Source organism: Homalodisca vitripennis, chromosome 2 (assembly GCF_021130785.1).
Source record: "Homalodisca vitripennis isolate AUS2020 chromosome 2, UT_GWSS_2.1, whole genome shotgun sequence".
NCBI lineage: Eukaryota > Metazoa > Arthropoda > Insecta > Hemiptera > Cicadellidae > Homalodisca > Homalodisca vitripennis.
The window spans coordinates 54,360,813-54,488,494 of record NC_060208.1 but is presented as its reverse complement, the minus strand read 5'-3'; the positions used below and the strand labels follow the sequence as shown (position 1 = coordinate 54,488,494).

The 127,682-nt window shown below is 32.1% G+C and overlaps 3 protein-coding genes across 9 annotated transcripts; 2 read left to right on the top strand and 1 right to left on the bottom strand.

Annotated features, from left to right (window-relative positions):
* Positions 1–33,499: 33,499 nt before the first annotated feature.
* LOC124353966 lies at positions 33,500–64,636 on the bottom strand. 6 transcript variants are annotated; one of them, XM_046804054.1, is made up of 3 exons: positions 64,417–64,636; positions 56,673–56,709; positions 33,500–35,555 (listed from the first exon to the last, which is right to left on the bottom strand). In XM_046804054.1, the coding sequence occupies exon 3, from the start codon at positions 35,544–35,546 to the stop codon at positions 34,140–34,142; it is 1,407 nt and encodes a 468-aa protein (XP_046660010.1). In that variant the 5' UTR covers positions 35,547–35,555; positions 56,673–56,709; positions 64,417–64,636; the 3' UTR covers positions 33,500–34,139. The 6 variants fall into 6 exon arrangements, with proteins under 6 accessions (XP_046660010.1, XP_046660013.1, XP_046660011.1 ...); XM_046804057.1 differs by having other exon boundaries at positions 64,572–64,586; XM_046804055.1 differs by lacking the exons at positions 56,673–56,709; positions 64,417–64,636 and adding an exon at positions 42,518–42,566.
* Positions 64,637–79,045: 14,409 nt separating this feature from the next.
* LOC124353964 (28S ribosomal protein S33, mitochondrial) lies at positions 79,046–94,145 on the top strand. The gene is made up of 3 exons (XM_046804053.1): positions 79,046–79,188; positions 86,125–86,249; positions 93,820–94,145. The coding sequence occupies exons 2-3, from the start codon at positions 86,133–86,135 to the stop codon at positions 94,075–94,077; spliced, it is 375 nt and encodes a 124-aa protein (XP_046660009.1). The 5' UTR covers positions 79,046–79,188; positions 86,125–86,132; the 3' UTR covers positions 94,078–94,145.
* Positions 94,146–102,415: 8,270 nt separating this feature from the next.
* On the top strand, positions 102,416–120,507 carry LOC124353963. Of its 2 annotated transcripts, XM_046804052.1 has the most exons (9): positions 102,416–102,514; positions 103,306–103,359; positions 105,721–105,825; positions 107,476–107,676; positions 109,354–109,593; positions 110,120–110,329; positions 110,422–110,628; positions 111,498–111,736; positions 113,909–114,424. In XM_046804052.1, the coding sequence occupies exons 1-9, from the start codon at positions 102,446–102,448 to the stop codon at positions 114,117–114,119; spliced, it is 1,536 nt and encodes a 511-aa protein (XP_046660008.1). In that variant the 5' UTR covers positions 102,416–102,445; the 3' UTR covers positions 114,120–114,424. The 2 variants fall into 2 exon arrangements, with proteins under 2 accessions (XP_046660008.1, XP_046660007.1); XM_046804051.1 differs by lacking the exons at positions 105,721–105,825; positions 107,476–107,676; positions 109,354–109,593; ... (2 more) ...; positions 111,498–111,736; positions 113,909–114,424 and adding exons at positions 115,001–115,066; positions 116,067–116,528; positions 117,187–120,115; positions 120,414–120,507.
* The last annotated feature ends 7,175 nt before the right edge of the window (positions 120,508–127,682 follow it).

The following is a 127,682-nucleotide window of genomic DNA, read 5'->3' as shown; positions in this document are numbered from 1 at the left end:
TGTATTTATTTATTTTATTTTGTATTGTTTATTAAAATATGTATCAGATTAAACTGTAAATTGTAAAACATCTTATACAAAATAAACCATATTTCAAATTCCAGTAGCAAGCGCGCGATTAATATATGATTGTATAAATGACAGTCACTTGAAATTCGGAAAACAATTTTTAACGAATACAATTAGCATCAAATCGATTGTCAGTTAGAGGCTTAACATTCCACCTATTTTACAACTTAGAGGAAGTAGTTGAAGAATTAAAAAGCGCATCAGTATTTAAAACTAGACTTTTCACGTAGAATGTACACGTCATCACTTAATCTAAATATACATCTTATTACCTAATTTCATCGACTCCACCATTATTAAGTTCCCCGTTTGGGGTGCCTAAAATTAAGAAAAAAAGTTTTAAGTAATTACCACAAAGTTGTAAGTTAGAAATACATTAAATTACTAATAAATAATTACTGTACTTGTTTCTGTGCACTAATATTTTGAGTGCTTCAAGATGTTTACAGTTATTATTTCCTTTACAGCACATCTCTTAAAGAGAAAACTGTGAATTAATATGAAATAGCGATGTAACAGTAAATTTACGAAAATCTTGATAACAATGGTTTCTTTTAATGATATTGTTACATTTTCAAAGTCAAATTTTTAAAGGTGGTCGATCGTTTATGAGAACCCAATTTTCATAGAATTTCCTAGATGATGCACTTAGGTGTAAACGATGCTATACAATCAAAATTTGTATGATTGAAAGTCTACCCGACATTCTTGGGTAAAGCGCCATTGGAGAAATGCCGGCACAACAGAACAAGATCCTGTTTGTTAAGAATTAAGATGGAAAAGTTACGAAGTACATTGAAATATTAATGTTGTTGCTGAAAATATATGAGTATTTATTATATACATTTTAGCCATCGATAGGAAATCAATCAAAGGATTTACTATCGATCTTACTGAAAGTTTTTAATGTAACAAACACCTTACACTCGAAATTAATTATGAGAATATTATAATATTTCCACCGACAAAAAATACTTCAATAATACATAAAATATTTACGATCTAGAAGTTACAAAGTTTATTTTCAGTGGTGTTTGACAACCTCTGCTAATGTTTCCGTTGACTTTTGAACGATGTTTAATCAAAACCAATATTATCATATATGTGTACTTTGTGTCAAACATCTCATTTACACGTTATGAAATAATTCATAGTCATAATAAAATACCACAAAAGTATGTTTTAAGCAACTTGAAATTTGCATGAAGATATAAATGTTTAAACCAGAATATATGTATTTAAGAGTTGCATGAATCAGTGAGGTAACGAAATATTATTTTCAAGAGGATATTCGTAAGGTCAAAGTAAATATAAGAGAAGGTAGAATAGCATGTGGAAAATACTATACATATACAAAATTTTTTTAAAGGGACCATAACTATCCCCACGTTCTCCCTCAAGTAGGACCTACTCCCTATTTATGGCTTTATAATAAAATTTAAATATAAATGCTCAATGGTTATTTTATTATTAGTGTCACTTCCCTCAATATCATAGATCATTCATGAATAATAATCTAGACTACTATTAAATCAACTATATGATGCTGGAGCCTGTCAGATTATCAGTTCTATCACTCATTTGGTGTACAAACCTAGGATGTTGTCACTATACACTAGAGGTTAGTCAAACTGCCAGTTTTCCTCGATACCGATAATCTTGTTAGATCTTACCATCGATGTTTTATATCGACACTCTACATCGATATCAGAACATCGTGAGGGTGGACTTGCGCGTTGCAGCCACCCTTTTGTTTATAACCCGTCCCAGTCGATTCTTGGTACGGCCACAACAACTTTATAGCAATACCGTAATTGTCCTTTTGCGGTCGAAATGTGATTAGATCTCCAATCCAATATATAAAAGTTTCAGCAAAGCAGTTACCATATTACTCTTTGACAGACTTAAATTATAATTTCTAGAAATCTGAACTTTCTTAAACACTGTTCTAATATTATTCGTTGCTAATTGTTTACTTTTTCGTCCACAACAAAAGAAATGAGTACTCGAAGGATTATTTATTTATTGCAATGAACGGTAATAAACGTTTTTACAATATTTCGTTTCTTGAATACTGAAACAATATGAAGGACCTATATAAATATTGACAACAAACTATACTATCACTTATAGATGAAATAACACAATTTATTTTTACACGCAAATGGTAAACGAAGGACATACGATCAAGTAATTTATATAGATAGTTAATAAATAAAATTGCACAACATATAAATTGGTAGAAAACTTTATATATATATATATATATATATATATATATATATATATATATATATATATATATATATATATATACTAGCAGTTACACGCGGCTTCGCACGCATTTTCCTGTTGAAAACTCGGACAATATATTCATGTATGACATAATAAACACTCCTGAGATAATCGATAGTCGCTCAAAGTTATTCCAATCTCCTGATCCACTTAAGATTTAAGTTTAAAGAACAGTGTTTGGGGTCCTGAAAGTCGTAAAGTGAAACAGTTTTTATAAGATTCGTATTCCCTCCAACATTCCATGATAATTTATTGAAGTGCTCCGACGATTTCAGTAACAATAAAAGTTAGCCTTTTTATCCCAATGACGAAAGTGTATCATCCAACTAAAAAGTTACTGCGGTCAATATGAGTCTGTTCTGGTCGTTCAAATTCACCCCCGGTCTAATCTATTTACAGTTCCACAATTGATTTATGCTGTTGCACTAACCAAAACAATGGTCTTATGTTGGTTTCGGAATTCAATTTAGATTAAATTTTGGTGATTAAGTGATTTTGATATTTTTACCGATCAATAAATATGTATAAGGGGTATATGCTTAAGTATAAGGGCAAGAGTGTGTTATCCTCATTTGCTTTTAAACAACTACAGTAAAAATGCCAGACACAATGTTAAGGGAGCTAACCAGATTCGATTACTTTATGTGCAAACGTTCACAGTTTTATATAATGAGGTTTTTCATTATATATAAATTTTCTATTTTCTCTGTACATTAATAATTATCGATTAATTGCGTCAACACTAATACAATCAAAAACAACGACAAAAGTAACAAGAAGAAACTATATATATATATATATATATATATATATATATATATATATATATATATATATATATATATATATAATTTATATAGTTCTAAACAAGAAACAAAGATGCACTATGCAAATAATAATTATAGTATAATAATAAGATGGTAACAAAAATAATTCTGCAATGACAATTACAACAGCTAACAGCTAATATAACTACAAATTAACCAAGCTCGATTACTCTTAAGTAGTAAAAAGGAAGGTATTCGTAGTTGAAATCATTTATTGTATTTGTTAGTAACGCAACAATGTGTTAATCGCGCTTGTGACTTTAGTCCGTGGTTGAGTTGAAACATAATCTAAGATTTTTTTAATTGTTAGATTTATTGAATTACAAATAACAGTTTATTATCCACACACACTTGGTCACATTCATTAGCACTTCTCATTTTATCCCTTACCACGTCATTTCCATGAATAGAATTAATATCTGTTTTATGTGTGTTCCAATTGTTTGTTTCCCGAGAGTTTACATCCATGATACTAAATTAAAAAGCTCGGTTTTTTATTATATATCTCTTTAATTTAAAGCGAGAAAACTATTTTAACTGCCCAAACACATTCCTAAACAATTGACATTAACTAGGTTAATAATAAAAAGGTAATAAATATATTTAACTCGTATATTATTTTAAAAACCAGTAAAGTAGGTAATAGTTCATGTCTTGGTAACGAGAAACCCAGTCTGTAGTATCCTAATGTTATTTTAAAACGTAAATATTCAGGTTTACATTTAGCAGTGAACATTTTTATTAATAGACTATCTTGAAATGAAAATACTGTCTTGATAAAAATTAAATGTAAAGTATTACAATTTTTTTTACCATTCCTCTTAACTATTGTTAGCTATTGTAGAAAAACTAACAAAGGCTACTTTCCTTTTGTGTTTGGAAGTCAGTATAGCATGTGTTCACCGGTTCCAATGAACATTTACAGCATACATTTCTAAGTAAGCGAAAGTGCGAGTAAATAATTCTCAGTATTTACGTTGCTAAGCAAAAGAAAAAAGTAAATAGGTATCGTTGGGAAGTTCTATTATTCACCAAAAGTATACGAGACATCATCTTAAAATGCCCTGTCGGTGCTTGAAATTAATTTTATCCTATGTATTCAAAACTTCTAAAGTATGCCTCAATATTCATAGAAATATTTAAATCTCTTTTGGAAATTCGAAGGAAAGAAACTTTACATTTCTTGTGTAAAGTAATAAATAGTAAAATTGAGCAACCATAGTTACTGCGGGTAATGTGTGGAAACATAAATAATAAATTGATATTAAAGAATCAGTACGTTTACTGCCATAAAACAACAAACATGGCTAAACAGTCAAAAGCAATTAATTTACATTTACATTTTACCTATGATCACTATGATAACGAAAAAAACATTTCGGTAATTGTTACAACTTAAACTTAAACTTAAAATAATATTTCTAATAACTGTAAGATTCATAGAGACTGTAAAAAGATCCATAAACGAGGAACATCTTTAGTTCCTTATGAAAAGGTTTTAACAGCACCTCGAGTGTCAAGCAAGCGAAGAGCGTTGAACATGATTATGCAGTTGTAAAAAGGTTTTTTTAATAATGCTGCTTTGTAGAGTATTTTAATGTTATGAATAGGGCGAAGTGAGTACACGAAAAAAACGTTGTACCTCGTTTAAAACATTGTTGACTAATAAATATAAATACCGATAAATGTTAGTATATTAGCTTTAAAAAACATTACTTTACAATAATGTCTTCTATTCGGTCCAAAAACCGTTCTGAAACTTTTTTCTGGAAATGGAAAATATAACTTGTCTGTATACAGCTAAGATTCCAAACAGGAAAGACATACTCCTAAGGAGGATAGAAACAACCGTCATAAATGAACAAAGGCCAAAACTAAGTTATATATTACCTTTCCAGTATGAATGGTACACTTCAAATTAGAATCAAGATATTTAGTCCAAGAAAATGGACTGGTTTGGTACCACGTATCAGTGATGTTCGAAACACAAATTGCAGATAACCACATAAGTTATCTCTAATTTTAAAGTTGGGTTTTCTGTGTTTACAATACTCCATTATTGGACAAACATTAAAAATACACTTCAATAAAAATGTTTATTTCTAGGTCTAAGATTTTAGGGGCACTTACCAAAGGCGAAGTGTTGTCTGCAAATAGACAAAGGTCAGCCTTATTGATACAATTGTTTGTATCATTTACAAAAGCTAAGATCAGTATTGGTTCCAAGACCAGACCCAGGGGGCCACATAGACCAACCCACAGATCACCATAATACTGTGTCCGCAAACAAAATGAGCGATCGATAAAAACCACTTCCACAGTTTGAAAAAAGATTAATTGCATGAAACAGAACATGTAGTGTATATTGAAACTAAATTTATAAAAGCTATTATGTATCATATTCACAGCTTTTAGAAGAAAGGGTGGTTAATTAAGGAACATAATTTAAAATTTTTTGAAGGTATGCCATTGGAAGACAGTTCTGATCTTCGTCTCAATTATTAACAAATTACACTGCCTCTGTTCCCGTGTTTATATTTATGGTTGTTTCATTGAGTAAACAATGTTATGATGCGATACTACTTGGTGTGTAGGTAATATTTATTAGATATTCTTATAGTACATTGATAGAATAATTATTATAACATGGCCTTTAAAAGTACGCCTATTGCGAGACCTAACGGGAGGAGAGGAGAGGGTAGTCGGTGTTATATTATTTGGCTTGAGTCGGCAACGAGATGCACGTAACTGACCTCCCAAAGAATGTTGTACAAGTACTGTATGGTTTGTCCCCTAACTTGCCATTATCCATATACACATATATATATATATATATATATATATATATATATATATACATATATATACATTCATTAAATTTGTATGAATGGCAATAGCCAAATTTAATTTTCAATAAACATTGAATCACAAAAAGTACTTGCTCCGCCGGGACTCGAACCCGGATATCTCATTTGCCGGGTGAATGTGCTACCATTACACCACAGTATATATATCCTAGTGTTGACAACACTAGGAACTTAACAACAGCCTACTTGGAACAGTCAAAACCAAGAGAGTGTGTTGTGTAACTTCTTCGGCCCAGATAGTTTGAATTTCAATGCAATCCTTGTTCCATTGGTTTCCTCGGCCTGCTTGGATTTTCTCGTCATTCGTTGAGATATATGGATATGGCATTACACTGTGATTTATATACCATCTTATTCTATTTTTTTAATTATTTATTGTAATAATGTTGTGTTATTTTTAACTTTCGCAGACTTTACCCTAATATTAACACCAAGAATGGTTTTAACTTCTCTGACTTTGATGATAATTTTAAAAGTATTTTTTTAAGTTGACACCGAATATCAAATGAGTATCCTGACATTGACCTATATGAGATATTTTTAAACTACTTGACGAACGTCTAGGTCAAAGTATGAGATAAAATAAAATGATTTCGATTTTTATAAACACGAAGCTGATATATTTTCCTCTAAATAGCACCTATCACAGGCAGGTGTGGTAGGTGCAAGAATCTGCTTCGAAAAAATAATTGTTGTGTATTGAGTTAAAAACCTTGGAAAATACCAAGAAAAGTCATAAACGTGTGTTTGCATTTAAAAGACAAACGTACATTTTAATTTAGTTAAAAATGTAAAATCAGTTCTTGACTCTAAAGGTTGCAATAAGGATAAATGGGTAGGTGACTTAACAGTATATCACAGGTGGTAGTGGGGATAAATGTCTTTTCTTTGGCCCCTCGATACCACACTCGCTCAAATTAAGTTCCAAGGAATTTATTTTGGATACTTTAAATAAGACATCTTCCTCTGATTACAAATTTGTATTTTGTGTGTGAGCAATTAATTTTAATAACTTGTATGAAGTTTATACTGATAGACACAGGTCCTTTATGTTTCTAGTAAATTTGAGGAGCTAAGCTTCCATTTTGATCTATTACGAGGTTTTAACTCATCACTTTTCTTAAATTATTGGAAAATGTAGGGTTAAATAAAACCGGATATGAACTAAAGCAATTGATTGGAAATGTTGATCATAGCAAATTTTTGTTTCTAAATCATGTAGCTAACAAGACGTTTGACACTAGGTTTGGTCAACACTTGGAGAAAGAGGATAATGGTATCTATGATTGGTAATGTATCTAATGAACTATACATTAGAGAACCCTGTTATGAATCATACATCTACTGTAGTTTCTGATAGAGTGAAGAGTTGTTGTAAGGTACATCATAGATCTTTCCATTTTTATTATTCCGTCCTTAAGAATTTTAAAATCCATGATGATAACTTGAATAGTGATATAAATTTTGTATGCCTTCAAAATAGTCCAAAAACTCCTCCATAATAGCTGGACATGAGGACCAGACATCGCAAATGAAGGCGGAAGGCAAATCATTACGAATACTTTATCAAAATATGAGGGGATTTATGTGTAATTTGACTGAGCTGCTGATATTGAATCACCTAATGCCGTTTATTTGACTAAAGATTTTTTGAAAAGGTTGTTTCGAATATACTTTACTTAGGTTCTTATTACTGAAGAATTCAGGCTGACATGGGTGGTGTGTGTGTTAGAAAAGTAACTTTAAGTTCTACTCTTTAAACGTAAAAAGTATTTAAGGAAGTTTTGTGTATACTTGAAATGGAATTTCCATCTAATTCGTTGGTTTTTCTATGTGTACAATCCTCCATCTTATTATGTGAATGATTTCGTTGTATATTATGATCTTGTTTATAATTGTCTAATTAAAATATATAAAAATAACAAATTGGCTATGGCATTGGGCAACGTTGATATGACTAGATTAAGCAGCAACTTCTTAGTCTTATTAGGTCGTTTGATTTTAATAACACATTCCAGGAATTCACAAGTAAGTTAAGGGGCTCCAAGTCCATCTTAGACCTCATATACACAAATATGCATCTTACACAGACACACTTTCTGATAAGATGTATTTCAGACCATAAAGGGCAAATAATTTGTTTATGGAATCTTTGGATACATCTCTAAGTGTGAAATACAGATTATGTCGGGTTTTGACCTCAATAACATATTTTTCTTATTTACTGGCCAAAGAGTCTTGGATAGATGTATTTGCCTCTGAGTCAATGGACGATAGGTTTAATACCTTTATATTAGTACTGAAATACATATGGATTTACCATTCCTCATTCGAAAAATTAAATATAGGAATGCCAATTCCATCAAAGATTGAACTTAATCCAAATGACGAATCTTCTTTCAGACTAATATATAACAGACCAAAGGGCCTGAATAATCTGGATCCTTAAATATAAGCTTATTCAGTGTTAAGAAGACAAAATCGATCTTCAATTCGTCTTTCAGACTGAAAAAGTTGTTTTTCGAAAACGCTGCATCAAACCTCTAATATGTTGGATTATTATAAACTAAGAGAGAAATAGTAGATATAGCCCAAGTAACAATATTTTTTGTCTAAAATTGAGAATACACGTAGCTGTATTTGTTGATGACCCTCCTCCTCCGATAACAAGCTAACGTGTCAATTCATCTTTTGTCAACACTAGAAAAATGTTAAAAGCAGTATCAAATACTTCAATGCACAAATTACCTAACCAGCTCTTGATTTGATAATAGTTGTTTCTGCATCATATTCTAAACCTTTCGGAGTGGTACGTTGGCAGCGTTAGTAATCACCCAGCTTCGGAGCTTCCTCCTGGTGTGTCTGACAGCAGCACTGTTATGCTTATGGTTCTAAGTTGATGAAATGAGATGAATTTAATTAACGATACTAAGGTTTACACAAATGACTCTGTGAATACCACATCTGTATTAAACAAACACATCAGTACCGTACTAAGAAACGTATTGATTTAAGTAAGGATTAATTACTCCAATTAAACTTACCAAGAACGACGGTTCTAATAATGGATCTCGTACTGTTACAGTTATTACTAAATCTTTACACAATTTATTCCCACATTTTTACAGCTACTAAAACTAAAGCAACTGATAATTCCTTCCAAAGATATATTTCTCTGTTGATTTCAAATAGGTTGTGTTCACAAACATTGTAAATTGATTTTGAACTCTCCAATTTTTGAATTTCCAGTATATTTATATTATTGATAAATAAAAGTTAATCTGTTAATTATAATAAATTATAATATAGGCATTATAACGCAAAACTTTCTATAAAAAGGGATTAATGATCCTGAAATATTAAAGCTAAAAAAAATATGATCCGAGTAAAAACTTGATTTGTGTTCCCAACCTTTGATAAGTTCCCATTTTGACCTGTACCAAAACTACATAAGTAGCGTGGCTTACGATTGATTTCTTCTTGGGGAAAATTCCTATATTCATTTAACCCTTCATAGGATGCCCAACACACTACATCCTCAAGACATATATTTTTGTGTGTAAAAATTCGTTTTTATTCCTAACGTCTCCTCCATTCAGCAGATCTCTCACATCTCTCTCCCTCGTTCAGTCACCTAACAATTATTAGCCATGTTAGCTCAAGTTCACTGTTTAGGATGTGTCGATTTTTGAGTAACGTAACTTTTTGTGCGGACATTAAATTTGTACACCATGCGACCAGAACTATATCCATGCGACCAGTCACATTTTGATTTCTATGTTGAATTTGGGTTTTACTGTGTTCTTTTTATTTACCAAAGATGGATGATAATAGGTGGCGTTGATTCGATATGCTGTTAAATGTGAGGAAGGTTAAAGGGAATTAACGCGTGTAACAAAGGAAGACAACCAACTTATAACAAGACAATAATTTTCAAATTCTCAAAACAAACCAGATATTGCTGGTGTTGACAATAACAATAGTGCTGGTGTTATTTAAAGATAAGTTAACAATATGGCATCGAAGTAGAGAAGACTATACACAAAATCTGGTTCAAAAGAGTCTGTCAAACATCTATAAGAAAGAAAAGAAATTGCAGAGGAAATCATTATTCCAGAAAAGGATTTGGAATGTTCACATGAATGTTACAAAACTACGTAGCAGAGGGTAATGGCATTATATTACTCATATTGAACAATTTATTGTCTGCCTATTATGCCAAAAGGACAAAGGTACAAAATTATCTCTTAAAAGTTGAAAATTATAGTTTCATATCTGTGGTTTATTGTTTTGTTTTTTACTTGCCATATGTGTTACGTTTCATAGGAGATTGCTTTTATTAGGTTACTATAATTTACCAAGTGTCCTAATTGTTTTTAATGTTGATATTTTTTATGTACAAATATATTAATGGTATGTCAAAAGAAACTAAATAATATTTTATACACGATAATAAATTACATAATTTGACAATATTTTTCTTATATACTCCTGTTTATATTTATTTTTGTATTTGTATTCCTTAACTCTTACTTGTTTGCTTGGCATTTCTTAGTATTTCACCTATTTACTTTTCAAATCTATAAACCTAGTTATGGTCAGTTGTATATTACTTTGCAGTAATCAGGTAAAAAAAGTACGCATGTGGTCTTTTATACTCTGCGCAATCTGCAACATTATAAGTCTATTGACGACTTATTAGGAGTTAAAGAAAAGAAGATTGTGTTTATACAATGCAAATTGGCTCTCAGCTACTAGACTATAAGCATATTGTTGTAAAAACAACATCCTTCAGTAAAACCTTGAGTGGTAATTTTCAAAGACGCCTGACATATCTCTGAAAAATTATTTATTTATTGCCAAAATAGAAAGAACGGATATGTAGTACCAGAAGAAATGTTCTTTGAATTAGAATAATACTGGAATAATTCCATGCTACACGTGCCACTATTGGCTAATTTTCTAAACAGTTATCTGCCATCTCTCTCTAATAACACCAGAGATTGATGTAGCAATGTTATGAGTCTTAGGCTAAATTTAGTTGAGGTAGTACTGAGTGTTGCTCTTGTTTCAAACATTTTAATTTAAAATATTGCTTTGTATAGATCTTCCTTCTATACTTTAATTCCTAAATAATTTGTTTTTCCTGTTTTAATCCAGAACTATCCAATTGTAGACTGTGTTATTTCACAACGTTTTATAAAATATTGGGAATGCTGTATTAAAATATTATTTTAAAACTGTTAAAAAACATGATATTTACAATCTATTGTGGCATAAAACATTTCTGCCCGATATTTCTGTGGTAAACACTGTTTAAATATATCTATATTGTTCCTGGAAGTTTCGAGAATCCCGAGTTATAGGGTTTTGGTCCCCAGAATTATAGTCTATTTTTAACTCTACGACCTGCCCATCATGGTGTGGAAGAAAGTTTATAATTCCATAAGAATATAGCCTAATATATTTTTGTTTATACTTGATAAATTGTCAATTGCTATTTTGGACTCATTATTGGTACCCTACTAGGAAATTTTACCAAGCAAGTCATATTGTAACTAGTCAGCATAGTTTTTAGTTCTTTATAACCTTTATATTCTCAGCACATTCATATTAAATCTGCGAATATTATATTCTTAAAATTTTTCAAAAATTCATCAATTATTGAGCTTAGCTTTTCCAAAAACAACAAAAAGTCCGAGGTGGAGAACAATAGATAACAATATATCTTCACACAATATATATACTTGTTACTTTTCTACATTTTATTTTATTTTTTTTAACAATTATTGCTTTCCTTCAACTGCCGATTATCTACAGTATTAATTAATTATTTGTATATTTGTGTTTTCTTAATTTACACTTAGGGATTTTAAGCAATTTGCCACCAATTGAATAATTGCTCCAGGGTATAGAAAAATCTTTCCTGAAGTGAGGTTCCTAGTTCCCCCTTAAGGTTACTTACTAAGGACTCTTGCTCTCCTATCTTCTGGTAGTGCATTGTACATCTTTATTCCAGCGTAGGATGGTTTCTTTGCATACGTGACTGTTCTGTGTACAAGAAGATGGAAATTGCCTGCATATCTTGTGTTGTGTCCATGCACATCCCTATGTCTTGTTAGGCCTCTTGTTACAAAGAGAGCAGTTTCCAAAACGTAAATGGAGATTACAGTAAGAATCTCTAGATCCTTGAATAAGAGTTTGCAACTGTCTTTTGGACCACGGCCAGCAATTACCATGAGGGCTCTCTTTTTTAATATCAGTAAACGTTACACGTTAGCACCAAATGATCCAATTACAGCCATTTCATATTGTAGATGGCTTTGGAAAAGGGCATGTATGCTATTTTTGTAACCTCAGGTTAACTTATTACTAAGGTTCTCTTTATGGAAAATATTGCAGAGCTTAATTTAATGCATAGATTGTCTAAATGACTGTCCCATGACACGTCACACACACCTTTTTTTCCAAAATACTTGTCTAGTCTTATGTTTGTTAAAAACAGGGCATTATTCACACAATATCGTTGTCCAACGTTAACTGATATCAATCAATCAATTTCCAAATGTTCTATATTGATACTGGCTAGCAAGAGTACAGTATTGTCAGGGTACATATTGTTTCACTTTATAATTCCATGTACTCTGAAAAGTCATTTGAAAAGAAGAAACAGTATTGGGCCTAGAACTGACCCCTGGGGAAGACCTCTAGTTGTTGGTATTGAGTCTGATCGTGCTGTACTTGTGAGCCCATGTTCATTATTTTCTTCATCTCTACAACTAGTTTTCGTCCCTTCGAATAGCTTTCGAACCAACTTAGGGCTTTTCCTTTAATTAATACCTAGACTGTTTAATCTGGCCAAAATTATATTGTGGCCAATGTAGTTAAATGCCTTTCACAGGTCCAGGTATATGCTGGATCAGTGTTGCCGGACTCTATATTTCCCATTATAAACTCTACTAGGTCAGCAATCGGAGTTGTCGTTGACTTTCTTTTTGTGAAGCCATGTTACTTGTTTGTTAAAGGCCATTATCTTGAAAGTGTGTAAGTAATCCATTAAAAACTAATTTTTCGATAATTATTTAGGCAGTTGGTAGAAGAGAGATGGATCGGTATTTGGATGGTTTATCTTTATTGTCCTGTTTATGTTTGAGATATATGTGAGCAGTTTAAGTATGGAGGGGAAGACGCCTTTTTTAAGTGACATGTTACAAACAGCTAAAATGGGAATCAAAAGTATTTTCCGCAGAGTTTGAAAATTTTTGATATGTTATCAATTCCAGCTGATGGTTTCGATTTAATGGAATTATATAACAGTTGTTGTAGCGTGAAGTATAGCATTCCGCATTCAGTTTGAACTTCTGGATTGCATAGCCATATAATGGATATCTCGAAAGATACACAATCTAACTAACCGAAAACATAAAATAATCTACGATGAAAAGAACGAACAGATGCCCTTGGCTTTGCACGAGAATTCTTATTGAATAAAATGTACGTCATAGGCATATCCTTTATATTCAATAAACTCTCCTAAAATAACTTATGGTCCCTGGAAGATATTCCAGTCTCCTGATCCACATAAGAATAATTGGGATTTAAGTTTAAAGAGCAATCAAACTTCTTTACAACATCCATTAATATTTAAATGAATAGCTCCAACAATTTCTATAATACTTGAAACATTTTGGGTCAGAGTGGAGGAATACAAGTCCGAGGTACAATCTTAGTGAAAGCACTTATGATGTATGGACCCCTGTAATCAGTTTGAATCCATGGCTCTTATATTTTTAGGTTTAGTGCGTGAAACAACTGTTAAGGTTGAAATAAATTAATTTAACAGTCACATGCCATAATATAGTTTGCCTAGTTACCATAATATATATAAATGTATGAGTAGATATGAATATGGGGTTTCTAGCTCACTTTTGGGACAGACGGTAAATCAATGAAAAATACTGTTTAAAGGACAATAAACGAATCTGTAACTCACGAATGAAAAATTACCGAATCTATAGCTGTTTGCTTCTACTTTCTTGAGCTGTCAAATCAATCTATTTGAAATGTCTCGAATAAACGAAAAATCTTCTACTCTACAAAATTGACGGTAACACAGTCTTTATCTTTAATAGTCTTCTTTCCAGTAACAACCAAGTGTAATTTATCATGTTTATTCAATTCTTTAATCTTTTTTTCATCCAAAACATTCAAAAGTCTGTTCGGTAAGTGTACTTTATTATCTTCCAACTCGGCAATTATTGTAAACCCGAATTTATCTTTTATTTTCTCCAAATTCAAAATTTTGTATTTCTTATTTTCTTCTAATTCATTCAACTTCTTATATTCTTTAAATCTTAGCTCACCAACTTCATTTAATTCCTTTAGTAGCTCCATTTACATAGGAAAAAATTTGAGTGAGTCAAGTTTCACTATTTAGTAAAATATCTTTTTATTAAGGAAAAGTTATAAACTTTTAAGCTTAAAGTTGGCAATAATTTTAGATAATTCAGTAGATAATCAAGGTTTTTTAAGGTCCCTACACACTAGTATTAGAGTTTTTTTGAAAAATCCTGAAAATCTACTGAATTATCTCAAATTATTGCCAACTTTAAGCTTAAAAGTTGATAAATTTTCCTTAATAAAAAGATATTTTACTAAATAGTGAAACTTGACTCACTCAAATTTTCCCTATTTAAATGGAGAGGAAAAAGGTGTCATGTCCATACTGCAAAAAAGACATTTTTGAACACCAATTATGATAGACATTATAATTCTAAAATTCATCTAAAAAACAAAGGCATTTATGAGAAAGAATTGAATTATTTGAGGACTTGGGCTAAAGAAAATCAAATTGTCGATCATGAAAAGATGTACAATATAGAAAAATTGCGTGAATTAAAGAAAAACTTTAAGGAAGATAAAAAAGATCTCAATCTATTTAATGATGAAAAAATTCAATCAATCGCTGAAAAATTGTCCATTGAAACAAACGATAAAACTAAGTCTGAAATGATCGAAGAAATTGACAAAACTCTTAACGAAAAACCTGAAAATATCATAGATGTTGAAGTTTTATCCTCAATACACGGTCTTTTCAAGCAATACATTTTAACAAATTTAAACGATAATTCCATGTCAATTTACAAATATCTATCAATTATGAGGCCAGAAATTAAGAGTTTAATAGAAAAATTTCAAGAGAATGTTAAAAATATGAAAGGATATCTCTCTTTGGAATGTGAATATGAACGAACTTTAGTAAACGGTGAACCACAAACTTGCCCAATGTATTTTACTATAAAATCAGACGAAATATTTGACGTAAACGACTTTATTACTAAGCAATTTAATAAATTAACACATCGAGAACAGACAAATCATCCAAATAGAGGTTCTGGATGGACATTCAAAAGTTGTAAACAATTAGTTTTGAGCCTTAATAAACACGAATTTATGAACGCAGGATCATATATCGATTTACCACAAGAGATCAAGGTAAAGAAAGCTTGTGTAAATATCAAAAATAAAGATGATTTCTGTTTTGTTTATTCTATCCGATGTGCTATTGGAAAACCTGAAAAGAATGCTGATAGAGCAAAGCAATACGAGAAATTTGTAAATGACGAGATATTTTCGGGCTTTGAGTATCCAATGTCTTTAAAAGATATACAATTATTTGAAAAACGAAGTTACAATTCCAAGTATAAGTATCCGAAAATGTCAATAAATATCTACAGTTATGATGAGAAATTTAACATTGTTCCGTTGCAAATTTCAGAAATGTATGACGCCGAGTTAGAAGTTGATTTATTGTATGTAAAACAAGAAGATAAATCTCATTATGTTTTGATAACCGATCTAAATAGATTAGTGAGTTCACAGTTATCTAAACATAAAGAAAGGAAATTTCTTTGTAGAAGATGTTTAAGCCATTTCTACAAATCTGGAGATTTAACAGATCATTTAGAAATTTGCAAGCAACATGAAGTTTGTAAACCAATTATGCCATTTCCAGGTCAAACAACATCATTTACTAATTATCAAAAGAAGTTTAGCCATCCTTACGTTATTTATATGGATTTTGAGAGCATATTAGAAAAAATTCCGACATGCAAGAACAATCCACAAAGATCGACTACAACCAAGATTCAGAAGCACATTCCTTATGGTTTTACTCTATATTTAGTGTCGAATGTGACCAATCGTATGTACAAGCCGATATGTTATCGAGCAAAAAATGAAGAAGATTTGCCAAATGTTCCTGCAAAATTGTTTGAAGAACTCAATAAATTATCGAAATACATAGCTACAAAATATAATTCTAAGAACAAAAAACCTATGAAATTGACTGAAGAAGAAGAAATTTCATACCAAAATGCAAACGTTTGTCATATTTGCGAATGGTCTGCTTATGATGTTGAGTCAATTCAGTATGGTTTTACTCCTGATAGTTGGAAAGATAAGAGTTATAATAAAGTAAGAGATCATTGTCATTTAACTGGCAAATTTCGAGGAGCAGCTCATAGAGTTTGCAATGTGAATCTCAAGTTTCCTCAAAATATTCCAGTTTTCTGTCACAATATGAGTAACTACGATACTCATTTGTACATAAAAGAATTGGCAAAACAGTACGGTAATGTTGATTTGATTGCAAACACCGATGAACGATATATAAATTATTCTGTAAATTCTGGATACGGGTATGAGTTTGATGGTGACAAACCTAGAAAGTTCATAAAATTCTCTTTCGTGGACACATTTAGATTCATGGCCTCGTCTATTGAAAAATTAGCGAAAAATCTAAAGAAAGAAGACTTCAAACATACAAATCATTTTATACAGGATGGAAGAATATTGAATGAAATTCTAAAAAGACAGCCAAATGACGAAGAAGAAATCTTTAAAATTCTATCTGGAAAAGGCATATTTCCCTATGAATTTATCGACAGTATTGAAAAACTTGATTACACAGAAGAATTGAGAATTCAAGATTTCTATTCACTTTTGACAGACGAGAGCATATCTGAGAAAGATTTTCAACACTACTTAAATGTTTGGAACAAATTAAAAGAGAAAAATCTAGGAAATTACTCTGATCTCTATAACATTCAAGATGTTCTATTGCTCGCTGATATCTTTGAAAATTTTAGGAATATTTGTTTGAATTGCTATAAGCTTGATCCAGCACACTATCTAACAGCTCCCAGTCTTGCATGGGATGCTATGTTAAAATTAACTAAAATCGAGCTTCAACTGATACACGATTACGATATGTATTTAATGATCGAAAAAGGTATTCGCGGAGGCATTTCTCAATGTATTAAACGATATGTGAAAGCAAATAACAAATATTTAAAAGATTTTGATAAGACAAAGCCCGAAAACTATTTACTCTATCTCGATGCTAATAACCTTTATGGGTATGGCCTCATGCAAAGTTTACCATACGGCGATATCAAGTGGATGGATCCTAAAACGTATACAAAAGAAGAGTGGCAAGAAACAATTTTAGAACTCACTGGCGACGAAGATTATGGCTATATTCTCGAAGTCGATCTTGGATATCCAACAAATTTACACGAACATCACAAGGATTTACCTCTTGCTCCAGAACATTTTAAAAACAAACTTTGCACAACTCTACTGGATAAAACTGAATACGTTGTTCATTCGAGAAATTTGAAATTCTATCTGGAACAAGGAATGGTGTTAAAACATGTGAATAGAGTTATCGCATTCGATCAGAAGCCTTTTATGAAAGAATACATTGATTTTAACACAAACATGAGAACCAAAGCTACAAGCGACTTTGAAAAGGACTTTTATAAGCTGATGAACAACTCAGTTTTTGGAAAATCTATGGAAAATGTGAGAAACAGATGTGATATTAAGCTTGGAAATGAAGAATTTTCAATGAAACAAGCTAAGAAAACAAATTTCAAATGCTTTAACATCTTTGACGACAACTGTATAGCGAGTCACATGTACAAACAAAAGGTTAAATTTAACAAACCGATTTACATAGGATTTTCAGTTCTCGACCTCTCAAAATTGCTAATGTACGAGTTTTATTACAACAAATTAAAGAAGTTTGATCCAGATTTGAATCTGTGTTACATGGATACAGACAGTTATTTCCTAGAATTGAAACGAGATCCTTTTAAAATTATTAAAGAAAATATAGATGACTTTGATACAAGTGATTATCCAAAAGATCACGAATGTTTCACTACTAAAAATAAGAAGGTAATAGGGAAATTCAAAGATGAGTTAAATAGCGAAGTTTTAGAAGAATTTTGTGGTTTAAGGTCTAAGATGTACTCGTACAAATATCTAGATAAAAACCCAGTTAGGTGTAAAGGGATTAAGAGAAGCGTTGTAAATAAAACAATAAATATCGAAAACTTGAAGAAATGTTTGTTCGAAGATAAAGAAGAATTTAGGGAGATGACAGTAATCAAAAGCTACAAACATGAGTTGTACACCGTCACTATAAACAAGTTAGCACTGAACGCTAAAGATGATAAGAGAATTGTCCTAGAAAATAAGATCGATACAGTACCGTATGGATATAAAACAGATATTTTAGAAGAGTTAAACAAACTTGGAAACTTTGATATGTAAATGGAAGATGATTTAATTCACTGTCACAAGTGTAAAAAGAAAACGAAAAATATAGATTCTAAGATTGTTCAAACTCAAAACGGATTGTATAGAATTGCAGCAAAATGTTCAAAATGTAAGACAAATAAGAGTAAATTTATAAAGAATCCTTATGAAAAACAAGTAAAGAAAGAATTGAAGAATAAAGAAGAAATAGAGATTGAAGCTAGAGAAATTCATGCACCAGTACGAAAAAAGTTTAAAAAGAGAAAAATTATAACTTTAGGAATTGACGATTTATGGGCAGCAGATTTAGTAATAATGTCTAACTATTCGGATCAAAATGATGGATTCAAGTATATGTTAAATGTTATTGATACTTTCTCAAAATATGCTTGGTCAAGAGCTATCAAAAGAAAAAACGGTAAAGATGTTTCAAAAGCCTTCGAAGATATAGTAAAAGATGCCATAAGGATCAATCACAAACCTCCAAACCTACTTCATACAGATAAGGGTTTAGAGTTCAAAAATAAAGAATTTAACGAAGTTTTGAGGAAATACAACATTAAGATTTATCATACTGAAAACGAAGAGAAATCAAGTATCGTAGAGAGATATAACAGAACTCAAAATGAGAGAATGAAAGTTCTTTTTGAGGTTAATAAAAACTTTAAATGGATCGATATTCTTCAAAAAATAGTCACAAATTATAATGATACGGTTCACAGCACAATCAAAATGAAGCCCAAAGATGTAGATAAGGATGCAGAAAAGGAGTTATTAGAGACCGTTTTCAAGTATGTTCCACCTGAAATTCACACGAAAACTAAATTTAAAGTCAATGATCATGTAAGAATTGTTAGTAAAAAACAAACATTTTCGAACAAATATAAGAACAATTGGTCAAGAGAAATTTTTGTGATTTATCAAATTAATAACACAGATCCTGTAACTTATAGTATAAAAGATTTAAATAATGAAGAAATAACCGGAAAGTTTTATGAATATGAATTGAGAAAGTCAAAGATTTTTTCTATATAAATGGAGGCCCAAAAGAAATGTTCAATGTGCAAGGAAATAAAAGGTTTTGAAGAATTTTATAAAAATAGAACTAAAAAAGACGGATTTGGACATTATTGTAAAGATTGTCATAATAAATATCATAAAGAATTGTACGATAACATGGAAAAATTAACTTTGGAAGAGAAAGAGTGTCACATTTGTAAAGAAATTAAGAATATTTCTGAATTTAATAATCGACATTATAGTAAAGATAGAAAGGACGCTTTTTGTAAGGAATGTGCTAGAAGAATTTTCCGAGAAAGTCGAAAGAAAGAGACTCATTGTGAATGTGGAAGAATTCTTCAATGGTTACCTAGTTATGCTAAACATTTACAAACCAAATATCATAATTCGAGAGTTTAACATTTTCATCGTGTAATAATTTTTTCTATATAAATGGAGTCTCAAAAGAAATGTACAAAGTGTCAAGAAGAGAATAGAAAAGACTGTTATTGTAAGGAATTATACGTTAAAATGGACAAATTAACTTTAGAAGAAAAAAATTGTTACTTTTGTAAAGAAATTAAAAATATTTCTGAATTTAATAACTGGCAGTATAGTAAAGATAGAAAAGATGCTTTTTGCAAAGATTGTGCTAAAAAAATTTTCAGCGAAAGTTATAAAAACGAAATGCCTTGTGAATATGAAAAAAAAATTCTACGATGGTTACCTAGTTATGCTAAACATTTACAAACAAAATATCATAATTCGAGAGTTTAACATTTTCATCGTGTAATTTAGATATTCTATAAATCAGTCGAGATTCTGCCATATTTGTAGTAAAATGATTTCCGTTGTATAAAATATTCAAAGATTCTTTCATTTGGTTGTAGAGATTTATACTATTTGGATCTCCATGTCTTAATAAAATTTCCATTTCTGGGTAATCAATTTCAAGTTCTTTCAATCTTTTCGGTATTTCTCTCTTTTGAGCTCTGATAACGTAATAAGGATATTCCCACATGTGATTCTTCTTAATTAATACAAAAACATGGTGTTTTTTCTTATCAAAATTTTTACAAACAAGTTCTGGTTTCATTAAGTCAATTTTTACACTTTGTTTTGCGATTATTTCCGTTTTTATTTCATCTTTAATTTGCAAGTGTTTAACTTCGTCCTCTAAATATTTAATCTTGTTTTCAAGTTTGTACTCACCAAATTTACGAATACTTGGCAAAACTTCTTTTGTAACCCAATTTTTGAAGATTTTTGCCTCTTTTTTATGTGATCTCAAAATTAAAGAATAAAGTCCAGATTCATTGATAAAAACAGTGTCAGGATGAAGATTGTTAAGGGGTCTATGGGATAGACTCCTGTAATTTATACATTCAAAAGTTGTTTTATCATCATTATCGACATTATTTATGATAGCTTGCCTCGTGTTTTCATATTCTAAAATTTCTGCAACATATTTAGCTTTAAACCAGATTACATTGTTTTCGTCTACAATCGTTACAATGTCTTTGTTATTGAATGTAGGTCTACAACTGACTCCATTTAACTAGTAATTTTTATTTTGAGTGTAAAGTCCAGATTCATTGATAAAAACGGTGTTTTTTTGAAAGTTTGAAGGTAAGCTATTCAATAGCTCCCCTTGATTCATCATTCTTTCGACAATCTTAAATATATTGTTGTTTTACTCTCATTATTTAATAAATTTCCCTCAGAGTCTTGTATAGTTAGAACGATTTTTTGAATTCTTTTAATATTTTTTCTAATTGGAATATAATCAATTTCATTCGGTTTTTCACTAATTTTTGATCCATAAGCAACATTTGGAAAAAAAGTGTACAAAATTTCAGATTCTTTGTGTAAATGTTCGGTATGATTTTCAAAACTAGGTTCAACGAGATTACTAGCAGTGCACTTCAATTACATCGAACGGTCTAAATTTTGGCGTTTTATTTCCTAAATATACCTGATTTGGCTCAATAGTTTCTTGAACAAACCCTAACAAATCTACAATAATTGCTGAAAACATTATTCTTACTGGTGATTTTATTTGAATTTTATTAGAGAGATAATTTTTTTGCATTTCAAACTTGTTTTCGTCAAAGTTTAAAGATTTTTCTGATTGTTTGAATGTTTTCAGATAATTTTTAAGGGAATTTTTTATTTGATCGAAAGTATAATATCCTTTGTTTAAACCATAATATTTTGTTATGTTCTTCTCACTAAATCCTATACAATAAGGAGAACTTTCACTAATATTTATTACAAAATTGTCAGAATAAAAACCGCTTAAACCGATAAAATAATTTGATTCTTCCTCTAAGTGTATAGGATGTTCCAAGTTTAAAAATAATTGAGAGCTTTCTGAAGTCAACTTGAACAGCTTCATTTTCGCAAGCGTTGCTTCAAGATGAAAATCTTCTATTTAAATGGAGAAATTTTTAAAGCAAAAAGATCAGATAAAACTTCAAACGTTTGAAGAAAATAAGAAAGATCAACCAATCAGATTGTTAATTGTTGGTTCAAGTGGATGTGGAAAAACAACTTTATTATTGAATTTTATCTACAATAGGTTGATTCCTTATTCCAATTTGTATGTTTTTAGTAAATCTTTAGAACAAGACGCATACAAAAAATTACAACAAAGATTCAAAAATATTGAGAAGAACTTAAGTAAAGAAATATCACATTTTTATAATGCTTCTGAGGACATAGTTCCGTTAAGCGAATGTAAACCCAATTCGTTAATCGTTTTTGATGATTGTATTTTGGAAAATCAGGACGTTATTAAGGAATATTTCGTAATGTCTCGTCACAAAAACATATCTTGTATCTATCTTTCCCAATGCTTTTCAAAGGTTGATAAACAAGTTATTAGAAATAATTTGAATATGTTGTGTGTTTTTAAGCAAGACGATCACTATTCGAGAAAGATTTACAACAATTATGTGGGATCTGATATGAGTTTTAACCACTTTAATGAATTATGTGATAAAATTTGGAAAGAAGACTATGGATTTTTAACTATTAATCTAACTTTGAAGCCTAAAAATGGTAAATATTTGAATAAGTTTTCTAATATAAATGCTGCTCAGTGGTCTGACAAATCTACTTGATAAAATATTTGTTACAATTATTTTTACATTATCTTTACTTTTTATTTACATTATGAAAATAACAGAAAAACGGTAAATCTGTTCACGTTCCACGTTTTCACGTTTCGTGTTCACGTTTCACGTTTCGTGTTCACGTTTTCACGTTTCGTGTTCACGTTTTCACGTTTCGTGTTCACGTTCTCGTTCACGTTCTCGTTCTCGTTCACGTTTTACGTTCCACGTTCACGTTCTCGTTCACGTTCTCGTTCACGTTTTACGTTCCACGTTCACGTTTTACATTCCACGTTCACGTTTTTACGTTCCACGTTCACGTTTTTACGTTCCACGTTCACGTTTTACGTTCCACGTTCACGTTTTTACGTTCCACGTTTAAAAATTTTCCTAAATAAATGGCGAACGTAACTTCTGAAGAAGCGAAAAAACTTGATCAAATCGAAAAGAAATTAATCAAAGAATTTAAAGAACAGATTCGAATGGATGAAGAAGAACAAGAACTTATTCAAAAAATTAATCAACCTGTAACTTCTGCAATAAAAAATGTTGAGGGCAAAATTGAAAATGTTTTAAGCGATAATCAAAATTTAATGAATTTGGTTCCAGTTGTACGACAATTTGCTGATATTTCGATTCCAGAATCTGAAGTAGAAGAGTTTGAATTGCCAAAATTACCATCTTCAACACCATTTAGACCTCGAATCATTGAAGACTCTACCATAGTTGAACCAATAAGTCCTGGAACAACGGATATAATAATTGGTGAAATTGGTAAAAAATTCCTTCCTAGAGTAAAAGATGATAAATTTGGTTTGTATTGGGATAAAAAAAAGAAAAGTTTTATGATTGGAAATTTACCCGTTAATTTTGAGCATAATGATATCATTATTAATGAAAAAACATATGAAGGAACTCAAGGTTTATGGAGATTATTAACAGACTATGACGCTCCAAAAGATAATTTATATTCTGAAGAAGATTTGAAAAAGTATACAGAAATTTTATGGGAATCTGACTCAATTTACAAAAATAATGATCCATCTACTAAGAAGCCTAAGTCAAGTAGAGGTAAAAAATATATTAAATTAATTAAACCAATTTGGGAAAAACGAATCGAAGGATCTGGTATAAGAAAATACAGTGATAATAAGATTGAGTACAGATATATCGACGATTTGACAAAACTGGATGGAATTATTAATTATATTTATGCTCAAGAAAAGGCTGGAAACAACAATTTTTTGAACGAAAAGAAAGCGATTAAAGATTTTATTTCGAACAAACTTGATGAAATGATTGAAAAACCTGATGGAATTAAATATTTAAAACGAGTTTTGCCGGCAATAAGTTCATCTATGATTGAAGGTAGCGGACTTTTGAATGATTTTATCAACAATTTACCTTTTGAATTACACGTACCAACTTATCAGTATCTGGGGCCCGGCACAAAACTCGAAAAAAGACTAAAAAGAGGAGATACTGGTATAAATAAATTAGATCAAGCTGCTATGGAACACGATATTTTTTATGCAAAACATAGAGACACAAATTCCAGACATATCGCAGATAAAGTTTTGCAAGATAAGGCAATGGATAGATTTTTATCAAAAGATGCTAGTTTAGGTGAAAGATTTGTTGCGCTTCCAACAGCTGGAGCAATGTTTTTGAAGAGAAAACTAGGAATGGGAATCGAAGAGAACTTGAAATTTTAACTATATAAATGGAGGTGAACGTAAATTTCAGCAAAAATCAGAAAGAAAAAATAAAATCCGCTTTTAAGAAGAAAATACCCGTTAGTATTCAATTTAAAATAGATCAACTAAAAAATGGCGAAGATAAGATATTTTTAACAAATAGACAATACAATAAACTCGAAAAACATAAGAAAAACAATAAAGGAACCAGAATAGAATTTTCTTATAATCAGTTGAAAGAACTCAAAAATGGTGGACTTTTGAAAGATTTATTAGATTTTGGAGAAAATATTCCAGTTTTTTTTTTTTTTTTTTTTTTTTTTTTTTCCTTTGGGATATTGGGGTGGATTCATAGATCCTCACACGTCAACCTGAGCTTATTGTGTGCCCCTTTGATGTTAGAGGGGTAAGCCTATCTTCGTGCCCTTAATTAGGCTAAGAAGCTTTTCCCCGATACTAGCATCTGGTTCGTCGCCTGGTTGTTTGTCACCGAAAAGAGCCCTTCTCCTTGCTCCCAGTCTCTCACAGTCCAGTATTATGTGTTTTGCAGTCTCTTCAGACTTATTGCAGAGTCTACACTCCGAGGCCTCATTTCGTAAACCTAGAGTGTTTAGGTGTTTCCTGAAGTGGCCGTGTCCAGTGATCAAGGCAATCACTTGCTTAACCCGATCCCTGCCCAGCCCCATCAGCCATCTGGTGAATCCGGAGCTAGAATCGGCAAGCAGTCTTTTGCCGAGTGCTTGTCCTTGGTGACTCTGCCACCGCACGCGGTGTGTCTTCCTGGACCATTTGTTTATACTTTGGTAAGCGGCTGACTTGCTTATACCACAACTCGGTTCTGGACCGGTGTATGGCATGCTTGCTCCGCTTTTGGCAAGCCTGTCGGCGCATTCGTTGCCACCTATGCCTGTTGTTAAAAATGTTGTTCCTTATGTTCGTAAAGCTGCTCCAATCGTTAAAAAAGATGTGATTCCTATTGTTCGAAACATTTTAAATTGGTTAGATAAAGAGTTGGAAGATGTTACAGGATCTGGATTAGATGAGAAAACTTTGAATTACGTGAAATCAAACATTGAAAAAAAATTTAAACCTTTAACATTCGGGGAATTGGAAGAAATCTGCAAAAATATTAAACATTTTAGAGGAATCTTCATGAGAGATACATTACCTGAAAAAGTTAAGAAATTTGAATGTGGAATTGTGAATTTAGACTCGATTATGGGAAGTGGAACACATTGGATTTGTTATTATAAAAATGATAAGAATGCATATTATTTTGATTCGTATGGAAGAATTGAGGACAAACCACCGAGAGAATTGATCCAATATTTAAAAAAATCAAGCGTCTACTACAATGATTCTCAGATTCAAGACTATAAAGATCCCCCAATTTGTGGTCATTTATGTGTTTTTGTTTTGAATGAACTGAGTAATGGTAAAGATTTTAAAGAAGTTGTTAACAAATTATTGCTTAATAAATATGGATTCACAAAATATTTTTGACGTATTTGGTACACAAATTATTCAAAATGTAGATAATAGTTTCAATTTTGATAGTTTGAGAAATGAGTTTGATAACAAGTTAGAAAATTTATTACAAACCCTTCCAGATTCAGATATGTTTGCTGTCGAGATTGAAGATTTTAAAGCAGAATATGATAACAAACTTGCAAATTTCATGAGTTCAAATGAAGTTGCTGATAAAATAAAAACATTGGAAAAAGAAGTTGATGATGGTGTAAAAAAATTATTTACCAATTTAATGTCTCATATCGAAAAAGCTGATAAAATTACTGAAGCGATCAAAGTTGAAAAGAATTATGTTAGTTTGGCTAATAAGAAAAGAATTGTCGGTGTTCGACCTGGTATTGACAAACATGATGTTGTTATTAAAGAACAAATTTTAAAACCTCTAAAATTATCAGAAAACATCGATATTGTTGATTTACATGATCCGAATGTTAAAAATGCCTTAGATTTTAAAGGAAAAAGAATTAGCAGTGTTAGTAAAGGAATTAATCCATTTGATGTTGTTGTAATGATTCAATTAGAAGATCCTATTAAAATGTTTAATGAACTAAAACAAAATTATGAGAATCATAAACAACATGTTAAAGATTTTACAACAGAAGTCTATGAAAAACTTGAAGAAAGAAGTAAAAGATCAGTAGACGATGTTGGTGAATTACTTGATAAAGTAAATAAACTAGAAGAAAACTTTAATACATATAAAAATAATGTTAATGAATTAGTTAGTGAAGTAGTTACAAAATTTCTGGAAAATTTTGATACACGTTTCAATGAGAAAGTAAACTTTTTTGAAAATTTTGGTACACGTTTCAATGAGAAAGTAACACATAATAATGAATTACTTAAAAGAATAGATGATCAATACTCTTTATATCTCGATAAAGTAAATAAACTAGAAGAAAACTTTAATAAATTTAAAGAAGATGTTAATAAATCTTTTGAAAACATTGATAACAGATTTAATAGATTAGGCGGTTATGATGATTCATTTTAAATTTTCCCTAAATAAATGGCGCTCATATATTGTGTGAGATGTAAAGAAAAAACTGCAACAAATGATATAAAATACTATGCAAACATCAATGGAGTTAAGAGAATTTCTGGAAAATGTGCTGAATGTAACTCAAGAAAGAGCCAATTTATAAAAACTTGATTTGAAATTTTTTCCTAATAAATAGAGATGGCGGGACATTACAGTGCTTTCGATCTTTTTATCATGCAACACGAAAGAGATTTGAAAAAAGAACATTGGGATGACATTTCTCAAAAATATGAATTATCCGAAGATATGATGAGATTATACGTAAACAAATTGAATTGGTATAACATTGCAAAATATCAAACTCTGTCCCCAGAGTTCATTCAAGAAAATATACATTATCAATTAAAAGATCATATGTCTGTTCTTTGTCTCTATCAACACTTGAGTATAAAATTTTTGGATGAAAATAAAGATACAGTTGATTGGAACAATATTATAGATAGCGGTTACTATCCTGTGCAGATTTTATTGAAATATGTGGCCGAAATTGCAAAATTTAAGGAAGATAATCCTGAATATGACGAAGTAGATCATTAAAAATGACTGTAATCTGTTTAATTATTTTACTAAAATTTATATCTTTTCTTATAAAAACGTACATTAGATCGATGAAAAAATGATATCTTTCTTATACATGATGTTTAAAATTTCTAAATTTTCTCTTATTAAATGGCGGACTACAGAAAATATGCTAGTGATATTGAAAGGGCGGAGTTTAAAAATTTCTATCCAATTAGTAAACAACATTTGAATGAACCGAATAAAAGAACTGAGTTTAATATTGATTTTGGAGATAACTTTTGCTCGTCTAACTTCCAGTTTTATATTTCTGGAACTTTAACAAAACAAGATGGTCAAGCATATCTTGGAACTGATAATGTTAGATTAATCGATAATTTTATACCGTTTTTATTTTCTAAGATTGAAGTAAGAAAACACAATAAATTGATAGAAGAAGTCGAAAACTGTGGCCAATTAAGCACAATTAAAGGAACTATTTCGTATTCAAAAAGTGATGTTATTTCTCAAACTTCTAATGGCTTTGAATCAGATTTTAAATTTGGTGTTTTTGAAGCAGCTGGAAATTTATCTCATTTTGGATTAGGATTTTTTGAAAATGTTACTATTCCGATCTATAAAGGAGGATTTTATCTAAGTTTTATAAGAGCAGAAGACGATGATGTGATTCTGAAGACTGCAACTGGAAATGTTATGCCTGTTGATGGAAAAATAACAATTACAGATTTTTTTATTAGAGTTCCAATGATTGATTATAAAACCACGAGTAAAATTAGATTGATTGATGAAATTACAAAAAGTCAAAACATTATGTTTAATTTTCTAGATTGGCAATGTATTGAACAAAAAGGTATTTCCGGAACAACTTATTCGTTCGATATTACAAACATTTATAGAAATATCTTCAATCCCAAGTTCGTTATTATAGGTTTTCAAACAGATAGACAGAATAATCAAGAAAAAAATCCTTCAAAGTTCGATAGTTTGAATGTAAAAAATATCAGAGTAAAATTGAACGGTTCTTATTATCCAGATGAATTACAAAATTTAAACATTTCAGGAGGTCTTTTCAGAATCATGTATCAGATGTATCAAGATTTTAAGAAAGTTTACTGTAATAATAAGGAAATGTATTACAATCCTAAAGAATTTTTAGCGAATAGACCTATTTATGTCATTGATACAACAAAGAGTTTGACAAATATTTCTGGTTCAAAGAACGATATAATTATCAATATGGATTTTCAAAAAGCTGTTACAAACGCGATTTGTTATGTGGTTGTGGTTTCTGAGAAATTTTTAGCCTATGATGTGATTAAGAACGATATTAGAGAAATTCAATAACAAAAGACTTTTAATATGTTCTTGTTTTCTATTAACAAATAATTTTTAAACGTTAACTTAAAAAGTTATTACAAGGATTGAATAAATAAAATACATTGAAGATATTTCAAGAAGTTGTTTTTTATTAATTAAAGATGAAACATAAGTATCGTTTTAAAGACGTATTCACATCGTATTTGTACCACACACGGCGTGTGCAAAGCAAGGTCATTGTTTGGTGTCACTACTGTCCTTGTACCACACACGGCGTGCGCAAAGCAAGGTCATTGTTTGGTATCACTGGCGGAAGTGTTACAGATATGATGCAGGCGTAGTGATTAATACATATTCATTTCTTCTCTTTGTTCTGACGACATCGGTGACACCACTGTGGACTGTTGATCTTTCCAAAACAATCTGTATTCTTCATTCCTTCCCAACATAGTGTTTATTTCTTTCTTGATCTGTAGAAATTTGTGTACTGATATTGATAAGTTTTGAAGTTTTGGGTATTTGTTTATAAGTTTTCCAACACTTATAAGATTGCTTGCATAACCATCACTTATATTAAAATTAATTTTCAAATGCCTTTTCCATGTCTCATCCCTGTATTCAGCTTCAAAAAAACTTTTGTAAATGCAGAGATAATGGCCATAAACAGCATACATGTTAAAATGTTTTGCGTTGCTTATTTTAAGCTTATCACTACATTTAGTGAGGAAGTTATAAACAGCAGTCTGATCTGATTGTAGTGGAAGTGGCTCTTCATTTACTGTTAATGAGTTAACTAAAAGACTTACAAGGTAGCTATGTAACTTTGATGGATCCTTGGCTTTAGACGTTTTTTCTTTCAGCAGCGATTCAACGCTATATTTTGGACGTTTTGAAAGCACTAAATTACCACTATCATACTTCTGCTTAATATTATCAATTCCACTTTGTTCAATTTGTAACAAAACCTTAACACACTCCCTATGGTACCGTTTCAAAGTATTCACTTGTTCAATTACATTAACCTCTTCCATCACTACAATATACAGTATGAAAATAGTTACTTGATTACAGATACACTGTTGATAACAAAGAGTGACCACACCCAGCGTGAGTGATGTGCAGCGTGCGCTTGTTGCGGTTACACTTGACGCATAGAGGAAAAAACTCATCGTTGAGCTGTGTATAGAAACAAGGAAACATTACTATAACAAATCATTCATTTTGTATGTCTTTCATTATATCGTAATGAATTGCTGAATGACAAACGTTTCTCTTTTCTTCGTCAGAATCACACACACACAATATATCTGTTTCGTGAATGTTTTTTCCATATAATTTATCCCAATCTACAACAAAAGCGTGATCTCTTATAAATTCCTTTGATAAATCTTGTTGTTTACAAAGACTTGTTAAAAAACTAGCTGTATGCATATTCCTTGGCCAGTATGGATATTGTCTTCTCAACATTTCAACAAATAAACAATGAAATTTAGCATAAAAGCGATGAAAAATGTCAGATTGTTGGTGTTTTAGTTTATTTTGTAAAAATCGGAATATTTTTCTTATTTTTCTATTATTTAATTTAAAATCTCCTATTACATTTAACATATTTATACTATCTAAGTTGTCTGTAATAAATTGCATTGAACACCTTTTAGTACTTAAAAGTTCTCTGAATTCGTTTTCATTTAAGGATTCGTTTTCACTTAAGGAAAATATCAACATTTGTTTAACATATTTAGGTAATTCAAAGAAGTCTTTATAACTATTTCCTGTGGTAAGTTCTTTAAATGCTAGAAACTGAAGTGATTTTGGAGAGTTCATGTTGTTTGATGACTATTTAGTAGAATAGATTTTTTATTTAAGAAAAATAATTTGCTAAATTCATATTATTCTCTTTCATTCCTTCTAAAACTTCAAAAATATACTCTTTCGCTGATGAAAAATCTCGATTTCTTCCGGAATAATCTTTGTAATCATAGACAAAATATCCTAAATAGTTGTACAGTAGAATGAAATTATTTCTATTTATCTCTGTTGTAGAAATGTAAACATAAACATTTGTGCTGAAAAATTTATATCTCGGTAGACTTAGTTCCATAATCTCCATTTAAACAAAAAATCTTTTTGTTTAAATGGAAGAGTATAATGCCAACTGTTACAAGTGTTCTAATAGAGGAGAAATTATCGATAAAAGATATTTAGTTTGTAGAGGTTGTAATTTAATTTTGTACGAAAGACCTAAACCTAAGAAATTTCGAAATAAATTAACACATTTGAATAACCTGCTTAGAAAATTACAATATGGAGACAAGAAGCAAACACATTTTGTTACAGAATTTAGAAAACAGAATAAAAATTTTTACTTATCTCTTAGAACCATTGACAAAATTATTTTCCTTTTCAAAGAATACATTAGGTTTGTTGGTTTAAATACACACGTTTATTATGAAAAGATATTACCTGTATTTTTTCATTATCTGGATGTTGAATTTGTCTACGATTTTAAGCTAGAAATCCTCGATGATTTTATAGTACATTTGGAGAAATTAAATGAAGAACCTCGTCAAACAATGAAGATGTTGGCAATTCCCTCGACTTCTCGAGTGATTGTTAGCAAATTTCATTTTTTCCGTCTTTAAATTTTTTCTATCTAAATGGAGTTCTTGAAAGAGTTGAACGCTGTTGGTGAATTCAAGTTTAAAGAATATAAGAAGTTGAATGAATTAGAAGAAAATAAGAAATACAAAATTTTGAATTTGGAGAAAATAAAAGATAAATTCGGGTTTACAATAATTGCCGAGTTGGAAGATAATAAAGTACACTTACCGAACAGACTTTTGAATGTTTTGGATGAAAAAAAGATTAAAGAATTGAATAAACATGATAAATTACACTTGGTTGTTACTGGAAAGAAGACTATTAAAGATAAAGACTGTGTTACCGTCAATTTTGTAGAGTAGAAGATTTTTCGTTTATTCGAGACATTTCAAATAGATTGATTTGACAGCTCAAGAAAGTAGAAGCAAACAGCTATAGATTCGGTAATTTTTCATTCGTGAGTTACAGATTCGTTTATTGTCCTTTAAACAGTATTTTTCATTGATTTACCGTCTGTCCCAAAAGTGAGCTAGAAACCCCATATTCATATCTACTTGTATGTATATATATATATATATATATATATATATATATATATATATATATATATATGCATACTCAATCTGAGAAGCACACCTCAGTAAAACATATCTACTTTCAGCCCTTGCAATCCTTTTGGCTTAAGTTTTCCCGGTAGCCTAGTAGCTACCTAGGTGTCTACTTCAAAGTAGTCATTCATAGTAATTTACTTCCATTTTAAAGTATTTCATATGGCATAGTAGCATTTGTCGAGGACGTTTCAAAACTTCTAGGTTAAAAACTGAGTTTCTTCAGTCAGTATTTCATTTCAATTTGGTGGTTGTTCATCTAATGTGTATTCAAGTTATATAAACAAATATTTTATGTGTCCAAATCAACCAAATCCACCTTTATGGCACAATGCAGAACGGTTTTTATACGACTATCAATCTTTACACAACCATAACTTTTATCTTTTTGAGGTTTTATTTTATATTACATCGAAACAAACATTTAGCATTAGAAACAGTTAATCTCCCTACAGTTGTAATACAACACAGAGACTTCTTCCAGTTTCATTTCATAGGACAAACACAAGTTTATGTATGAGTTGACCTTTTCAATTCTTTACGTTTTTAAATTATATCAAATAAAGATTTTAAAACAAAATTAAATAATTCAGAAATTAAATATTTTTTTAATTCAGCCTATTTTCAAAATGTGTAAAATATTTTCAGTTGTATGTTTTAACAGTTATAATTATTTGTATTAGTAGTTATATAGTTGATAAGGTTATACTATGACAGGGCAACTGTTTTGCATTACAATTTGTAATAGTGTATGTATTTATATCCTACTAAATGACTTATTACTCATAACACATTCCTCTTCAATTTGGCCCACTATCTGTGTCATATGCACATTTTGTAACATTTATAAAAGTGGTACAGCCTAACCAATAACATATCTTGCTTCAATATGGCTCAGAAGTTACAAGATTTCCGAATGTCTAGTTATTCAACTTTAAAAGTGGTATAGTTGTGGTCATTGGGGTCTCCGCTCTCAATATACTATTCCACTTTGGTTGGGCTCATAGCCATCTCCTTTGACTTTTTCCACTTTTAAAAGTAATAAAACTTGTTCCATTTATTTACTACAATGTGTTACACTATGGATTGGTTCAGAAACACCAGTGTTACAAAGCCAACTGGTTCCATTTTCAGAAGTTGGAAAAACACTAATTAATTAGCCAACTTCAGTTTAACAATAAGGTTATTACCAGATACAGTTCCACAATTACAGATCTATTTTTTAAGATTTCATAGCATTGTTATTCTCAAATTTCAGTGGTTTATAATTTTCAATATATTTGTTGCTTTATTGCTGCTTTTTTAAAACAACAATTATTGTATTGAAAAATTGGTACACATCCTGAAGACACTAAAAAGTACATAATGAGGTACGAAAAGGTGTATTAAATGAGTGCTGTTTGTCATTGAAAAATTGATTATATGTTTTGTAAGCCTATATAAATACACTTGTGTGGTGTGTGCGATGTGTGTTTCAAAATAAAATGCAGATCTTATTGCTTTATAACTAAAATGCAATAAAGGCCTACTAATATATGCTTATTACTTTGCACTTTTATTGCTATTACACATATTTGTGTATTCTTTTTTATTAAAATAAATACACACTTAAACACATATAGGCCTAAATCTTTACCATAGTATTCTTTTCCTACATCAACTATAGCAATATATTTCAATGTCTCATACAAGAATCACCTAGAAACTGTCATTAATTATCAACAAACAGGGGAGTGGTGTTGTTGACGTCCACAGCAATCATTAAGCCGTACAATCCCCTGAATGTAGGTAAATGATCTCAATTGATTTTGTGTTCCCCAGCTGTTGCCTACTGAACAAGAAATAAACTGTCTTTCTCTGATCTAAAAAAATTACATCAGCTGAGATGTAATACTTAATAGCCAAGTAAAAAACTTGTATTGGAGGTATGCCACCATCCATAAGTCTATTTACAATGCATGGATCATTTCAGGTAACTCTGTATTACAATCCTATTTTTATGCTTGCTTGTCAATATATTATGTGACAGAATGCATTACGATTTTACCAATAATTAATCAATACCCACGGTAATCCAATTACCGACGCCACAATTTTTGTGCAAGGCTCGTTTACACACAAGTCATTGACACGAAATGGGAACTGGATAATTTTCTTCCAATCATTTCCAATATTCCAATACGTTCTTTCTATTTCAATATTCCAACCACACATTTGTCCTTGCCAATCCTGTTTTCCATCACCTTTCACAGACACTCTTAAGAACTTGTCATTGAACAACTTAAAGTGAACAATTTTCATATCCAATTCTAACAATGTCACTTCTTCTGCTGATGATAAAAATCTTCTCAGATTCTTGCCTTCATTAAAAACTATATTATTCTTCCAGACATCTATAGTCACTGACTCACTGAACAACTCTCTGATCATCTCACATGTTTTGTAATTTAATATCTGTAAGTTATTAAAAGATACTATGGCTAGATGTTCGCCAAATAATAAACACTGACTGTATCTGCTGTAGCTTTTAGCCAAAGGGTAAAACTCAAATGATTGCAAATTGTACACTAGAAAAAGAAAACATTCCCCATCGGCCATGTTTTGTTTCAACACCACTACTATTTCAGTTTTGCAAGTTGTAGAGGGTTTAAATTCAATAAATCTAGAACTCAATGCTAATTTGAACACTTCCTCTTTTATTTTCTTTCCTGTCTTGAGGTCCCAAATGTGGATGCTTCCATTGATCTGGTCACTACCTAAAAAAATATTTCCTATAATTTTACAAACTGGTTTTCTGGCACAAAGTGGAAGTCCCAAAATATGACTATTAATATCTTGATTTTCTTCAAAAGTACATTCCGTGTCCTGATTGTAAACGAAAATACGCTCTTGTGGCCAATTCTGTAGTACTAAATTGATATGGTATACCTGTACCACGAAATATTGAACAATGACGATCCTGTCACCAAAAACCTCACATAAGTCCACAGAATGCATAGGCAGCAATCGAATTGGATTTTCCACGTAAATTACTGGTGTTGCTCTTATATCATATACTACAATCTTGCTGCCCAATGTCAACAGGAAATCATTTTTTAAGAATTTACACTGTATGATTACAGAATTAACTTCTGAGTCAAGGTATTCTATTGTATGCCTGCCTTCAAGCAAATTTGCCCACAGATGAGCCTCTCTCATGTAACTTAATCTCCAGTCACACAGTGGTGTCAGGTCACTGTTAGAGTTTTGTGGAATGACAAATCTTGGTGTCACACGAGAGCTAATAGTTCTCAGGTATTCAGGTAACCTCTTGTCACAGAAGCGCTTCCAAAATATATCTTTGTTGAAGAGTTCTCTCCAGCCCAAAGATACACCACAGCATGCAGCCAACTCTTTTGCTGTCAAATGTGCAACAATTATCTCCAATACCTCTTCTGGTAGCGTCAACATTTCCTCTGCCTGGAAGAAAACATATATTACAAATTTATCAAAATAAACAATACTAATATTTTAGGTAAATTAAATAAGGAAATTGATTTAAATTAAAAACTAAAAGAGCGACTAGAAAGTAAAAAATAACAAAAAAGTGGTTTTTTTTTAAGAAAACTGAAAAAATGAAATTTGAAATATAATCTATCACTATAATATATGATAATTGATTTTACAATTTACATAATTTATAAAGGTGTGATAATGAATTCACTGAATTGAAAATGTACATTGCACAAAAATAAAATCTATCAAAAATGTTAAAAGGTGTATTATTGTATATTATTTATAACGCCATTTTCGAGGCTACATCTCTAATACGATAAAGAATTATTGTATATTGTAAGAATATATTTTCTAAAATGAAGCAGAGATAATTATTATATTTTACCTTATCGTCAACTAGTTATACAATTTAAGCATCAAGTTATTACCAATATTATCACTAGCCTAATTCATTTTCTTCCACCTGCTAAAAAATAGATGGTTTTCTTAACTACTTATGCACAAAATATAAATTTAACCTGCTTTTAATATTTCCAAATTCTAAATTAATTCACTTGTCTACACAACACACAGTGCAGTGTAAAGGTGTTTAAATCTTTTCCAACATTATATTAGCTTAGAATTAACAAAGGGGCTTAAAATGTTTAACTTATTTCTGTCAGTCTATCCACATGATATCTCAAAAACTAAATGAGGCTAAATTGATTTAAAGTTTAGCATAAAGCTTTATTTCTACATAAGCAATAACGAGTTCAATGATAGTGCATGTCCGTCTATGAGTTTTGGCTTAACATTAGTGAAGACTAACTTTCTACAGGATATCTAAAAAACAGAATAAGCTGTAGACTTAGAATTTTCCATATTTTGTTTCCAGTCAGTAAATGGTAGAATAATTTTTATGTCCATCTCTTTGTCTGTATTCCGGGATAATAGGTACAGTGTAAGAATACAATTTTTTAATCGCATACAAAACACTACATATTCTTATCTGAAGACTTACTTAATGATGACTGAAAAGTATTTCTACTTTCTGAACCAGTTAGGAGAGCAGTGTAATGGTGTCCTGAATTCTTAGAGGGAAACAAATTGTATAAAACCTAACTAAATAATAAATCAAATTCCTCTGCATTTCATGAACTTAATTAAATAGCTCTAATGATTCAGTACTGCAATTTTAAACCTATTAATTTGGGGATCTTAAATAAAGTCTGCAACTTTCTTAATGAAATTACATGAATATAATATGATGGACAAACCCGTATTTAGTAATTGTGTACCCCTATATCTTCAGTACTTCACCTCCCCTCCTAATTTTCCTACTCATACCATCCCATCATCTACCAGTGAACCCCATACAGCAACACATACATTAAATTGGACCTCACATAAAAGAGAGCAAGCTATGAGTTAACAACATACATAAAAAAACATTTTTTTCTACTTTGTGGTTTTCTAAAAATTATAATTATATTTCTTTAATAACCCACTGTTCTAAAATTTGTATGTAAACACATGTAAATAAAAATTGGGAATTAAATTTATTTCTTTATGATTATAGACAGCAATAACTATAACTACAGTAAACGATTTTTTTAAACTTGTCAGATGTAAAATAAATGGTTCCATTTGCTACGGTCGGAAATTGTTAATGAGGCAGCCAGTTCCTATGCAATCATTTCTGCACACGTAATAAAAAAAGAAAATTCATAACGAACTTAGAGTCACTCATTATGTCAAAATTATATTTGACTGTGACACACTATCTAATATGATCACTTTAAACTACGTTTGGATGATGGTGAATCCATTTATGATCCCGGTAAAACAATAGGTGTTTTCCTAGTCATGTTGCTAGCGCACCTTGAAACAGGGACACGCTAAAGTTCCCTTCAGTGCATAAATTACTACGGAAGCCACAGTATAAATTCCAAATCTTGTCCTGAATATGCCAGACAAAAAATATTAAATCTTGGATGTTCAAAGATCATTTCAAGGTTATTTTAGCTTTTCCCATAACATGCAAAAAGCAAAATAAACTTCCCAAACAAAAACGATGTTCAAAGGTTACTAGACCCACTTTTGAATCAGATGGCTTTCCCCAGATAGACATAACACACAGCCCTAGTAACTACACCAAAATGTCTGGTAGCGGTCTCTCCTCTAAGAAACAGGTTCTCTCCTCATACTGACGTAGATGAGACAGCACAAACACGCATAGCACAACTATGATATATCTAGGAAATTCTCAAATGGTAAATATAATAGTGTTATTAACCATGAGAACGTAACTACACATAAACCAGAACTGGGGAGTAAGCATAATATTAAAAGGAAAAGCGTAGAATAAAGAAGCCTACAGGAAACCTGCTTAAAAATCAAATCCCAATAAATTAGATGATTGTGTCGGACCCAATTAAATACTTGGGACATTCCACTTCAAGCACAAAAAAACAAAAGGAGGGTATACTTACCTCTTATGTACATAAAAAAACATTTCAAGTAAAGCATGTACCAATCAGAACCCACAAGAGTTATAAAGCATACAATAAACCCGAATAGGAAATATAAAGAGTATTAGTAAATTGAACATCCACCCAAAAGAAAATGTTAACAAATTACTTTAAAATTTTGAAATGGAATGGCAGGTCCATTAAACCAAATTGTCCAGAAATAATAAATAGGCTTAATAAAGAAAGGATACATATAGATACAATTCAAGAATCATGAATAAAGGAAGGTGAAGATATTTATTCTACCCACACAATAATAAAAATTATAGATATTGGAGTGTTTTACTTGCTGTACAAAAATCACTTACGTTTATTATCATATTAAACTATAATGATGAGTCAATTCAATCATCAGCTATAGAAATAACTAGTTTTAGTATTCCTATGAAGCTATTTAATGTATATTGTAAGCCTACCCACTAGGGTTCACTTCAGCCTTCCAGCTAAACCCACAATTTGCACAGCAAAAACCAATTAGTCACTTAAATCTGGGCAACCTTATGGATGTTCAGGAGCGGGACATCACTAACTGCAAATATCGAGATTCTGGTGTTCAAAGGTAATTCGATAAGTCTAGCCTAGGTAATTCGTTGCCTAAAAATCAAAGGTTCGTGCTAGCCTAGACATAAGAATGTGCCACCACCTGCCTGCTTTGACTGAAGAGGCTGGTTCAGAGGGCTTTCCCTCTTCCGAGGGGACATAACCTGAGATTAGTGCCCTTAATTCTTCCTCATTGATCTCGAGGAGGCGGCCCCTACCCCCAACCTTAACCATCCAGAATATCCTATCATTCCGGAAGCAGCGCAAACATCCTTATAGGATTATAAGCAAGTTCTAAGTTTCTTGTCTGAAGAGAACAAGAAAAAAGCCCATCAACATAAATGTAGGTTTAATAATGACAAAGGTTATTCCTTAATATGTGGTGATTTAAATGCATATCATCCCTATTGAAATCACCAACAAACTAATAACAGAGGGAATAAAATTTTTAGGGCTTATTGTAACTCATCTTTTATTATGTTAAATGATCGTACATATACCACCCACACTGGAATTAGTCAGAAATTATCTATATATTTCATTTGTCATTTGCTACACTTGAATTATATTCACTTCTTAGCAGCTGGGGAGTAGAATCGGATGTCATAGGTAGCAATAACTTTCCTATTATTATTAACTTTAATACGTCAGGTCTATGTTTTAAATTTAGTCCTCACAACGTAAAAGAGACAACCTGGTAACTATTAATTGAATCAATTAAACAGGATATTAATATGCTGAATATTAATCCCAATAATACCAACATAAATGATTTTTATAACATCGTAATTTCTGCTTTAGATAAAGCAGTTCCATCTTATACAGTACCAAGTCATAAATGTAAGTATGGCCCTAATATATGGTGGAATAATGAGTGCTCATATACTGTTGCTCATAGAAAACTAGCATTTACAAAGTTTAAAAACAATACGACTCTCGAGAACTTTCAAAAGTTTCGAAAAGCACAATTTAGTGCAGGAGAAATGGGTTAAAAGAAATTCCTCAAAAGCATGGAGTTGTGAAAAAATATAACAGTTGTATTCAAAATGTTGAATCCGAAATGCAATATTATGAGGATATGTGCTACACTTTTATGAAAAAACACAGTTATGTACAATGTTCAAAATAATAATGAAATAAACATGTGTAAAGTTAATACTATATACTAGTAACGTAGGTATAGGGGCTGATTTTACTATGAGAGAACTACTTAAAGCCTAATACTTCAAATCAAAAGACACTGCTCCAGGCATGGATGGTATTAGATATAAGATTATCACCTGCCTTCTAATGCATTACATTTTCTCCTCTTAATTTACAACAATATATTAAATGGCATAGCTGATATTCTATTACTTTAGAAGGAAATTAAGTTTATCGCATTATTAAAACCCAATAAGGACAAAAACGAGCTACCGGTACTTCATATAGACCTATTGCACTAATTTCGTGTCTAGTTAAACTTCTACATTCCATAATTAAGAACTGTTTAGAATGGTTTGTTGAGAAACATTCAATTATTCCTAAAACACAAAATGGATGTAGGAAAAGGAGGAGATGTTCTGACTATTGTTTACATTTACTAACTGACATGTTTAATGCACAAACTCGCAATGAGACTGCGATTGTCACTTCTCTACACATAAAAAATGCACAAGATTCCATTTTCACCTGAACTGATTATAATGCTTGATAGTGGTATTCCACCAACATTTGCAATTTACTGCCACAAATGGTTGTCTGGAAGAAAATTACATGTGATAACATCCAAAGCCAGTTATACAAGCTGCTACAAAGGAATCCCACAGGGAGATATACTTAGTTTTTTATTAATCTCCATTTACATTGCATAAATACGTTTACCATGGTGTTAAAACATTACAGTACGCATATGATATAATACTATATATTAATGGTAAAGATATCAATATATTAGATAACAATATACAACGGATCCCAGAGCCTCTAAATTATTTAATGAGGAGGTTTATGTATATAGAATTAGAAAAAAATGAGACGAAAAGCAATATTATTATCTGTTCTAAGAAAAAGAATGTTACACTTAATACAACACTCAGTTTAAATGTGCAGGTAATTCCAGTTGTAGTAAGGTGAAAAAGCTGCAGTAAAATAAGCGTCCAACATTTGATTGAAAATATCAAATCATCGATATTTATGAGTATATTCATATAATCCTCGCTACAATTACTTAAACAAAATTAAGTTGTATTTTAATTACATCGAATTTCAAATTACAGTATAAAAAGTAATAATAATATAATGAATAAAAAACAATCTAGGATATGCAATAAAATATAACGAACAAAACCATATAACATTTACTTACTTTTTACTATTTTGAAGGATAAATATGTCTGACACAAATTGCACTTGCTGCCATTAGAGATATGCAGTATTAGTGTCAGTAGCAAGTAATTCAGTGGTACTTTATTACCGGGATACTGTTGTTTCAGTAACAGCTGGTCTGAATGATTTATTCTCATGATTGTTTGGTTTTGGGTTACTCTGTAACCAGTAACAGCAGAAGCCATTTTGTGCAAGCAATGAGGCTTATAATGTAAAGAATAAATGAAATCTGTATTGCAATATAAATAGGTTTAGATTAGCTTATCGTAAATATGTTATTAGTAGTACCAAAGTTTAAAATAATGTTTACAAGCACTACTACGTGATCTGAGCTTGAATTTGGGCACTATATCGATGGATGTTTTTCCTTTTTCACCAGCAGTGCAGGGTGGTGTCTTTGAAGGCGCCACCAAAACCCACACTGATGGCCAGAAGCATTTCCGATCGGTACTTTCCCGATCTTAGATCAAAGTGATCTGAAGTCAAGAGATTTTGGACAATCTGGGACAAGATCTGAGGTCAGGATAATACCCATCAGAAATGCCCCTGGCCATAAGTGCGGGCTTTGATGGCGGCGCCATCCCATACTTCTGGTAAAGTAAGAAAAATATCCCTTGAGATAGTACCCAAATTCAAGCTCAGATAACGTGAGTACTTGTTAAGGTTACCTTTCACTTCTTATATTTATAATAGCCTAATTACAAATAAAAGATAAGGACTTCATAGTACCCAATAATTGTGTTGTATATTCAAATTCAATTTAACCCGTTTATAAATGTGTTAGTTTATCAGTCTATGTTACATTGTAGTGAATTAGTTAAATGTTTGCATACTAACATGCCACAGTTACAGGTTACAGTAATGTTATAACTCAACACATTCTTGGAGTTAAGTATTATAGAAAATAATACAACTTTGTTTATATTAAATTTGAACAGCATAGTACTTACAATTACTTAGCAGGGTAATGATGTCTGACAGTATTTAAATCGTCCTAATTGATAATTCGATATCATCGATCACTCGAGTGTTGGACACTTATTATACTGCGCCAGTTAAAGTATTAGGAATAATAATAATAATAAATATATACAACATATATAAAGCCTGAAATATTTTAATAGTATTAGATCAATATGCTGTGGTAGAAAGGATGCCCATCCTTAACTTTGTGATACAAATTTATAAGTCTAATTAGATCAAAGTTGGATTTTGCATGTTTTGTGTTTACAGCAGTGAGGCAACGAGAATTTTGTTAGATACATTTTTAACAATCCCAGTAATAGCACTTTAGTATGAAATTTAAGTTACAGCTTTGAATATGTGAAGAAAAACTTTAGTGGATAGGAAAATAATGTATAAAGTCCTGATGAGATAGCAAACACCTTGTTTGTATAAATTTTCACTACTAGCCATTCAACACTAGATCACACTAATAAGAGAGTTAATGGAATATAATTAAAACAAATTTTGATAAAAATATATCCCTAACCTATAATTTATTATTACCTACGTATGTATTTACTGTAGACGACAACAAAGCACTGAAGCAGTGTTGCCAACCTAACCTCGACAAAACTCCCTAAGTGAGGTGCTTTAATGTCCCTAGATTTACCAAAACTTCCCTATTTCTTATAACTCAATTTTAATAAGTAGCCGACATAAATGTCCTAATTCAGAATTGGTTAAAATTATACATAGTAAAAACCTTGCAAAATATGCAATATCTTGAAATTTACATAGGCCTACTTTATGTAAGTTTGTTGGTTAGTTTATTTTATTTTAAATGTGATTAAGTAGGCTGTCACAATTTCAAACTTTTTTCATTTACACGAACACACACACGCATATATATATATATATATGCAATAAAATATAATATAACATTTACTTACTTTTTATATATATAAATATATATATATATATATAAGTGCAGTTTTTTAGAGGGAATGTTCTGATTTGTTGCTACACTTTAAGTCTCAAAATACCACACTCAACTGTTTTACATAATAATAGTTTAAAACACTTGTACACTAAGCTCATATTTACACTGATATGTGATGACTGGCTCGAGTTATTTAGAGGCTTTTTAAAATCATACATATGTTTTAAATTTCTTGTAGTCGTTATTTTCTACTCTGAAATCATAGCAAAAAGTACCTTTAAGCGCTCTTTTAGCATGTAAAAGTCCCTCGAGTGATTCAGTGTTCAGCTTATTTCTTTCTTTTCTTTTCATGAGGTTTACAGCAGAAAAATTTTTTTCCACTGCTGCACTAGAATGTGGAAGTGTTGAGTTTCTTAATAATAGTTGTTAAGGTTTCAAACATTGGGAAATCATCACCTTTCTTTACTGCATTAATTTCATGCCAGAATGCAGATATACAAGTTTGGTCTAATGGCAGGTCCTGTTTCATGTTTTAAGCAGCCTCCATTCTCTATCACATTGTGTTAAATCTTCATGGTTTACCAAGGAAATGCTACTGCTGCAGGCACAATTGATGTAGGAGCGTTATCTTTGGCCAGAATTTTGGGATCCTTAAACTTCAAGTGTTAAATATTTTCCAACTGACTGAATGGAAATCTATTTAAAACTTGTTGTGCTCCTTCAATAAGAGAGTTTAGACATTTTTTCTGACAAAGGTCTCTGATTCAATACTGATTTGGAGGGTTTTGGCTAATGTTGCAATTGCTTTCCCCCCAAGTAAACTTCCTGTAATGGTAAAAAGTGTTGAGGTTCTCTAATCGCTAGCTTGGTAATGTCAGTTTTTTGCAAATAATTTGGTTTCTGATAGCATTCAACTAGCTGTTTGAAAAGGTAACAAATTCTACAGTAAAGTTTTGGCAGTTTTGGAGATTCCGACTGCATTTCTCTAATAAGGCCAAGAAATATTGGAAGCACAAACTCTAAAAACTCCAAATAAACATTGGTACTAGGATTGTTTAACCCCTTTAAAATATTTTCTGCTGAGTACACTTTGTCTTCTATAGCAGCTATAGTGAAAAACAATTTAAGTAAATTATATTGCTCAAGTAACCTTTCTACAACTGGTAGCAAAAACACCAATCTTGTTTGGCTGGGGTTGTAAAAGTTTGTGGGGTTTCACTTCAAGAAATGCTTGATACATTCGAAGTTCAATTGTTCTTTTGGTGCTACAGTTACAATAATTATAAATATTCCTAGCCAAATCTTCAATATATCTTGGAAGTTCAAGGTAAGCATTAAGACGTAAAAAGGTGGAAAGAGTGACAAACACATATCATATGAATATATCTGGAATATCTTTCTTGAGTAACGTTGAAAAGGAATTATGTCAGCAGCAAAACCGATTAAGTTTCGCCTATATGGAATTCCATTACTTTGGAAAAAATCTTATATATGTTTATATAGTTCATCAGAGGTTGTACCTTCAACAGGAATAAGAGTTAAGAACTCATCTGCAACTGTGAAGGTTTCAGTTACAGTTATAGCAACTAAACACAAATGTTTTGTACACCCTACATCCATACTTTCATCAGCCATTAGGGAAAAGTTTGACATTTAATTTCTCTATTAGTTTTTCCCTTTCATTTTCTCCTATAATATTTTTTACAAGTGAAGAAATAAAATAATGACGTCAATATTATTTGGTGAGTATTTATGCTTTCTTGCATATAGAAAGTATATTTTCTATATGTGCAAGTCCTACTTGTTTGTTATTTATCACATCATTAACAGCTATTTTCTGGCTAATAATAAAAAATTATCAATTATTTCCTTAAGGATAGTATTAAAGATTGTTTCATTTGAAGGTTACGACTTGTAAGTATAATTTTCAATTTGGCTTTGACTGGCGTTCGCTGGCACTATTTATTGCATTGCAGTAGTAATTGGTGGCTATATACAGCAATGAGGAGTACACTTTTTATGAGGTCACCTGAAGTCTAGAGTAGTAATAATAATAATTCTTTATTACTTTTAACAATTAAAAAAACTTGTATTGCAAACGTCATTTCTAAAATATTGTTTTAAAAATTAATGCAACCTTAGTTAATCATAGGTACACTCAATTACAAATAGAGGTGTACGAAACAGAGATTCCTGATGTACAAGAATTGCTCCATGTGTAAGGAGCATTCACCCAAACTACCAAACTGAAACATGCATTGTTGAAAGAGGTCATCACATGGAGCAGCATTTGTAACTTTAATCTTAATGTAAATTCTATATAAAAATAACACTTCATATCCATATACATTTGATTTAAAAACAACTGTTGTAATGTAAAAACCGACAATTAACAATTAGGAGTTGTACTTAAAGTATCTACGTTCCACATGTGAGAACGTTTAAACACTAACCAACTAAAATTGATGTAATTATTTTATATCTACCTAAACCGATTTTAATAAATTTGATAGTTAGTTTTGTCATTAAATTTGTAATAAATATTTATTCTTGCAATTTTTACATGGGATATCAAAGTTAATAAAATTTTTAATGCCTTTCCATTTTGAAATGGAAAGTGATAAAACGTATGTTTAAATTTTCCTTTTAATTAGCTTAACGTAACTACCAAGTTTTATGTTATTTGCTCCAACGGGTCCTAAGATACGATTTTTTAAAATAAAATAGACATATGGACAGGCAGACACTAAAAGCGGGGCAGAGCATATGTTCATATTAACTTTGTTACTTGTTTTTTGTGTCTACTATCACATCCTGAAGTTGTGCCAACCTCTCACGAAATACCCTGTGTTTATAGATTACGTTAATTGTGATTCTTTCTTGCCATTTGTTTGGTTATCCCCATCGATATGTTTATACAGTGATGGTTATCCCTTCAATATGTAATCGTTTACATGTAGAAATGGGCGAAATCAGTAAATACCTGTAACCGTTACTCGGCGATACTAAATACAAATACAGGTTTATATACTGATTTACTTAGTACCCCTCTCTGATATGTAGGAGACTTTAAATCAGTATTTCCGTACTTGTAACCCTTTAAATACTGGATACTCGAAATCAGTATTCCCGTACTGGTAACGTTTTAAATAGCTACTAGATACTCTAAATCAGTATTTCCGAATTTGTATAATTTAAAATACTGAGATTTTTCCTTAATAAGCCCAAAGTTTTATAAATTCTTTTATGTAATTAATAGTATTCAAAAGTACTTATTAGTAAAATGTAATAGCATTATTGTTACTTCAGAGTGTAGAGCAACAATGGTAGTTGATTTAAAAGCTCCCAGTACTATTCATGAAAACTTATTTTGTATGATGTCGATTTTGTTAAGTTCCACTTTATTGCTGTGTCCATAAAGGAAATATCCATTGTCTTACTTCATATGACACTTTTATAAATTTGTAAAATAAATTCAAGATGTGCTCCATTTGTTCTACTACTGAAGAATTTAAGTATACTATAAATCTTTCAAGCATTGTTCCATTAAGTTACAAATATCAGTATTAAATTAATTTTAACACCTAATAAATACTCTGATTGTAACTACTTTAAGTAAGTGTTGATTCTGTAAGAAGTATTGTAAGTTAGGATCAATACATTTGCTCCTGGAGAAAAATACTTGTCTTGGTGTTAAATTCCAAGTTTAATCATTCAAAATATTCAACCACACCTACTTTTGCTAGTTGCATATGTCTGTGCACATGTTGTGATCTTTGAGCTATATAAAAAATTTTATCTGCATACTGTACACTTTTGATATGTGCAGGTAAATTGATTTTTGAATATAGTACCCACTTATGTAAATATTGTATTAAAAGGTTTTTTTACATTTTTTAATATAGACTATAAAGAGTTTTAATTATTTTATCTGAAATAACTTTGGGGTTTTATGTTTAGTACTAAGAATTTCAAAGCTCGTTAAGAATTTACTTGCACAAAAATGGAAAAATGACGTACCTACTAATATTTAAATTACCTCTCAACTTTTGATAAAGTAGGAATATAATTTTGTTTCATTAGAATGAGAATTAAATTTAACATAAAATAAATAGATATTTGTGTGTCAGATATATTTTAACTACGTATATCTGACATATGGTATGGTATATGGTTTTTATCAAAAAACTTTAAATTTTATGTATTTTATATATATATAGATATTAAAAAAGAAAATTAAGATATTATTTTGTTGTTTTATATGTTTGTGAATTACATTCAATAAGAAGTAAAACTGAAAAAGAATTAGCTTGATATCTTAAAAAATAGCCTCCTAGTTATGAGTTTCAACAAAACACTTACATTTTCTCCAAAAATGGCTTGGGATTTTTGGCACATTGCTTTGTATAATGGCCGAAGTTAAAAGGGTTAATATATCACCTGAATATTCAATTGATTGTACTCTTTAAATATTTGGTTAAATGGTTATGATTTTTATTCTGACATTGAATGAACATTGGCTGAATACAGATGGACATGAATTATACAGTCCATTAGGTTATAACTTAGCCAGTAGTTACTGTAGATAGTTTCCTCTGGTAGGGTGTGATAGTCATGGCTTCATCAAAAAGAATACTGAATTTCAAGCCATAAATATAGAAAAGTTTTGTGTAGACAGTTTTTGAGATTGCAGCCATTTACCTGTTAAAATGAATCTAGTTATTGCAACAATATAGTGTACACTAGCAGATTCAGACTAATATATTTTTAGCTTGTTTGTAAAATTCTAAATAAAATATAAAAATTCTAATTGTGTAATATAAGGTGATTATATAGTAAATATATTGAAAGATTTCAATAAAAGTACATTTCAGACACATTAAAATCATAAAATTTCTACTGCCTGAATAATGAACCAGCAAGGTTACATACTTGCTTAGACAACATTATTACTTGACTTTCAAATGGTCATGATAATTGTAGTCATTGACACATTGACATTGTAGGCTACATGACACACACACAGGCGCGCGCGCACACACACACACACACACACACACACACACACACACACACACACACACACAAAACAGTGTTTTTTCAAACACTTGTTAAAACAATAAGTCTTAAATGAACAATCTATTCTAAAATGTTAGAGAAAAACTTGTTATCTCTGATTATGTTCTTTTAAATATTCATGACATGGTGCATGGAACTATTTTATTTACACTGTGACAAATTTGTTTAAGGAATTCTGTAGGTTAATGAATTTAAAGATAAATTCTGATATGAACACAAACAAATTTTCATAATAAACACCTCAATTAAAGAAAAATAGAGAAATCAAATCATTCAGGTGTAGGACTAATCTTAAATAAAAACTCTAAAAATAGGTGTACCAAAAGGATCAGTGCTGGGACCACTTTTATTTATAATTTCCAGTTATTTTTTCTATACAATTACAATATTATTCATCCATCCAGCTCGCTCATTGGCAGGAGATATAATTACATTTTTACTAGATCATCAACAATTTCCTTAAACGTGTTTTTAACTTTTAGTTCGGAATTTTAACAAAATTTTATTTTACATGAATCGGGAAAATACCCTATTTGACCTATCCCATAAAAACCTCTTTTTTGTATATAAACATCTCAGTTTTTTGTGGCTTTGTAATGATTTGACTTTTTTATAAAGTTTAATTTTATGCATAAACTTAAATATATTACTGGAATTTTGTAAATTTTAATAATCACAAATTGAAAATTACTAAGTTTTGTTTTACTTTCAACTAAACAGCTTATTCTCTTATGGTCCTATTTCTCCAAAGGCCTGCATTTTCAGTTTTCCAATTTGGAATGCCATCCGTTATCCTTAATGAATAAAAAAAAGGAATGTTTTCTTCTTTTTAAAACACACGTATAACCTTTATAATGAGGAAAAATTCAACAACATTTATGATTTAATGCTAATAACTATTAAAATAATTTATACATTAAACTAATTAAAAATTGCACTTTTTTATTCTTGCCTGTTACTAACCCAGACCTATATCCCTATATATATTTTAAGAGAAATTATAAACCAACACGTTGTTATACATGTAAAATGAGTTATCGTGTAGTTATTACCAGACTGTTCTGTAGCAAGTATCTATTGGTAATAATCCACAGCAATTGTGGAACTAGTCAATCAGATATTATTTTCATATGTATAAAACACAAGGATTCCATTCTTCATTGTTCTTAGTAATTTACATTTGTTGATTATTCTGAAGAAAAATTCTATCCTGTACTCTATCACAAAACGGTGACGTAATATAGACTCTTTCTACGTAATCAAGTCCTCAGGTTAGTAAGGTTGAATTTTATTTTTATGGAAAGTACTTGCATTTAACTACCTCAGAATTTTAACCATGATTGCTTGCATTGAAAGTCAGCCAGTTACCACAATGACTATCAACCATTAAAACCACACTCAATCTTAACAAACCATTACATTACATATATCCCATAGTGATGATTACTTACTTGAAATAACTGCAATATTTCAAACAATTGAATAAACAATTTACAGTGTTCAAGTAAACACAAATTAATGTGAAATAATACCCACAGCCACAGTTAGCTTTTTATAGTCTTGTTAAGCATGGAGAGCACATGCATATATATAATTTTATATTTTGGAGATACATAAGTTTCTACATTTAATTTAAAGGTCCTTATTTATATAAATAAAACATAAAAACATCTTTGTTTTTGCACAGTAACACAAGCTACTTTTAATTCAGTTGTTGTTTGGTCAAGCACATAGATACAACCTTTGTACACCTAAAAACTCAGTCGACAAAATCAAAAGTTGGTTACAAACAATTAAACAAATGTTACCTTACAAAATTGATAAACTCACAATACATACACCAAAAATCAAATCAAATTTATATGAATAGCGCATAGTCTCATATATTTAGTTACTCTGCTAAGTACAACTATGTTATGATCAATCAAAAATTCCCTCTTGAAATATATGAAAACCTATGGAGCCAACTATTATAAGAACCTTTGTTTCAACATATCAGTTGTAACATAAGTTTCACAGAGAAAACTTAAACTTATCAAACACTAAACAGTAATGATCATTTAAAAAACAATTTGCAAAAAAAGAAAAAAAACAAACGAAATAGCAGTTTTTAGGATAAAAATGGCATTTTAATATTTGTAGTACTTTTTTAGGAATTTGTCACTGTTATCTGAAAAAATAACTTCTTTTCCAATATTTTATGTTCCTGCAAAATATTTAGTACTGCACAACATTTTACACTAAAGTGAATGGCTGCCATTTTGAAACTTTTTATTTGTTGAGACAAGCTCATTCAAACTAGGTGTAAACACTGTTCCTTGGCCCAATTAAATCTGAATGTATTAAAACTCACAGCAATTATCATGTTCACAGCCTGCTTACATTGCACAAGTCCATACATACAACCATATATAATTTTCAGATCTTGGGACCGTCATTGGAGAAAATACACAAAAACTGAAAATTAGTCATGAAAGTGATAGCAAAAGGCATATTTCTATGAAATATAACTAACAACCAAAAGTTCCTTAGGGAAATTAATCAAGCTGACTATTATATAGTTGGACCTCAATAGCTTAAACATCAAGGAAACGTTTTGCTTCCATTTAGGTATAGTTTGAGATATGAGTTATTTGAGTTATTAAGGTTATAGTTTTATGGCATTTGACTTACAGAGGCTAACGAGATATACAGGTAAAGAAAAGAAAATTCAAGTTACAGACGTAAAAACTATGTTGTATTCCATACAATCAAGAACAAAATAACACCTTAAACTAATGTGTATCAAAATGTAACCAAATTACATTTGTCGGAAAATGTAAATAATGTCTCACTTTACTTGTTACAAATAACTTAAAAGAAGTCTATTATTTTCTTTGCCACCCATTACTTGCTTTAAAGTTTTCGTGGCCTAGGGATTTAGAAAAACTTTCGAACTTTTCTTTTAACAAAGACCCTCTTAATGTTATCCTTGCATTTCATTAAAACACTTTAATAATCCATTCCTCAATATCAGGAAACTCAACTTCCTTCTTTCTCTTATACTTAATGTTACCTTTAGACAATAGACAATAGACAAACTTCTTTATTTACATATTCATTAAGAACAGTTATAGAGTCACATAATATTATTACATAAATATGGATGATGAATGTTTATACATTTGTGTTTCAGTTAAAAAAAAAAAAAAAAAAAAATCAAGGTACATTTTGAAATCTCCATGTTTCATTGCAGGCGTTGAGGAACTCGTCCAGTGAATAAAATGGTTGATTTACTAGGATGTCATGCAGTTTTCCTTGTAGGGCACTCCTCTTCAATCTTCTCATTGTTTCTGGGAGAGCGTTCCACAACTTCCGGCCGATATAAGATGGTTTTTCTCCATAAATTGCTGTGCGATGTGGAGGCAGAACGTAGTTGGCTGCATGGCGAGTGTTGTATGAATGGATATCTTTCCCTGTTTGAAGACCCAGGCTGTGCACATGTAGAATTACTTCTTGGATGTATAGAGCAGTGACGGTCATTATGCCGAGGGTTTGGAAGGCTTGTCTGCAGCTTTGTTGATGTTCAAGGTCAGCGAGGATTCTAATGGCTTTTTTCTGCAGGACAAGCACCTTGTTGAGGTTTCCGACAGAGGATCCGCCCCATACAGCAATCCCATACCTCATATGGGTTTCTACTAATGAATAGTAGGCTGTTTTGGCATTTTCTAGGTTTCCAATCCATTTTATGCGCCGAACAGCATAAATACCTATGCTGATTTTTTTGCAAAGGCCATCCACATGCTCTGTCCAGCCGAGATTTCCATCCAGAATGATTCCAAGGAATTTAACATGGTTTTCAATTTCTACGTCAGGTATTTTTGGAATGTAGTCTTTTCTTTTACTAAAGTTAATCTGTATGGTTTTTGATGGATTTACAGCCAGGTCATTTTTCCTGCAGTATGTCAGTGCTTTGCAGAGGGAGTTGCAGGCGGTTGTATGTACTCCTTCTGCAGTGTCATCCTTTATTAAGAGTGTTGTGTCATCAGCATACATTACACAGTTGGTATTGTGATCTTGGATGTATGCTGGGAAGTCATTGACAAATAAGACAAAGATGACTGGGCCCAGGACTGATCCTTGTGGCACTCCACGTGTGACTGGTTGTGGGTTTGACTGGTAGGTGTTTTTATGGCCAAGTGTAATGTTCTGTATTTCAACTACCTGTGTTCGCCCTTTACTAGCCCGTGCTTCAATGCTTGCCTGATTCTTCAAAATTGTTGACAGCATACTACTCGGAATGCTGAACCCAGCAGCTAAGTCCTCTTCTTGCATGATCCTTCATTCACTAGCTTAATTATTTTACACTTCTCATCAGTTTATATAGGTAAAGTTTTCAACTTTTCTTTGAGCACCTACTAAGTAAAAGCACAACTACAATACCATAACGTGTGACTTGCAGAGAAAGGACTGGCAGGCAGCAGATAGATGACTCGACGAAAGGCCACAACATGCTTAATTTAAAGAGAGTTCAACTGAATCTGAATCTTGTACTACAGCCAGTATTAATAACAAATCTATAAACATTGATTCGATTTCCATAAAAAGTTGGTTGTTACAAAGTTTGATTAAGAGTGAACTGAAATGAGCATTATTTAATTATAAATTAGCGAGAAATTAAAATAAAATTATTGGTGCCACAGGGTTAAGTGGCATTGTTTCATATTTTTAACTATAACACATGACTTTGCTCAAACTATGAGTATTAAATAATGATGCTACACTGATTTTCATTAAAAGAGACATTTTTCATAACCAACTACCTCAACTACTAAGATTTTATTTTATCTATGAACTATAAAATTTTTTTATTCTTAACAAAAAACACAATATAAACAAATTTTCGTTTAATAATTTATGACATTAAAAATTTAACGACTTGAAGTACATGTGTCAGATGTGGAGCCAACTGAGATACCTCAAATGTTAATATTGCAATAGCTTATCGTGTCTGGCAAGAAAGCGAATGCATGAGGGAAGATGACATTTTACCACCTAATCACAATCTGGTATTTGGACATGTGTGAACTGCGTTCTTAGTTCATGAAACAAAAGCCTATGATAGAAGTGCGACATAGATCAAAACATGAATAAGGCTTGTGTCAGGAATTGAAAGAAATGTGTGTATTACGATTTTCAGAAATGTTTCTGCAATTTTACCTATATAAACAGTGGCCATCTGTCTGCCATAATTTTTGGAAAATAAGCTTTTTGGGAGAATAAATATCATACTTGAACATATTTATAGACATTGTTAGTTATTTTCCTTTTTTCATAATTTATCAATGAATTTTAAATGTGTCAGCTAACATATCTATATAATATATATTGTTATACACTTCATATTTATTGAAATTTTATATTTGTATTTTATTTTATAATAAGGTGTTTACTAATATATTATTTCTATAATATAGAAGAAACTTTATTACCATTACACAAAATTGACTATTTCAATGTCATTAAAGTTATATTTTGAAAAACAAGTCTTAATTCTATGCAATTTTTCATTAAATAAGAAACCTTGTAGATTTAATAACTACTTGTTCAGTGACTTAAATGTTTGATTATTTTGTAAAAAGGTTAAAATAACTGTTACACAATTAGGCATTCACCAACAATACTACAATGAAATTGGTATTCACAGGCATGTCAGACAGCAAGCTGAAGATAGTCTACCTGATATTATTGCATTTCAATTGCAAGTGTAATTTTAAAATCTAATGAGAAAATACTTGTAACTCTCATGTCTTAAACAAATTAAATTTAAATGTACTTCATGAAAACTATTCCATAAATAACTATTATGCTCATGTTATCAGATGTTTTTAATTACAAATGCATTATAAAACAGAACAGTAAAACAAAGCAAATTAATACAGCTAAAGCTATTTTTATATGGAAAATTAATAATAAATATTAGATGCTAAATCTTTTTAACACTATTAAACAAACTGTATTACAGTACTACTGTTACAGATTGACCAAATTATAAAAAGAACCCTAATTTATTGAAAATATTTAACATTTCATAAACTACAATATTTGCACGTATACTAGCGTATAATAAAATAGTATAATATGTATTTGTATGATTAGAATTGTTGTACCAATGTAAATAAAAATGTTGGCTAACATACTATTGAAGTGTGCAGTCTTAAGATTTACGATTGATTAGAATCAATGTTTATATTTAAAAAAACGTGTCACTGTTTGTCTTCAATTTATTTATTATACTTTGTTAATAATTATCCATATTAAGCTACAAGGGCGTGTCAAATATAAAGGAGACTGGTGGATCTGAAAGAGTTATTGACCTACAATTCGTTAATATCAAGGTAGTCTGTACTTTTAGGGAAAAAGTGCCAAAACTCTCTCGGATCCCTCTACTATAAAAAATCATGTCCAAGGAGTTTTCACAATAATGGAATAAAAAAGCTCTTAATCAAAGGGGAAAAAATATATTTGAAATGGACCTTACTTTCCTTATGATCCTCATATACAGGGTGGTGCATATGTCTTTTTTTCCCCAGAAGAGAAATTTAAAGTCATTATAGGTTAATTGAATAAAACACTTTTAGGCAAAAAAAACAAATTCATTATATGAAATTACTTACATATTACCATACAATGTTATAGCAATTGTTCCAAATGTCTACCTTGAGTTTGTATACACTTCATACAACGACTGAAAACAGAATCACAAATATTTAGCAATAAAGGTTTATTGTTATTAACAAGTTCAAATTCATTTCTAATTATATTTCTGAGTTCGGCAAGATTCTGCGGTTTTGAAGCATACACAGTCTCATTTATAACCCACAGTGAAAAATCACATGGGGTCAGGTCTGGCAAGCACGCAGGCCAATTGATTGTACAACGGTGACCAATCCATTCATTAAATGTGTTATTTAAACAATTTCGAACTTGTATTTACATCCGACCAGTACAAGCAGTTATGCCGATTTACGCGACCATTTAGTGTGAAACATGACTCATCACACCACAAAATTGATTACAAGAAATTTGGATCAGCCTCAGAGCGGATAATTATTGTCTCACAGAACTCCAATCGCATATCGGAATCATCCTCGTGAAGCGCTTGGAGTGAAGATGATGGTATGACTTAAATTTTAATTGCTTTAACATTCTTTATATGCTTCTTCTTGATATTTCTAGTTCATCAGATGCCTTACGAGTCGATTTACCCGGACTGGCTTCAAAAACTTGAGCAACTGTCTGCAGGCTTTCTTTGTTGCAAATTGATCGTAGACGACCACACTTCAGGGCATTTAAAACGCTTCTTGTTTTCAAATTTCTTATTTAACTTCCGCATATACTGTCGAGTGGGTATCGTAACACCTGGATATTTACCACTAAATTCTTCTATTATTATAGCAGTATTTTTATTATGCTTCAACCATAACCGAAGGATGTAAACTCATTGTTGGGTTGTAAACATTTTAAAAACACAGATAAACAAATGACAGTGATGCAAAGAGCGTCACTTTACACTAGCCACTGGAACAGACAGAAATTAACTTACTCCGTGTTGCTGCCGACTTAACATTGTTACCAACCTATTGAAACAAAATATCCCAACTTATGGGGAACCTGACATATGTGCCACCCTGTATATAATAAAAAAGCTGTAAAAGCTACATCAATTTTTTATTCATTCAAGTGACTTATATTTTGAATGACCCTCATGTCAAATTAAGATAAAATAATAAATATTCAATACAAACTATTCTTAATGCATTCACATTATGAAGCACTCAATTGGAACTATCTATCTTTAGTAATGATTATTATCTTGACTTCTGGTGCGAGTATAGATACACTTGCCTCACTTAATGGCATCTCATCTGTGTGGTTTAACAGATGTTTCTTGAAGCATTTATTTGAAGTACATGCATAGCTGCAATAGGAACACTTGTAAGGTTTTTCACCTGTGTGGGATAACACATGTTTCTTCAAAGTTCCACTGTCAGTACATGCATAACTGCACAGGGAACACTTATAAGGTTTTTCACCAGTATGAACTAATATGTGTCTCTTCAAACTTCCACTTGTAGTGCACTCATAGCTGCATAATGAACACTTAAATGGTTTTTCACCTGTGTGTGTTGTAAAATGTCTCTTTAAACTTCCCCTTGTAGTACAGGCATAACTGCAGAGGGAACACTTATATGATTTTTCACCAGTGTGAGTTGCTAGATGTCTCTTCAAATGTGCACTTGTAGTACATTCATAGCTACACATGGCACATTTATGAGGTTTTTCACCTGTGTGGGTCAATAAATGAATATTTAAATTGTTTTTTTGTCTACACGCATAAGTACACAAGGAACACTTAAACGGCTTCTCACCAGTGTGGATGAATGAATGTCTTTTTAAATCTCCTTTATGTTTACATGAGTAAGTACATAGGGTACATTCATACATCGTTCCTGTTTATAAGTCTTCACTTTAACAAGACCCTAACTATATAAGAACACACTTCTTTTATAATTTTCCAAGTTGAATTATCTGTGTTAAATTTGTATTTTATGTTCACTCACAACTGAACACATAATCACAGATTAAGCCTTTTTTATTCCATTAAAACAATTTTACTCATTTCAGGTAATTATTACTTAATTCCATAGTTATAATTACCTTCACTGCTGCATCTGTTACGTCAAGACTGTTATATCTGAAAGCAAAACATAATATTGCACTTAAAATGCTTTGTGCTTTAAAAGCTAGTATATAATGCAAAATTACTTATGATGCATCTAATGTATAAAATCACTAATTAATATTTGCAGTCAAACATTACTAAAAACATACTGAATGGGAAAATAGACCACACAAAAATAGGTCACATGCAATTTTCTGTAAAAATTACAAAAACCATTGTAACAAAATTTAAATGAATGAAGGCATTTGCAACGCTAACCAAAACATCTAAATGCTTGGCCAAATACTCAAAAATAGGGACCAATGAACGAGTTCACATGAAAAGTATACCCTGAAACTCTTAGAACTATTAATTAACTACTTTCACCATATTTATCACTGACATCTCCAATTATGAACTTCAGTTCAACAACACTTACACAAATTTTCAGCTTAAGCTGTCCAAGTAGTTAAATGTATTGTCACCATTGTACAATAGGTAATTTGAAAATGTGTGTGTGAAGTTGGAACCTTGCACAAACATTTGCTGTTTCACACCAAAGTCTATTTTTAATAATGTGTTAAGCAGGCTGTTTTGAGTTAAAGTCATAAATGGTGCTATTTTTGGTTGACATTAAACTTAAACTTTTCTGTTTATTTCAATTATGAAAAGTGATTGATAAAGTTTTTCTATTTAGCCGATATCATCTTCTTCACTACAATCATTTGAGCTTATGAACAGCCATAACTGTTCTGTATGCTCAAGGCAGAGTAAACGCATTTATAAAACAACTTGCTGTCTGGAACACACAAATCAAGAAAGGAAATTAATGATATAAGTAATGGTTCTATGGGAGTAGAGTTAATCCCAATGTGAGTCAGCCATACAAAATGCTGAGCTAAGTGTTTGTCTTCATGATGAACAGATAGAAGTATCAAATAGTCAGGCAATAAAAGAGACTTTCAACAACGCTTGTGCCGAAAACTTTTTGTAAAATATTGACAAGTAATATCCAGAACTGTTCAGAGCAATGTTGAAATTCTTTATCTCATTTTCCACTTCCTACAACTGTGAATAAGGATTTACCATTATGGTGAATTTGAAAATGAAATCAAAAAATTGTTTGACACTGGAAAATAATGTAGTCTTGTGTGTCACAAAATTAATGCAGATATTTAAAAAAATCTTAATTCCAAACAAAATATTTGCATTAATTCTAAATAAGTTTTAAAAGTAATATGCAATGTTGTGTCTGAATTGTTTAGTTTTTCTCCTCTGTCATTCACGACGAACTGGTTGAGAACCGCTAAACAACGAGAAGAGAACCCTCCGGGGGACCAAAAGTAATATACTTTCATATGAAGTTATTCAAGATATATAACTATAAAGCATATCTAGTAGTGTATGTTAGTTGTTGAAAAGTAACACTATTTTCCTTTTGAGAAACATTATATTGGTGTTTAGGAAATATAGTGTTAGTGTGAATACGCAATCCTCAATGGTATTCCACTGAGGCAATTTTAATTGTAAAACAACAATGATTTTATTACACTCATGGATATGGCAGGTACGCTCACTACGCAACTTTCAGGTTACGGCTTATTGGTGGTTTATGTTAGCTGTCAAGTGAAATTACTGCACATAAACCTTAGCACTGATACTACACCATGGCAATTTTATACCTAAAGCAACAATGATTTTATTACACTCATGGATATGGCAGGTACGCTCACTACGCAACTTTCAGGTTACGGCTTATTGGTGGTTTATGTTAGCTGTCAAGTGAAATTACTGCACATAAACCATAGCACTGATATTACACCGTGGCAATTTTATACCTAAAGCAACAATGATTTTATTACACTCATGGATATGGCAGGAACACTCACTACGCAACTTTCAGGTTACGGCTTATTGGTGGTTTATGTTAAATGTCAAGTGAAATTACTGCACATAAACCTTAGCACTGATATTACACCGCGGCAATTTTATACGTAAAGCAATAATGATTTTATTAAACACTTAGTTATGACTAGAACGTTCTCTAGGCAACTCTCATGTTACGGCTTGTTGGTGGTTTATGTGAATTGTCGAATAATGTTACTGTACATAAACCTTAGCACTGATATTACACGGTGTCACTTTTATATGTAAATCAACAATGATTTTACACTCATGGAAATGACAAGAACGTTCTCTAGGCACCTTTCATGTTACAGCTTGTTAATAGTTTATTTGAGCTTTTGAGTAAAATTACTGTACATAAACTTTAGCACTGGTATTACACTGACAGATTTTATCCTCTCTCACTGACGAAATGCAATCAATCTGCTCATGTTAATAACACTGTTTTATGCTAATTATATATATATTCATATACTAAATATATATTCAATTAACTGTACCGTTTAAGGTGAGTGACAGCACAGAGCTTTAAGAAGTATAGGAGAGTATAGGATTTTTACGAGAGTATACGACAACGACCATAATTTCTACCTAATTCAAACTATTATTTGTTTATAACCTGAACTTTTTCTGTTTTTTAAATGAAGAAAAGTGATTGATTTTGAAAAGTTTGTCTATTTAGCTGATTAGATTGTCTAATAACATCAATACTAGTTATTGATCATATTACTCCCAATCCTATAAATAAAAAATGGAGGATTAATTTTAGTATAATGTAATTTTCACCATTTATTTATTCCAAAGAGGGGCAGTGTCAACTACTTAAATTCAAAATCTTTTTAAGCCTCAATTTATTATCATTCTCTTAAAGACTCAAGAGGCACTGGTAGAGAGATATTTAACTTACGGAATCACTTTTGATACACTAAATAACACCGTTAGTTGCGCTAAAATCAGAACCCAGTTTTGTAGTCTGGTTATCATCTTAAGTGGGTATTAGGTTAAACTTGAGTTCTTATTAATTTTCCACACTGCTAAAAGACTACAATGCGTTCTATTTACTGTTTTGTTTATTTAATTGTTACAGCCCATTACACTTTTTATGAGTTTATGTTATTATATTATGTGTTAAATTAACATTCTATGTTATCAAATAATAAATATTAATAATTCCGTCAATCAATACATTAAATATAGATTATTATTCTAGGTGATGTAACTTAAAAGCCAGACCTGCATATTGTAATCTGCCTGTACCAATTAAACAGCAGGCCTAATTATTCCAATTCAAATATATTTAATCATCATTGTATACACAATGAAAAATAAAAATAAAATAGTATCAATGTACGGTATTAAGCTAGTATAATAAGACAAACATTCTAAATTCACACAGTTTAAAAAATATTATTTAGTTAAAAAATAAAATAAGCCTAGAAAATCACTGAATCTGCTTCAACTCTCAAAAAACTCTTCAAGTGAATAAAAAGGATCTTCCATAAGATATTTATCTAAGATTTCGTTTGAAGAGATGTTTTTTTCTGTTTCTTTTCTAGTGGGTATTAAACAATATCGAGCCCATGTTGGTTGTTTTCTTTTTTGTATAACTATAGTAAACATTGTTAAATTCATTAAGTAGACTATTAAAAACAAGAAAATTAACAGTATATATAAAATAATAAGGGTGAACTCCAGGATTATTTTTCATGACACAATAATCTACTTCTATTACCTACGAAGCTGACATAATGTTAAGGAGCTCAAGACAATACTGCAAAAGTGGCTTATGGAGAATTCAATTTACATGAAAAAAAATTTTTGGCTCACAGCTTAACTTAAATGACTATCAAACATTGTGCTGAGTTATTATATGTTTCTTGTATGTTACTTATTTTAATGTGTATTGACATCAATTCTGTATTCTATTTTCAAGAATAATGCCTTTTGACTATGATTTTGAATAATTCGAAATTTTGCACTTGTGTTCCTACGTCCTGGAGCAATAGAACAGGACTGAGTCCTGAGGTTAGAATTTTAAACTAACGTTATATAAATAAAACTTATAAATTAATAAGTTCTGTGAGAAGTTTTTTAAAATACATCAGGAATCCAGAAAAATCTCCTGTAGGAGTGTTTAAAACAGGAAATGGAACAACAAGACAGAATAAGACGCAAGGAATGTAGTTTTCCTCCAATGACCATAACTTACCTCACAGATGCTAGGAAACATATCTTTGTTCATTGTAATGGTCTAAAAAGATGTCCCCATTAGAGAAAATAAAAACCCGTCTTAGAGCAACAGAGCAGAATTGAGTACGGAGATCAGAATTTTCCAAAATACTGTATGTTGACTCAGGGTTGCTGTGAAAAGTATCACAGTCTACACCAGGGTATCAGAAAACGCTCATTTAGGAATCCTTTGAAACAGGACATGGAGCAATGAGACGGAATAAGATACTGAGTTGTAGTTATTTTCCAGTGAATAACGTAACATTGTAGTATATGGTAGGAAACATATATGTGTTCTGGAAATGGTCTGAGTAACAACCATTTTGGAAGTAATATAAAAATCTGTCCAGGAGCAACATAGTCAGGATTGAGTGCTGTGTTTGGAATTTGAAATTACATCAGAGTATTGTGCGGAGTTTTTTGTTTTAAATCAGGGTTCCAGAAAAACCTTACTATAGGAATTCTTTGAAACATGAAATGAATCAACGAGACAGAATAGAATGCTGAGACATTAGTTTTTCCAAGGACAATCACCTGCCTTACATAATAGGACACATCATGGTTCACAGTACCTGTCTAAGTAATGTCTCTCTTGGAACCAGGATAGATATACACAAAAGCAATAATACAGGATTGAGTGCAGACTAGAATATTTTTCAAATATCTATGATCTATCTCAAAGCTGCTGTGGAGAGCTTCCCAGTATAGATCAGGGCTTCAGGATTCCCCTCTTGGATACTCTCTCAATGCCCCTCTAGGATTCCTTTGAAATATGACATGGAGCAACAATACAGAACTAACAAAGAGGTATATCCTTCCTTCTACGACCATAACTTACTTCACAGATGCTAAGGAATATAACGTTGTTAAAAGTAATGGAATCTATTATAGAGTAGTGAAATAACAGAGTAGTTATGTTATTTAACTAAACATAGATTACTCCATAGACATTAGGTAACTGTCTCTACTTATATCAGGATTCTTCTAAGAGGCCTTTAAAACAGATAACGATAAAAATGAGATGTATTTTTCTGGCTATTACCATAGTTTACTTCTAGGATCCAACAAAATATTTTAATTTCGGTGGTTTGTGGGTTGCATTGCTGTTGACATTGGGTGGCATTGGTGATGACTAGCCTTTGTTGGCTAGAGTAGCAAAAAAGGGTAGAGTATATAACGTATGATTGTATATTTACTAAATAATGGCTAATGTAGTGTATCTACGTATTATATTGCACCTACAATAGATGTACCGATATTCAATTGTTGAATTTGTTGCTGTTATGTTTTGAAGTACAAAACCACATGAATTATTGTTTATTTCATAAACAACCATATGTTGTTTATGAAACATTACATATTATATTTAGAAGGACTACAATAAGAGAAAATGGATATTTGAAATTAATTGTATAATAAATATTTTTCTTAAAATGTAATACCACTTCCAGAAATTGTGTGATATCAGCTATTAATAACTTGTTTACTTATACTTTTCAGTCCCTAATTAAGGCCTACATTACAAACTATTGAAGAAAAATTGTTTCTATTTTTAAAATTGTATTATAAACAATTTTATTCTAAACACGTTTCAATAGGAAGCCGAGAAAACTCAGCTGCTCCACCATGCTTCATGTCTGAAACATCATTGTAGACTTAATTGTACACCTGAGACAATAAGAATGCCAATTCACCTAGATTACACTATATTTTTATATTTTGAAATCTAGAGGTATATGATGTCAAAACAATATAAATTGTTCATTTTGAGCTCTTCTATATCATCGCTTCAGACGAAAATGGCTCCAGAATCTAGGAGTCAAGTTTGTAACAGCGAGGTGAACTGAACTAAACTCAACATTCATCATATTGTATCAACACTTCTCACCATAGCTATTTTATTTGCAGAGAACCAGTGTTACAGTAACAGTCAGCTGGCGAAACAATGCAGCAAATCAGCTGAAATTTTTCAGCTAGAGATATAGAAAAAATACTTTATTTATTCGGTTATTATTATTACTTTAGATAATTATTTAAAGAATCAATTCATGAATGTTTCACAGAAATACGTAGAGAAGTTACTGAGTAACACAGTTTAAAATATATCATATCAGATGGATGATTAATAGTTAGAATTTAACTGTATTTATCAAAATGTAATGAAAAAATTACCTAACCTAACTACCTGACTATCGAACCTACCAGCATACTCATTATTCATTATTTATAATCAAACTGTAGTTATTTAGGAATATCAATTAAAAAATTAATTTAAACTAACGAGGCTAACTGTCAGCAGACCTAACCAAGGACATAACTTTCTTGTTTCATCACCTAAAATGTTCTCTTTCTACATTGGTATAACCACTACAGGATGAGTTATGAACAATGTTTAGCAAAAATGGGATGTGCCTAAATCCTATAAATACCAAACTGTGGTAAAAATGTAACAACTGATAAAATTGGTAAGGTAGAATACGATAAGTGGACCCGGTTTTTTTTATGTTGATATTGACAAACGATATTACTCAATTATAACTTTCGATATAACTAATCGATACTGATTTTGAACAATAGCTAATTTGTATCAATCATAAACACTTTTTCATATAATAAACGTATTTTCTTTTATACATAATAACAGACTTTTGCAGATCATCTCTGTGAGTATTTGTGCAGAAGAGAATTACGGTTTTCTAGAGAAGATGCTTTAACAACTTCTTGAAAACAGTTAATCATCGCTATACAGGAGAAAACATATAAATAATTACGAGTATTTCTTGTTATAAATGGTTTTTATATTCTTATCATTTCATTATTATTTATCAGTTTTTCTTATTTCCAGTTCTAATAGTTTCTTTGAATGTTAGAGCTCATTTGTTATTTATAAGAATATCATATGTGCATTGTATTAGTTATTTTTATTTAAAATATGATTGCGATATGGTTATAGATATGTTGATATGATTTATAAACGTGTATTCGATATATGAAAATTAGGTATCAATGATTGTACAAATCTATATAAAAAAACTGGGTCCGCTTATTGTACTCTACCAAATTGCATGTATCGCCAATGCATGTTCTCAATTCATGGTATCTCCCTAAAAGAGATCATTCCAAAAGATCTTAAACTTTCAAAGCAATTGGACCTTGGACTCACTCCCAGAGCCAGAGGGTCACCATAATTGGTGATAGGACTAATATGCTTTAGTAAAACAATAACTTAAAGAAAGCAAACAAACCACAACACAATCTTTATTCATTTTAGTTGGGGATTGGGTTCTAAACGTCAGATAGTCAAAGGACGGTACAGACTTGCAACACTTAACACTCTTGGTGCCTCTACCGTAGGCCTAGTTCCTTTATCTCCAACCTCCAACATAGTTCTTTTTTTCCAATGGCCAATTTATACATAAGATACAATTATACGATCAATAATTAATATTAGTTTCTTATAAATACAGTAAAGAGTAATAAATAACATGTAATAATGTGATAACAATACATATATAACAGCTATAAGGCGACAGTTCAGAGTTGTTTACATTCAGAGGTTATGTATATGGTAATTGGTAACAACGTTACATCACGTAGTGTACTTACATTCTCAAAAATCCTTCTCGTTATAGTTTTACATGAGGAGACTTTATTGGCATTACACTCTAAAATTTTTCATATTATTTGCAAATATAACTGCTATAAATCGTATAAACTATTTTTGACGTTCAAAATTGAAATACAGAATATTGTCAAATTACCTTAGTAACTAACTCCTAAACGAAGGACAGCTGTGCTGTGGCCTGTGAGCCTGTACATGTAAAAATATTCTAAAGACAAATTGCTAGGACCTTTTCTCTTTCTAGTGGAGTACATCATATCCATAGACTACAATATGTAGTCTGGTATGATCTGATGAGTTGACAGCACAATTCTATATTCTTTTGCTGGTGGTATTTTCTATTTATAATAATTGACCATTTCTTTTCAAATCTATGAAAATAATCAAAATGTCTAGCATAACCCCTGGTTAGTGTTTATTCATAATATCATGTTACGAAAACAATTGACTTGGACTTAAGTGTAACAAAACAGATACAAGATTAACTTTTCATATGTAAACACATATTTATTTACAAGAGTATGCTGTGACCATAGTTATTGTCATTATGGTCGTTGTCAGGCCGGTTTTCTCAGATAACCTGGCTGATAAGTGATAATGCTGATGCCCGGTCAGGGTTCGATCCCACCGCTACCTACAACCCTATTCAAAGGATCCCGCTTCGACGTTACACTTTAAGAATGATCGGCATCACTCAATCTAGTAATACATTCGCTTATAAAATTTATAGAATCGTTTTACTGTTACTAAAATTGTGACATTAATCTAGTTTAATCTTAAAAAGTATAGACAAATCTTTAAGAACAACACAGTAATTCAGGTTCATGGCCTGACTACTCATTTCAGTGAAAACCTAACGCTCCCTCCTGGTCGATGAAATATCTGTCGGCGACATGACCGATGCTTTCAACATACGACCGCCGAAAATGGGACGTGGTGGTTGCAAAGATAGTTGAGTAGTCTATTTACAAACACGGCCAGGTCCATTTTACAAAAATTTTCAGGAGAGAGCAAAAACTGTTTCATAATGATTCAACATACTATTAAAGCTGGTTTTTTTTGTATGAGTTGAGATCTATGACCGAAATTAAAATTATACATGATGTATTACAACAAACAAGTGGCTTATTAGATATTTAGAAAATAAAAATGGACGTGGCCGGGTTTGTAACCAACTTTTGGACCTGGCCGTGTTTGTAACAAATTCAGGCTCTTTATCAAACTTATTTAACTAGGAGCATTTTGTGTTAATATTGTAACTAACATCAGTGTGTTTAGGCGTTTAATTAAAACAAAACCCAAAATCAATAGTTCAATTGAATTTTAATATCGAAGTTAATAAAATTGTTTTTAAGAAAATACATTACTGACAATACATTAAAAAAGAATCAAAATAAAAAACAAAGCACTCTAATTTCTTGAGTCAATGGTTAATAGAATAGATTGACCTTAAGTAGGCCTATTAAAGTCTGCGCTGCCATCGTTCACAATTTCTATTAATTCTTCTTCATGTTCGTTATTAACCATACATTCACATTCGTTTTGGAATTCATGGGGTTTTTCGGGAAGTCCATCATTTTTGTCAATAATGTCCTTGTACCACTGTAATGATCCTATCTCATGCCATTGATTTCCATATTGATTTTGTAGAAGCTTTTGAACGTCCTTCAACTTTGCTGATTGGACCTTCACTCCAATCTTGAACTGAACAGGATTGATCGTTGACAGGTTCTTGCCTGGTTTGTTAACCTTAAGAGCTTGAGCAGTGTCATGTAAGTACGTCATCTCACCTTGAACCTTGATACATTTGGGCTTTCTGTGTTTAGTCAGAACTAGTCTTCTTATACGAGATATTTTAAAATGGAGGTCCTTAGTATCTTTAATATACTCCTTTATCTGTGTTTTCCAGTCAAAGTTTTCCCAATGTTCTCCCAGCTTTTTCACTGTACCATGACCTGAAAATGATTCATGGTATTCTTCAACTTTGACAATCTTCTCTTTCTTGTTTACTGTATTTCTCTTTCAATGCCACCAAAAACCCTGTCACTGGGCATAAATGAATGGCCTGTAATGGGATATATAATTTCCATCCTATTTATATTTGCTGGGCTGCGGTTAAACCAAAATAAACACATGGTCAAAACAATACTGTTCTTATTTTGTCCACCGCAGCCGTCAGCTACCAAACGTATGGTATGAACACTGTCAAATTCTCCTTCTGTTAGCTTACTATCAAGCTCATGGAAGACTGCTGATGCAACCTCATTGGATGACTTGCGCATTTCATTTTCAGTCCATGTGTAAATAGAAACTTTATTTTTGTCGAGAGCATTCTTGCCACAAGATGTTCCAGATACTACTGTTAAATTATAACAATAGAGTTGTCGTGAATAATAACAAATCTGATCTGGCAACTTGGGCAGAGGTAAACTTTTCTGCATATCGAAAGATATTATGTACAAACCTGGATCCTGTTGTTTCAAAAGTGTAAAAAATGCTTTGGCTACTGTCTTATGGAGAGTCAGCTGAGTTTTTAGAGAACCTAGCTTTACTTCCTCTTTTTCTCTTTTAATTGTCTCACTTAGCTCAAGACAAGTAGAGCATACATCTGTAGAAGGTGTTTTAAAACTTAAATTAAACTTTGAAACAAAGATGCTTCTAAACAGAGACTGAGTTACTTTTTTTCATGTTCAACAGAATTCTGATACATCCTCCACATTTTTGCGATACTTAGATCTGAATCAAGGTACATTCGTCTGCTGTTTTTTCGAGAGTAATGTGATTCGAGTCCATTAAATTGTTTAATAAAGCCAATAACAGATTCATTTTTAGCTTTGTACTTGGAGTCTTTCCGGAAACCTCCTCTTGTTTCGACTGGTATATCAGACCCTTCCTTTTTAAAACGAGTAAAAACACCTTCTACTCTGTGCTTGGTTATTCCAAGAATTCCCAAAAATGCTCTTCTGCAAACTTCAATTCGGTTTCCAACTTGGTTTTTTACAAAGTATTTATATTTAATGGTTTTCTTACCTCTGTCCCCAGATCTAGGGCGGTATCGGACTGGTGTTGAGACACTGCAGTATTTTAAGATGAAAGCATCCTGGCTCGTCTTAGTTCTTACGGTATAAAATGCAGCATGAAACTCCTTAATGTCTACCATTGTCAGTAGGCTGCAGTTCAGACACTTTCCTCTGTGACCACACGTTGGGTAGTTTGGCATGGCCTTTGAGCTGTACCTAAAAAAATACAACAACATTTTAAAAAATGTTATCATAACAATTGACGGTTATGTTAACTAACATAATTTTAGGAGTAAAAATTAGGATTATACTATTTAGGTCATATTATTACTATGATGTTTAACTGTATAACGATGAAGTCACTAACCTATAAAATAAGTTTCTTAGCTTTGCAGTTTCTGTTTGGTAACTTTCCAATTCTCTGGTTGTCTCTGTTTTTTTCTTGCATTTTCAGGTGAACATAAATCAACATTAACTTCCATCTCTTAATAGTCTAATGTACCATTAATTAAATTCATGAAATAAAAGATGCTTTCTGGAGTAACGGTATCACAGTGACAGCAGAAAGAAAACACTGACTACTGTCTGAGGTCACGTGACTGAATATTCAGATATTTTTTATAAAATCACAGTAAAAGGGGCTTAGCCTTATGCGTACTGAAGCTCTGATGTTCATTAACTAGATCTTCAACCTTTACATTAAAACTTAATAAACTGTGTTATAAAATATATTTATTCAACTATGGTGGTGCTTATCCATTAACTGCAAAGCATGGATAATGAGTTTCATTTTCATACTATTTATAATTTTGTATAACTTTTTTATTTTATAATATAATCTGAGTGTTCCTTGACAAATACTACAAACTTTATTATGAGAGTAAGAGACAATCTAACAAGAAATAAGCAAATTTATGCAGTAGTGCCATCACAGAAATACTTAAACGCGTGTGTTTTTTATTTATTTACATCAGGCATGTCTTATAATGCACAAGTGCGAAATACAAAAGAATCGTTAAACATGAGAACAAGTATGAAACACATTTAGCAAATAGAAGTACTTGTTTTATCAAAGCCACTGTGATTATAAAGGTATGCATTATATATTTTATAAAGTTACATGAAACTAAATCTGCTCAAGTTACTAAGTTATTAAGGAGGAAGAACATACATGCCCCCCTCACAGTTACGGCTTATTAGTGACTAACTGCGAAGTTATGTATTCTGAAACATTATGGAAACATTAGCAAGATTATGGGACTGAATACAGGCAAAGTAGACTTGTTTTGGAGTAGCAAAATCTACTGCATAAATGGCGTAGAAGGCTTTATTCAGCAGTTTGATTATGAAATGGCTGATACGCTGCTGCCAAGTAAGACGGTCTCCTAACTAAGAAATCGAGTCGAAGATAGACTATTCGGAAAGAAGATGGGAGATATTTCGAATGTTTGTTTAGGGCTAGTACGATAATTTATATCAAAATTCATGAAATTGGATTTTCCGGATTTATTTTTAGGCCAACGACACTGAACCACTCATTCATAGATTGCAAAAGTTAACCAAGGGAAGCTGACAGCTGACATGAGTTTTTGTGAGAAGCTATGGTGTATCATCGTACATGACTAGATTAACGGCAGAGACCACTTCAGGAAGATCTCACGTGTCAATGTGAATAAAACCGTTTATTGTCTATTCAAGTCCTCATCAAATTTTGAAATTATTAATTAAGTTGTAAAATGGGATTTTGTGGTGTCGGTCAACATTTTTAATGTAGAGACCTATTACGTGAAACCGTATTTGAAAGGTCTTTACAACAGAAGAAGAACAGTGGAAACTAAAACTTTCTATATCAACCCAAAATAGTAGATCTTTGAAATTAATTAAAAATTTATTGAGGCAAAACATGAACATCTACATTCAGAATGTAAATAACTAATATACAACCATTTTCCATACACACTCAAACCGGTTTTACAGTCATTGTGGCGTAAGTATTTAAAATTCAATAATGTTGGCTGCAGCGATTACACCAAGTAGTGGCAATGTTTTTACATTATAATACAGTTTTTACATCGATCAGTCAAATGTTTCATCGCATGCCGTTTACTGTAACTGAATACTCGTTGTGAAAAGTTACTTTACAAAATCTCCCCAGTCAAGGAATTATTTTCCAAACTATAGTGGTTGATGCCACTTTAAGACTTGTGTACATTTTATATCAATGGAAGGTACCCGAAACCCAGCCAAACTGTCTCATCAGGATTCTTTATACAGAGCAGTAAGTCTCCTATCAATTCCTTCGAAGCTTTTTCAACTTCATTTTTGGAACAATTGCAGCCATTAATTACTGAGCTAAACTTGATTCCAAATCATAAATTTTGATTCAGATTTTAACATTCAACAATATAACATGTGGATAGGATGGTCAATGAAATGAAGTTAACTCTTGAAAAAGAAATTCAGTTCTGCAGCTTTTCTTGATGTGAGTCAGGCATTCGACAAAGTCTGGCATGGCGACCTTTTGTTCAAGATAAAACCTCTTCTATCTCATAATTTCTACAATGTTATTAAATCTATCTGAAAGATACTTCAGAATTAAATTTAAAATCTATTTATGTGTGAAAAAGAATGAATCTGAGTTCCGCTGATGAGTGTATTACACCCCTATTACTCTCCACAATAGATATACCAACGAAACAAGCGACGACAACTGCAACATTTGCAGATGACACTACAGTCTTGGCTTCTCATGAAACCCGATGTATGCCTTCACAGATCCTGCAAGATTCAATATCTAATTGGCTTTTTATGGAGAATAAAAGTAAATAAAAATAAATCTTTGCACATTACATTTCCTTTTATCTTGGGAAATTGTTCACATGTTCCTTAAGAGCATTTAACAAACCCAATAAAATTAATTATATATATATATATATTTATATAATATTTGGGAATCTATCTCGACAGGTGATTAACATGGCTAACCCATATTTGAAACAAACGACTGCAACTAAATAAAACATTTTCGACAATGTACTGGCTCTTTGGAAGACAGTAACATATTTCCATTTAAAATAAATGTTTACTGTACCAAGTTGTTTTAATATCTACTTGGTCATATGGAATTCAACTGTGGGCACTGCGTTTTTGTTGAATGTAAAAATAATTCGAAGGTTCTAATCCAAAGTGCTAAGGATAATACTGCAAGCTTCATGGGTTTTTTTACACAAATATGGTGATTTAAAGAAACGGCTGAATTGCATATCTAGAAGAGGAGATTATAAAGTTTACTTTACGCTACCTAACTAAGATGAAGAACTTCAAACTCATTTGGTTTTGAATTAACTTGATAATAATGGGTAGGTGTGTGTGTGTGTGTGTGTGTGTGTGTGTGTGTGTGTGTGTGTGTGTGTGTGTGTGTGTGTGTGTGTGTGATTTCCTTCCTTGATTTAAAGATAGCTTTAGGTCTTTGGACCCTGATAAATCGTTTGTTTAATGTAGCATATTTACTTATTGTCCATATTTTATTAAACACATTTTAAGTAATAAATAAATGTTAAACGGTTTTAGTTCAAACATATAATGTACTAATATTTCAAAACCTTTCTTTATTGTAACTGTATTAGCAATCTGTTCTTAAATGATAAGATTAATAAATGTGATACATTTTATAAAATTGTTTAGTTATAACCTAGTGGTTAAAAGTGAATTAAAATGAGAACAAGAAACGCGTAGACAGTCTACACAGAGCAGTAACACAAATTTAGGAAGTCCACTCTCTCCAGTGTGTATGTATAAGTACTATTGTTCAGCAAATTCGCAACTAATTGGTTGTAATTTTCTTTCAAACAACCAATACATTTTACAAAATATTGCGTTAAATTGTAGCCTCTAGTTCCAGATGTGCGAATACCATGTGAGATGCCTGTCAAGAGGAATTCCTAAAATATATTGTATTACCCTGTTGAGGGAGTTGTACATTGTTAAGAGATACAGGTAGGCAATTCCTTTTTTTAGGGTAACAGAGAAATGAACAGACTTTGTTTCATTTTCATTCGTCTTATTTCTCCAGCACTTAAGCCAATCAGAAAATGTGTTCAGTATAGTTTGTAATGTTTCTAAAGCTTGAATCGTATCATGATGAGAGGATAACACTCTGCTGTATCATCAGCTAAATTTGCAGTTGTCGTTTCTGGGTGGGTTTGTATATCAGTCGTGTACAACGTGTATAGCAGAGGGCCTAAAATGCTACCTTTTAGAACACCTGATATAATTTCATTTAAATCTTAAATGCCTTCATAAAATTTAATCTGAAAATGTCTGTTTTATAAGTAAGATTTAATAACTACAGAGAGGCTGGAGAAATTTAATTTCTGTCTGTCTGCCCGCTTAAAAGAAAACTCGAACTGAGCTATTGACTTTAAACAATAATTTCTTGAGCCAACTTAAGTATGTTTTTACATATGTTATTTGTGCAGCACGATAAAAACATGACATAACATTTGATACTAAATCACGCAGATTTTACAAAATTAAACATAGATCAAAATAATAAAAAGCAGCAAGCAATTACGATTTAGACAATACTTGTCTTACAAATTCATCTTTTCTGTCAAACATGAACATCGAACAGATTATAATATAAACTCTTAAATGAGTCGCCAAATGCCAAAACAAGCTAAATCCACTCTGCAAGTTTTTTAGATAAATGCCAAAAAACTGATTGCTTTTCTCACATCCCATTACATTTTTTATGATTTTTGTTTAAAAAAAAGGTTAAAAAATTAGTTATATTGTTTTTAACGCTTTCAGTTGCCAGGGTCTTTATTTTTTGCCATGCATAGAGTGCCAGGTTTATTTTTTCATATGTGTATGTTAGAAGTGCCGGACTAATTATCATATTTTGTAGCGTTTTAGTCAAATAATGATATTTTAGTTATTTCTTGACAAATCACTCCAAAAATTTTGGTTTATATTGTTTCGTGAAGATAAAATATAGCTGTTTCATAAAAATATAATATTAGGACTAGATAAAAAAACTAAAAAATAATAACTTTTGAAAAAACTCACCTTTTAGAATTTTTTTTTTTTCGAAATTTTCCAACTTTGGTCTGAAATAACTCCTCACAAAAAAAATATCTCAGAACAGTTGTAAATTCACTTTTTATATCAATGTCTATCTATTGTGAACAATTAAAAAAAATACACACTCAATTTGATTCGTAAACATAGAAATTATAATTATTTTTTTAAAAGTCTCCGTTTCATAAGTTTTTTTGGTTTTCACAATCACTGAGCCCCCACTATGTAAACAATTTTTTTTCTGTAGCAACCAAAAATATTTTTTTCAGCTGGTTCTCCTGTGATCATTTATTGTTACTTTAGAGAAGAATAATATCTAATATATATATTTTCAGGTATATGTACAGTATATACAAAAGGTTTTCAAAACTGCAAGCTTTAGCAGGGAGTGCAAACGGGTAGCACAAAGGGTGCACCCCCTTTTTACATTTTTTACAAATAAAAGTACTTTTTTTCCTTTTGCCACAAACTTGCGTACTGGCTTTACTGCATATACAACAGTTTTTTTTCTTTTTTTTGAGGGTAGTTTTTCAAAAAAAGACTCTGGGGTCAGTGTGCTTGCGTCACCATCCACCACCACTTGGGCCGTTCTTGGAGTTTCAGGAGGTTGTGAAAATTTCTCCCTTCCTTCTGTAGAAGCCAATCTTTCGATAAACTCTTCAACTAATTTTACAGTAAATAAAATTTCTGGTCACTTGGTTTATCGGTATTCAACTTGTATAAAATATAAGCATTTAAAATAATACGGTTGAACTACTGAAGGTAACTTTTTTTCCAGTACTTTATTGACTTACGGTCATCCATATAGGAACATAACATTTGGTCATTGCTCATCTACACCTCCCATGAATGCATTGTGACCCCATTCCTGATTTATGTTTGGTTTATTTGCTAATAAACTAATGTTGTGCTCGCGCCTCTTGGTTTTTTGAGTTTGTCCTGCTTTGTCATCTGTAGACAATAGAATCACTTGTTTTTTTTGCGACTGCTTTTCTCTATACCCAACCATCAGCATATGATCTGTCCTCTTATATTTAGTTTTTCCTATTCAAATTTTAGCAGTAAATTCTTTTGGTATTCCTTTTCGGTTGGAACGAAACAGTTCCTGTTAGGGCTGTACATTTTGTATATAAATACTTTGCAAGTTTGAGTGAGGTGAAAAAATTGTCTATAAATATGTGATAGCCCTTGTTCAATAAATTTCCCATTTATCTAACAATTTCACGCCACAACATAATAACTAAACCTTTCTCCATAATAGTGTTCCTTGTCACTTCTTTCGATCCTCTGTAAACAAAAAACAATTGTAGCAATAGTGTGTCATTGCGTCACAAAGCATCCAAAGTTTAATACCCCATCTGTGGTGTTTTTTTCGGCATGTATTGTCTAAGTTGTGTGTGAGCCTTTAGAAGCAATGATGCTTTCATCAATAGAAATATTTTTATCAGGGGTAAAATAATGTTGAATAAAACGGTTTTACATGGTCAACTAAGGGGTCGAATCTAGCACAAGGATTGTATTTGGTTGGCCAGGTTTAGCGAGATTAGTTGATGTCAACCATATGGAAAAAACTGTAAAAAATTGCCTGAAACTCTGTTGCGTTTGAAATCATCACTTGAAAAATATGGTTATGTATTGCGAAGAGCTTGTCCACAGTAACTATAAAATTGTTGGTTGTTTCTTTAGGCCCATATTTATCAAAACAGCAATGAAAGCCTCTGAATTTCCAATAAGCTATACGGTCGGTTTCCAGTTTTTTGGGCACGACTGTGGGGTTTTAGGGACTGTGATGGTAGGCTAAAAATTTTTTGCATATTGATTTGTGTATTTTACAAAAATATCTAACAATCCTACAGTGAAAAAAAAATAATTGCCAGTATGTCATGGGAGAAGAGTTTCTTGGGGGTGCATGTTTGATCCAGGAACCTCTCCGAAGGCAAATGGCTTTTGGAATCCTTGGTCATTTATTTCATCGGACATCTACCCACCCTAGAACCATCCTCTGAGTCACTTTCAGAACTGGATGATCAGTTGGTAACATTCCTAGGTCTTTTCCTAGGTCTTCCCCTAGGCCTAGATTGTGGTGGAGTTTAGGGACTAGGCCTAGGATCAGCCTCTCATCGCTAGATGACGACACAGGGGGTCGGGTAAAGCGGCTAAGTGTTAGTCTAGGATTCAACTAATACGGTGTGGGAAGGGCCGCGGTTGATCAAATGAATCTTCAGGGAAATAGTCCGGGTCAACATCAGTGTCATCAGCAAATAAATATCACTGCTGTTATCGTCACTCTCAATGTTTTCAACATCAGACACGAAAATCATCACTTATATAATCCTCTTCAAGAAGTTGCCTAACTGTCCCTTCACTTACTGGCGATTTTCGGTGTTTCTTCTGTTTCAATTTTCAAATGAAAAAAATAAACAATTACAAACAAATTAACTAATGAAAACACGTCTAAGTAAAATAAACGCAAACCTGACAACAGACATAACCATGAAAAAACCAAACTGAGGTATTAGACGCACCAGTGCTGTCAGCTGTCTGCTTCTCTTTCACAGCACAGACGTTCAGATGTAATTACCGATATAACATTCGGATATATCGAATAAAATCGATATGTCCTCATTGTAAAACAGATGTTCCGCTTTTACAACAAGGGAAAAAGTATAACCTGATTGGTTGATACACAAGGCAAGAAAAAAACCTAAAACGAGACGTCCGTATATACGGACGTTGGCACTTTATGCACAAACGGACGGCGTCCGTATATCGGACGTTGGCAACTCTATGCACAAAATTGTGACGTCCGTATATACGGACGTTGGCACTTAAAGGGTTAAAAATATTGCTAAAAAATGGTTACAACTAAAGTTATAATTACTGCAGCGATTAAATATATGGCATAGCTTGTTTTGGAACAGTAACTATGATTTAGATGCTTTTGGAAAATTACTCTCCGCCATTTGCTTTTTAACTTTGGTTCCAAAACCAAGTTTTAAATTGTGTTTACCATTCCAAACTAAGTTAAAAAAACAGAAATTATAATTATTAAATCCTTTTTTCTCAAAACATTGTAGCCTATATTGTTAGGTAAAGTTAGGTTAGGATTAATGAACACAATGTATTCATTTTCAATACAAAACCATGAATTTATTTATCTACAGAGTTTATAAAATACAATGTGTCGTTTATTAAAAATATTTTCACTCAATCATAGGCTCATCCTCTTCATTTATTTCAAAATATCATCATCATTCTATCTTCTTCGCCTTGATTGGGTGGTAGGTAGCTGGAATAAGTCCTTGAAAAACTTCAACTTTGGCTCCCGTTGCCAGTCATTTCCATAGTGGAGATTTAGCAAGCATTTCACATCATTGATTTTTTACTTGTTTCACTGGGTTGTCCTTCTTGTTCACTCTCAAAACTGCATTGTCAAAATTTTTCCCCCTTTTCATTACTTGACTTACTCTCGCCGATTTTCAAATACATAGTTTGCTTTACCTCGTACCAGGATGGAGTTTGGATTACTTTTACTTCTTGAAAAAGATAAATTTCTTGGCCTTTTGAAATTGAAAATGCCATTGTCCTGGTTTTTTTTAGAACAGCATCGGTTAGAGTTTTCCAATCACTCACAGGGCAATCCGTCCCAAGTTTCACAACAGTACAGTGCTTTTCAATTATTTCAGTGTACTCATTGGGATTGTTGATTACACTCTGATCTTGAAATTTCCTTTCAAGTACTCCAAACACTCTATCAGGGGGAAAAGAAATGAAGAATGGCGACTACCGGAAAGAGTAGTACAACTTTAGTAACATGTTTAGGTGCATTTTCAGGAGCCAATGAGCAATCATACCGACAACAGTTGTGTTCTTGTTTTGGCCACCACAGCCGTCAGAGAAAAAAGTTTTTGACTGTGGTGACATTTTCCATTGTTAAGCGCTTGTTAACCTGTGGTAAACAGCAGATGCAATTTGACTGGACCCTTTTGCATACTGGTTTTCAGTCCAGAGGTAAGAAAGGTGTTTTCTGAATTCAAGAGGACTTTAGAATGTCCCTCACCAAAATCACAAAATTTATATGATATAGCTGGCGGCTGATTATAGTATGCGGCTTGGTCGGTATTTTAGGAAGGACAAGATTTTTCTGACAATCATAGCTCAGAATAAGCTCTTTATTCATTATTTTTCTTTGCAAAAGTTTGTAGAATTTTGTGCTGCACGGGACTTTGTGGGCTTTTAGGTTTAGCTTTAGTGTTTCACGCTTGCCTGCAATCTTTTTTCTGTGGCTAGTTCACACTCAAGCCTTGTGCAGGTTGGAACACTTATCAGTGTACGGTGTGGGGCTAGTAGGGGACCTGTACCGGGGCCGAGTGTGTCAAACAATGTTAAGTTCTCAGAAAAAACAAGCCTGAAAAAGTCATACTCACACTTTAATTCTTCAGTTGGATGCTGCTCAATATACATTTTCCACATTTTTGTAATGTTAAGCTCACTTGGAAGGTATTGCCTATGCTTGTTTTTTCGCTCTGCAATAGTGTTTTTGTACTGGAATAAATGTTTTAATAAAAGATTTGATGCTGTCTTTCTTTATATTATATTTATCAACTTGGCGTGCTCCTCCACGAGTCTCCAAAGGTACTCGGACGCCTGTTTCCAGGTACTTTTTGCAAATCAATTGCACTCGGTTTTTACTCTCTTGCAAAATTGTACAGTAGTGCTGCCCGACATACTTGTAACATTCTCAGTTTTGTTGTTCCTCATTTTAGGTAAGAAAAAAAGTCAGTACTTACATTTCTTTTTTTATTTGATACCTTCTGGAAGACGAGTACCTTTTTGCTGAGGAAACAATGACGTGCTGAAGAATAAAATTCTTCTTTGATTGAAGGTCAGCGATCTTTATAGTATTGCTGATGTATCTTTCTATACATCCTGCAGGGAAAGTTCTGCGCTGGCAGCGGTACTTACTTGTGGCCGGGTTGCCGAATGTTTACAACTAGGCATCTGTGGAAATCCCTTCGGGCGGTGTCTAAAACAAAAATAGGATTATTAGTTCTCCTTTACCTTTAAAAAAATTACTAACCTGTAATAAAATAACAAAAATATAGATCGCAATCGTTGTCAAAAACTGTTGTGTAGTTAAGTTAGGGCCTAAGCTGGAATTACTTTAGGCTGGTTGAGATTAAGTAGTTTAGTTGCGGTTATAGGTTAGTTAGTTGAGGTTAGGTTAGCTTAGTTGAGGTTAGGTTATTTTAGTTCAAATGAGTGTTAAGATTAGGCTAAGTTTAGTTTTCTTTACCACCAAATGTTGTTAACTTACTAGCAACTTTTTGCAACAGTTTTCTTCCATGCTCTTTTCGTTTTTCTTCCTTTTCTTTGCAAAGGGCAGGCATCTCTTCTACCAACTCTACTTGTTCCACCATTTTGTGGAGTTTCCACTGTTATGTCCATTATATTGACATTTTCTTGGTTGAACAATTACAACTTCAGCATTTATAATATCAATACCAACGCCTTCAGCTACCTTCTAAAATACCTCCTGTATGTTCCAGCCTCCATGTTTATGACACACAACAAATCAGGAGCTTTTAAAATATAATGTTAAATAATTGAGTGCTATTGCTTCTCTATAAAACACTATTTTAGCCTTTGAAATTTAAAATTAGCCAACAAAATAAAACAATTAATTTCAGAAGGAAAAATGATCAGCAGTTCCCTATAGGAAAAGTCTTTTGGGATTTAACTTATTTGACACAGAATACATGTAACATTGTAAGTTATTGTAGTTTGATATAGCTGGTTTTGGAACATTGTCCATCTGTGCAGATATTATGAACAATGTTTTTTGGAAACGAATTGGCTATAGGATATAACTGATTTTGGAACAAACCTTCACTTTTAAATATTTAATTTTAAACAGTTTTTAACTGGTTTTGGAACATTTTGAAGTGACAAATCTGTAGCCTAGGTAATACAGAAACTCAATGTCATCAATATCTCAACTTTTTTTAAAATTTTTGCGGATTTAGCCTGTTTTCGGCATTTGGCGACTCAAATAAGGAATCATATATTTTCAGTGGCACAGGTAAAAGATTGCATAAGATCTTGTCTTTGTAGAAGAAGTGATAGTGGCAAAAGATCGTGATACAAGGCAGTGCTGACAAGGTACTTTGGTTTGATTGTATGAAATTTAGGACAATCAACAATAAACTTGATACCCTATATGACTAAGATTCGAAATATATTCAATAGATCAACTGTGGAAAGAAGATTCTTCAATATGTGTCATGTTTAATACCCATAAACATAAAAAAAATCGTTTCACCTAATAACATAAATTTCAAAGACAAAATTGAACAGTTCCACCAATCTCTGTAGTAATATCAAACATTAAATTTACAAGAGCATAATATGGAAAATATTTTATAGTACTCTTATAAAATATAATCAAGTGCAGTTATAACACATAACAATTTATTTAATATGTAGTATCACAAGATTATGTTGAATGTCAAAAGCGTCATGACTACACTTCAAGCCTATACTTTTACAGTAAAATAAAAATGACGTAAACCAGTACAGCTGATGGGGATTAGATGGATTTTGATGTTGACTGTTGTTTACTTTCTTAACATAACCAAATTCTTTAATAGAAAGGTAAATTATATTATAGTGTATTATTCTTTTTGTGTCTCTATAAATAATATTGGATTTATATTGTTCCTTATCTAAATTATTTATGCATTATTATTAAATATTGTGTAGCCTATGTATGCACTTCCATGTTCAAACTCCTGTGAGAGGTAGACATATAACAGGGTAGATTTAATTTATATTGTGATTGATTTAATGACAATCTGGATCCAACAAGATAAATATAATAACTCAATTATAATTAATCCTTACTTTAACTTATATTGCTCACATTTATATGAAGGCTGTTGATACGTATAATAACTATATTATAATCAATTCTTACTTTAGTTTAACTTAAATTGCTTATATTTCGAGTACACTTTAATAAGCGGGCCTACACTCCTTGTTCAATTGATATTATCGAATGGTTCGATTGTATTTATCCGAAGAATAATTCGATATTACAATTTATTTAACCTATTATAGCCTATGATTTCAACTTATTAGCTATAGTAATTTTAATGTAAATAATAAACAACAAGAAGTTACTAATATTTTGAGACTTTATGTAAGATATTTCTCAAAAATGACGATATTTGTTTAAGTAGCTTCAACATTTGGGTTTGGCTGACTGGTAACACATGGGGAGAATTCTTTCTTCCATTTCACAAAAGCGGTTACTTATTGATATTGAACTGGGCAAGTTATAAATATTGTAAAATTTCTTAGATATCTAAGTCTAGGCCATATTTAGTTTTGTTTTTTTGTATTGTTATATTAAAATATGTGTATTTAACATTGTAATAAACGAGATTCTTCTTGTTAGGGTAATTTATTATAACTCTTATTGTGTACGATTTTTTCATATCACAAAGTTGGATAATATATCGAACAATTCGACAAAAACAACCGAATAACGAGTGTAGGCCGGTTATTAAAGTCTCCCCTCAATCTCTTCAATCTGACGTGGACTACACGTTCTAGAAATCAATTGTTCAATAATAGCAATCGAATAAAGAGTGTAGGCCGCTTAAGTCTCCCTCATATTTCTATGTAGGGAATTTGATTAGAGATGGAGTCAAGTAAATGTTGCTAATTTGAGTAAAAATTATATTTTGGAAAGAAAATTTCTTTAACAAGGGGTTATTAAACATACTATATTCCAAATAAACGTGGCTTTATTTTTATTAGTATTTGTAGTTTATAGAAACTATATGACTTTTCACCCAAGAACTGGCAACTAAATTACCTTTATTAGCAGACCACTTTTCCAGGTTTTGCAAGGGTATTTTATAAAATATGTACGAAATGCTAAAAAATATTTGATTAGGCATTGTTTTATCTTTTATTTTTATTTTTTTATTAAAATTGTATTTTTTACTATGCATATTTTTATAAGTAAAATGGTTTTGTTTTTTTTTAATTTGAAACTTTTAAATATTTTTTATTTTGTTTTAGGGGGGTGGGGCCATACCTACAGAAGTTGTATATTTGTACTAGATCAAAATTCCAAAATATAAAAATTATTTATACATTCCTTTAGTTTCAGAAATTATATAGTTGATGTACTTATTTAATACATTTTTATTTTTATTTTTATATCGATAAAACTTGCATCAGATAATTTTTTTATGAAAATTTACATTACCCTAAAAACATACTTTATTACAACAATAATAGTTATTCCTTACATGAAACAGTATTATATCACATCAAGAGTTAGCAATAACATAAAATGTATCAATAAGAAGTAAAAGTACAAAATTATGTATGTATTATTTGTTTACATTACTTTATATCCTCAAAGTTAGAAGCAATGTTCAGATTTTCTTCTCATTTGAAAAAAAATACAAGTTTATTTATCCACTAAGCACATTCTGTATTGTGAACACATATCTGTAATTGTTTAAAAAATGTATTTACAAAAATGTACAATTATAAATCTAGTTTCGGTTGGGGCACTGAGATCTTACACTACCTAATCAGATTCACCACCGCTGTCATGGTCTACTGGTTCAATTTTCTAACAAATTTCTTGTACCACTAGATTGATCTCAATAGTTCCTATCCATTTCAAATGCAAATAATGTTGGTAAAATTCAAGATATAAAATACATAAAACTTGTTAAACTACAAACTTGAAACTCCTAACTTAGGCCTACATAGATTGTGAAATTTGGGTTATTTTGAAACAAAACACTAATTATTTTTTTCACTATATCACTTCTGTGAAAGAGAAATACTTTTGAAAACATGTTTATACCACTTGACTAAATAAAACTTCAAATAATATTACATACTAGCAAAAAGAAACATAAACAAACAAACTAACCATTACGTAAACAACAAGAAATGAGAAAAATGAAGTATGATATTTTTCTCTCCGACTTGTATCAAAGGTCTAAAAGTACTGAACTTAATACTAATTGATACATTTATCTATCCGCTTTGGAATGCTACCATTACCTTCATTGAAAAGCATTATAGTTACTTTATAAAGTGGCTTTTTCTTGGCGATGTTTGACCGTTGCTGCGGCAATGGTCATTTGTTGTTAAGAATGATACAACGTTGCTGCAGCGATTGTCACCAGTTCCTGGGTTAATATTTATGAACCACTTTAAAATATTTTACTATGCTGCTTTTAACCCTTTGATTATCAGACTGTCTTTGTACGGTTAATGTTATTAATAGTGCCAATTATGCTATTGAATAATAGTGCTATGTTTTTATTGAAAACTGACAGATTTTTTTATTAATTATTTCAAAGGTAAAACTACTGTATTTTTCTTTTATTTCATATGAAAAATCAAATCATGAATTCTTCTGGACCTTCATGAGGGTCTCTTTTGTCAGTCACTTGAGCCTTTGTAAGAAGATATATCTCACATCCGAAATTTCGTGAAATAAACTTTCCTCAAATAAGTCGCTTTCTGTGACTCTGTTACCTGTTCCTGTTTATATAAAATTCTGTAAAACTGTGTTAATGGAGTTTTTATTCTGGGATGAGTAAGATAAGGGGGCCTGGTTTTACAGCTTAGTATCACTGATACTTCATACATAAAAAATTATAACTATCAATCAATATCAGCATTTCTAAAATATTAAATAGGATTGGGGGGGGGGGGCACTAATAAGTGACCTACACTCGTTAGTAGGTTGTTATTATTGAGCAATTTGATATATTATCCATCTTCGATATTATATAATATAGTAAGGAACAACAATTATAATACATTAACAACAAAAATAATAGACTACAAATTTTAATAAAATAAATCTAACAGTAATATTAAAAAATAACAAAACCAACATTTGCCTAGACCTACATATCAGAGAAACGTTAAAGTGATTATTGGTTACCTGGATAGCAGTGAGTAGTAAGTAATCACTTTTTAATTGGTCAACATGTTTTGTCAGAGTGAGAAAATGAGTTCTTCGTGTAATTGTGTATTATTTTAAAATAAAAAAAAACGATTTTTATGTAATCGGAAGTTACCATGTGATATATTATAAGTATATAATACGTACATACGAAAATAGGAAGTTATGGTTACATTAGTTTTGCTTATTTATTAAATTTATGTTTTTTTTTACATTAGTTATTCGTTTGTAGAAAGTTTAGTTAAATTTGCTTTAATTATTTTCAAGTTTATTTTTATCCACACAGATAATGAGATCCCCCTTTATTAACCCATCGTCTTCCAAAACAGTATAACATTTCAAGGGATTAAAATGACAAATAATGAATTTTAGAACATTAAAAGTGGAACTAATTTTCTTACAAGATAATAGGAAGTTATGGTTAGGTGAATTTACAGTATTTGTTTGGTTTGTCAAGTTGCATTTCTTATTTAGCAGTAGTCTAATGGCCAGATCATCTAGAATTTGATCTTTTAGTGATAGGTACTACCTCAAGGGATGTTTGTCATATGTCGTCAAAGGTGTTGTGCTGATGGCCAGGGCTGATATAGCGTAATGGCTGACGTCAACAGCAACTAATACGAAGTTGACTCATGATCATAACAAGAACCATGTGATGCCTGTAGAACAATGAAATATTCTGTGCAACAAAAGTGGTTCCACTGTTAATGTTCTATAACTTCGTTACTTGTCATTTTTCCAACCTTATAATGTCTTGTTCAGAAGAACGATAGCAAAAGGTTGATAACGTGAAACTCGTCTTTTGCCACTTTAGCCATTGTGTTTACAATTGACAAGGATTCTTTCCCAGACAGGCATAATTCTCAAGGTGATTTGAGTTCATGCAGGGTGGGGTAAATATCCCTCCGACGGCCACTGAGCCTTCCCGCTAAAGTGTGTTATACCGGTCATCGTGTTGACAGAACAAAATGAACAACTGAATGTGATGACCGAGTGAACGAAAGGATCCACTTGTAAAAAAGTGTTCGAATAGAGGAAGAAACAGCATATTGTACAGTGAATGGATAGATATGTAACAATGTATTGTGTCAGAAATCTACTCACTGTAAGTAGATCTATTAAAGCTGACAAAAAATGTAATTTTAAGTTACCAAATACATTACTAAATATTGTAAATGTTAATAATGTAAATATTATATACCATTGTATATAATATTATGAACCTGGTTGATTGATATGCGTTTGCTTTATCATAAGTAAGGTTATTGCCTTACAGATGTTTTTAAATAAATGACAAAAACTAAACAGACGCATTGCTCGTTTGCAAATAATTTATTTTTATAAAGAACAAGATATTTTATATCCAACCGATTAACTTCCACCACTTTTCACAATACCCTGATTCCCTACACCGCCTGTTGAGTTATACGATTATGGTTTTATTCTTAATCGGTTAGCAGTGAACGAAAGGAACGGCTGAACAATTTTGGGGACCTAATGTAACCTAACGCATAAACTTTACAGTTTTAGTTAGTTCCATATGATGTTAAGCTATTTTTCATGGATAAGGGTTTTATAATTAATTTTATAATATTGTAAGTTTTAACTACCTATCATTAAAAATAATATATCTGATTTGAAAAAAATATCAAATTTATTCAGTTGGCATAAATTAATAAGTGAACGAAACGTTCGAAGTGAACGGGTCTTTTGAAACACTCGGTTCGAATTGAATGGGTCAAGACCGAATGACACATGTCTATTGGCCACTGCCACTGCGCGGCTAACCTCACAACAAAATGCAAGCTCCCTGGATACGTCTATAGCTACATTAATCTGTTCAATTAATATTTTACGCTTAGACTGTGATAATTGTATATACCTACACACAAAAATATAATATAGTTATAGAGCAGGTAAAGTAGCTGCAGTGTAAACAAAACTGTGTGAGTGAGACACGATCCACACAGCTGATAAACAGATACAAGAAGGTGCTGGTCCCACTCCCCACCACAACCCCCCGCCAGAGGAGGGCCCCTCCTGCGCGGTACTGCTCAGAAATTTGCTTCTGCGCAGGTTTCTTTGCAAGCGGTTTATCTATAGAGTCTGCCGCCATTCCATTCCTCAAACTTCTCATGACTGTTCGCCAAGAACTTTCAACTGTTTATATCTCACAATTTCCTCATATTCATCCACCATTTACAGATTCTATGAAAATTAGTTACTTCTTTTTTATTGCTTACATTAAACATTTCTATAATTAATAAGTTCAAATCACATGTTTAGTTAAATAAACTGTAATATAAAATTCTTCATTTGATAAAAATAACTAGTGTAGAGTGCTTAATAAAGTTTTTTCCAGGATCAGTTTAATGTTGAAAAGATTAATTTAATATATACAATGGAACAACATAATTAATAATAAAGGAACCATAACCACCAAACGAACAATTAGGATAGGTAGGCCTAATAGAAATAATCTTATTTAAATAAAAAATAAATCATAACAACAAAACAGACATTTTGAAACCAATCAAAACTCAGTTTATCGTCTTTGAACACTATTTTGGTTAGTTTTCTAAAGTTAACTAACACTTTTATTTCCATACTTCCAAATCTTTACCATATGTTATTTTAATATCTATTATTTAGAAAAATGTAAATATTTATTCACTTGTGAAGTTTCCTGATGATGGAATCATTGATTCTGAAAGGTCTCGCAAGAATAAAACTAATATTGGAGAATTTGTATTCATTTACTATTGATATTAAACTAGATTTTTGGCAAAACTTTACTTAGCATCACCTGATGTAGTATCAATAAGAACATGGTAGTTACAAGACCTCAGATCTGGAAATTATACAGTTTTTCTTCCCCACATTATGCTGTTAAGACACATCAATTGAGTGTTTAGGAAAATTCTAGTCAAAGTGCTGTATCCTGTCCTATTACTCAAGAATAGAATCCACATGATCTTCAACAGAGAGAGATAATTTTAAATTCTTAATATAAAAGCGAAACTGTTTTCTAGCATTACATAACTGAATAGTATTCTTGTGCAAGTTAGGTTCTAACACCTCCAAGAGAAACACCACCTGTAACAAGAATTATTTTGAAATCTTAAGATTCTTCCAAGTGCCATTTGTTTCAAGTTTCTTTATAATTTAAATTATTTAGAGCTGAGTTCATTTTTCAATACTGTGTATTAAACTTTAAATTTAAATTTTATTTAAATATATATAACATGTAGTAATCAAGTATTAAACATGTTACACATTAATTCAATTTAGAATAAGTAATACATTTTGCAGTATATAGGTTCTGAAAATTGAAAGTTTATCTAGTCATAGAAGGAACCTATAGTCACTGTGGGGAGTTATGCTTTCTGTTGTAGTTTCGTATGTTTATACACACTGCTGGTAAACATTCTTACATTTTCTTAGTCACTGCCTAGTATTATTACAATCTCCTAATTAGTTGAGATAGAAACAAAAATTAGGCTAGCAGAGTGTTTATGTACTTTTTATAAATTTGTCGTATTGTCTTTCAATAATCTTTGTGTGGACTGTTTCAGGAGGAGAAATGTATCAATATTCAGAGTTAATAAAACTTTCAACAAGCTATGCTCAGCGTATGAACAAGCTGAGCCGTCGTATTTTTGGTGAAGCAGTCCGGGACACAACTGCTAGCTCCAGGAAGGTAGGTACTACAACCAGTTAGGTCATCTGCACACAGGTCGATTGTTTTGCAACACGAGTTTGAAATCAGTTTACAACCACAATCAGTTGCGGTCTCTACACACGAGAGCGACTGATTCTAAACCAGATGGCGATCTCAAGCAGACAGATTTTATTTCAGTAGAGTTATATTTTAAGTTAATTCATTACATTCATAGTTATTTCTCATTAAAAAATTGTAGACATCATGTCAAGTAGTAGTTCAGATGAGGAAGCAATAGTAGCCTATTACGAACGTGACAAGCAACGAAGAGCACGAAGGAAATATTGGTGTTATCCTTATATATTCGATCCAGGTTGTTCATAGCAGCTGAACAATTAAATCAGACTAACAGCAAGTTTATAGCTTTCTACAAGATTTTCAAAGAATTGTATTTGGAATCAGTAAGGATGGTTGCTTGTTCTATAGAGGAGATGAACACAAATATGAAGGAATGTGTTTCCACGGAAGAAAGAATAATAATCGATAGGAGGTATGATTTTTACATTTAATATTTAGTAGACAAATACAAAATTACAATTTAAAAATAATAAAGACACGAGAAAAAAGTTACTTTATTTACCATGGTTATTTTACATGTTTTTGGATATAATAATCACTGGTGTTGGTATCCTGTGTGAAATCGGTATAAACTGAATCGCTGTTGGCTGCTGCAACTGTGACACAGGTAACTCTATCATTATTCACATCAATCAAAAGCAGGGCTGGCTGTAGAGGTGCTTGAAACATCAGATGCAAGTGAGATGCTAGAATGAGGTGATAGCTGTGGGACTACAGATGGGGCTGATATCTCATCAATAAGAGTTAATACCCTGTGTTTAAATTGTTTTATTTGTGAAACAGTTAGTTCTTCCAGCTCAGGTATCAAGCTAAGAAGATACATTTTAAAAGCCTCTTTCTTGTTGATATCATGTTTTAAGCTTACATAAGCATATTATGTTTCAATATTAAGGATTACCCAAGAAATTCTGTTATTTTCACACACAGTAATATTATTGGTTACCTTAACATTTTATAAAAATTTTGAAATTAATGCCTTATTACTTGGTGTTTTACAAACGAGAGGCAATTACTGGTCCAACAATAATTTACAATCAAGAGGCAGATGCGGTTCCCTTCCCCTATTTCCCCCACCACCAACCACACAATCCTCGGAACAACATCTACCGCTTAATTGTACAGGGTATAGATAGGACCAATACATGTATATACGTGGACCAGCATGTAGCTAAAAGTTTATATATAAAATATTAGCACACATTTGTTAAGCAAGTTATAAAACATAATTGTATGCCCAGAAAAAATCATGAGGTGGTTATATTAAGGTTTAAATAAAAGGCTTGATGGACCTGCATAGTCCGCTGTATAACACAAGACCATCAAGTGCCTCGTTTCTGTAAAAATATATATATACATATTGTCATTGAAATGTTTTTTGCGTAATATTATGTCAGTAGCACACTTACACAATCGCTATGAACATAATATTATGTCAAAAATCATAAAGGGGTAAACAGCTCCACTGCGGCTCTATCCTGAGTGATCCTTAGTAGTCTAATAAGACAGCAAGTGCACTAGGGCGTCTGTAACAGTCATCATGTTAAAGTAATGATGTTTATAATTAAGTTGTATAGGCATAAATGTAGTTCTCTGCTTATTATGGGTTGTGAAAAAATTATGTAGATTTTTAGTACATATATGATAACAATTTACAACTAATAACCCATTCTATTGTTACAAATTTGTAATCAAAAGCTGAGGGAATCAACAATATATTACTACAATATTTTAGTAAAATTTCTGTTACTTGCCTGAACTAAATTCGTCACATATATTATAACAGATTTAACCTTATAGTAGGTAACATGATAACTTGTGTTAGTTTCACTATATTTAATATTTCTTTTCTATATTCTTTATTATATTTATCACAAAACATAAAATAGATTACACCATACTATACAAATATGAATTATGAAATAATACAAAATATTAAAATAAATGAAAATAAAAACAAATTAAGCTTAAAATTTACATGATCTAGTCATTAGTTTTAAAAATGACATAAGTTGAAAAGTAAATTTAAAACTTGATAACAATGTCAATTTTAAACAATCAATTACATTATACAATTACAATTACAGTCGTAATGATTCTTTTGTATCACAATGTATTGATACTAACAGAATCAGTATTTAGTGAGAGTGATGACTACATTGCACGTGTGTTGATACAAGACTGATCAGCTGGTACCTGTATTAGTGCTGCGCGTCACAGAGCAAGTGTTGTTTTGTTTGCATTTATCAGTTTCAGAGTGTTTAGTAACAACAACCATGTATTACAATTTAAAGACTGTGCTAGCATTATTTTGATAAATTGTATTTAAACTCAGATTTAGATTACAAAGTAGTTGTTACAATTTTAAATTTAGGGCCATTTTAAGAAGGCTTTTATTGGTATCATCGTTTTACCTTCATCTCAGCACTCACATCCCTGACACCCCTTCTTCCATTTCATGGTGAAAGTGAGACGAATTAGCAATCCGATTTTGTAAAATAATAATTTAGTTGTGTGGACAACTATTTCAACATCTTTTATTTTCGTAAAACTGAAAAGTTGTTGTTCCCTTAACATTCGTATGACTTTCAAGGCTTACTTCAGTCCCCCCCCCCTCTATTTACCTTAGGACAGTATATTATAGGTGAGTAGTCATAGTGCAACACTCTAACTTTAAAGATAATTATTTGATCATTTACAGTCAAGAAATAAGTTGAGGTCCATGTACATCAGATTTACTGTATGAATCTTTACTTTAACAGAGTATAGAAAATTATTTAAACCCTTTTCTCAGCAGACCATGGGGCTAATGATCAATAAACATGTTTAATTTATTGTATATTTTCAATATATCTATAAAAATAGTGTGCACCATGTTATGCACACTTTCTGCTCAAGTACATACCATGTGCTCATGCAGTGTGTGGAATACTGTGTGGCCATCTATAAAAAACCAACAAATCCTTGTACTTAACTACAGCCCAGGCAGTACAGCAGCATAGGGTTATACGCTTGAGACATGCAGCAAACACAATTCATGTTGCGGTCTGGTACATGTCCATTACTTGTGATCAGATCTGATAAACATGGTCAATATGATGTGTGTGAGCTGTGGCTTAATCTTTAAAAAAATCCTCCTGGGACTCAACCTGATAACCTACTGACAATTATGATCATAATGTTAATCTATAAGATATATATTATGACCCTTTAAAAGCAATTCTAATTACTGATTATATGAAAAAATATTGAATTACATTTTTGCCATCATTTGATAGATATTTAATCCTTACATTATTAAATACACAATAATACAATGATTTAAAATAAAGCTAAAAATTCATTTAATCTCTGACAGATTTTAAAAAAATTCGTAAAGTTGACTTCATGATTACAGTACACAATATTCAAGAATAGAATAGAATAGTTTATTGGCCACAAAATATTTCAAGCAAATACATAGGCAGGTCCGAATAATTCATGTTACAGTTTACGTTTTGCTACTTAAAAAAGTCATTTTCAGTCCATTGATACATAGTCCGATACATAGGCAGGTCCGTATAATTCATGTTACAGTTTTCATTTTACTCCTTATCATTTAGTCCATTCATGTTATAATTCATGTTACAGTTTTCATTTTACTCCTTAAGAAAGTCATTTTCAGTCCATTGATACATAGGCAGGTACATGTTACAGTTTTCAGTCATTTTCAGTCCATTGATACATAGGCAGGTCCGTATAATTCATGTTACAGTTTTCATTTTACTCCTTATCATGTCCATTGATACATAGGCAGGTCCGTATAATTCATGTTACAGTTTTCAACTCCTTAAGAAAGTCATTTCCAGTCCATTGATACATAGGCAGGTCCGTATAATTCATGTTACAGTTTTCATTTTACTCCTTAAGAAAGTCATTTTCAGTCCATTGATACATAGGCAGGTCCGTATAATTCATGTTACAGTTTTCATTTTACTCCTTAAAAAAGTCATTTTCAGTCCATTGATACATAGGCAGGTCCGTATAATTCATGTTACAGTTTTCATTTTACTCCTTAAGAAAGTCATTTTCAGTCCATTGATACATAGGCAGGTCCGTATCATAATTCATGTTACAGTTTTCATTTTACTCCTTAAAAAAGTCATTTTCAGTCCATTGATACATAGGCAGGTCCGTATAATTCATGTTACAGTTTTCATTTTACTCCTTAAAAAAGTCATTTTCAGTCCATTGGCTCAATAAAAACTCGTTTACTGAATAAAAAGCATTACTTAACAAGAAATTGTAGAGTTTAGATTTCAAAGAACAGTCACCATTCATTTCATTTTAATTGACAACTTATTAATTACTTTAACTTAATGTGTACCAAATTTTAGTTTATAACCTTAACTGTTTTCAATATTTCTCTACACATGTTAAGTCCAATTTAGTTTTGGGATGAAACTACATATTTTACTTGTTTACTCCAAAATAGCATTTCCTTCATTTCTGGAAGGTTGATTAATCTTGTAAAATAAAAAATAAAATATTTTTATTTAAACAACAATTTTATTTTCATGTTCTCTATATTATTTTCTTTTAGGACAAAGAGCAAAAGACTTATTTAGCAAGACTTTTAAAAACTATTTTTATAAAAATCATTTATGAGGAATAACTTTTATTTTAAAGCAACTTTATGATTTAAAAAAAACATTTTTTCTAAAGAAAATTTAACAATAAAATTTCTTTCACTCAGTTGCTCGGTAGTTATTTTTTCAAAACTTCAAATATACAATATCTAATCATAAAATATAAATTGGTAATCATAGATCCATCTGTGCTTTTGTGGTATGTGTCAAATTGCTGATGTTATCGTTCATTATCTTCCTAAAATACTAATATTACTAAGAGATTAAAATAAATAAGAACTAATTGAGAATTAGCAGCAATAGTAGAACAGTAGAACAGGTTTGTATATCTTACAATAAAACAACTGCGCAGTAAGCTAAAATGTCAACATGAGCCAGCAGTTGTTTTTTATCAGACAGCGTGTGGTCTGAGTAATCAGACAACAAACGTTTCATTTCCAAGACTTGTGTAGAAATTAAACCATATTCAACTGGTTCTGAAAAAACTAGAAATATAAAAGGTCAATTCTTATGGCCACCAAGGGATTATTTCTGACTAAAAACAAGTTAGCAGTAAGTCACACAACACAACAGCCCCAAGGAAGGTTCACTTTTGGCTGGTTTATACCTTCCAGTTGAACCTACTGGGTACAGCAAAAACGGATGTGTCACTTAAATGTGGGCAACTCTATGGATGTCTAGGAGCAGCACATCCCTAACCGCACAATTAGGGTTAGTCTAATGCAGAAGAATGACATAGAGGGACTAAGGGTTAAAGACAGTTTGCTAGCTTAGACATTAGGGTGTGCCATTCCTGCCTGCTTTGACCGGAGAGGCTAGTTCAAAGCTGGAGTTCCTTCTTTCAAGGTGACATGACAGATTAATGACCAAAATCCATCCTCATTCCTGTCTGAGACAGCCCTTACCTCCAACCTTGCTCATCCAGAATATCCTTCAGGAAGCTGCTCAAAGGTTCTTTTAGAACTAAAAATACAGAATATAGAAATATTTATTTATCAACATCAAGATAAAAATGGTGTCAGTTACAATAAATTACAATATTCAGCTAGGGTCTCTTGCACATGCTTTAAACTCTTCCAAACTATAGACTTCAGCAAGCCACTGCCAAAGTCTTCTCTGAAGTCCATCTGCAGGACCATTCTTTACTTTTGCAGGAAGGAGGTTAGAAAATTTGGCTCCTGTATAAGACGGCTTCTAAGAGTAGAGTGTGATTCTGTGTAGAGACAGATTAAAGTCATTTGGAGACCTAGTGTTATACCTTAGAGTATCACTGTTACAAGGGAGCATGCAGGTGTGTAAGACGGCTTCAGAGATGTAAATTGATACAGCTGTTAAAATTCGATGATTTCTGAGAGCATCCCTGCAGCTTTGCCTTGGTTGGAGATTGGCTAAGACTCTCAAAACACATCTTTGCAATATCAGCACTCTCTGAAGGGTTTTTTTTCCCTGAGAAGATCGCCCCTAAATTATATTTCCGTACTTAATGTATGACTCAAATAAGGCACAATAACATGGTCTGAATCCGCTTTATTGCAAATATTGTAGAGCTTAGTTTAAGGCATAGTGAGTCAATATGGTGATGCCATGAGAGTCGATTATCGAGGATCACTCTAAGATGTTTGGTTGAGGATACAGTGTAAATTTTGGGAGGCCCAAACACATCTTCCAAGAATCAGTTGTGTGTCAATCAATTTCTTCATTAAATACCAGGTCAATGTTTACCTCTCAGGGCAATACTTTTGAGATAGGCTAACACAAATAACATTTTCCACCTCCAGTTGATCGGCCAAATAACTGCTAACCTGCAAGACAGTGTCATCTGCGTACATTGCAGCTTTACAGTAATCTTGTAGCTGGGCGGGAACAGCAGTGAATAGAGCGAACAAGACCCCCAGCACGGAACCCTGTGGTGCTCCCTTTTTTACCAGTAGTGGCTTGGATCTGTAGGCTCTTGTAGTGTCATCTTCAGTTTCTTTCAGCTCAACCATCTGTTTGTAATAGCTTAGATAGCTCTTACACCACCTGTGAGCTGTGTCCATGATCCCTAAGTTGTAAAGCTTCTCCAGAATCAGATTTAATGAAGGCTGTAAAAAGCCTTACTTAAATCTGGAAACATATTTATAGTGGTGTATTAGAGTTTGGCTGTGTTTGCTGTATGAGTTTCTCAAGATAGATTTTTATCGATATAGACAATCATAAACTTATAGACAATCAATGCAGACTCTCTCTACACTGACTTGTTCTAGAAAATCTCAAAAGCAAAAGTACATGTTTTGAGTTTTACTTATATTCATTAAGAATCAACTGACTTTAAAGCAAGTTAATGCTGCCGATAGAGCTATGTGTGTTAAATGTTGAAGAGTAAAAGTCAGAACACTTATTGAAAAAGTTTGTGTTGTTAGCATAAAGTATTATGTGACTGTTTAATACTAGTAGTATATCACTAATCATCAAAATAAACAACACAGACCCCTATAAAGAACCCTGTGGTACTCCATGTTCAATGCGTGCAGGGGCAAGGGTGAGGGTGGACTAGTGCCTGCATGTTGTGAGGATTCCAAATCACCTGATTGACGGAGTGGAAACGTCTAAGATTGACCATATAATTATTTAACCTATTTATTACTGTAGCTTTTATTTCATCATTATCTATGTTATTCTAGTGAATTAACTAGATTCTTCTGTTGTCTGGAGTGAACCTACAAATAATTGTCTTACAGAAACTCATTCCGGTATGCAGCTAATGAATGATGCAGAGTAGTGTTCTATTTGCTTATAGTTTGAGGAAAATGTTTCAAAATGTGATGGCTTGTATGTCAAAATGACAATATATCTGGGGTTTGCAGGTGGTGCGGCTGATGGCACAACAACCAGACAACAAGAATCCAGAGAAGATGGTGTGTTACTATCCCCGCCACGTAGAGACAGGTCTGCTTATGATGAAATTGCGAGAGTATGGGTTGTTCAGAGACGAGCACCAGGACTTCAAGGATGAGATGAAGCGACTGCGTGAGCTAAGAGGGAAGTACAAGTATTCTCCTGCTATCGATGGTTGGCCCGAAGGTTTTGTGAGGAAGAAGAAACAGAAGAAATCAGAAGCATAGATTCTATTAACTGTACAGTTAAAGTACAGTTAATAATTTGTTTGTAAATATAGCAGTTTTGATAAGTTTATGGTAATTTAATCAATTTCCTACCAATTTATCCTTGACAAATCTGTATTTTTTATTATGTATATGGCGGTGTTGGCTATTAAAGTTAGAAAAAATTGTTGATTTACCCTTTGAATTGATAGAAAAACAGAAATGATTGTGCTCCTTTTAATTTAGTTAAATCTTCATTATATCTACTCACAATTGACTTTGGAGGAGAAAATTAACAAGGAAAAATGTTATGAAACTTTTCTACTAAAGATGAATAGTATTACGGTTTTGTTTTAAAAAGTAAAGTTAATAGTTAATATTATTTTATGTTTGTCTATAAAAGATTAATAAATAACTAAAGGGATTTATACCACATATGTACACACACACACAGGAATCCATACAAGAAGAAGAACATACACCCATACAATTTTGATAACTTACAATAAACATATATAAGTCAATATATTTTAAAATTAAAATAAACTAGCAACCTATTTTAGAGTTAAAATTAACACAAAACAAATCATCAAACATATAAGATAGAAATACATGAACTATTGTAAAATTGAATCATCAGATAAAATAAAGTAATTTCTTTAGACCAAATACCACAGAATACATTAAATTTTTATATTAAAATGAGGAGATTTTTATGCAAAGTAAGTTTACAGAGCGATTAAGTTAATTTAAGAATTCATTATACAACACCTGGAGTTATAAAGTGAATTTAGATCAGCTGGTGACTTTACAATAATGGAATTTATTCTTTTGAATCATGACAATATGAGACTGAGAAGAACATTTTTTCATCAAGAAATGTATTAAAAAACACAAAGTTAATCAACATTTGAGTTATTAAATACAGTCATACGTTTTAGTATTTGTGTTAAATTGGTGAATCTCAATTTTTGTAAAAGAACAGAATAGACATTTACGAGAGGATGACCACTCGAATATTGGATGGCAACCAGAACTCCCAAATCTTCAAGGATCAAGATTGCCAGTATTAAATCCACACTAAACTGACAAGGATGATTGGAAGATGAATAAATGTCAATGGAACACACAAAGTAAAACTGGACTTAAACTCAAGTAAGGTCTACCCAATTTATGATTCCAAATCTTTGAAAATTCAAATCTAACATGCACCAAAACCTTTTCTATGTTGGATATAATTTTTTTTTATGTGCCCATAGCAGTATAATTTACGAAACCCTGTATCATACATGTGACAAATAAACTCATTAATAATTGTAAATCAAACGTTTATTTTTTTATATCAATAGCTAGTTAAGCAAGGGCAAAGAACGAGTTAACAAATAAATAAAGCAAAAAGACAAATTAATAATAGGTTGAGCTCTGGTGTTCAAACATAATGATGTTGTTGGTAGTTCTCACTTTTATTCATCTTTGGCCTATTACAATATCAGCATCATCTTATCCAACATAACATTTCTCAGTTGTTTGCTGATAAACAAATGGAGACTAACTTACAAAGAACTACTTTCGCAACAAATCAAAAACAAATCTTAGTATTTTGTGCACCCTAATGCAATTTTACCTACTTGTGGGGGGGGGGGGGGGGGAGCGAAAGTAAAATCTCGTAAGTGATGATTTTGTAAGATCAAAGACCAGGAAGGTAGCACTTTTATAATTATATACATATATTACAACCAACAAACAAAAACAATAATTCTTTTTTCCAAAGCGTTCTGAAATCCATAACTAAATGTTATCCTGGCCTTCACATCAACACAATCATGAGGACAGACAGCATTTAACCTACTTCAAAATTCTCAAGAAACAAAGGACCAATTTTCCGAATCTCAAAGAGTTGTATTTAAAAAGCCAACAATAATAATATTAAACAGTTTTGGTCTGTATACTGATCTTATAAAAGTGTTAAGTAAGGAATCACAGCCCTTTGTAAACCTTGCCAAAAACCTTGTTGCGGAAACTGTAAATATCATGTCAAAAAGTAAAAGTGTCAAAAGTAATATAGTAACAACCAAGTATATCCTATCAAAGAAATACAGGTTAACCAGTGGAACGGGAAGATTTAAATAAGCAACTAATTCTTTAAGAAAATTAATTTTATTATTTAATGGTTATAAATATAAAGAAAAAAGGAAGCCATTTACTGTACAATAAGTGAAAAATTATTTTTCGAATATAACATTTGCCATATGTCCTCCATTGGAATCTATGCACTGCTGCAGCCGGACCTGGAAGTTTCTCATGACATTTTGCAGCATATTGACTGGTATTCCTTCGATTTCGTCCCGAATTCGTTGTTTTACGGCTGGGATAGTTCTAGGTGGATTGTTCTGAAAAACTCTTGTTTCTAAGTAACCCCATAGAAAAAAGTCACATGCTGTCAAATCTAGAGAGCGAGGGAGCCAAGAGATATCGGGAAATGACGCCACCTGGAAACAAAGCATTCGTGGCAACTCTTGCAGTGTGGCTTGTTGCCCCATCTTGTTGGAAAATTGTGTGTTCATTCACTGGAAAATGGGAGAGTTATGGGAGAATTGTGTAAAAAAGGTCTGGATCATTGCAACGTAACGCACAGAGTTCACAGCCACAGCACTTCCATTCACATCCTCAAAGCAAAATGAGCCTATGATTCCTCTTGCTCACATCGCGCACCAAACCGTCACTTTTTCAGCATGAAGAGGCGTTTCATGAAGTGCGCTAGTAGTGGTTTCCTCCGACCAGTATATGAAGTTTTGGTTATTAACAAAACCAGAGAGGTGGAAATGCGCCTCATCGCTCATCCGCAAGTTCTTTACTTGGTCGACATTTTCTTCAAGTCTTCTGGCCATTTCCTCACATAATTGTAATCGTTTCTGATGGTTAGTTGGTTTGAGAGATGCACAATCTGTATTTTGTATGGGTGAAAATTTAAATCTTGATGAAGAATCCTTCTCACCGAAGTGAGCATGTTCTTCCAAGGCGTAGAGCATGTTGTTTGGCAGATCGGCGTGGACTTCTGAGCATTGCTTGTTGAACAGTAGCGATATTTAGAGGAGTTCGAACGGTTTTTGCACTCCCACCTCGTTTTTTAGATGTTGATCCAGTTTGTTCAAGGTTGTTTATCCACGAACGAATTGCGTTTATCCAAGGAACAAGCCTGTTGCGCGGTATGTTGAAATGGCGTCGAAAAGCACGTCGCGTTTTCACCAAACTCTCACCATTCGTATAATACGCTCTAACCGTGTAGCCACGATGTTCACCCGTCCAACGATCCATCTCAACTAAATGGCGTGACACGCAGGTAGAAAGGAGCCGGCCACTAGTACCCCAACACTCACGTTCCAACTGTCAAGGCCATCTCCAATCTTCCCGTTTCACTGGCTAACCCTATATCAACTGTGACACTAAAAACCATATTTATTACATTCAATAGTAACTTCTGTAAAAAAAATCAGTATGTCGCCCAAACATCAATTCCTTTACGCATACAAGTAAACTGGCCATCGATTTGACTTTGTCCATAGCGACATAGAAAAACTTTTAGGCAGTCACGCTATAAATGTGCACAAACAAAGTCATGTGGAAAATTTGTAGACCATCAAAGGTATAAATAAGATTCCTGAACATTTAAATTAAAACCTTGATAGATTGAAATTGAAAAAAAGTGGAACTGCACACCAATTCGTATTTCAAACAAGACATCCGAGGGGTCTTAATGGAATGATATGTTGAGTTGTAGCCTACGTCAATTTAAAGGCCTAGTTGAACTGAAAACAATTCCACAAACCGGAGTTGAAAAGGATGATCTAATTGAAAGAAATTGCTGTTTAAAAATGTTTAATACATTGTACATAAGATATAACTAATACTGTACCTGTCACAAGTTAATATTGTGTGGTAATACATTTGAGTTAACTAATTTCAAAGTAGGTGTTCAAAATCATCCCCTCTCGTCGTCTGGCAATATGCTAACCGGTTATAAAAGCTGGCTACTACAATTTCAATGTATTCTTGTGGAATAGCTTGAACTTCCTGTGCTATCGTATGCCTGAGTTCGATCAGATCTGTAGGCTGAGTTTGATAAACTTTGTATTTGAGGTCACCTCATAAAAAGTAATCAAGCGGAGTTAGGTCAAAGGAACGAGCCGGCCACTCATTTGCTCCACATCTTCCAATCCACCGATGTGGGAATATTGTACCTAAGTATTGTCTCACTTGAACACCACAGTGTGATGGTGCTCCGTCATTTTGGAATAAACATGTTTGAATGTCAGCGCCAAGACTAACTTGTAGAACAGAAACTATCTCATTTTGGAGCATATCTTGATACTTTTAATGAGTAATTCAGTAACCCCTGTTCTTGAACGAATCGAGATAGAGAAATACACAGCTGAGCATTGTTGGCAGTTCTTACTATTGCAATCTTTTGTCATATGTACTGCGTTTCAAAGTTGTATTGAATGAATGTTGTTACTAATTGATGTTATGGTGTATTGATTGAAGTCTGGTTCAGTAACGACGATAAACTCTGACAAAGAGAGCCAACAGGCCATTGTGGGGAAGTCCACAGAATGGTAATCCCTAACGGGCTCACTAATTTCAATTAACAGTGTCTTTCTTTAAGCAGCAGGTATTTCCGATTACTCTTAGCACATTGTCAGACGACCAGAGGGGAGCATTTTGAACACCTAATTTGAAATTAGTTCACTCAAATGTATTCCCACACACTGTTATCTTGTAACATGTACAGTATTAGTTATTTCTTATTTACAGTGTATTACACATTGTAAAAACTTTAAACAGCAACTTCTTCTGACTGGATCACCTTTATAACTCTGGTTTGCGTAATTGTTTTAAGTTCAACTAGACCTTTAAGATGATATACAACTCAAAATAGGCTGTCAAAGATTTTCTTCGTACCCCGGACAGGCTGTCCCCCAAAGGTGACAACTGATCAACATTTACTCAGAAAAATAACTTACTGTTATGAAATACTTCAAATAATGGTTAAGTACCTGTATAGTAAGTAAAGTTGACCGTTTCGTACGTCAAAGTTAGTGAAGCAATATGAGTAGACGTGAACATATGGCGGTACAGCTGAGATTGAATGACAGAATGGAGCAGAGAGGAGAGGTCGAGAAGAGCATAGCCTACATAATATATGCTATAATCTTTAATGTGTTCTTCTCGTAGAGTAAGGACGTAAAAATTCTTAATAGAAGGTAATTTATGTTATCTAGACACAAGTAAATGATCCCGTTTGCAAGCTCCTTGCTAAGCTACGTCCTTTGACAGTACTGTATGTTGTTTTGTTGGCGCGCGTTAAACATGCTTCTGCTCTTGCCAAGTTTGCATCTACATTACAAAAGGTGTTAATTTTTTACTAAGGTACTATTGTTAATCTTGTCTGTGTTTTACAATTAATTAATTTGATTGTTTAAATTTAGGGTATATTAGGGGCCGAGAGTATAGGATTTTATTTATTGTAGTACTTTGTATATGCTCGGTTTTGGGCGTCAATTCCATCCCAAGTTTATTGAAATTTATATATTAGTCTCATACCACTCTACTAAGATTGCACTGTAAAAACTCCCAACCTTTTTTCATTAGCCTACGATGAAACGTTTGTTTCTAACTGATATCGGTGTGAACCATGTTTTTCTATATTTTATGACAGACATGAGAAGGATTTTCAGATTTAGGACTATAAGGCCTTGTTTGTTACGTTTTGGATTATTTATTACACGGCTATGATAACTGAATAAGCATCTGTAACAATATGTGTTACACCTTACCTGTAAACTTCATCGTCAATGACCTACACAGCCCAAAACCAACCCCTATTCCAAAGTTTTTATTATAAGTACTGTCATCAGGCAATATACAAAAATTTGTTTTAGTATTACTTCTATATTTGTTCGTGAATAAGCAGAATGGCCTTTATACATTTTTAGTAAACGTAGCCTATCTATTTGTTTTTATGACGAAAAAAGGTTTTTATAAGGAGTTGAATGAATGCTAATGTAAAGTGAAAAGCTTATTAAATATCAGTGGTTCTTGCTATATACAATTTCTACGTTTGAATACATATACAGTAGACGGCCTATTACCCACCCTAGGATCAACCATCCAATTGCTTATCCGTCACCGTTCTAACAAGTAAATGACATATTTTAACCGCATTCAGAATAATATCAATGACTTCGCTACAAGTCTATGCCTCGTCTCTGTTACCTTGTTCTGAGGGTATCTCTAGTGAAGTACTATTGTCTACAGTATTAATTAATTATAGTTTGTTGGTAAACGATTTTGCAAATATACAGGGTGATTCATGAAGTTCTACCCCCACTTCTACAGCACATTGTACTAGTAAAAATAATGAAAAATGTTATATAAACATAGGTCCGAAAACGCTTCGTTAGCGAGTTACAGCTCGCGAAAGATTTCGCCTGAATTCCTGGGTAAAGAGTAAAATAAAGCCATACTGAACTTTTTGGAAAGGTTAATTAAGTAAGAAATATCGTGGATTCTTATGTATTTTTACCTGATAAAGCTAATAAAATAGGTTTCAGAACTGTACCTGTAGTAGTTTTTGAGGGATTCAGGGTTAAATGCAAAAAATTGGGGCACGAAACAATGTTTTTTTAAGTTTGATGTACAATAACTTTGTTAAATTGGTAATAAATACATAAAATCAACACACATTAATTGTAGAGAATTTAATTCTGAGAAAATTGATATAATCAAAGTCTAAAATAAAACAGAAATAAGTACCAAAAAATCGATTTTATTCAGTATAATACATTACTAGCTGTAAAGAAATACCGTACGGTATTTAGTTAAAATAAAACAAAAACAAAATGTTTGTTCCTTAATGATGAGATAAATTGAGAAAACAAGATTAACTGTTAAATAAATTTGTTTGTAAATAAAAATATCATGTTTTATTACGTTGTATTTTTTTTAAATAAAAATTTACATCAAATGTTCGAAAATAAATGAAGCAAACATTTCCCCATTATTGTTTACTAATCATCGAAATGCAGTTTTTTGTTTTATTAATTTCTAAGTTGGTAACGCACGAATAACAGGTAACTATAATACAAACATTAATTGCTTTAAATAACATGAGGCTAGTAATAATAATTATAGCCTAGAGATTGTTTCATGGTATTTTATTTATCTGACCAAGCTTCGGTTCCATAAATGATCAGATTAAGAGCCTCTCCTGTAGTTAACATCGAATGGTTGATACAAGTTTTAATTAATGAATGATGACATTGTGTAAGCGACACGGTGGCTGCAGCTCTCTTTATTCAGTACTGACTGAAATACTATTGTAAAGGCAGACGCAGAGCGTTGGAAGCCTCATAGTAGAAATTGTTTGTCATGTCACTGACATTCAAGTAATGAGTGGAGTATTTAGGATAAGTAGTTTGCACGCCTCGAAGGTAACCAAGTAAAAAGATATTCAGTAACTGAGATTGACTTTGTGTGAAAATCACAATGTTGAGACCATCACTTGTCACGAAATCCGGTTACTTTAGATCATAATAACTAACCGACACAAGTTTGTTTGGCTGTGTCACCAGTACGATTCTCATTGGACATATCAGCCACCAATGAGATGCACATGTGCAGTATTCAATAGTTCGTCGATCACACGTGTCCCGTATGGAAGTCATATGAGTTGAATGAGATTAAGATCAATACGCATATTGGATTATATCACTTTCTTACTCGTTTTTTCGTCATTTCTTTTTTTTATTTTCCTCCATCCATTCCATTCTTACCAATTTGTGTGTGTGTTGCTGCAGGGATAGTAAACAAAATTATTACACAAACTCGATTTCATCTAAAGTGATATACATTCAATGCAAAGAATCACATTCATGAATCTAAGGATTTAGTAGCCTAAAATCCTGTTTGTTAGTAAACATATTGATAATGAATGCTTTGTGCATTCTGCTCTATTGTAGTTTCAACCTAGTTACTCGTATTTACTGTAACTGTTTTATTCACAATTGTAAGTACTTCAACAATTACAAAAAACGTAAGTTCGTAAGAAGCCCTTATAGAAGAATTTGCGAACCAAATTTTATATATATTTTCATTTACGTATACTCGTACACACTATACGGTGATATGTTTAAATCATCATTACGCTTGGAGAAGTATTTAAAAGTATAATAATAGAACCAATTTTAAATTGTTTAAAAACTACTGTTTATGATTTATGACCTGACGCACTCTGGCAGCTGGTGTTTAGATAAAGACTACATTAAGAAGATCATCTTTATAATGAACAGGTGGCATTTAATGGGCTACCATCTATATATCGACAGTCGAAATGCGGCGGGTGGTCACAGATATGAGAGTTTTGGCGGTCTGTCTGGCGGTGTCCTTCGCCGTGCTTCTGGTGAGGATGGTTACAACCAATTACTCCTTTAGAAATATATCTCTGATGTATGAAATCCTTAATATTATTCTATTCAGTGTACCCAGTTTTATAAGTCTTACTCATGTTGATCCTCTTAGTAATTGCCGTACTGGAATGTTTTTAGTATCGAGTACCGGTGGTTTGAACATTCTTGATCTAAATACACATATAAAAATTATTATTTATAATAGATGTAACAGCTAAAAATAATTGAGTGTTGTTTATAATGTAAATTATTGTTTTTCGTGCTAATATACAAGACTTAGAATAAAAACATTTGACTTTAAAATATCTTTTAATGAGTATAAATGGTTACAAAACTAGCAGAACTCATCTATGAAGGGGGCCTGGGTCACCCAGTGAAATGCATCCAATTGACTTGTATATATTTTATGGCATGTTAAGAATGGTTGTGAGAAAGGATCAGCAAATCACCCTCTTTAGTCAATTATTGTGTCTTCTACCCAAAATGAGTGACTGGTACTAGGTCACGTTTAGGCCAGGATGTAAGTTTGCAAATTAAACGTTGGAGGAGAAAAAAATACTTCCGTCCCAGCTTTCGTTCCCACGCAGTGAACAAAAGACGCATTGTTTCTTCATTAATCGAAACATATGTAAATCAATGAGTTAAGAATTGAATCCTTCAGGAGAATGAAGGAGTTTAATTCGACTTAGCTAAATTAGATTGCAGTATACTTTCCATAGAAATATTGTTGTAATTGTGAAGCTGTAATTTTAAGATAATGTTCTAAAAATTTGAACTATTGCAGGCATTGCCAGAAAGCTCAGGTGCTCCAGCTTGTGGCTGTGGAAAAAAAGTTGGCGTGAGTATCAATGTGTTACATTATATTCACTCTCCAGTAGAAAATGTATTGAGAGTTACTAAATTAAGGAAAAGTAACATCAATTTTGGTAGATAAACTATTAAATTCGAGTTTTACATAAAAATAGAGATTGAGAGGTTAAATATTTCTACTTATTTTTATATCAGGCAACCTGAAGTTAGTATGATAGTAATGAATGAGTGTTAATGAGACGTAGGGTGAGGGTTACTCTTAGCATTTTACAAAAATAGTTTATATTTATATCAGGTTTTATGAATGTTTCCTTAATGTTTTAGGGAATTGCAACTAACGAGCGTTGTTATAAATCTGAAAAAGAGGGGGAAGTAATTGTAACTATTGATATAGAACATGTGAAAGGACAAAGGTCTGCGTTACAAAGAGGGGGAAGTAATTGTAACTATTGATATAGAACATACGAAAGGACAAAGGTATGCGTTACAAAGAGGGGGAAGTAATTGTAACTATTGATATAGAACATATGAAAGGACAAAGGTATGCGTTACAAAGAGGGGGAAGTAATTGTAACTATTGATATAGAACATACGAAAGGACAAAGGTATGCGTTACAAAGAGGGGAAGTAATTGTAACTATTGATATAGAACATATGAAAGGACAAAGGTCTGCGTTACAAAGAGGGGGAAGTAATTGTAACTATTGATATAGAACATACGAAAGGACAAAGGTCTGCGTTACAAAGAGGGGGAAGTAATTGTAACTATTGATATAGAACATACGAAAGGACAAAGGTATGCGTTTACAAGGAGGGGGAAGTAATTGTAAACTATTGATATAGAACATACGAAAGGGCAAAGGTATGCGTTACAAAGAGGGGGAAGTAATTGTAACTATTGATATAGAACATACGAAAGGACAAAGGTCTGCGTTACAAAGAGGGGGAAGTAATTGTAACTATTGATGTAGAACATACGAAAGGACAAAGGTATGCGTTACAAAGAGGGGGAAGTAATTGTAACTATTGATATAGAACATACGAAAGGACAAAGGTATGCGTTACAAAGAGGGGGAAGTAATTGTAACTATTGATATATAACATATGAAAGGACAAAGGTCTGCGTTACAAAGAGGGGGAAGTAATTGTAAACTATTGATATAGAACATACGAAAGGACAAAGGTATGCGTTACAAAGAGGGGGAAGTAATTGTAACTATTGATATATAACATATGAAAGGACAAAGGTCTGCGTTACAAAGAGGGGGAAGTAATTGTAACTATTGATATAGAACATATGAAAGGACAAAGGTCTGCGTTACAAAGAGGGGGAAGTAATTGTAACTATTGATATAGAACATATGAAAGGACAAAGGTCTGCGTTACAAAGAGGGGGAAGTAATTGTAACTATTGATATAGAACATATGAAAGGACAAAGGTCGGCGTTACAAAGAGGGGGAAGTAATTGTAACTATTGATATAGAACATATGAAAGGACAAAGGTCTGCGTTACAAAGAGGGGGAAGTAATGTTACTATTGATATAGAACATATGAAAAGGACAAAGGTCTGCGTTACAAATTCAGCGATTTTAACTTCGCAAACACACATGAATCTGGTTTAAAATATACTTGATGTTCCGTGCCTATTTCACAAAAACAGTCGTTATTGTATGAGAGAGGACTGACTAGACAGAGGGAGGAATGGAACTAAAAGGTCATGAAATCTAGAAGAAAGTATGGAGTAAGATTAAAAACCATAGATTTTGGAAAAAAGGTAGAAATATATATTTTTTTCAAAGAGCAGCTAATCTTATAATGTTCTATTCATTAGTATTAAGTAATGGTGGGGTGGAGCGTGGTAGTTAGAATGAAAATTATTAAAATTTAAATTAAATGATTTGAGGCTGTATTTAGAATTGATTGAGAAGTTCTCTCTGAAGCTGATTTGAAAGTTTGAAGCCGTTTATCACATTGTTTTAAACTAGATAGTTTATTAACGTATGAAAATTTTGTGTCCCAACCGGAAAATCGAACCCGAGTCCCGGGGTAATAAACTGGCACTATGTCATTCAGACACCAAGACTAAAATTTAGTTAATTGAATGGTTTTTGTCTGATTTTTTTTATTAGAAGTGTTCATTTTTCATATCTATTTTCAACTTCTGTTTATGTTCTTAACTCCTTTCTCTACATGCTTGCAGTGAAAATAAATATTTTTCTGAGGACGTGAGCTTATCCCATTCACTGAAAACTATGACACTAGATTACGTCGTATAATCGTATATCTTCGTGATTCTTCATGTTATTATTTATTATGTTGACTCCGCATCTCGGTACCAAGCTCACGGAAGCGTCCCGTGAAACTGAGACAGCCTTCACTGATTCCAGGGTGAAGTAATATCGGAGACAATTCAGAAAGAATCGTCAAAGAGCACAGAAAAACGGAAGCAAGAAGAGCAGGAAGCATCGGTGTCCCAGTGTCGCTGTAAAAATGTAAGTACCTATTCACTTTTACTTATTTGCTGCTATTAAAGGTAATTTTATTAGCAGTTTCCTTTTTGTATCTGTTGAATGTTAACAGTTAGATATTAAAATTTAAAATAGTCTTAATACGACATGGTTGTTTTTTTTTTATAAATAACCTATACTTTCTTGCTATACATGTTAATAAAGTTAGGCTTTCATCTACAAAATGAAGAGGAGCTAAATTGTTTTAGTAAAAATATGAATCTGTGTTTAGCACCGCATTCAAAAAATTCATTGTTGGATAAAAAATCCATATAGCTATATTTTTTATTTAGTATATAGACCTTTAATGTAGTTTCAAATAGCTTACAGTGCTTGTGGCATTTCAAAGGTTGTTTATAACAGGCGAGATATTACACGATTGAGAATAATTCCAAATGCAACCACCAAAGACTATTTTAGAATCAGTTTTGCTAAAGATATTTATAATGTTGATGAGCTTAAACATTGTTCTGTTACACACTGGCATCAGCATAATTCAAATCTTTTTAATTTCAATAAATCTAACAAGTACCTAAAAAAGTCCAAACTGCTCTTTTTTTAATGTACTGTTGTCATCAAAATTGTGACATGAAATAATATACTATCTATACTTAGATGTAATTGTTTTTTTGCTCATAACGAGCTGTTTCCTTGAGATGAAAGTTATTCAAATTATTGAGTCTTTCTTTCGTGAAGATAGTTTTCTTCTCGATGAGAGCAACTGATGCATCTTTATCTAAGTCGGAGGCTATAAACCGTGGTATTCCAGATTCATAACGTATAGAGATGTTTCCTGCCAAGATCTCTTGAAAGTTTCAAGGAAGGAAGGGGTGGGGGGTAATGAGGTACTCTCAACCTCAGCCATATTATCTTGGAAAGAGGGGCAGGCTGGTGATATAGACTTTACCAGAGTGGGAAGGAAGATTATCCCCTTCAGGCCTATTCTTGCTAAGGCTGTTGGCTCTGAAGAAGCTCTAACCAAGATGGCCGTCACCCCCATCCTCTTATCGAGTTAGTGACGTGGCACTCCTGAGCATTCATTGTATTGCCCAGAAGTAATTAATAGACAAAACCAGTTTTCTGTGTTCATTTTACGTTATCCTGGACATATATAACCAGCCAGAAGTGAGCTGGAGGTATATGGGTGTCAAATTTGAACATTCTAGCTTAATTAGTTTTTGAAACTTGTGTGAACAAATCAAAGAGACATATACAGTTGTTCCGAGAGTGTAGTGGCTTTGCTAATGCTCAGCCAATAAACTCAATACCATTATCTTATATGACCCTTATTGAAAATCGTTTGGAACATGAAATGGAAACTCAAGGAATGCTATTCTTAATGTAATAAATCCTTAATTAATAAATAAATACCATCCATTACCGTTCCCTTGCCTTGGACATAATTATGTTAGTATTGTCAGAAACGTAAGACAAATTATTAATATTGTTATTATTCACCCAGTATTTCTACAGAGAAAAGTTTTGAATTATGCTGTTGTGTAGCAAAAACCAATATTGTACTCCAATAAGTATTTTTATTCGTTTTTAAGATGTAGTTGAATAGTTTACCAAGTTCCAGTGTTACAACACTGGTTTATCAGAGTATGCCCTCCAACATGTGTTCAACTCCTGCAGGGTCTAGTGAGCGGGTCCAAGAAAATATGTCTGTCAGAACAAGTGTCCAACAAAGAGGAAGAACAATCGAGACTGGCTGCAGAGAAGAAAACTACCACTGGTTCTGAAAAGATTGAGGAATCTGAGAAGAAGAAGAAGGAAGTGACCGTAGATCAGAAGAAATCATTGGTCGTCTACTATCTTGTTTCTTACAAAAGACTGGTAAGTGTTTTTATCATTTAAGCTTAGAAATCATACTACAAATAGCAATCAACTTTACCAGATAGGTTAATATAAGCCTTTTACACAAAAAAAAAAACAATTATTTTAATCTCATAATTCCATAATTTCAGGGGTTTCCAATATAGTGAGACGTGAATAATCCTGATTATTTATACATTTTAATTCTAATTTTTAGCTGTAATATACTTTAAATAAATTAACTTTATCATTTCTTTTCTAAATGAAGGTAATCAATCGAAGAAACTGAACTTATACTTTGAGAGCGAGCTCAAATTGTACATTTAGACATAACCAATATGTATGTAGCATTGAAGTTCATAGTTAGTTGTATTGGGATTCTTTCTTAAAAAATATTTTTGGAGTTAAACAACAAATGTTGTCTCTAACATTTCCAAATCAAGGTGTTAACTCTAGTTTAACTAATTAGTTCGTGGTCATTTTGGTAATGGCAAAATATTGCCAAAGATATTATTAATTTGTTATAATAAAATGTATAATCCACTATTGTTATGCGCAACATGTGAAATTAATCACTTTAATTTGGTTGCAAGCTAAACTGTAGTATATTATTCACAGAGAACACTGAAGTTTTGTTTTGGATCTACTATAAATAAACTATAAATAACTATAAAACTATAAATAAAAGCATTATATCCTTGATGTATTGGTTCCACAAGATATAAATCATTGATACAGACGAGGTGTGCAGAGGTCCGGGGGATTATTTCATTTAGTTCTGAGGTCCGACGCTAGTGCGCGCTACCTAACTTTGTTACCGTTTAAACATTGACTACTTGAGCTACGGTACAGTGGGATGAATTAGATCTCTTGTGTAACTAATACAAACAAAGGAGTGTTTATACAGTAGGAGTGCCAGTCGTTTATAATAAACTAGCAAGTAACAGCGGCTTTACACGACACTATGTGCGTATCTATGCCCATTATAAGTTACTCCATTATTTTTTGTGTCATAGTTTATTTTGCCCGATATATATACTTCCAGTCTAAGATACTTCTGGAGCCAAAATTGAGTTTGCTTTCTTGCCCTGACCAAGAAGATATATACATAAGCAGGTCTGAGAAGCCTACTTTTGCCCAAAGACAACTAAGATAGGGTTTATTTACATTAAAAGTTAGATAGTAGTTTTGTCTTTGATATTTTCATTACAGTACTGAACAAGCACGGCATAGTTCATATTTGCTTTAACGTACAGTTATAAGTATTTATGTTTACTAACACTTCTAACTTTCGTAAATAGATATTTTCTTACAGTGTGCTTAACCGCGGATGTTAAAATAAGAATTGTTCTTACTATCAAGCTTACTCAAAAGTTTGCTTTCAAGACTTTATAGTCTTGATTTATATCGAAACCAATTTGTAAATTAATCAAACACATGTTTGGGCTATCATAAAACAATGTTTATATAGAACAGTATTGATTCATTAAAAAATGTTCACATTTGTCCCTAAATACAAATCCCCCTCGATTACAATTCAATGTCTTTTGAACATGTGTATGCTAAAAAATACACTCACACAGAGATATCTTTTGGTTTTTATATACTACAGATATCTATAGATTATTGTTGTACTACGACTCGTGAAATTCCATCTTACAAAGAGAAGATATTTACTTTACCGGTTTGTTTCTGTAGCCATCGCAACGCCGCAACGAGGCCAGAGACGCCTACTATAAGCGGGTCTTCCCCAAGGAGAACAATCTTCACGTTTTCTATCACAAGATCTTCAAAGCATACGAGGGAGAGAAGCCCAATGCCTACGTTGAAAGAGTGGAGTTTATTTTCCAAAATGTCTACCCTGAGCTGGACTGCAGACTGGATGTGAAATGGCTTGACACGTTCGACCATTACTACACCCTCAAGTACAGTCGGAAGGTGTGTTACTTTATCTACAAGTGAAGTTAGAAAAGGAGTTTATTACGGATTACAGATAGCTGTGTTATAGAGGTTTTAGAGCTAAATGCATGCAATATATCCAGGAGCCGTGTCTTCTAATGCAATGTTTACTTAGCTGCTTCATGTTTACCCAAATAGTGATGTAGTAAGCAAAGAAGTGGTACAAATAGGATCATTGAGTAATAAAAGTACTTATATAAATGATCTTGATTTATCTAAAAATAAAAATTTTACTTGCATTAATATAGTTTCTATCTTTTTGCATCGTTTAATTTCACAAATTCGTAGTCCTTATATGGACTATTTCTTGTATTGAGATTGTTGATTTTTTAACGTGTGAAATTTTTATCAGTTTAAATATTTTTAACAGTACTAAGTAGTTAGCTGTATAAAATGTTGTTCTTTGTCTATGATAACGCATATCAATAGTCCTTTGTTTGCGACTATATTTTAAATTGAAGTAATGATTAGAATCAAAACTGATAGTACATTGTACAATACCTAGGCTGACGAGAGTGATGAATCCTACTTCCCCCGGGTACTCAAGAAGGAATGTGGCGAGAGCACGGAACATTATAAGAAGCGGATGGAGTGTCTGATGGCATCTCTGGACGAGGAGGATTTCACCCACATCACTATTGATGACAGTGAGCAAGGATACAAGATCGGACAGAGGAAGACCCCTGCCAAGTCTCGCTCTAGCCCAGCCTCTACTGTAAGTTGGCAAAATCATATTCATTTACGGAATCCGTTCCTTCTCCAGTTCATTTGAAAACCAAATTTTAACTCTTTCTCCTCGTGATCTAGGGTATAAGAATTGGCCAACTGAGTGAAACAACAAAGAAGTCTAGGAGTCAAGAGGTAGAGATGGAGAAAGACGAGAATTCCGTTGAACAGTCAAACAAGCAGGGATCTTCTGCTGCGTACCAGAAAAGACTGAAGAAGAAGAGGAGATTGGTGGAGAAGGAGGAAAACACCAAGGCGTACGCGTACAGAGTAGCTTACACTGCTCTGGTGAGTATAGGTCTTGCTCATTATGAGTTATATTAAAGATCCTTCTTGAAGATCTTGATAAATGTCTCAAATTAAAAATATAGTTAAAGTAGTTCTCTAATGGTGGGTCTGAAAATGTAAAGATCACAAAACAATTGCTTTATATCATTACGTTATGTAGCCTTATAATCTCTTAACATGAAAATGGATGTAACAATCGTACTTATACAAGCCATATTTAAAATCGACATTAAAATGGATTGTGAAATGCCGAATTACAGTATGATATGTACGGAGGTTAATTTGAATGTACTTTATCAATCGGCAGAACCCTTCCTACAATAAGTTTGTACAAAAATGTTGTAAAATATATAAAAAGCTCGTATATTGCTCGGTTGAACACTATATTTATGGCGAGGTTGAAGATTTGTTCCGTGATTTTTATTACTATTTCTTAAAACATTTACTTTATTATGATCAATATCAGTAAATTTTACCTTGAAACGCTACAGAATTTGATTATGTACTTAAATTAAAAACGCTTGATTTTCAGCAATATTTAATTATCTTAATTCTTTGCCAGTTTACGAAAACTACGTAAGTTTCAAACGTTTATATCTTGTGACCAAATTAATTGGTCATGAACATTTGAAATAAAGATTTAAAAACTGTTTGTAAATAAATGTAAATGCCCCAGACAAATGTTTAAGATTTATGTTTTATTTTAAATTGTTCTCTATTAAAAATAAATGTAATGGATGGTAAATTATAAAATGAAACCCATATGTACAAACTAAGGTATATATAGAGCGTAATTTATGTTGTTTATAACTATTAGGATTACTCGTATTTATGTTTAATAGTTTGACTATTCAGTTTTTGTGTTTTAGCCCAAGAAATGTGCCGGAGAGTCGGACACTGATTACTACTTGCGGTTCTTTGGCAAGTACGACTCCAACTGGAACGAAGCAAAGAGGAACGAATTGTACTTGCGAATCCTCATACAGTACAAGGGGGAGAGTGTGGCCAACTACGTCAAGAGAATTGACTACCTCTTTGACAATGTATATCCTCAGTTAGACATCAGAACCAAGAAACTGGCCATCAACCTGCTGGACCACTACTACAGGTAACACCAACTATACGATCATTACCTTCTCATCGAACAGTATAGGTCAAGAACGTAGCCAGCAAGGGGGTCCAAGGGGTGCAGAACCCCCCCCCCAAATTGTCAGTAATTTTTTAGTAAACTCTTATTATTATTAAACTAATTCAGTATTACTGACATGTCCTGCTGAAAGATCGTTTTCAATAAAGAAACGGGTCAAGAACTGTTTAAGGAAGAAAATGGGACCTTACTCTCTGTTCACTACGGAAAAAATCTGTTGACTGAACCCCCCCCCCCCCCAATTCTTTCCTGGCTACGTTCTTGGTCTATGAGAAAATAACTCATTCAGTGCTAAACTCTGTCATTTTAAAAGTTGTAGTGGCGCGATATCTTGCGAAAACCGAAAGAAGAATTATTTATAAATATATATATATATATATATATATATATATATATATATATATATATATACATTTATTAAAACTGTTATATTAAGTAAACACTGACAATAATAAAAAATACCCAACATATTAAATTTTATTCATGAAAGAAGGTCATTTCTATAAGATTAAAATGGTATTAAAACAGTCCAAACAAAAAGATTTAGTATGGTAGCTATCATACCAAATCACACTGTTGGTATGCGTCACTCGACGGAACTCTCTTTTAAAAACATAATTCTGTAATCAAATATTAATGGATACAAAGGTCTATTATTATTTGAAGTAAAACGCATTACGATGGTCTGTAACGGTTTTCTACTAAAATATCTCATTTAGACTCTCCCTAGGATAAAAAGTCTGTTTTCCGTAAATGTCCGTCTGTATATAATTATAAACAACGTCCATTTCCAAACGAACAGATATATTTTAATCATGTTTGTCATGCAAGTGTAGCTAGTAAAATAACGGATTATTATTTTAATATTTGAAATTTTTAAATTTTTTACCGATACTGTATAAAACACTTCTTAAATCCTTTGTATAATTTTTATTGAATGTTCCACAATAATTAAATATATCTTAGTTAATATTTGTGATTTTTGTCTGCTATCATCGATTTTCTGCTATTCTGCAGTTCAGGATGAGTAGTTAATCTGTTACGCGACTATTGTTTTCGCAATCTGTGGCACGGCTTGTACGATTGGTGTTCATATTTAGGTATAACATTACTTGTACCGTGGTTATTGTTTATCATAGAACAATCAGAGGCTCAACTATACGCTATACCACGAATCGCAATAGTTCAGTGACAACGGAATCGCTATATATTCAGCGGGAACCGCAGGTGCCGGCTACCCTTGTTGCTACCTACCAGTAGAATAAACCAGTGATATGATTTCTTATTTACTACTTTTACTGATTAAATAACAGCGATTTAGTAAACGCAAATTGCACGAAAAATGAATAGATACGCAAATTAAGTCCATCACTAGTTATAAACCAGATGGTACTAATATTATTGAAATTATGCATTTAAGTCTAGTATAAATCCGTATTTGAATAAACTTTTCAAAATGTATTTCTTAGGAGTATTAAAACCAATAGTGATTTTTACCTGATTTGTTTTATCCAAACGTTTATACAACATTGATCTAATGACTTTGCTGAGATGTTTATTGTTTATAACCCATTACATGGCTTCAATGACGTAAACCATGTTTGTATGAAAATTGTCTTAAGTAACATTTTGAGTTTAACATAGGCAATCAGTATTATAATACATTTTTTTGGAAAGTTTTCTCTTGTAAGGAGGTCAACGTAATTAGTTAAAAATCTATTAGTTAAATAATTGAAATCTACTATCTAAACAATAGGCTACGTTGAGATAATATAATATAATATATAATTATATATTATGATTATATATAATATGACCTCAACAATAGCTCAATATCGACTATCTAGATAATAAATGCTATATCAACAATAACAAGATCTTTCATGTAGACCTTCGTTTAAAATTAGCTAAGTCAGAAACATATTTGGTTTATAACTAAATTTGGACTTAAAAGATATAAATTGTGACTGAAATGCGCTCAGAATGTTCAATACTATCTATATCTGCTCAGAGGTACAATATACAGACTAACAATGCATTTCAACTAGGAATAGAGGTTAAGTTGATAGATTTTTAATCCTTTCAGTTTTCTGAATCAAAACTGCTTTTGATAACCGAACACATAATTTGCAGAGAGAAGTATGCACGACTGGAGAAGGAAACGGAAGAAAAGTGGTTCACACGAGTGTTGACCAAGAAGTCTGGAGAGAGCCCTACGAACTACAAGGCCCGAGTCAGCTGTCTTCAAGCGATACTGACAGATGTTAAGTGGGGACGAGTAGTCATAGAGGAGAACAGTGACGCAGGATTCCGCCTCATTACTGCAGGCAATAAGTCCTGCTAGGTCTGGTCAGAGTCAGAGTAGGCTAAGTTAGCCTATGTCAGGTAGGTTAGTTAGCACAGATAGGCTCTGTCTGAACGTTATTTATCATCGGCCTATTGTTTAAAAACAGACAGACCATCACTAAAATACATTTTTCATATGACATTATATTTATTGTGGTCTATATATTAATCTAAATATATCTTTAACATAATGAAATCTAATATGGTATATAAGGAACAGTGTAAAATTATGAATTTGATGTGCTGATTTGTAACTGCCATTGTGAATTGATTTTGTTTAAATAAACGTTCTTGTGCCACAAACAAAGTCTGATTAATTTATTCCCTAATGTCTCGGTTTTCCTTTTCCTGATAAATAATAAACACGTTTTCACAATTGAGTTATATGTTTATCATCATTGCCTTCATATTACATTTCTGTTTTATATATAAAACAGAAGTGTATAAAATATATATATATAATTTTACTGCATAAATTCTGTAAATAAATCCATTTTTAAAATAACTTACAGCCTTTTTTTATGCCATTTATTATTTCAATGTAAAAATGTGAGATCTATTCATTATTGATATTTTTCTATTTTTAGTAATGTTTCGTATGTCTGATATTGTAAAAATAATGCTTTAGGGCTGTTCAGTGGGAGCAAAAAAGGCTTATTCACAATTTTACTTAAATTTAATTTGAAAATTATTCTCTAATAACCTTATTAATTTGTTTGTTATTTTCTGAGAATGTATGTCAAAAGTACCTAATCTGTACTCAATGTAACTACAAAATATACATCCAAACACCTGTTTCATTGATTATTTTTGTGCTATTGTTTATTGTCAATAACATAATATTATTACTGAACTCATATTTCTTTTGTATTATTGCAGGTACGTGGAAGACTCAGAGGTGGTGTGAGGGTGAGATGGGTGAACTTAGGAAGTCTGGTCGGAAGGGTGAATAAATATTTTATATTGGACTTATTATTGTTTAAATAAGATCTTTAACAAATTTGATATATTTGAAATTCTGATTTTTGCTTGAAATTAATTATGTTAAGTGAGACTTTGCAATTGATACATAAAATAGATAATTGGGTCTTATAAATATTATCTTACTGGATATGAGGACTTGCGTTAATATTATTTAACATTTTGTTTTTATATCAAAGTGTTGAAACTGTAAAACATTCTCCTTAAATGATGGACATGCTGTTTGATCGACGTTATATTAAAACTTTATTTTCATTGCTTCTTACAAATTTCAAGAACTTTCAAGAGTTAAATAAATAACCCTCTTCTGAACAATTATTCAAACAATATTTGATGCTGATGTTTGTTCTTTGAAGGCCTTAACACTATTTATCAACCTCTTCTCTCTCGACTCTAACCCAACCTCTTCAATGTAACTTATTATACTCCTCAATTTTTCCTTTTTACAAGTTGTTTTATAAATGATATCTTAATGCGTTCAATCAAGTGTGAAATGGTATTTGAAAATATCAACGGTTTTTGTCTTTTTTCACTTCTACTAAACTAATCTAAATTTTATAAACAAATCTATGAACATTTATTTCACTAGTGCACTTAAAGAATATTTAGTGATATCCGGAAATGATGCATTTCTATGGCGGGTTAAGATTTAAGAAAGATCCAGGTCGAAAAGGCTAAATAGCGGAAAGGCTTGTCTGTCTAATATTGCTCCCCTTGCAGTAATCGCTTCCACCCTCTCCTAGATGTCATCGGCCTAATGCTTTCTTTCTCCTTTGATGGAACACGTTGTAAATTCTATCCTTTATCCATTCTTTTCATTCTTTCCTTACTGTAAGCTATACACAAGCCTATGGTATCGTTACAATAGTGTAGTCCAAATTTGTATGCTTCAAAGAGTTTTAATTTAACTGCTACTTTTAAAGTAATTTTGGAATAGATTAATGAATGTTGTTCTGTTCTACAGCCTACCAGAAACTATGGTGAGACGGACATTAATTTCTACTTGAGGATCTTCAAATTCGGTCGCAGTCGACGAGCCTTCTACAGCAAAGTCTTCCAACCGTTCAAGGATGAGGACGAATCAGATTACGTGAAAAGAATCAATTTTATCTTCACTCGTGTCTATCCCAAGCTGGACTGCAGGTATAACCGGAAGTATGCTGCCTACTTGGATAAGTACTACACTGCCTTGTACGCGCGTCGCGAGGATGAGTCCGATGAGGAATGGTTCACTCGTGTGCTTACAAGGACCAATGAGGACGATGATGAATATTTGGCCAAGGTTGAGAACCTCAAACAGTTCTTCACTGATGTTGACTGGAAAAAGGTCCAAATTGATGTTAAGTCAAAGACAGGTTTCATCTTTCTTTCTTCCGATTCCAGTGGCTCATCCTCTAGATCTGTTGAAGACGATTCAGACAGCTGTGTAAGTATTGCTTGGGTATTACATATTTATTATTGGCTGAGCTTTAGCGTAGCCTATTTTTCGTGGGGCGGATTTTTTTGTCTGTCTGTCCGTCTACCTGTCCGTCCGCATTAGCCTATATCTAGAAAATAAACTCACCAATAGACCTAAAATTGGGCATGAAGCTTTGTTTCTATGTGAAGAACTCTGAATTCAATTATGGTGCATGTCACTCAATGGGATTTGGCTGAGCGATAGCGAATATTTTACATTAATAAACCCGTAATAGATTCAAACATGGAACATATTTACACATTTAGCCTTAGTATCCCACCACATAAATAATTCTATAGTGACGATGTATAGATTTTTGTTATTGAAACACTGACATGAACCCCAATTTAATGAACAAAATTCTGAATGTATCAAGTGACAAGATATGACAAGAAAGTTTCCGTGTGTACTCTATTTTTCTACAAGCATGAATTTTATGGTGCATAATGTTTGTGCCAACTTCTTCTTTGTACGATTGTGTATCTGTTCACAGGATATATCGAGAATGAAATGAGCTATAGATTTGAAATTTTGCATCCAACCTTAGCGAAACATATTACGACACGCTGTGCGTCGTACTTATACCTTGTATTTAAGTATTAATACACGTTGTTTTGTTCTATAGGATACTATAACAGAAGATGAGATCAAGAAATACTTTGCTAAACTTGAAACTGAAGATACTAACACATATTACAACAGGATCATCTCAAGGCTCTCCCTTAGAAGGAGATACCTCAAGAATTATGTTTTATCATTGACTACTCTCCGAAGATACTATCCAGGTCTTGCTATATGGTATAGCCCCAGGTACATCAATATTCTTAGAGACTATTACAGCAACCTATACTCTAGACTTTCAGGTGAGTCTGATGAACAGTACTATCAGCGTATTGTTACAAAAGAGAACTACGAAACAGATGAACAATGCGCCCAGAGAATTGAAATCGTTCGGGAATTGATGCCCAATCTTTCTTTGTGGTATAATACTAAATACTTTGGACTAGTCAGGCAAGCATATCGGCTCCTATACAGAAAACTGTCAACAGAGGATGAAACTACTTACTTCAAGAGACTTATCGCAAGAACCTCTGATGAGACAGATCTTGTCTACGTGAACAGGCTTGGACTCATCAAGCAGACTTGCATCTCTCTGCCTTTATGGTACAGCAAGCAATATTTGGACTTGACCAGGAACTTTTATATAACTCGATACACTAAAGGATCTTCTGAATCAGACGAATCATTGTTCCAGCGAATTATTACCAAGGAACCTGGTGAGACAGACGAGCAATGTTATCAGAGAGTTGGTTTGGTACGTCAACTCTTCCCTAATTTGGCGTTATGGTACAGTACCAAGTATTTCAGCCTCACAAAGAACTTCTATCAAACTCTGTATCAAAAGTTGGACAGTGAAGATGACACCACTTACTTTAAGAGGATTACACTTAGGCTTTCCGACGAAAGTGATACTGTCTACATTAACAGACTCTGCCTTGTCAAGAGAACATTTGCCCATTTGCCTCTTTGGTACAGTACACAATATCTGGATCTTATTAGAAATTACTATGTCACTTTATATACCAAATCATCTTCTGAATCAGACGAGTCTCTGTTTAAGCGTATTGTTACAAAAGAGGACGAAGAAAGTGATGAAGAGTGTGTCAAAAGAGTCAGCTTGGTTCGCCAGTTATTCCCTAATCTTTCTCTATGGTATGACACTAAATATTATAATCTCACAAAGAGATTCTACTACGATCTGTACCAAAAGTCAACAAGTGAAGATGAAATCTCTTACTTCCAACGGATTACAAAGCGTCTTACCGAAGAAAGTAATTCAGTCTACATAAAAAGGATTTCCCTGATCAAAAAGACATTGATCAATTTGCCTCTATGGTACAGCACACAATACCTTGACATTGTAAAGAATTATTACAGTGCCTTGTACACTAGATCATCTTCTGAGAGTGAAGAATCCTTCTTCAAGCGGATCGTAACAAAGGAAGATGATGAGAGTGATGAACAATGTAAGCAAAGAATAAGCATTATAAGGCAGTTGTACCCAAATCTTGCTTTGTGGTATGACGCAAAGTACTACAGTCTTACCAAGAGTTTCTACCAGTCCTTGTACCAAAAATTGAGCAATGAGGATGAAACAACATATTTCAAGAGAATTACTACTAAACTTTCTGATGAATCTGATGTAGTGTTTATCAACCGGCTCTCTCTGATTAAGAAGACTTATAGCGGTCTTTCGTTGTGGTACAGCAAGGATTATTTGGATATTGTTAAGCAATACTATATTGCTAAATATACTAAAGGTTCTTCAGAAACAGAAGAATCACAGTACTATCGTATTGTGACCAAGGAAGTAGAAGAATCTGACGAACAATGTGCACAAAGAGTTCAAGTCATACAATCAGTGTTCCCCAATCTATCTTTGTGGTATGATGAAAAATACTATGATTTGGTTAAGAAGTTCTACCCGATTTGGTTTAAAAAATTGTCATCTGAGGATGATACCGCGTACTTTAAAAGGATTACTACAAAGTCCACTGAGGAAACAGATGAAGTCTACGTCAACAGACTGGCCTGCATCAAGCGCTCATTCAGCGGTTTGAATTTATGGTACAGCAAACAGTTCTTGGATGTGACAAGGAGCTATTACATCGCTAGGTATACAAAGGCATCAACTGAAACTGAGGAATCACTCTACCAACGAATTGTGACCAAGGAATCTGGGGAAAACGATAACCAGTGGGTCAAGAGAGTCGAGCTTGTTCATCAACTGTATCCTAACTTGGCTTTGTGGTCTGATGTTAAGCATTATGAATTGATCAAAACAGTATATCAGAGTATCTACAAAAAGTCAACATCTGAAGATGAGGTCACTTATTTCAAGAGGATCACCACTCGATGTGCCCACGAAACCGATGCCGTCTACCTTGGCAGGATGACCCTCATTGAAAACACCTTCAGCAGCCTTTCGTTATGGTCAAGCGTTGAGAACCTGAGCATCATCAAGTCATTCTATTCCTTGAAGTATGCTAAGCAGGCAGGAGAAACCGATGAAGCCTACTTTACTCGCCTGGTGGCCAAGGAAACATGTGATGTCTCAGACGAAGTTTACGTCAAGAGGCTGTATCTAGTACAACTACTAACCTCTTCTAGCACCCTGTGGTATGATGCCCAGTACTATGAAAAGTACACCAAGACCTTCTACTCTCTGTACTACAGCAAGCTGCAGAGTGAGAGCTGCGATGGATGGCTGTCTCGAGCCATCACTCTGCTACCAGGAGAGACCAACGAGAACGCCATCAAGAGAGTCATTCTGATCAAACGGGCTTCTGGAAACTGTGGTTGCTGGACTCTGGACGCCCTAAGCAAAGTCGAGGCTTCTAAATCATTCTCTGCCGAGTACATCTCATTGATAAGGAGCACTTTCTTCGCTGCTTCCTACAGCAGAACTGCCTCTTCTTCTTCGTCATCTTCTAAGTCTGCAACATCTGAGGCGAATGAGGATGTTGTAGTTGTCCAGCGAGGAGTGTGTTAAGGCAAGGATCTCATAACATTTATTATACAATTAGAAATAATTAATGCCATTAGAATAACTTTGAATTCAAGGTCTTGTATGAATTCTTAATATAACATAAATTTATTTCATTTCCCATGTTTTTCAGTATACATATTTCAACTTTATTCATTCCAATTTCTTTCTATTCTTCAAGTTAATTGTCTCATAGTTACTCACGGTACTTATGGTTAAATAACATACCAATACTGTATTACGATTACAAAAGTTAAGCATACAAATAAGATCTGAAATTTTTAATTTCATGTTTTTGCTTTCAGATTCAGAACTCCTGAGCCCCTTTGGAGGTCGAAATGTACAAATGCTATACAGAAATTTTGTTTGGGAATTCTCCTAATTAAATTAAAACAAAAATCCGTTTTATTATTTAATAAAACTTCCCTTGGTTAACATTTTAGATCTATAGTTTTTACAATGTATGCAGTGAAGTACTGTCAATACCAAACCAAACTTAAATTGGTACCGAATCTTTAAATAGCATACTAGGATAACATAAAAATTCAAATTATCCCTAAATTATTTATATTACATAAATGTGTTGTTCTTCCTAAAAGTATAAACTATATTTGTCTACAACGTATATAAAATAATATATTTCTAAATTCTATAATAAATAATACGATTACTAAGAGATTTCATAAACCAAAATTATTAGATGTTCTTTGTTGCCTGAAACCACACAGATGTAAAAGCTTACAAGTATTGTAATTGTTTTTTTAATTTTAGATATTGTTTCTCAGGCTCTTTAAAAAGTGTTTATGAGCAAAAATAGCGTTGACTATGAGATCAGGTATGCATGCTTAAAACAAAGAACCAACTATTACGTTACATTTTAAACGTAAATAACGGTTCAGAAATGTTTCATTCCTATTTCCCACATTCAATTAACCAAGAAATTGAGTAATTAGATATTTTAGACTTAATGTCACTGATTAATAGAAGGTCGGCAAAAAACTAATTGTGACAGGGTTTCTTTAATGAATAAATGTTTTTTTTTTTTAGAAAACCTCACAGATCTGGGATGTTTTTACACATGATATTAGCTGTAGCATTATCACTTATTGGTTGGATTGTGTGATAAGAGCACTTTTTAAGTAGAGTCCATGTATGTTGAATGATTAGCTTGCTGCCTAGGTGGCCAAATATCGATATAATCGGACATTAAGAATATGTCCAAAAAATAACAAGTTTTCGCAACCTTGCCTTCTTGTCGTGTTCAAGCACTTGGCATGGAATTTGACATCTCAAAACACTGAATTTCTAGTGCTGATGTGGAGTCTAATAGTAGGCCTTCCTATTCTTATCAAAATTGCTTTTTTATAATGTTATGAATTAATGGACTTACATTCATAATTTAGAAGGTATGGTGGATGTCCACAATTGGTCAGATTGTGTGTTAGTTCTTCCTGCATACAATACACATCTTTATTTGAACTAATAACTATTATTGTAAGCGTATTAACTGCGTTGTCAAGCACATAGACAAAATTATCACTGGAGTGAAAAAATACCAGGGTAAAAAAATAAAGTTTTAATATTTTATTAAATCGCTACTATTATTATGATAGTCACAATATTAGTAATTATAGGCATACAGAAATATAACTTGAGCGTAAATTACTACGGTGACGGTAGATCAGCTATAGTTTGATATACGTACAAGCCAAATAATTTGTAACACTCATAGAAACACTCTTCAGCAATACAGTGAAAAAAGGATTCCGTGACATTTTAATTTGATCGTTCTTTTAAGCAAGCTGGTAAGTTGTTCTTTAGAGAGATCTTAAGATTTTTACAATAGCCTGATGTACAGAACATTTAATATTAAATAATTTCCCGTGAAGTGTCTATTTTAGTACGATTACTCACTAAGCATCTGCTTGTATTGCAAAACGTTTATGGGTCATTGAAAACTGTATAAACACAAATTACATATCGAATATATTCGTATCAAGAGTCTGATATAATAAATCCGTATGGGGCATGTTTTTAGATTTTGGGGGTTTCCTATGTTTATTCCTTCCATAATAACGCATCATCTATCAAGATTTGATACAAAAATATTTTATTGTTAATTTTTTATGCCTAAAAACAAGGGATTTATGGACCATATTTTCCCTGTGCATACGCCTTCTGATTTCATATACTGTAATAGCTTAATGGAAGAAGGGCGTATAAAACAATCCGAATTTATATGTCAGAAAATAAGTAAAGATAGTTTCCTGCCTTGTAGTTTGAAGCTATCGTAATAAAATAATATAAAAACAGAGCCCATTTAGCAATTTAATTTTTTTGTTTTTTACTCTACAAAAAGTAAATAACTGAGTTGACCATCAGTTATTTTAAACTAGCAAGGCTAATGCTGAGTAAATCCAGATTATTACTTTTGCTACAGGTGTTAGTTCCTGTAAACTTATTTGTTTAAGCTGTTAAAGTTTCATTTGCTAAAGTATTCATAAAATAAAATATGGAATTGCAACTGGCTGGGCATAAAAAAGTAATAACTAGAGCTTTAAAAATATTTTATTCATAGAAAATTGCCTAATGAACAGTTTGAAATAACTCCTTCTGTAATAAAGAGAATGTTAGGCCTAACGATAATGTACAAGCTCAACATACACCGATGCTTACAAGACAAAAACAGAAAGTAAGTGAGAACTTGGCTGAAAAGAAGAGAAAAATAAAACACAACTCTGGACAAGAGTATACCAATCGCGAAGGCAAAAGTAGAAAAAGTATGTATCAAGATGCCTTGTAATATGTAAACTCATAAATATAAATACAATTACAAATACAGTCAGAAATTTACACCAACAACGATAATAAAAAAACTGTGTATTTCATCTGAACGACTGTCAGTAGAAAAAATGGAAACATATAGACTTTCAACAGAAACATTTATTTCTATATGTTTCTACAAGAAGGACAAAAATTACATGTTCATTAAATTTATTTAGAATTACATAGTTTCCCTTTTTTCATGGAACAATATATTTACTCAAATAATTCAGTTTACTAATTAATAATGGAATTTTATGAGTTAATTTAAAGAAAATATTTAAAACATAACTGTCCACATGTGAACCCATCAGGAAACTTAGTTGGTAACCCATGAGCTACTACTAAATAATTAATTATAAGTTCAATTGAATTTTAAATTACTGTATTTCAAAGAAAAGTTGTGTTCCATAGCAAGGTCATAATAGGATTATTTAATTTTAAAATTTGTACCGCTCCGAATTTAATTCATTCTAATGTGGAATCGGGTATTATGTCCCCAATATAGTCTTTTGGCGTATGTTTATACGAAAACTAATTAATAACGTTGCACTGCTAGTGATTTTTAAAATGTTATTCATAAATAACACAAGTATTGCAACACAGTTTTCAACAAGGATCACAGCCAAAAGATTTGTTAAATTTGTTTGTTAGTTCATTTCGGGGGTAGTATAGAACTTACTAATAGTAAAAAAAAACTATTTTAGTGTTGAGGTTTTTTAAATACTACTTGAGATGGATTATTAAATAAATTTCTTCTTAAATGTTATTTAAGTTGTAAAAATTACGTATTAATTTTACCATTAACTTTTATAACTTTGTAAATTAGATAGCTATACAGATGGTATGGTTATTACGAGTTAGTGTAGGCCTACATAGGAGTACAATTTGTGCTTTCTGTTTATAATAATTTTACAATTAAAAACAATTTTCCTCTATTAAAAAAATTATTTAATATTGAGGCATTAATATTTTTAGTTTTATTGTTTGTGTTAAAATGTTAGATGTTAAATTTATTAGAAAAATGTCTTTTTGCTCTAATAGTTAGACTTTATGAAATGTACTTTTACACAGAGTAACAAAATATATCACAAATAGTGTTAGGGAATCTTAGATTTTTTATATTATCTTTTCAAGGAATTTAACTGTAGAATACAATTATTTTGAAAATATGTCAAAATAATTGGTTACATTAATTTTTAAAATTGCCGATATACTAAGTTCATACGTTATGAATAAGAGGCTGGTCCAATATCTGATCAAGATTGTAAAAAGTGCTGGTCCCACTTGGTCAATGTTCAATTTCCAGAAAATGTTCCTTGTCAATGTTGATTGATTCCTGTTGTTCAAGTTAATGTTGACATCACATTATTTGAGTTACGATACTTTTATAGTCTATGTTTAGTGATGTGTACACAGGCTAGTAGATAGTTTCTGTAGAATTTTCAGCAAGTAGAAATATTGAGTATAGCATTGAAATGCATTAAGTGAAACCCGAGTGCTTACCGTATACTCGTACATCCCTGAGACACTCCTCAGACGTAGGGTAACGTACAGTCTTTTTTAACTGCTTATTTCAAATGTATTGATTGATAGCAGCTCTAGACGGAGCTAATGAAATCTATATTTTCAATTTATGAGATAGATATCTAATCTATTTAATCTAAACAATTCTCAATCTATTTCTTTACGAAAAATAGGTATGGATCCAATTCAAGTTAAATTGCAAAGTCCAGGTTAGTTAATAGTTCTAAACATTGAGCCAAGAGGACGAAGTCGAGAGACAAGATAATGCCCAACGATGTCTTAAGAATTCTACATGTAATGCAACAAAAATTTGTAGAATTGACATGATGCTTTTCTTGATATAAATAATAATGCAAATTATAATACGAAATATTTTGAGCCACAAAAAAAGAAATAAAAGGTCTTAAACATTTTCTATGTAAATAATCTAAACGAATGCATTTTATTAAAAAAATATATTTATGTCACATAGAACGAACAAAAACACGCTTCTTCGGAACCATAAGAGCGTGTTTCCTTGAAACAAATCGTTTTCTGTAAACACTACCATGAACGTTCTATGAATATGTGAATTTTCGCTATATATTGGTATGAGTATTTTATGAAATACGTCCTTCTTAACCAAATATAGTTATTGTACATCTATATTGGACCAAAGGGGCTTAAATGTAGATTAAAAATGTTTTCCTATGAAACGAATGTGTGTCTTTCTAGTCCTTTTAATGTATAAGTACGAGAATATTGGTTGCATAAAATAGGCCAAAAATAATTTAGGAAACATCAAATAATGTTTTAAAAACTTTCACAACATAAAAAGGAGGAGCTCTAAATATAAAATAGCACATACACAAATGTTAAGGATTGAAATTGCGAGTGATTGGGATTTATAGCGGCAGAAACCTGCCAGAGGTCAAGACCTCTCCAGAGGATGACGTCGATCGAACGTTAGAGTATTGTGTGATGAATTGATGAGCAAAATTGATAATATGACAACTTCATTAGATCATACTGTTTTCTGTTACAAAGCAATTTATATGTGTAATAGACACAATATTACGAATTATTCGCAACTATGGAGAAATGTAAACCTTAATTGCATGCGGTAAAAACACACAACAATCTGGAAAAATCAATGCACGGCTTGTTGTTATGGGAGGGCAGTCTACTGAACCTTTTTCCATCAACTGGAGCGTTACTGCTGAGATGTATTTAGCAAGTGCGACAATAAAGTAATGAGACTGATATGAAAAAATTTTTTTTGCTTATCGTTATAGTCAAGTTGAGTGTTGTCTCCTTGAAAGTAGTTTCCTCCTGGTTGCACACACTTTTTCCAGCGCTTCTGCCATTGATTGTAACATTTCTGGAACTCATCTTTCTGTAATATCCTCCAAGACCCTCGTCACAGCTTTTTTGGACATCTTGTGTTGTTTGAAAATGGTGTCCCTTCACCGCCGTTTTGGCTCTTGAAATAGAAAAAAATCGCACGGAGCGATATCTTGTGAATAAGGTGGCTGTGGTAATACTGAAATTTGTTTTGAGGTTAAATATATCTGTACTTACAGAGCAGTATGGGGTGGGCCATTATCGTGATGCAGAGTCTAATTATCAGCAATGTTTAGCACGGACACGAAGGAACTCTTTTATAAAGTCATTACTAGACGAACAGTTTATCGATGTCCAGTTCTTCTGCAATCATTTTCAACGGACAAATCTTCGATCAGATCGTACGAGTTCACGCACCCTCGTCAAGTTGACATCCGTCTCCGTGAGCTTGATGGTCGTCCACTGCGGTCTTCATCTTCTAAATTCGTTCTGCCTTACTATACGTCTTATGCCAACGAAAAAGTTGAGCTCTTGACTTCTCTCCAAAAGCCTTCCGAAAGCTTACCACAAATCTTTGTTGCGTTTCACCCAATGTAACGCAAAAAAAAAATTGCATACCGTTGCGCAATATTATGCGGTTCCATTTCCGTGACGAGAGACACAAACATGTGTTAACTTATTACAGCAAAACTCACGACTAAGCAGTTGCATCGATGTGCCGCTTGGACTAGAAGTAGCTTATAGATCAAGCTTAAAGATATTGTACCTATGCAAGCCTGCAGGGTTGCCACATCTTGCAAAGAAAATCAGTCCCCATTACTTTTTGTCGGACCTCGTACAACCAGAATTAGTAAATTAAAAAATTAAAAGTAAAACTATGTTATAGCTGGTTTGTATTCTTACAGATAATTATTACAGTCCAGCTATAAACACAATCTGGGGCATTAAAAAGAACACTCCAAAAAGAAATATTGAACAAAGTATCTAAAAGGTCGTCAGACTGTTAAAAAGTTTTTCCAGTCATGGAAAACAACAACGTTCCAGTCTCAAATATCAATCTACAATAGCCTTAGATAGCCGAACATTGTGCTCTTTATATCAATCCATTTCAAAGGAATACAAACAAGAAAGATGCTGTGGATTCTGAACATTAACAACTAGTTGCAGAGGAAAACAAAAAATAACGATGATCAGTGTATGAGCCCACACGACAGCAACACTTTCATTTTAAACGATCCTGGTTCTTGGTCTGGAGTAATTACTGATAAACAGACAGGAAATAGCATCATTTCACACTAATTAAAGATTTACTGAATGAGATGCAGGTCCTACGAGATTCATGGGAAAAACACCTTCAATGAAGCAAAAGTAGTTGCCAGGGGTAGTAGGCATTCCAACTAAGTTTGTTGTTAAAAAGGAACCCCCGATGAAAAGATGCCTGAACCTGAATAACTTCAGCTAGAGGCATTCAATGCATTCAAATCTTCAGTTGTTTTTTCTGTTTTTGGATTTCATTATGGCTGATTTAAAAACCAAATTTGTAAGTCGTGAGCAAACATGGGAAACTTTTTCGCCATCTATTTCATTTGTGACTTGGAAAATGGAGGTACTTAAAGTAAAAACAAACGATCTTATATCTAGGGTATCCTTCAGACTTTATAGATTCAGACAGCTTAGCTGAATAAATTGTTCATATTAAGACCGTTCACAATACAGAATACCAATCGGAGAAAGACCCAATGAACCTTCTCAACTCGATCTACGATAAAATCTTCAAACGATTTTTGTAAATTTGTGTACTGCAATAAAAACTTTTTTGTACAATTCCAGTAACTGTGTCTACGACTGAAAGATTTTTTCAGCCGATTGCGTTAGGCTACTCCTTAAAAACCTGGCAGAGA

Bases quoted from the DNA above. Each gene is read 5' to 3' on its own strand.
- LOC124353963 (XM_046804051.1), top strand. From the start codon at position 102,446: ATGCGGCGGGTGGTCACAGATATGAGAGTTTTGGCGGTCTGTCTGGCG. The intron at 115,067-116,066 runs GTGAATAAATAT...TCTGTTCTACAG, and splicing joins TAGGAAGTCTGGTCGGAAGG to CCTACCAGAAACTATGGTGA. The intron at 116,529-117,186 runs GTAAGTATTGCT...TTTGTTCTATAG, and splicing joins AAGACGATTCAGACAGCTGT to GATACTATAACAGAAGATGA.
- LOC124353964 (XM_046804053.1), top strand. From the start codon at position 86,133: ATGTATCAATATTCAGAGTTAATAAAACTTTCAACAAGCTATGCTCAG. The intron at 86,250-93,819 runs GTAGGTACTACA...TGGGGTTTGCAG, and splicing joins CAACTGCTAGCTCCAGGAAG to GTGGTGCGGCTGATGGCACA.
- LOC124353966 (XM_046804054.1), bottom strand. From the start codon at position 35,546: ATGTTGACGCTACCAGAAGAGGTATTGGAGATAATTGTTGCACATTTG.